The 132,828-nt window shown below is 40.6% G+C and overlaps 1 protein-coding gene across 1 annotated transcript; it reads left to right on the top strand.

Moving 5' to 3' along the window:
* The first annotated feature begins 46,867 nt into the window (after positions 1 to 46,867).
* Positions 46,868 to 112,981, top strand: RNF217 (ring finger protein 217). The gene is made up of 6 exons (XM_082276662.1): positions 46,868 to 47,781; positions 79,904 to 80,137; positions 86,797 to 86,961; positions 94,314 to 94,515; positions 101,367 to 101,438; positions 103,562 to 112,981. The coding sequence occupies exons 1-6, from the start codon at positions 47,143 to 47,145 to the stop codon at positions 103,633 to 103,635; spliced, it is 1,386 nt and encodes a 461-aa protein (XP_082132788.1). The 5' UTR covers positions 46,868 to 47,142; the 3' UTR covers positions 103,636 to 112,981.
* The last annotated feature ends 19,847 nt before the right edge of the window (positions 112,982 to 132,828 follow it).

The raw sequence follows: 132,828 nt of genomic DNA, 5'->3' as shown, positions 1-132,828 counted from the left end.
AAATACATGGTTTGGTGATATAAAAATTTTATCTGTACTCCTCTGTGCTGACCCATATAACTTGCTCATTGCCACATTTGTGCCAGTAAAATCTTTCTATCATTCCCACTCCTCTGTGTATTTCATTTCATGTGAATGAATACCACCCAGGGGATTAACACCCTGGAAGACTTTCTGCAAAACATGAGTATTAAGGAGAAATCAAAAGACATTTACATAGCTATTTGGGCCCTGTGATAGTAGGAGTCTGCTACATAACCTCTTTTCCCTTTATAAATACATGTTAAATATTAGTTGTAACCCAGAATTCTCGGTGTAAGCATTTCACATCCTTCTAGCTTCTTGCTCAATTGCACAGAGCTCTTCCGACTTGATAAGATTTCCACTGAGCAAACTAATTCAGCAGCAGGGAAATTTTTGCACGTAAACAGAAAGATAAAGAACCACCTCAAAAGACAGGCTAATAATATCCAGTACTTCTGGAAATCCAATACTTTTGCCAAAGGCATTTCTCAGTCTGGAGTTTCTCCTGTGCAACAATGCTTCTTGTTCATTAATTTACAGCCTGAAATATAGCTCCTGACAAAACTCTGTCTGGGTGAGACTCCGACCCTGACAGTCACTGATGTGTACAACCCATATTCTGCTCTGTGAAAGGATGTAGATGAGAAACTAGCACTGCTCCTTCAGGCCTGTTCCCTTCAGCTTGTCCTTCTCACACCCGAACACTTAACACTGTTGCCCCCTGAGATTCTCAGTTCTCATGGGCACATTGATTTTTTGAACTGAACCACTGGTGAGCGCCAATTAAAATAAAGTAGGGTCTTCTACATCCCTAGTGGAAAAGCATCCAATGTGCCAGTGGTTCTGTGTCACCTGAGCAGGGACAGATCTAGGCACAAATGGAGTAGAGAATCCTCCAATCAGGGGAAACCAGGAAGGGTAGCAACATCTACGTCCCTGCTTCCAGCTTCTGCCAGAACCCCAAACACTCCCACTCCCCATGTTGGCTCCATCACCAGTAGCACCCAGAGCTGACCAATGGTACCATCCAAGAGGTCACATCCTCCTGGCACCAGCAAGTAAAACAAGTCTGCATCTGAAGGAATCACTTCCAAAGTCTCTGTTTCAACTCAGATCATGTCTTTCTTGTAAGAGAAGAAGTCAGACTTTTGACTGGCTACAGCTTTTTACATTTGAGGTGGCAAAGCCTCGCCTCGCTTCGCTTTGCACTTACTAAAGAGCAAGTTCAATTAGAGGAGGTAGTTTTGGCAAGCAGGGACAACACTCCAATTTTTTTGCATTAGGAAAATTGTTGTTTCAGGTATACTTCTGAAAAATAAACTATATGTGAAAAAGATAATCCACTGTTTGAACCTGAACATATTCAAGCCTCCTTTATGGATGTAAAGACATCCTGAGTCACACGCATGCTTATTTAGTGTCATTACTTTTATTAATGTTTATTGATGTAAATACTTACTTTACTTATAATTTTAAAATTCCTTGTATCAGTGGGGAACCTTTTACATCTAAAAGTACATATTACATTTAGAAAAATCAAAGGAAATAGCAGGAAAAATTGACATGAAAGTATTCTACAACACCCGCATACTGTTAAGTTAACCATCAGGATCAATCTCAAAAACTGTCCTCAAGCTCAGGCCTATAAACCACTTACACTACAAAAAAAGCTCCTCAGTCCTGCAAGTCATACAGCTATGACCAGAAGCTCTGTTGATCTCAGGTTGTTAAATTCTGCTTAAACGGCTGAATGGTCCCTGTCTGAGATCATCTCCCTTTGCTGTCATTTGCACTCCTAAGGAGTGTGAAAAGGAAGTTCATCATTCAGTTTTTGTCCCTGAATTATCTTCTTTTCATCTGTATAGTCCAGAACAGAACCTAGAGAAAGAGACCAGGCAAATTCCTAGAAGGACCTTCAGGCATGTATAACAAAGGGACTTTCCAAGGAAATACTGATGGTGAAGGGCCCCTCAGGCTGGGCCTTCTCAAACATTATGGAGCTGCTTGCAGTTGCAAAGAACTGGACTCAGCAGCCCAAGCCATTCCTTCAGCCACTTCATTGGTGTCTGTGAGGAGAGTTACCCTCAAATCAGACTGGTTTCACTGAAAGTCAGCAGATCTAAAACTCTTCTTGGGTATTTAGCTTCTTGGGCCTTTTTGAATGTTCCACTAATGTTTTGGGGTTTTTTTCAAATTCCTCTGAAGTGGAACAAAAAGACCTTTGAAAATCAGTGTCTTGTGATTAGACCCTGTGGACAGGTGGACTTTGCTTGTCAGGCTAGGTTAATTCAGCCATTTGATTCAGCCCTTGAGTCTCAGGTCTCCACATGTCTTGCACTCTGCTAATTTCCCTGTGTTTTTGCACAGCTTTTATGAACAGAGAAATAGAAACTTCGTCCACATCTGCCCTGATACTGTTTGAGTTCCTGATATAACAGATGCATGTCAGTAATAACAAAAATAGCTGACTTGTGACAGCCCACGCTCTGTGACAGTTTGTACAATAATTTTTTACCCTCAAACTCCATCACTTCAGAATCCCTTCCTCTCCCATCTGTCCTAAACAAGTGGGAGAGACTTTTTGCTAGAAAATGTACTTTTTTAAGTACCTCTCTGGAGGAGAGCATAACAACTCTGCCTTAAGAAAAATGCTGTTAGCCCTTCCCATGTTTCAGAATGGAAGCTGCTACTAATTATAACTAAGATCCTGTCAGTTATGTGAATTCATTGGCAATTCTCATAAGATCCTGAAGAAAGTGAGTAAACACATTAACAGGAATGTGCCAGCAGCAAGTCACCACAATTCCCTTCCCAGCTCTCTAAAACCTACTGTGGGCTTACAGCAGCAGCAGCAGCTTTGTGCTGCAGCCCAAGGAACACCTGGGGCCAGTGCAGGCAGCCTGACCCAGGCTAGCAGCTGTCTCCAAACAGCCGCATCCATAGAAGGCGAGCAGTGCAATAGCTGGCAATCTTCTTGACAGATCCGGAGTATACTGGAGATTTGGACAACAGTGAGGGAAATCTGTCACTTAGGCTCCTTTAGGTGAGGAGATAAGGGGGAAGAAAACCCCTTCAGTACAAAAGGGTGTGCATTAAAATATGGCACCAGCCTCCCTGGAGGTTTGTGTACACTGGGTTATGCCATGTTCTTTGTTGAATCCAAAAGGATGGAAATCTTTCTGCTGAGACACAAGACACAGTTAATATTTCCATAGAGCTAAGCCTTCCCTAGGGACCATTCCTGCAAGCCTGGGCACACAGGACATGTGTGCAAACCAGAAAAGACTGCTTCTCATGAAATAATAACCATCTTTGCTACTGGGACCCGCTTGTACCTCTCTGGAAGTGTAAATAGGCCTTCATGGGAGGGACAGTGTAAAACACACCCATCTGAAGACTCCTGCACTTGCTAAAGAACAAAAAGGCGGCTTAGGAAAAACAAGAACCTGATCCAATTCTCAGCAGGAGAGCACGTTAAGTACCTTCCTTCTTCAGAGCTTTTCATTATTATTCATAAATAACAACAGGTGCAGTAGCTGATTTATTTTTTTCCAAAATACATAGCAATGCCTTTTTGGAGAGGGTTTGAAAGACGGGGTATTTCAAGCCAAATGTGACCGTGCGACCACACTGCTGGGTGACAGAGCACAGCAGCTCCCTTACTGTTGCCGGGGTTTGATACAATTCACATTCCCCTCACAGAGGGCAAGAGAAGAGGAGGAGAGGGAGAAGAGTAGCAGAGATTAACAGACATTGAAGAATGCAGTATATTCAGTAAAACCTTAATGAGATAATCCCATGGTAACCATCAGGCTTTGGCTTTTGTGCACAGCTATCTGCAGAAATGCTACCAGCACAAGGTTGGTTTGCTGCTGACACTTTCTGTTAGAGAGGGGAAAATCTGTGAGGATGTCTGGATCACCCACAGGCTTGGCAATGGGACCTAAATCTAGGGGCATGGGGTGTGCATAGTACATGTACTCTGGTGGCCTGGAGAAGCTGGTTGGAAGGTATCTGGTAGTACGGACAGCAACTGCAGTGTGGCACAGGGAGGTAAAACGGAAGATAGGGAGCCTAAACTGCTTTACTACAATAGGATTTTTTTTCTTTCTCAAAGAAGACCTGACAGCTTTTGCAGAGTCAAAATTTAAACAAGCAACTTGAGAATCCTTCAACCTTTTTTTACTGCATATACAGTATTTTTTTTCCCAAGTAGCAGGTACCATTAAATATCAGGTACCAAGTAATTTAATAGCTGTCTGAGTGAAAAGTCCAGAGTCTTTTCTCTCTTTTTTTTTTCGTTTTGAACAGCCTAACTTCACCTTAACTTCCATCCAGATTAGTGTCAGGCTTTGGTCTTAACTGCTCTGAATAGAATGGAAATCAACAGTGTTGCGTAGGAACAAATTACTAACCCATGCAATGACAGGCTCAGAACAAAGGTCTTCTTCCAATTTCCCTTGTCTGTGACAGCTGACAATGCTGTCCTACTGCACTGGCTTCTGGAATGACTGATCTGGGACCAGATTAGCTTGAAAGAAGTGCAACAGGATTTCCAATTAGTGAAAACTTTAAAAACCTTCTTTTGCTAGGAACTCAGGCTTGGCACATGCTGATAGTGACCAAGAAGCATTACTTAAGGGCTGCTTACAATTCTTCTCTTGAAAAAGTGGTGTCACAGATATGTAATGTCTGGCATTGCCACAATACAACTGCATTCTGTCACGTGAGATCTGCAGATTCCAGCCCTCACATTGCTGTAGATGAACCCCAGTGCTACATACTAGGTGGGGAGTTAGAGAGTCTTAATGCAGCACCTGGGAGTATGGGGCATTCTCTCCCTGAGGATTTTGCAGTCTTTGCACATCCATGATGGGTTTGCAGGTCTGAGTCACACCAGTGAGTCATGCTGCCAGCTAGCAGTGAAGTATCAGTCAGTACAGCACTTAGCTTCCAGGCCATCTATGCCTGTCCCCACTGCTTGATCCCTGTGTTTGGCTGAGAGCAGAGGATATTTCTAGCCACCAGCTTGGTAGCCCCTGTTACCTGTTCTTTTTGGTCAGTAGAGAAGTGCCCTAGATAGAACCAGCATCTTACAGGGACCTTTTGAAAACCTGAAGAGGAAAATGTTTAATATTTATGAGGCCAGCCTGAAATAGCTTCTGAAATGGAATAAAATTTAAAGAGGAGACATTTTCTCTAAAAAAGACAGAAAAAATCAGGGAACTATTTACTGGCTTTGGGACTCAGTACAAAGAAATGAAATGGCAGCACAGCTTAAAACTGCTTCATGTGCTGGCTGAGTCTGGGCTCTGTTGTTGGATTTGCTCAGCTGGCAAAGCTGACATGACAGTTCCACATTCATCAGAATTAGGGCCTAATTCTTAAGGCAGATCACATCTCTTGGGCATTGTCTTTCCAAAGAAGACTGTAAGCTGGTGTAAAAAAAATCTGCTACCATGACTTTTTATTTGTGAAGAAGCCCTTGGACTGGAAGTGCATCATTCTTTCATCTCATCATTTGCAATTTTGGTACTTAATTGAAAACAGTGATGTCAGCCCTGAAGTTTCTTGTCAGTGAGAGGCTGTCTCAATATCAACCTCTGATATGTAAAGGGATTTCAGAAACCAAATGAGAAGCAGCCCTGGGCAACCTGCTCAGTGTCCCTTCTCAGCCAGAGGTTGGAGTAGCCCATCTCCAGAGGTGCCTTCCTACCTCAGCCATTCTGTGACTCAGGCAAATGTGGCTTTTTGCTGAGCTGCAGCAGCCATCCTTGTTGGCCAGTAAACAGAACTTTTCACACAAGGCAAGCATGTGCCTTACAAACTCAGTGCCTATATACTTCTTTGTTACATAAGATTAAGCACAAAAAATTGAAAAACATACTGTTGCAGAATCACAGCTTGTAGAATACTGAAATCAGCATGCAGCTCAGTATCTATCTTGAATGCATAAATGGCAATGGGAAACAATGCAAGATGTAAGACAGTAAGGTGTGTGGAATAGAGAGTACCTCAAATGCTGCCTGTGAGATTTGGCAGACCTTATCACAGTGAATTGCTAGATCTCGAGTTCCTGTGTAGGATGAATTCTCCTAGACATCCTGAGGAGGTGACTGGCGCTGTTCTACTTCTTTCTTATGAAGGATATCACAAGTTCGTCAACAGCTAAAAAAGGAAGGCAAGTACTAGAAAGGAGACATGTGCATGGTAGAGGAAGAGTCCTAGAGAGTGAAGGAGTTTTAGATCAGGTGGAGACACAGGCAAGAATATTTCATACCAAGAGAGAGATCCTGGTCAGTTTTTACAAGATCAAACCACGAGTTAGCTCCCCCACTTCTTACCCAGATGCAGGTGGACACAGCTTCCATTTGAGTCTGTGTGACAATGAAGTTCACTCTTTCCATGGGGAATACAAGCCCAGGCACAGGACATTGCATTTAGGAAGCTTGCTGTGTAGAGTAAATGTCCCATGTTGTGAGTGAATCCATCTCTAGGGTCTCTGACCAGAAGCTCTGTATACATGTTTTCATAGGGAAGATGAAGCTCAAGGAAACCACAGGATCTGAATCAGGATAAGTGTGCTAGGAATTAATATGGTTAAGCCAGAGGGGAGACACCTCAGCAGATACTGTAAAAGTCCCCTAATTTTTAAGTTTGCATTTTCTCCCACACCTGTATCATGGTGTGTTCTGCACATTCTTATGTACTGTCCTAGGTTAAACAAGGCTGTGAGCTGTGTTGCTTGTTTTCTTGCAGAGGTAGATGGCTTGATGGGAATCACCTTCCACACATAACAGAGCCTGCGTGGTCAACAGCTCCCGTACTCATACAGATACATGCGGGTCTCAAGCATCTGTAATTTCAGACAGAGAGGAGCCCCTCCTTTGGCTCAGAAACACCCAGCCCGGGGCGTTCAGTTATCTCACTGGAGTGGCACTGTTTTTTGTAATCCTCTTTTGGAAGGAATTTTGTATACTGGCACTTTTATCACAAGTAGTATTTCTACTTTTTTTCCCCTCTGTTCACTCAGCTGTTTTATTTCACCCTGGTTGAGATTTTGGGAAGGAAAACATAGTCTTTTCACAGGGGTTACAGCTTTGCACTTTCTGCTTGCCTGTGAAGATGAAATGTTTGACTCCAGAAGTGTGTTTTAGCAGCTTAATAAAACAAAGAGGTAGCACTCTTGACCACCTTGAACAGTATAGGAATCTGCTGGCGGAGTTGTGTGCCCTTCACCCAGCCCCAGGGACAGTAAGCAGAGCCAGTGGCTCTACCCCTGTTGGTCTGTGTGTGCCTGCACATAAACCAAACACTAATTCTTGGAAATTTTTCAAATATGCCCTGTGGTTCATTGTGTGAAGTGAGGTCTTTATTGCTGCTTTAGCTCATTAACATCGCCTTTGTGTCACCCAGTCCAGAGATCATCAGTGCATTGTCTATTGGAGCTGCCTCAAACATAATTTTGTAATAATAATCAGGCTAAGGATATCCTCTAGATCAGTTATCCATTGCTCCTGGGCTCTCTAAAGTACATCATCTGTTAGTATAAGGGCCTCTGCTTCTGCCTCTAGCAGTTTTCATAATGGAAGTATCCATTAATTCACTAATGCAGATCAACTTATTCAAATGCTTCAGATGCTGTTATACACATATTATTGCCATATGAAAAAAAAAATTTAAAAGATACAAATCATCAGCATATCCTAACCATGTCTTGTCTTTCATGCACATTTGAAACTGGTGAAGTATGTTTGATCCTCAGACTTCCCATAACATCATTGTCAGATCCATAAATCTTGGCAGATGCCTGGAAGGACTTTTCTTCAGTGTCACTGCTTTCTTTACATTCATTTTCAAGATTAACTTTGTTTTTTCACACTCCTGAGGTCCTGACAGGACAGAAGAACTTGGTTTTGGACAAGCCATCCTGACCTTTTCCTTTAACAGATTCATCATATTAATGCTCTCTATTTTTCTTTAGAATTTCTGCGGCTTTTTTTTTGCAGGCACCAGTTCATGTTGCTACAGGAATTTCTCTTCTGGGCTTGTATTTCACTTTACAGTCATGCCTTTGTAGGTTTATGATCATGTGCAAAGTCTAGATGGTGCAGAAGCTTAAGATTTGTCAAAAAATATCCCCTAAGGTTTGTAATCTATTTCAGCTATACCGCACAGTATGTACTGACATCCAGTGACAGTGGTAAATTCTTCTCTATTTGAGTATAATTTTCCTGTGATAGTTCTACACACTCAATCCTTATGCCCCCAAAGTGTCTCCTGTAAAATACTGCTTCGTCCACTATTTACGGCTTATCTACCTTTTCAGTGTTGTGACCTGAATTTCTAGGAACATACCCTGGAACACATCTAGTGAGTTTGTTGTTGCCATTTATTATGGTTTAAAAATGATACAGCCCTTGTACACTCAAAGTTCTCACCAAATTTTCCCAATAAGATGTGCTTTTTATTTTGGGCTTCCTAATAAGGATCTGTATAAATCTATTAATAAGTAAACCATCATGTTTATTATGGATTCTGATTTTTCCACAAAGAAGTCAGAGATTTGAGAATGCTTTATTGTCTTCACTTTGTTTGAAGAGGTTCAAAGGTATTTCTTTCTAAGATCTGGCCAAAGTAACTCACACAACACCTACTTTTATTTTGCTGTGATTCAGTTTTAGATGGCACTCCATCTTATGAGTTGTGCAATTAGGTTTTTGTTGAGTGTCTCTATACACTAGATTGTCAACAGCAAGGACTTCTATTCCACCTAATATTTCACTGTACCCTTTCTGGACTTGTGCTATATAAGAGAATGTATATTCTGGGAGAATTGTCTTCTGGACAGACAAAAGAGCGTACTTCAATTCCTTCCTCTTCAGATTGTCCAATCTGACATGGTGTCCCAAAGCAGACTTTAATTGCTGAAGCGTGCCTGTAAGTAATGTCCTTTAGGCTGGTTAGACTGTAGCTGGGCTGTAGGGAGGAACAAAAGAGAAGTGAGACATTTGCCCCAAGGATGAGGTCCTGTGTGATCACATAATCTAGCAGAAACAGGGAGAAGACTGGATGCTGCACAGTAGCTCAGGCTCAGCAGAGACCCTTAGTTCTGATACTTGATATTGGTAGCTACAGAAGGCCCATACTCACCTATCTCACACTAGTGTTGGTAATCCCAGCTGCTGAGGCTTCCCTTTTTTCACTTATGCTCAGCGATGTGCCACTGCTGTCCCCTGTCACACTGCATTTAGATGAATCTGTATCCTTGGAGTCTGGGAGACATCAGGCCCTTAAACACATCAAGAAAAGCTTCGTCAGTCTTTTCTGCTGGAAGGCAAGTTCTAAGGCACTATAAAATTGTTATCATCCTTCCTGAAGCTAAGACAAATACTCTTAGAAATGGCTCTGTTGTCACACAGGCATCAAGACTTGTCCAAATGCTTACATCTAAACCTGCATTTCCCCACTAGGCCTTCATGACATTATTAGCCTTGCTGGCAAAAACTATACGGATGCTGGGGCTTAGATTCAACATTCTGCCTGTTCTGGCAGGGCAGTTCAGGTAACATAATCATGAGGCCTACATACATTTTCTCATACTGCATTGCAGCAAAAATGAAAGTGGCTGCACTGTTGCTAAATCTTCCATCCTTCCCACAAGGACCTGAACTGCATTTTTCTCACTGCCTATTCTGTGCAGAACCCTTTGCCCTTACACATTTCATTAATATCCTTATCCAACAACACTGGCACAGATTTCCTCCTCTATTGACTTTTCCACCTTCCAGAAAAAGATGAGTTCAGGCTAGCAGATATCTTGAAATCATAGAAAAATGGTCACTGCCCTCCCACTTAATGCAGTGCAGTGGTCAGTGGAGAGGTTGCTGCTTCTTCCTAAAAGCATCCCTGGCAAGGGATCGCTCCAGCAGTGCCACCTACCACGCTAGCACGCTGACTTTCACACCCATGCTGATGGAGGCACGAAAGCACACACTCACACTCAAGCTGGATAGATCATGCGTTACCGGAGGCAAAGAGTCAGGAGGGGTTCTTCGTATAGACTTCCAGAGGTTTTATTGTAAATCCAAAATGAAGGGGTCCATGGACAAAGAACAGAGAACAATGCAGGGTCCAGGGTTATAGAGAGGAGCAGAGAGCGCACACCAGAGACCAATGACCTGAGGGTACAGCGGCGAAGAGAAGGCAGGATAATATAACAACAACCAGTGGGGAGGAGGCAGGGGCAGAGTGGGGAACCAGGAACCAGTGAGGCAAAGGGGAAGGGAAAACTTACTGGATTACAACCTTTTAAGGGATAAAAGGGGCGTATGGCCATCAGGCCAACCAGACAGACCAAATCTGCATAGAACCACCAAAGCCTGATGCCTTGAAAGAGGCTTTCTTTCTCACCCTGAGTTCGGGGGTGATCTTAAACTTTGGAGCTGGCCCACCAACAGGCCTCTCCTGCTCCAGAGCTCTTTGGCCCCTCAGCCTCCACCACCGCTGCCTCAGCCGCCGCAACACCCACTGAGTAGCTGTCTCTCCCTTCAAGCAAGTCCAAGATAACAGAAGTGCATTTAACCCACTGGGCACCTGCTGTCCGACCAACCTGCACGTGCACTGCGAATCTGGGCAACCAGTGCAGGCACAGCCACAGCACAACACATACACAATGTGTCAGACACTTGCTGTTGATCTATGCATTTACATGCCTTTTACCTGGGCATGAAAAAAATGTGAGGCTTCTAGCCAAGAGCAAATTTATCTGGTCTTAGAGCATGAACTGTTTGGCAAGAAGTCCTGCTTGGGGCATTTTCCTTTGAATAATGCAGTCTAGCAGACACTGCATGCTTCCTGTGATTGTGCTCTGCCACATGCTTTCCTTTAACTGCGTTTTGTACCTTGGTGTTGCCTCCATACTTTCCTTTTTTTTTCTTTCTTTTTTTTATTTTTTCATTTATTTCTGGCTGTATGGCTTTCCATCACATATATATCATAAATGATTCTTCTGACACAGGAAGCAATTTTTGGCTCCTTTCCTGTCTTTGTTCACCCTTATTGTGTCCTCTCCTGTCTGAAATTGCTCATTTTTCTCTTAGAGAGGTTCCACCTGACTACTGCTGCTGCTGTCATTTTGTTCCTTCTATACATATTTCTCAATTTAATTTCATCTGATGTCCAAGAACCATTTATTTTGCATATCTCTTTGTCTCTGTCTCTAAAACTGTTCTGTGAAGTCCCTTTGCATCGCTTTCAGATTGTTTCCTATTTCCTATAGAAAATATCACCTTGCCTGTGCCTGAGAAACAATTTGTCTCTTTTCCCATGGTTCAATTCTGCTCGTCTTGATGAACTCTAATTAGACTTTTCTCCCAGTAGCACCTTTCTACTTTCTTCCATACTAACCTCCAAGCTTTGCATGGACAGCTGCAAACTTAGCATCAAGTAATTTATTTTCTTCTACCAAATGCTGAAATACTTTTGTCCTAATCCTGAAGGTCTAGTCATGCATTACTAATTAGTTTCTTCTTCCTTTTTTAAGGAAAAGAATTCTCCTTGACTGTACTGCCTATCATTTGTGCCAAGTTTAGCGTCTGCGCTCTTTCAAAACATTCCTATAAGGAAGCAGTATGGTTTGAATTGGCGAATTATGAAAAAATCAGAACAACCTGCTTGTGTGCCCATGACATTTACAAAAGAACACAATTTAGTGAAATGAAGATGTAGTTTAAGCAGCATTAGGCAAAGTCGGTTGTCTTTGAACAGGACTCTTGCTTCCTTAAAAATTTCAGTTCTTAAAATCAGTGTAAGAGCAGCTCAAACTTAATCTCAGAACCAGTTGTCCTCAGTAAACTTATCACAGCTACACTGACAATCTATCACTAGTTCAAACAGTGATTAAGGAGCAGCTTTTTTTCCAGAGAGATGGATGAGACAAATTCCAAATTCTCTCAAAGCAACTTATTTAGGAAACATGAAAGTGTGAGCTGAGCAACTTGACTCCGGAGTATGCTGCTTGCTGTTAAGATGATTTAATGGCAGGAAAACAGCTCAGATTTCCCGTAGCTGTAGCCATACAGTCTGTACAGATGATTTCCAGGTTGTCAACTTTAATGAAGTTGAAAACATGCTGACAATTCAGTAAGGTTTTCTTTTCAGCTGTGCAAATGCTGTAGCAACAGATTACAGCAGGACTGTAAGTACTTAATGAGAGCATTACAAAAAAAAATAATAATTGGGATGAGAGATGAAAAGAGAAAAAAACATGGAAATAAATTAATTTAATGAAAAAGTAATTTTCATTACTCTGAGATTTATAAGTACAATAGCAGAAAAACTAGCCCATGAAGTATTCCCCTTAGTGTTTTATGTACCAGCTTTAAAGCTGTCTTTCTGCATTTTTTTCATTAGGAAAAAAAAGAAGCAAACAAATGAAGTTCTGCTGATTGTAACTGTTGAACAGAATGACATACCAAACATTTCACTGAATGCTTTTTGGTTAAGGGTTGTCATTATTCTGAGTTCCACTGTAGCCCACAGTAGGCTAATTTTGTCAGAGAGATGTATGCTTTGGAGATGTACAAGTCTGTCTTGAGGTCAGAAATTATCATCATCCAAGCACAAACCACAGCTCTGATTTGCAGTAGAAATTTTAAAGCAAAATTTAGTTAAATCTATTTCTGGTTTCATGGAGGTATTTTCATCTCAGAAGGCTGAATAAGGAAGTTCTGTGCAGGATACAAAGAACAGCATCTAGACAAAAAGATTTTGGAAATAGCAGCAGAAATTGAGTGAATATGTGTCTGTTTGTGCACGTGTATGCATGTTGTAGGAGAAAGAGGTAATTCATAAAGGATTGTAGATGACCCATCTATCAAGAGTACAATTCATCTCTCATCCCAGTGCTGTCCAATATCCACTCAAGTGTACACATATTTTGAAAGGTTGGCAAAATGAAAAAACTTATCCTGAGCATGGAACAGGACATAGATCCAATGTCTCTCTTCTAGCTCCTGGGTTACTAAGTAAAGCAGATTTTGTCTATAGGAAAGCTTAGGATACCTCACCCAGTTTCTCCACCCCTGCTTTCCTGGTCCCTTGGTGATGCCACTGACCAGGAAGCAGGGACAGATACCTTCTCTCGGACCTTCCTAGACCACTTCTACCATTGCTGACCTGATTTGAGGATAGAAAGCGTTCTTGGAAATAGCTAAGTAGTTCTACAAAGAATACGTGGCATTATTTTCCATGTGCAGAAGACAACTTTTATTCCGATAGGTGAAATAAATGGCCAATGAAAAATTACTTTTGCCTTTTTTGTCTAAACTACTCAAAAGAGCTGCCACCCTGTGCATAAGCAGTTTCTATAAGGACACAAAAAACCTCAGAGCAGCTGTCCAGCCACATATGCATCACATTAGCAGGTTTAATCAGGTTCTACATCAACTGTATAATGGCCAGTAGAGCAGAATCCTCTGTTCATTTCTAGGCAGTTACAGTGCCATGAATAATGGTTGTATAGATTTCAAAGTGTCCCAGATGCCTATCAACGTCATCAAAATGGAATTCAAACCATAACCATTTTAAAAAAATAGGGAAGATGTTGTAACAGAAAATGTTTTCTAAGATGAAAAGAATGGTCAGTTTGGAACATAAGTGCAAGGAGAATACAATACAGAAGGCTCTTGATTAATGGTGTTTATATAAATGTTAACAGAGCTTGCTATGCTGCATTTCCCATTTTCTGTTTTAGGAGTGCTAATCATAAAATACATGTACAGCAGAAAGCTAAATATTCTCCTTCCATCCAACCAAGCTAGTAGGCAAGTGACCATGCAAGGAGAGTTTAAAATTCTGGCATGCTGCCATTTCCTATGAATCATACACAGCCTTACTATCTGACGCCCAGTAAACAATTATTCTAGAAACAACATCAGCAGTAAATACATTTAATGCCCAGAAGACCTACTACAATTACTTTGCTTAGTGTCAAGGAGTTTGATTTGCAAAGGAAACAGTTGATACTTATCTGTAAATCTATTTAGCGGGAGAAGGCAGGCCACCATTTCAAGACTTGTTCAACAGTTTGATATCAGATTTATTTAACCACTTGGGATATTGTGGCAGGGAGAAGAGGGCTTTCTTGGGCTTTTCTGAATCATCCATCTGTACAGCAAGCACAGGTGAATGTGGGACATGCTGGCTCAGTGCCACCACATCACCAGCCTCTGAGGAGCAGCTCCCATAATCTCTGCACTGGTGGCAGCAGCCCATGGCCTGGAGCTCAGCTCCGGTGAGGAACAGCTACAGCCTCCACTGTGCCCAGTGTCACCTCACAACCATCCTTAACCACCAGTCTCCCCTCTGCTCTTGGCTAAAGGGAATATACTTTGGGCAAGACTACAGAGGCAAGTTCAGACTTAGTCTGCTGGGTTTACAGTGCAATGCCACATTTGCTTTGGCCTGTGTATTTGCAAGTTGCAAAATAATTGTTCAAAAATAATTGTTCTTTTAGGACTAATCTAAGAGCCTGCTTACAAATGCATCATGTTCAGATATTCTGAAATTAGTATCTCCTAATATTCTGTCCTTTAACACATTTTCAAGCAATGGCTCTTCCACTATTTTATACAAGATTATTCTACAGTTCATAGAGCCTTTGGAGAACTCAATTTTTAAAGGGCTTAGGCATATATCAGTAGGAAAGAGCTGCCATGTTTTGTTGCAGCTCAGGTTAAGTAGCACCAGTCAGGTCTCTGACCAAACAGCTCTCTGTCATACTGCTTGGTTCTGCATGAGTTCTGAATTTTCAGTGCATTTTGAAGGCATTTGTAAACAAACTCTGTCCATGCTGCAAACCAAACAAAGGCTACATAGATGTGATCTACTTGTAGTTCTGCCTTCTCACCTCAGAAAAAAGGGTTTACACAATTCTACGTTTAAGTTAAAACTTCTGAATTTGTTTGAAATAAACTGGCCAGAGGGGAGGAGATCACAGTTCTCAATTCCTATAAGGGTGAGGTTTGGGTGGGAGGCATTTCTAGATAGACAGATGAGTAGGCTTGAAAAGAAATTGAGGGAGTGGCTAATATCACCCTTCAGTGTGGCATGTGCAGTGAAGACAGACACTAAAACCAGGTTTCATCATTGCTCAGAGAGCAACTCCTTGGGACTCTGAGACACAAGACATTATGTGGTGCCTGAAAGATACAGCTGGAGACTGTATCTGTGGCAGACCTCTGTATCTGGAGACTGTATTGTGATAAGCACAAGAGTGATGAGCACATGTTGCAAAGCATATTATGTAAGTTCTTTTATACTTCCAAAGTTTTCGTTTGCATATTTATTTCAATAAAATATAATTGAGGACATTGGTTCCCAGTGATGATTTGATTCTTCACAGCAGTAGCATGACAAGATGTTCATAGAAGCCCTCAGATAAGCACAGGTTTGCTGTTTGCCATCATCCATTGCTCCCTTTCAGCTGTAGTGCTTCTACATTTCATTGTCCCACTGAACGTTCTTTTTAAATTGCACCCACCCACTTGTCTTACTCTGAACTGTATTTTGTGGTTTTCCTAACCTGATCCAATCAAAGGATATAACAAAAAAAAGAAAAAGAAAAACCTAAACAAACGCACATATTCCCCATGAGTATCTCCTTTATTTTTCTGACATTTGAGGTCAGGTTCTTACTAATGTTTGCCTTTTCCCCTTTATCTTCCTGGGTATTTATTTCCATTTATTCCCGGTTCCTACATTTCTCAATAGTATTTATACTATCGATGTTACCTGTTGCTGCATGGAAAATAAAAAACTCCCCTGGTACTTCAATTTGCAGAGCACATAAGTTGTTTTCCAGCCCAAATCAACATTTCAGGCTTGTATCAACCTCATGTTTTAGAGACTCTGTTCCAGTCCTGAGTTTCAGCGAAGAGACGATGACAACCTTTGCTTCTCACTGTAGATTATTCACTAAGTTGTTAAACTGTATCAGTCCACAGAATCACCATGAGCCTTTGGGTCTGAATGAGATACATCCGTATTTACTATCACCTTTTGATTATGGCATTGCAGTCAGCTCTCAATCTGCATGAAAAATTTCCCTTTCCAACTCAATTTGAATTAATTTTGAGATTACAATTTTGCACGACACCGTAATTAAAGGTGTGAGTGCAATCCAAACACAGACATCTACAGATTTTCCTTTTCTCATGAATGTTGCAATTCTATTTTTAAAAGCAGTTAATGATTGTGGCAGAGTGTATTCCTTCCAAGCTAAGGTTGCTTGTTGCTCCTCCCTCTTTTATACAAGAAGAAGGGAGGAGCCAGACCCAGCAAGTATAAGCAAAACAAGACATTAAGAGTGCCCTGCAAAACAGTCTAATCAGCCCTTTGTACCCTGTGTACTGGACACAAATAGAAGGATCTGCTCCCTTTGGTCTTCTTGTACCTTCTTTTGGGGGGTTGATATACTTTATCTTGATTCCATCAAAAACTCTTAATCCTGGTCCATAATTTTTTTTTTTTTTTACAAGAGCTAAAAGTACCTTATCAGCTCTCCCCTTGCTTTTCTCTAACAATCACACAGTTACAAAGGGAATGAGACATGCAGCAGAGGGATTAGCTGCTTTGACCTGAGGGAAAAAGCTGTAGCATTACAAGTGAGATTGTAATACCTGTCTCTTCTCAAAAGAGATATCACGTCTGCTCACCCTCCTGATTGCATGTGATAGATTCACATTATTCATGGGATCAGTAAATCCTGGGATTCTCCCACTGCCACCTTTTCCTTTCCCCATCTCATTCTTCATGAGGTATTTTCCCACATACACTGTTAAACTAGAAAATTTATCCTGTCAATAGTGTCAAGATGTCCTTTTCAGCTCAGAATAGTGCTAAAGAGCTTGATCTGAAACTATGGCTATAAACAAAACTAAGGTAAATCAAGATTGGATCAGAGTTTTCACAGAGAAAACTGACATTGCAGGCCATATTTATGAGTTTAATTAAAGAATCTTAATGCCTGCTATTACTGAGGCTTTTTGTCAGATCTGCCAGCTTCTTGTTATATCATTCATTCTTTATAACTAAGAAAATTTTGAAAGAGTGGTAGAATCTGTGAAAATGTGATCTTAAGACATGAAAAGTGCATAGCACTGAGTACAGAAACAGTCTACTTACTGAGCAAAAATGCCACAAATAGCCGTGGTTCTTGCTAACTGCCGAGTGCCATCTGCTGCTGAGAGAGTAGAAGCTGAAGGCATTTCTTGCAAAATGTACACTTGCAACGACCCTCAGCTAGCCAGCACAGGAGAGGGGAACCACTGCAGAGCCTCTGTGGTACTTCTGCTGAGCCTGGGCTTTATGCCTGTTCCTCTTCCCAGACTCTGAAGATTTCTCAGGAGCTGCGAGAGGCAGGAGCTGTCCTTGTGCTCACCGTATGCCTTTGTTTAGGCTCATTATCCACTCGATTCTGGGTAGCAGTTCTCCCTTGTACTCAGTGCCAATAGGGAATGGAGGGGACAGTACTCCCCCAGGATCCACGTCAGATGGCAGGAGCCTTTCCCCACCACACACTGGAAAGACCTGTAGCCATCTAGCTGTGCCTAATTTCTCACCAAGTATTCTCATAGCCAGGAAAGCCACTTACAGATATGAATCTGTTCCTGAAAACAGGAAGCCTATTTAAACCTTGGCATGTGAGCTGGCTTTCTGTGGAATTTAAGGGTTCAGTACTTTTGCTGAAACACTCAAGCACGAGAGTCAAGGAATACACCCAGAAGTATCCCACTGGCCTCCAGTTGTTCTTCCAAAACAGCTGAATCAAGGCACTAGACAATATCATGCATGGAGTTTTTGGCTGACTTTTTTCCCCAAACAAGACACCTGTGTTTGTTCTGTTCAATGACATCCAAAATAATTCTGATAGCAATGAAAGTCTTGTCACCAAGCTATGTGACACTGAATTTAGATGCCTCTGTTGGGAGCTGAGCCTGAGCTTGTGTCTGAATACCATCCAGAATACCATACTCAATGCAATGCCACTTGTTCAACACCTCCATTTAATTCTTTCCTTGACACCTCGATGTGATTGCTGCCCTGTCTCTGATCAGAAACAATGAATACCTTCCTGAAATTGTTAAAGCTTCCCATCTGAAATGTTTTATTTACCTACTAACAAGAGGGAAAATAAAAAGGTTTGAAAAATAAAAATAAAGGATGTGGGATTTCTGGTTTACATTTGTAAAACAGTGTCAGGAGCTATTCAATTCACAGCTCTTCCATTCTGTCTCCATTGTCCTGGCATTACAGGACCAGTTTACCGTTGCAGGAGGTAGTCATTGGCATCAGAAGGCTATAGACAGGTAAGCAGTCATGCTTTTATCTAAGTGAAGAGATCAAGGAACTGATCTGGGTTTTATATTATAAATTCCAGAGCAAAGAGACAGTTTTGCCATGACAGAAGGCAGCATTCAGGAACTCAAGGCTTTCGGAAGTGTAAGTTTTCAACTAGGAGTGAATATGCATGATTCTGTTGCTTTAAGGTCTGTGCTTTTGTGCAGTAACTTTTCTTTCTGAAGCAAAGCTATTGCTCCCAGAGTGTTGGAGGCATGACAAATAAGTTAGACCTCTCAGGTAACCACAGAGGCACAGGAGGCAGCAGCCCGGGGCAGGATCTGAGAGAGCAGTGCAAGTCTCCTGTGAGAGAAGGATAGTGACAGACATTGAACTGGGAATGCAGTCTGAGAGACCAAGAAAGATCAGAAGAACAGCTTAACCTTCCCACTGCAGTATCTAAATCCATGTAGAAAATCAGCATGGAGGCAGGGGAAACAAGTCAAGGGCACAGTCAGCTAAAACTCTGCAATAGCTACACCAAGCATCCTCAGAGCAGGAAGAGTGTAGCAGATGAGCTCTCCTCGTACTTCAGTAACCCAAGCGATAAAAAAAAAGCCTGGTCAGATTGTGTTGCTGCCAAAACATGCTGTCTCTGAACCTTTTCTCTCACATAGTTAGACCCTTTCTGCTAATTGAAAACCGTAATCTATTCATGGCTATTCTTCCCACACAATCTGATTGTGTGCAGTGATAAAATACAACTGATACTTCTATTCTGAGCTTTTAACCCTGCTCCTGTCTTTGAATCACATTAGAGACTCTCAGCAGGTATGAGAGTCCCGTTGAGCTAGACACCCCACTGGGACCATACATAACAAAATCCTGTCTCCAAGGTATAGTGATGTGCTGCACACAACATTATATATTTTCAGACCAGGGTCAAAATGAGCAGTTACCAAAGCAGAATTATTCTTGTTAATGAGGCTTTCATTCCAGGAAAATAAGTGAAAATTATTCCTCATATCCCTCTTTCCATATAATAGCTACTTCCATGTAATGATCAGAGTAGGGTAAAATATTGTTAGTGATTCAGAAGAACAAAGGGCTTGAGTAGCTTGGAGGAAAGAGAATGCATTGAACTTTGAAAAATACTTAATGCATCCATAAATAAGCTAAAAGAATATGTAGAGTCATGTAGAGTCTCATAAGGAGCACTAAGAAAAAGAGAGTAATGACTCGTAAGAAAATAAAAAACAAGAAGGATAAAAATACATATTTGCTCTACCCTGCCCCCCCATCCCCAACCTCATAAATATCAGGAGGAGGTACTAAAATTTTTGCCCTCCACAAAAACCCTGCAGTACTTATTTGGCAAATGAAATAGTCTTTAAGATGTTCCTAATGCTACATTTCATTGCCATACACTTTTTTAATATGATGATCTTTAATGAATTCCATTAAATACATAATGTGTAATGTATAGAAATATCAGTTTCTTTATATACCTGAATTACTTGTTAAGCTGGTTAGAAACATTTAAATGATAACGCAATTTTTGAGTTTACAATGTTTTTTCTCCCAAGCAGTGATTTTTAAAAGCAGTATTTGAACAATTCCAGCCTCCCAAAATCCCGTGCCTTTGCTAAAACTGAAATTTGTCTCCTATCTACTTTTTCTTCAGTTACAGCACAGAAAACAAGAAGAAGGCACTGGGGAGAGAGGGGAAGGAAAATCAGAAGAAATATGATAGGGATTGATATTGACAGAGGAATCCCTGACTTCCTATCCTTCCTCTGAGCCATCTCTATTCATGTCATCCATGCCTGTATGTTACAGAGTATGAAGTCAGTGAGCAGCCCTTGGAGCCAAGAAGGGAAAACATAGGGTTATCCCAGCTATTCAGCTACAACAGTGCTTTCTTTGTCTTCTGACTCTTGTGAAGCACTTTTTATTTCATGGGAAACAGTGTAACTTCAGCAGGAGATATTTAGATTGTTATCACTGGTACACTGCCACTCCACAACCTGGGCCAGATGTTGATGGATGAGATGGGAAATGAAAAACTCCATTCCAGGAAACTCAAGAGTTCATGCCAAGTTTTTGCTCAAAAACTATTGATTTAAATCACAATCTCCAAAACAATCACATTCTCCAATACTAACCAGAACATCTCTGAGCTCCAGACAGGATTCTCAGGGTGCATGGTACAGAAGAGGGCTGGGTCCTGGGGGGGAGCAGCAGGATGATCCCCTGTCTGGGAGCCTTGAGGCTGGCAGTCTGGCCAGTTATTAAGCAAAAGTTTGTTTGCGGATCCTTCCACTGTGGCAAGTGGGCAGCAGGAGTATCAGGTCACCTATCACAGCAACAGCTTCCAGTCACAGCAGCTTGCTCCTGGCTGCCAGCACTGGCTGTTTGGACCAAATCATCTTTCATTTCAAATCAACCACGTGATTTGAATGTCCCCATTGGCGTTTGGGACAATGTGTGGGTCAGCAGCAGTGATAAGCCAGTTACCAACAACAGCCAGTAAATCACAGCTTTTTCATGACCTCTACATTGGTGCTTCCTGAAATGTCCTTTTGCAGCTTTCCATATAGATCCACATGTACTAATGGTGGAGTCACTGCTCGGGTGTCCTGCACTTAGGCTTGACGTAGGTCAAGACTTCCCTCATTCAAAGCATGACATTTTCTTCTTTGCAGTTGCATGTGATGCTGCAGCCTCAGTAGAATGGCACTGCTCTACTCCAGCAACAGAAAACAAGAAGGGAAACCATGACAGCAGGGGCAGACAAGGGGGTTTCTTCTGATTCTGGTTGGAGTTAATTTTCTTCATAGTAGCTACTATGGGGCTATGATTTGGACTTGTGCTGGAAGCAGTGTTAATAACACGTGATGTTCTAGCTACTGCTGAGCAGTACTTTCACAGAGTCTAGGCCTTTTCTGCTTCTCATCCCACCCCACCAGCAAGGAGGGGAACAAGCTGGGAAGAGACACAGCCAGGACAGCTGGCCCCAGATGACCAAAGGGATATTCCAGACCATCTGGAATCTTGCTCAGCAAAAAGCTATTGGGAAGGTTGGGTAGGGGGTCTCTCCCTTGGGACTCGCTGGGCATTGGTTGGTTGGTGGTGAGAAATTCTTTTTGTTTGCACCACTTGACTTTCATGGGTTTTATTTTACTTTCCTTCTCATCATCATCATCATCATCATTATTATTATTATTATTATTATTATTATTATTATTTTGCCATTATTATAGTTCTTTTATCTCGATTTATGGATTTTCTCCCTTTTAACTTTTCTTTTCCCCCCATCTTGCTGCGGGCTGGGGCAGGGAAGTGAATGAGCAGCTGTGTGGTGTTTAGTTGGTGGCTGAGATTAAACCATGACAGTTCTTTTTGGTGCCCAATGTGAGGCTCAAAGAGTTTGAGATAATAGCAGATTACCAGAGTGTATTAGAAAGGATTTTTATCTATTAACAATTGCAGGTCACAACACTGATTCATATGCTTTCAGTATTAGTTTATCAGATCTGTGCCATGCAATCTTTTTCTGCAGATGTTAAAGGTTGGTGTTGGCTTTTTCAGTTTGCTGTGCTCTGTAGTGAGTAGTGATGTTTTGACTGGGAGATTTTTTTATTAAAATACTGACCTTGAACTTAATCTGGTATTTGGGCCCTGTACTGAACTCATTACTATACTTTGGGTACCATCTCCTGGAGACAATTAACAATTATATTTTTCCTCTGACAGGCTTTTGTGAAGAAAATACAGAGTGGCACTTTCCCTACTTTGTGATGTTTTCTCCTTCATTACAACGAATCGCCAATGTCTTGAACATCACTGGGTAGTTAAAATAGTTCTATTGGTATTTCTTGGAAATATTACTTTGGTTTTGCCCGAGATTAACGGGCAATTTAGGAGTATGACTCAGTCTCCATGCGAGTATGGTCATGGGGTGCATAGCATGTGGAAGAATATGGGCAGGTATCTAGAGAACTTCTCACCTCCAATGGTCTGGAACTTCACCCCTAGACAACTACAGGATGATGATGAAGTGACAGAATTTTGAAAAACAAATGTTGCAGCTATTCCATAGTGGCACAATTGACCACACTGTGCTGGGCCCTGGCCAGGATCTGCCAAACTCTGCTTGATATTATGCAGCATTCTCAGGAAGAAGAAAGGGAAAACAAACAAACAAACAAACACTATAGCTAAACTATATAAGTCCCTCCTATAATTAAAAAGAAACAATGAAAACAGAAATAATCTCATTTATTAAGGGATGATGAAGCATCTTCTAAGAGGGAGCAGGAGAAAGAATCAGAAGAGGCAGCCTGTTCTGCAGCAAAGCAGACAAAAGAACAGGAGGAGGAAGAGATTGAAATAATAAATGAGACAAAAGCCATCTGGTCCCTATCCCTAAGTGAGCTGCAAGATATACAGAAAATTTTATCCATCAGCCAGGTGAGTTAATTCTCACCTGGTTACTCTAATGCTGGTACACTGGAGCCAGTAGTCAGAAATTTGAGGGTAAGGGAGTCCAGCAGCTGGGATCCTTTGCTAAGGATAAGGCCATTGACAAAGGGATTAGAAAAAGGCAGGAGTCTTTGGTGGCAGCTCTTGTAATCTGTGAAGGACAGGTATCTCTTCAAGAACAATCTTGCAGATTCTCAAAGGAAATGGACCAACGTTGAGGGAGGTGTCCAGTATCTGAGGAAATTAGTTATGTTGGAGATGATCTGTAGCAAACTGGATAACATCCAGACATTGAAAGCCACAGATGGAATCCACACGCAGTCCGTGTGGCAAAAGCTTGTACTAAATGCACTGATGTCATACATTCACACCCTGGAGACCATGAGCTGGGCAGACACAGAGGCATCAGCTAAAGATCAACAGTCCAGGCAACTCCAAGAATACAAAGATAACCTGGCTTCCTCCAAGTGGGCCTCTGTCTCGGCTGTGGACAGACTGACACAATAAATGTCTGACCAAGTCGAGAAGGGTAGGTCTTCCTCACACACTCCAACCAAAGCCTCAGTTGTTAAGTCAGTGTGGTGCTTAGGTGCCAGCTGGTGTTAAGCCATGACAGCTTAAATGGTATATTACAAGGAAAAACCATATTTAGGAGTGCAGATGTTCCTGTCTATTTTAATCTGTGGTACAGTCAGAATCCAAATTCCTTATGGGCAAGTGCTGAAACTCTAATCTTCAACAGTGCTTCTACCACTAATGGTGCATAAATGCTATGTTTCCTTTTGTTCCCATCAGGTTGACTATTCTTCAAAGGTGACTTCTTTTTCAAAAACTGTGTCCCACAGATATAGTGTTTTGCACAAGAATAGTTTAGAAAGGCAAGATTATTTGAATTGCAAAATGTATAACATGATTTCTTAGATATAATCTTGTTTTAGACTAGAATAGATATACCTAATAAAGTATGTTATTCTGCAGAAAATGACAGTAAAACACTCCAGTCTGCTTGATCAATAGGTACAAAATGTACCCTCCTTACCAGTAGGGGAGTACATGGGTGAAGCTCTGTTGATATAGTCTGTTGGTTTGTGAAGCCAGACAAGCAGTTGGTAGTGACAATTTGTTTATGGGTATTAAAAATGTCTTTATAATTATTGAGACAGTGTAATGATGCTTACAGCTCAGGTGAAGACAGGTCCTAACATAGTATCTTTAATAATTTGTGTGAAAAAGTCCTCCAAACTTGGTCAAACTATAAGACCATCACAAACCCACAAGCACAGCAAAGACTGTCTTCAGCCAAATAATTTGGATATTCTACCTGCAGCAGGTATGTCACATCTTCTTGTGCCTTTTCCCTACTTACCAGACTTGATATGCCATGTCCTTCATTTTGGGCTATGTCAACTGAATTATATTTTCTCTGCAGTATCTTTGCAGTCCCTCTGCAAAGATTTTGTGATGTGTAAGAAAAGATAAAAGATGTTATTTCACCTCTGTTTTCCATATATTTTCTTCTACATTTGTTCTTCTTCCAATCTTTGGTTTCCTCAGAGTTCAGTGTAAGGGACAGTGCTGTGAAGGGTAGTGGCATCCTTACTATAAGGAGCATATGTAACAATAGGTTAGAAGTCTATCAGTTTGTTTTGGGCTGAGTAGTACTGAACAGTGCTAAGCAATGCTGGTGCTACCAAGCCAAAGGTAGTGTTGTAGTAGTAGCATATATTGTTAGTTCTAATAGTTGTCTGCAAGCTGACACAGCTCCAGACCTGAGAAGGCTCATGGCACCAGCTCTGTTGCATGTATCTGTATGTCACACAAATATCTCACAATAACAATGGGAGAATCATTAATGTAGTACTTTGGGATGAAATGTGCACATAAGAAAAACTTCATCCAGGGAACAGAAGGCTCCACTGGTTATTGGCTGGCCAGGAGTTTGCCATGGTTGTGCTGCCTGTTGCACTGCCTGGGTGAAGGAAGCCACAGTGACCTTCACAGTATGTGACAGAGAAGGCAGAGTTCCTGGAAGAGGTGGCTTTTGAGGAAGAGTCATCAGTAAAGTAAATGCAACCATAAAATTAGCTTTAGTTTTTACATATAGCTTTATGATTAAATCCCTGGTTTAATCTCTAGTTCTACTAGGAAAGTTCTGATTGACCTTGGAGTGACACTGAGAAATTAAATCCTGATCTCAACTATTTTAACATTGCCAGCACAGCCTAGACATTCAGCTCTTCTCCAGCAGACTTTCAAAGGTGTTTAGAAGCCCCAGGGTGAAGGCTGGCATTTGGTAGACAGACAAATAAGCATAAACAGGTTCTAATAAACTCCCTTTGAAAATTAAATACTTAGCTTGCTCAGGCATTTCTGAATAACCCAGCAGGTGATGATCTATATAAGTATTTCAATAAATATAGCCACTTCTGTCTCCATTTTAGATGCTCTCCTTAATAGTACTCCCCAAGCACACTGAAGTGTGATGACTATAAATTCACTCCTAACTATGAACTGTTCAAACCTGAAGTACTGAGGAAACTTTTAAGTCCCTACATAAGTAGGCAAGAAATAAATGCTACAGAGCTGACCAAATTGCTGAATTTCTTGCACTGATGATAAATGCACAGGAGAGGGGGCTGTAGGACTAGACTGATTTTCTAGTCTAAAGAAAGACTAAACGTGCCTTGCAAAGCTGAATGCAGAACGATGGTTAAAGGATTATAGGAGTAATGAGAAAATTGCTTGAACTTTAATGTCAGCGATTTTTTTTTTAATTTTTTAGATAGTTTTGTGTTATAGCTAGCCCTACAGACCTCTAACATTAATGGATGCTCTTAATCTTACCTGTATATTCCAACTGCAGAAATATGTCTTACAAAGATTCTTGACTGCTTTGTGTGACTTAAACACCTTCTAGGATTATGAGATCAGCGTGGCATAAGTGTTAGTTCATGCAGAAGAGGAAGCCAGGTGGAAAACAGGCTCCTGGAACTGCTGAGATAGGTCAGCTTGAAATATGGGAATTGGAGAGCAATCAGGATAATTCTACATTTGTTCAGTAGAGGCATGGAGTTTAGAGATAAAAAAGAAAAGTAAATTTCCTGCCTTAATACATCCTTGTCCCTTTATTGTGTGCACAAGGTCTGTTCCAGGTTGCTTCTCCTTAGACTTTTTACAACTTTATTTGCAAATGGTGTAGCAGTAATGGTTGCGTCCCCTAGAAGTTATCACTTTTTTAATATTATCCCCTGTCTGATTACAGTGACTCAAGCACTGCACCATGAGATAACTTTCTGAAAGGTATTCTAAAAACTCAACCACAAATATTAATTCAGTAGATTTAAGCACAGGAATCCACTATAAAGGCTTCCTCAAGTATAAAAAAAAGCTCCCAACAACATTTACCAGGAGTACTTACCATGTCTTTACAAATCATCTGAGCTGTTGTCCAAAACTGTAACATAAGTGCTGATGTTTTGTTTCCCACATGCTGGGTACTTCATCTAGCTCAGACAGTTTGTTTTCTTAAACTAGACTTTGGGAGCCTATGCCTTCTGCAGTGCACAACTTAGAGACTAATGCAGCTATGGCAGAGCATTTCAGATGTCTCTGATGCCATTATCAGAGTTAAAACACATACTACAGATCTCTTTTGTCAATATTTATGATGCAGTTGGACCAGCACATTCCAAGCAAAGACACTCTGTCTTTTGAATTAGAAGACAGAATCATATATGTCTCTTTCTGCAGAAAACCAATCCCACGGAATTGTAATTTTTTTTGCAGGTTTTACCCCTTTATCTTATATGGTAATGAGAAACTGGTGCTTTAGATTGAAGCAGCTGGCCAACAACTAATCCATGGAAGTGTATTAGATTTTTGTTCTGCCTCAGAGGGAACACTTGATGGCTGTTACCTTTTTTCTTAGAGAACAGTAATGACATATGGTTGCTTTTTAGAGGATCATTCCATTTTTCAGCTTGTGCATACTTATATCACACAATGCTTAATTGTGAGACCATGTGAATAATGGATATTTAGCACCAGTGAAATTCTGTGCACAGCAAGGTAAACCTGAACTTACTGTAGAGACCCACAGAAGTGAAGAAGAAAAGTGGCCGCCTCCTACTCCATCCCTAAAAATGGACTTAGATGAGAGGGAATAATTTGCCTTCCCATTGTAAGGTACTTTCTCCATTGCTTGAAAGAAGGTCAGAACCAGAGCAGATGCCTCCCTTTTAGCTGACCAATGCCAGATGAAATTAAACTCCTGGTTAAGGCTAAATCAATCCTTGTTTGGATTGAAAAATTCTGTACATATTGTTTCAGTAACCTAGGTACATTTTGGCTCTTATTTTCTTTCCAGGCCCTATTATGAGATGAGACAAGCTATGTCCCTGAAAGCTTGACTAAAGCAGAGCCATGGTTATTTTCATTAAAAAATACAGTAGGAGGAGGAACTATATCCAGGTTTTACACAGCAGGTGACTTATTAGATAGCTCACTCAAGATGTGGGAGATCCACATCAAAGCAATTCAGTAGAAAAGCAGACAGCCAAAGCTGCCACCCCTGACAGTGTGATGTCTATGAGTACAGCTCTCTTATGCTGCAGTTTGAATGAGGCCCAGTGATCACAGAGCATGGTTGAGACAATTGACCACACCACAACAACAGGATATACACACAAAGATACAGATCTTTTATAATTATTTGGTCTTGGACATAACTGAGGACTTTGGTGCCATTGTGAGCTGTGACTTGCCTTTCTACATCAGGGAAAGCAAATCCCTTAATTCTTCCCTGCCTGCATTCTTCAGTGTGCAAAGTAGTTTTGCAAATATGGCACCATCCTGGCTACATATACATATACACCACTTGAAAGAGCAAACTTCAGACATCTGAAGACAGGACAAGCTGTGGCTCTTGCCCACATCTCATACCATGTCCCCACTTCCCAAGACATCCAGCAATATTGCTCATCCCAGGGGGCTCCTAAAGGCATGTGCTAGCTGTCCTGAAGCTGAGCTGGACAGGTCTCTGTCTGAAGGGAAGCCTTCATAATCTATGACTGGCTACTGTATATAAATGCTGGTGGTTTTGTTGCCAATTACTCATCTTGGGTTCCCTACTCTTTATTTTAATGAAGTCCCTATCATAAAGTCCCAATGTAAACTGTGTACAGAAGATGTTTGCAAAAAAACCTAAATCGCCTTGCAGTATCCAAAATGGTGCAGAAATCTCTGGCACCTTATTTGTGAGATGCCTAACAGACACCAGCAAGTTAAGTGAGGCATGAGCTCCTGTATTTGGCCAGCTGGTAGTGTTACAGAAAACAAGCCAGCACAGAAGCCTTTCTTCCCATCTCAGAGGAAAGCTCCTGATTCAGCGTAAAGAAAGGCCTGTGTGTCCCAGGCAGAGGCATCCGTCCGAGCCCGGGGGAAGGGTGCTGTGCCCAAGGCCACAGTGCCTGTGCACCAGCACTGCCTGATGGCTTTTGCTGATGTGTCAGCCAGCCTAACAAAAGCTATTATTTCTTCTTCAAATATTGCTGCATCTACGTCCTTAGACTATCACAATTACATCAGTGTTTCCATTTGTATACAATAAAACCTTAAATCATTCCACTAACAGGGAGCAATTTGTTCTCTCTCTTGGTAATCTTTTGTCTTTCAATGAAGGTAACTCTGTCCCTTGCCTGTGTCTGCATCCAGTGGATGCTAAGGGAGCATCATGAGAAATTAGAAAGGTTCCTTTTGGAAACACCTGGGTTCGTTTTCCCCCCTCCTGCCAACAGCAGCTGCTGAAAATTTTAGAGGTCTGTTCAACCATCAGCATTTTTACATAATTCCTGCATTAGGGAGAGGAGAATAGTAGGGAGGTAGGAAGACAGGAAGGAACACTAAGCACTATTACACATGCTCATGGTTTATTTTGTATAATGCATGTAAGAGTCCATCTAGCCCATTGTGCTCTTGCCATAAAAAATTGCTCAAGGAAGAGTAAGACCAGGACAAGTATATGCAATGCATACATTTTAAGCTCTTCCAGACATCAATTATTTCCAGCTTGGGGACTTTCAGGGATAGATATAGCTTCTTTGCAAGTAGTACATCTTCTATCAACTTGTTCCAGTTCCTCTTTTAACATTTACCACCTTTGGTTGAAAAGTTGGATTCATGTCTCACAGTGGAAAGAATCACCTTCTTATTGGGGGCCATGTAAGCATACCTACATTGAATTTCATCTGCCTTTTTGCTGCCTGCTCAGTCAGTCTTATGAATTCTTCCTGCAACCCACAATTAGCCTTACTTCCTTAAACAAATTAAGGTCTTCTTCAATCTTTGACATTGTCTTAATTATGGTTGTTTATGAATGTGTTAAACAGAACAGATATCTGAAACAGAACAGATGGATCTGAACTACATTGGTAAAATCTTCTTGCCTTCAAAGACTGACGGTTTCTTCAAATTATGTTTCCTATTCCTAAACAAGGTTTTCACATTTTCACTTCTATGCTAGCTGCCTAATTACTGCACTTTAGATGTTTGGTCTGCTGCTAAACCAGAATATATATGGTTGTCAAAGTAAAAGCAAATAGTATACAACCAAGTTTGGAACCATGGGAGCAAGGTGAGATGACAAGGTTAATATGATTTCCTAGGCTGTTTCTCCCACTGCTTTCAAGAGTAACTTCTGCAACTTCTGAGTGCATCTAACCAGAGTCAGAGAAAGAACATCCTGCCTTAATTATTGAGGGGGAAAAAACCCATGGGGCACCTAGATCTCTACCTACTGAGGTGGTCTACACACTCTCTAGGTTTAAGGAGATATAGAAGCCCAGGTCTGTTGCAGGATCCACAAAGCAGCACAGCCTGGCCAGCACTCACACTGCTCACACTTGTGCTGAGCTGCTGACACTCTTGGTGCACCCAACAGAGTCCCAGTTCCCTGCCACAGGCAGCTGCAAGAGAACAGATGTGCAGAGATGTCCTGCTGAGCCAACATGCTCTTCTCACCAGGGATGGGCTATGGCCAGAATCAAAAGGTGCCTCTCCCACACCACCCTGGCAGAGACCTTCCTGGGTAGCGTAGTTGCAATGGCTGGACTCTCCCATGGCTTCTTGCATCATAAGTACAGCATCTCCCCTCCATTCTCCATCCAGAGCTCTTCTCTGTTTCTGGTGATTATCAGCTGACAAAATCCCTCACACAGCCAGTTTCAGCAGAACTGGAAACACTCTATATAATAACATTGTGCCTCACTGGCTGGCATCCCACAAGTGTGTGACTGACTCTAATTTTGTTCCCAGGCAGCTCCTTGTTTTCCTCTCCTTCCCACCCCCAGTCTGAAAGAAAACAAAAGTCATTGAAGCTTATGCTAGTCCAGCTGGTCACTGTAAACAGACACCAGCTCTGCTCATAGCCCAGATGCATGAATACTTACACAGGGACAAGCCTAACATCCTTGTACTTCATCTGGATAGAAAATGCTGTTGGTATCTGCCCCACTCTACTGCAACCAGGGTTAAGTGCCACCTACTATCAAATGATCTCTCTTCATCCTCACCACCTTCCTCTTCCTCCACCAGCCTTTGGCATAGATCCTAGTCATGGTAAAGTCCTCTTCTTCTGGGCCAACTATTAGAATGGAGAAGGGAGTCCTCTCAGGAAATCTTCTGGAGTGCAAGGACATAAAAAAGATATGTAGAGAATACAGGGGTTGCAGGGGAGCATTTGGAATATGCTCAGTTGGAGGGGGCCTATCAGGATCACCAAGTCCAACTCCTGGCCCTACACAGGACAGTCCCAAGAATCATACCATGTGCCTGAGAGCATTGTCCAAATGCTGCTTGAGCTCTGCAGGCTTGATGATACCACCACTTCCCTGGGGAGTCTGTTCCAGTGCCCAACCACCCCCAGGGTGAAGAATCTTTTCCTGATAGCCAGCCTAAGCCTCCCCTAACTCCGCTTCATGCCATTACCTCAAGTCCTGTCACTGGTCACAAGAGTGAAGAGATTGGCACCTACCCCTCCTCTTCCCCTCACGAGGAAGTTGTAACTGCAATGAGGTCTCCCCTCAGTCTCCTCTTCTTCAGGCTGAACAGACCAAGTGACCTCAGCTGCTCCTCATAAGAATTCCCCTCAAGGCTGTTCGCCATCTTTGTTGCCCTCCTTTGGACACTCTCTAATTATTTAATCTCTTTTTTATATTGTGGCACCCAAAACTGTCCCCAGCACCCGAGGTGAGGCCGCCCCAGTGCAGAGCAGAGCGGGACAATCCCCTCCCTTGCCCAGCTGGAGATGCTGTGCCTGATGCCCCCCAGGACACACTTGGCCCTCCTGGCTGCCAGGGCACCGCTGACTCATGTTCAATTCGTCATTGACCAGGACCCCCAGCTCCCTTTCTAGTGGGCTGCTCTCCAGCCTCTCATTCCCCACTCTATACACACAACCAGGGTTGCCCCATCCCAAGTGCAGAATCCAGCACTCGCCCTTGTTAAACTTCATATGGTTGGTGACTGTCTGTCTCTCTAATATGTTGAGATCTCTCTGCAGGGCCTCTCTGCCCTTGAGAGGGTCAACAGTTCCAATTTCAAATTGTGTCATCAGCAAACTTACTTAGAATTTTTTTTTTTTTTGCTTCTATGAACACTGCTGAAACAGAGAGCAGAACCCTTGTCTTGGTATCCCTCTAAATATTTTGTGCAACTGAAGGTTTAAAACTACTGCACCAGAATAAAAGACACAGTGGGTTGAGGAGGTCTTTAAGGAGGGGTAACAGGTGCTGGTTTTCTTAGGAGACCCTGTGGTGCTGTTGGAGGCAGCTGAGGGGGGTGGATGCCAGGGCGGAGCTCAGCCACAGCTCCTGGGGTCTGGCTGGGTGAGTTGGAGCAGAGGATCACACTGTCCCTGCAGCTGAATGAGGCTTCTTCGGGGGCCCAAACCTGGAAGCAGTGCTAAGCCTATGGCCTGCTCTATTTTCTTGTGAAATGACCTGCTTCAGGCTATTCTAGTTACTCAGGAGCTCTTTTGTCAAAAGCAGGTGCTGTGACTTCTGCACTGCCTTGGGGCACAGAGCCTGCAGGGAGGCTCCTCTCTGCTGCATCGGGGACATCTTCTTCACCTCAGCCTCTGTGGGAGAAAAGAACAAATTTATTTTGGGAACTGAATAACAACAACAGGGAGCTAGTGAGCGGCTGTGTAGTGCTGAGTTGCTGGCTGGGGTTAAACCGCGACAGTCTCTTGCCAGAAATAGTGTGCAGCATTTGTCCCCTGGCTTCTTGAGGAGAGGACTCGTGCTCAGAGTCACAGCCATCCTATGCTTACCCTGCCCATAAACCCAAGGGAGGTGTTCACAGCCATGTTCCTGGCTCTGGTCAGCTCTGCTGGTCCAGGATTGGGTATACTTTTAAGTGTGGTACAAGGTGGGGTCCCTGGGAAACAAGAGAGGGACACCACAGTCCTCTGGTCCCTGGACTTTGACAGGGGCACCTAGGTGTGCAAAGCAAGCACTCACCATGTGGGAGCACAAAGAAGTCCTGAGAAAAACTCCTGAGACCCCAGGTTTCTACTACCGGTGCCAAGAAAGGCTGGTACCGACAGACGACAAGCAGAGCCAGTTCTGTAAGTGGCACATTCAAGTATGTGCTGTTGACAGTGCAGACAAGTGTCTCTCTGTGCCAACAGGAATATTTTGAACCAGGTTGAGAGGAACATCTGGTAGCCACGGCAGCCCTGTGATACCAACCGGACATTTTAATGCAGCACAAAGATTGTAGGACAGACATGGATGCTTGTGCCCAGGTAGACATGGGACATGGATGACTACATTTACCTCAGTTCATAAAACAATTTGGGATTTATTGAGAGCTATTACATTCAAAGTCTTGGCAAAACTTTGAATTGCAAATCCATTTGCTACTAATTTCTAAACAAAATAACAGCATATCTTAGCAAAATTACTCGGGCCATTGGAGCTAGTGTCCTTCAGATATCTGTACTACTGGTACAAACTGAAGTATGGCATAATTCTGACTCTTGGACTCAGTTAGTAAGTTAAGCTCTTTCAAATGCTTAAGTAATATAACAATTAAGAGCTGTACTATTATATCTCTTCCTCTCCAGGTTTTAAGATAACAAATCCAGACATATCTACTGTCTAGCAAAGGAAAAATGAAATTAAACTATATTCTTTCCTTCCAGTGATGTAGTGATAAATTAATTTTTAATTTAAAAGGTACACCAGTTATTTGGTAAATAAAACTTAGGCAAACATGCCTGTTTGATGGGTCTCAAGAAAGAAATCCTTTCTTCATTGTTCTACAGAGAAGCAGATAAAATCCATTTACCCGTGTTTCTCCTTGACTACCCCATGGGTCTCCATCTTGGCCTTACATTTGAAATATAGTCAGGCATATTTACTATTAACCTACTTATTTTTCTTATTCTGTGGGTGGAAATACACCATGCTTGAGTTTAAGGGCTCTACTGAATTTCAAAGGGAATGGAAAAACTGACAGAAAACTCAGATTATTCACTGCCAAGTCTCTTCCAAATAATTTTGCAAAAGTGTTCAACATTTCTGTCACCAAACAAACATACAGAAGCCAAATGTTTTGAAGTTTCAGTCACTAGGGGCCTCCAGTGATGTTAATGTTCCTGGAAAGTCATTTGACTAGCTCTGTTAAATTGGTTGTTTTCTTTGTCCCTGAATGGAGTTTCTCTTTTGAAAAAAATAGTAAACAATAATCATCATTATGGTTCTTTATAAAATCTTCTAAAATGAAATATTAAGATTTTACTCCCTTGTGTACTTTTGGGAATGTTTTGCTTGATGTATGAAGTGGAAAATCCCCTACAGAGCAGGAAATACATCAGGGCTAAAGGGTTCCTGAGGACAAATGACTGAAAATCATCTATCCTAACTGATACTTCATCATAAATGCACTTATACCAGAAAAATAAAAATGGAAACCCCTCTTTCCAAACCTGTAGGAACTCAGGGAAAACCCTCTTTAATTGTATCTGCAGCAGGAAAAACAAGGTGCAGTACTTGTTGCCTGTGTCACATGAGCAGGAATTCAGAAGTGAATTTACCAGGGAGGCTTCAGACTGTCCACTATACAGGCATACAGGAGAGCCTGTGGTGCCCATAGTGTATCTCCCACTACAGAATAAAGGGAGCTGGGAGAGCCTTATCCTGCTTCCCATTTATGTCCTGTCTCTCCCTGCCCCTCCCTGTATCTGGGAGGCTGGTGCCTGCCACAGAGGAATGACCTAGAAGCTGACTCTGCAAAGTAGGAAGATGGGAAAGTCCCCAATTAAGAAAAATATTAAAGGAAATTTAGAGTTGAAGAAAATGTTGAAGTTCCATCGAAAGCAAAAGGAAAGGAATGAAGAACATTTTTAAACCCCATTAGCTTCAATAAGAGTTAAATATGTGATTAAAGGTAAGTGCATACTTTTATGAGTAAGAATTCTTTAATGACCCTTAAATCTACAGCTGTCTCATCAACATTACCTAGAGTGGAACCAGAAATTGCTTCCAGTAATCTGAGGCTAAACTACTTGAAAATTAAATTTTTTGATGAGCAAGGAACAACGATTCGTGTTAGAAATCTAAGTTCCCTCTCTTTCTGTCAGTCAAAACTAAGTTTAAATCTTCACCTCACACACAAAATCCTTAAGGGTTTTTATTATTGCTAAACCACTTGAAAATTGAACTTTATGGTGAACAAAGGACAATGATTAATCTTAGAAATCTCCAGTTCCCTTTCTTCCTGTCAGTTAAATTCAAACCTATATCTTCACCTTGCATACACAAAATCCTTACGGGTTTTTATTATTGCCCATCTTTATTGTTTTATTTGTCATTTTTATTTTCTTCTTAAAACTAGACAGAAGCTACCTAAAAACTATGTTTGCCCAGATCAAGACTTCATAAAACCCTCTTAAAAATTGATGGCCTCATAAAGTGGCAGTCAAACATGCTGAAGTTGCATTTTTCACAGCTTAACTGAGCAAATCTGTACAAGAAAACCTATGTCACTTCAAAACATCAGCAGCACACGCTGCCAGCTTTCATCCCACTACATGTAGGTGGTGTATCCTGCAGTGTCCCAGCCCCAGAGCAGGGCCAGCGCAGACACTGCTGTCCCACAGCATTGCTGAGCAAGTTGAGGGCCACACGTGGGGCAGGTGCCACACAGACATTGCAGCTGCAGAGCCCTGGTCCCATGTCCCAGAGGCATGTGGAAAACCTTCCCAAGTCACAGACCCAATAGCCAAGGTCCCGTCTTTATGAGAGCCGTGGTGAACTTTTCCATAGTACCACCTTCTCATTCAACTCAGGCCTTTTACAGGTGGTCACCATTCCTTACACACTTGTTGAAAATAAATTGCAAGGGGGAAAAACCTGATCCTATAAACATCGGAACTTGATAGTCCATAATTATACAGGATTTTTTCCCCCTTAAAAATTCTAAGAATTTATGCACTAGAACTCTTGTCTTTTTTAATTATCTCCTCATCTCCCAGAGACCTCCACCTTCTGAGCTATAGAGATCTGTTAATAAGAAATTGCAAAAGGAATTTCAATTTATTGAGTATTTTGTTAGGGTTTTTTCCAATAAAGTAGGGAATGCCTAAAGAATATTTATACATTTATTATTTCTTGTCTTTTTCCTTGTACTCCACTTCTACATTGTTTTTACATTGCACTCTGAAGAAGAGAGGGGAAAGACCTGGACTTCAGAATGTGAGGTCTTTAAATTTTTGCTCTTCCTAATCTGAAAAGTGCATTGGTTTTATTATTTTTATGGAAAATATTGCTTTTTTTCCTAAAATATTTATTATATTCTACAGCTTTTTATTCCAAGAGTTGTACACTTCTATACTGTGGAAGTCTGACTTGGTTGTTGCCCAACAGTACTGTTCTAGTAGTTCTTCCCTTAAACACAAGATGTCAGGTTTTCAGCCCAAACATCTCTAAGCAAGTAAAAAATGTTCTTGGCATTGGATAAATTCCAGTATTTCTGGAAAGAGAAAATCACTAAAAAAATAAGCAATGGTTGCACAGTCTCTTTGACTGGTATGACAAGACTTTGACCATTAGTTCTTTGTGTTTCTAAATTACTGCCATGCTGGAGATGCCAGACTAGGAAATTGGATCTCATACTCCATATCCTCAGACTGGCAAAAGGCAAAACATAGCACCATCATTTGATCTTGATTGATCATTGATCTCTAAATTTTATTTGATCACTGAAGGCCTACTGTATCTCTTCTATGTCCTTCTGACAGATGGGAGACAGACCAAAATACATATGCAGAATTATGGGGTTGGACTAAAACATAAAAATCTTTCTGTTCAGAAAAACTCCCCTCTGAAATCAGATATTTTTTTAAATAGTCTGTGGTCTGTTGTACAAAAGTAGCAGTGGTTCTGAGGCATGAAGCAGGATCTGGACCCAAATGTTCCCAAAGCTTAAAGCTTTTAATGGACAGCACTGTGGATCAAAAGTAATGCTACCATGGGAAAGTGTTTTTGTTCTTAAACTCTGATCAGGTCCAGCACACACATATGACCTGGCTGCCAGCTGAAGGCACAGTTAGCCCTTGAAGGAGCATGTTCCTGGTCTGAAATGGCAGAATGACACTCACATCCATGGTGCTCTCTTAACAATCACTCTTTAGCTTTTAGTGCCTCATGCATTTAATAAAATTGCTTTTTTGCATAAGCTCCATGTTGATTTTACACCAGGTTCTACATTCATGAAAGGTTTCTTTTCCAGTCAACTGATGCATTTCACTGGTTATTTTGATTACGGATCTCAGCGTCAGTAGGAAAGGGAATTTAGCCTTGGTGAATTAAGCCTAGGTGAAGGAAAGCTCTCACACCAAGTTTTCATATACTATTTATAATACAATCTAGAAAATATTAACTATAGAACTCCATATGTACTCAGTGCATTTTAAAACAAAAACCCTTAATGTTTGGTTTTCTCTAGGATACTGCCAAAGCTATTTGAATGCTTTAGGATTTAAAATTACAATACTCTCCTGTGTGTAGTGAAGGCTTTTTCCCTGTAGACCAGAAGAGACCAGAATTAAAGCATTTACAGTGGTTCCTTACTTTGTGCAGAGTTTAAGAGATAATCAGTAGAGAAACAATAAAAATACAAGTACTAAAAACAAAATCTGCAAAGCAAAAATCCACAGCAGATAACACCACAATCACTTACTATATGGCAAGATATCAGGCAGGAGAACAATGTCCTGGAAACTTCCATGTACAAAAATGGAGAAAGCAAACTGAGAAACAAAGAGATTTGTACTGATAAAGTCACCGAAGTGGCTTTTCAGGAAGCAAACCTGTAGAGGAGTGGAGGCAGGACTTCCAAAAAAAAAAAAAAAAAAAAAAAAAAGCAGAACTGGCAACCTACTTGTTTCTCCTCCTGAATTCTCTGCAACAGGATTTCCTCATCACATCATGCGGAGCCATGTAAATATGCCCCCTTTGGCTACGTGACAGGAATCATTTCCTCCACCCTGCTTGCAGGGAAGGAAAGCAAAAAAGAAAGGTCAGGATCTTGGGAATTTGTATTAGCAGATAGCACTTAGTCAGGAAAAGGATAAAGATTACAGGGGAAGTGGTGCTATTCATCTGTAATCCTTTTCTGTCACACATACTTTATACATTAACAATAAAAACTATGTGGAAAAAATTAAGCTTTACTATTCTTCACTTTCAATTTCTCACTGGAACTTAATGAAGGTATAAAGATTTCAAAATGTCCTAGAAGAAACTCACAAGCTGAAATTTTGTGAGCATCCACAAATGTGAAAGTAAAAATTTTTCAGTACAACTCCCAGGGAAAAAATTGCACTGCAAGCAAAGTTATTAACCAGGAAAAAGCTTCCTTAATGGTCTTTTTGCAGGAATTGCTGTGATTCTTCCGAATAAGACTTCTGTGTGTTCCAGTGCTCCAGCAGAGCTGGGACCCGAACTCATGCTTAGCACAGAAAAAGCCCAGACTCCTGCAGCAGCACTATGCCTAAACACTCAGGTGACAATGAACAACTGCTTTTATCAGCTCTGATCAATGTACTGGAGTTTTGCTGTTAACAAACAGACTCACAAAGACCAAGCAAAAGGACTTTTCTAGTAGATTTTAATCTCATTTTCTACTTATTCATTATATACAAAGTACACTTACTATATCTTTGATGGAAAGATAATTTCTAGAAAAGCATCTATTCTTGAAGACTTTAGGCACTACAAAATCTGTTACAAACTAGATTAGTATGTTGAAACATACTAATTTATTTTTTAATATATTAAGATATTCTATTGAAACAAGACTAACACAGTCAAGTTAAACTCCTCTGTAAAACTCTGCTGGATTTTTATTTACTATTACTCACTAGCTTTTAGTCACCCTGTATATTTTCATCCTGCTCATGAAATTATTAAGCAATGCCAGGACTCGCATGAATTGCCATTGAACTCTACTGGAAACAGCCCCACCTGATGATCCTTCCCTACTGATAGTTACCTCTTGAATTCATTTACCAGGTTTTCACCTATTTTACATGTATACTACTTCTGTTGCAATGTAATGTGTTTTAAACAATAATGTCATGCAACATTAAGATAAATGCTTTACCCATTTTTCAATATGTGCATAGTTAGTCAATTTTAGACATTTTAGACCAATTTCTTGTACTGTTGATGTGACTAAAGAAGCTGAGAAGGTGCTATCTAGAAGTATATTATGTTAACTGATTTATTTAAATAAACAAAATCTTGTTTTGGATATTTTTTCATTGGCATTTGTGCAAGCTATACCACTTTACCCTCACTAGCTCTGAATTGCATCAATTTAATTTCACTGATCCAAAATCATGCTGTTAGTGCTGTGTTCAGATCAATTCTTAGTTGAAAAAAATATTCCATTTACTTTATAGTTGTGTCCCGAAGGAACCACAGATAAATTATTTCACTGGAAAATAAGAAGTACTCAATAAATGCAATTCATTAGTATCCTCAGAATAAAGCAAGCCTACAGCTGTTTCACATATTAATTACTTAACCGGTAGTCTTCTAGCATTAGACTTGCTCACATGCCAAAATATTTATAGCCAACAAAAACTTAAAAGACAAATCTGATTGCACCTACACAGTTGCCTTCCTCTTTATTTTTATACTCTCTCTTATAAGGAGATCAAATTGCTCCAAGTAGCAGGTGAGATCACCCTAAGTCAAGCAATCCTAAGTAGCCAGATACCTCCTGATCTAATTAATAGAAAGAACACTGTTGCGCTTATATTTACTATTTCTTTCTAAAATCTGCCACTGTTCATGTAAAAGTGAAACTTATGACTGGTACTGAAGAACATGATGGTGAGAATTTCCTCCACTAATCTATTTCAAGTTTGTCTGAGATTTAAAGTGAAACCAGTGCTTTTTATCTAGGTGCTCTGCTGCTGCATCAAATGAGTTAGGCTTGGTTCTTGCCCTCATGAACAGAGATTCATGGAACAAGAACCCATCACAACAGCTGATTTCCCACCAGACAGCCACGTGAGTGGCTCCTTGGGAAGGCTCCTGTGATAGCTTGGCATTTCTGACATTTTTTTTTTTAATGTTGCTGATAAGCATACCAGAATCACAAAACAAAGTGCAAGGCTTTCGCCGCAGCTTTGGCTTGCTGGCAGTCTCAGATTCCACTCTGACAGCCTAAGGATTTTTTTTGCTGCCCAGACAGTATCTTCAAATGTTAAATTTTTTCCCAAAGTCATGCTTATCTAGGATAAGAAGTTCACTGATGCCCTTTTATTACACCAGGGATTGTTCTGACTTTTCCATCCAGGACTTAATCTGCAAACCACTCAGCTAACCTTGTTGTTACGGCACGATGTACTAACATGTGTCTAAAATGGCTACTAAGAAACAACTTCTGAAGGGAGAGTGCAAATAACTTTTCACCTATATTTTTCAGGTTCTAGCCGAACTTTTCTTTCAAAACAGCTTTCCATTGCAGTCTGTGGACTGTCCTAGCTGGCCTGCACTTTCTAATAGTTTCATTTGGGCCTGTTTTAAAACAAGACATAAAACAAGATAAGAGAAGATAGGAAAATACTTTTAGGAACAGTTTTTTCAAGGTTGCTGAGCACTACGTGCAAAAAGACTCGTGATGTTTATGTAGACTGATTACTTGTGTATGTACAAGAGTGTAGTTTTCAGCTGTACACAGCAATTCCTAAGGTAAAATACATGCCATTTACCAACAACTTCTTTTTCAATGTATGCAATGAAGTCTTTAAGAATCAACCTTTAGATTAAGTATGGAGAAGCAAAGAATGCTCCATGAAAACAAACAGTCCATAGCAAAAATATTGAAATTACCTTTCAAGGAAATAGTTTAACTGAGTCCCTGTTAATTTCTGTGTTTTAGCAGCCCTTCAGAAAAGATGGGGCTCCTGACACTGTGTTGTGTCACACACTGGATCTGTGTAGCAGCAAGTTCAGTATTAAGTTTGGTTAAGGCAATTTGCTGTCTTGCCTGTTTCCATTTTTGATGCTTCTCAATCCCCACTGCAGTCAAGCTATCTATAGAATAATCAATTCAGTGTATAATCGATATATCACCACTTTAATTTTGCAGAGTCATAATTCAGACTTCTTTTTTCCATCCAGCTGAGAAGATTTTATCATGGCACCTCCACAGTGAAGCCAGCTTTACAAGCTGGAAAGCACAGGGGCTTGCAAATTAGGGACAAGGCCATAAAATGAACCTGTATTTTGACCTGTGATGGTATGGAACCAGCATCATCTCACTCTGCAGAATGACTTACTGACTGTAGTCAGGCATTACTTCTTGTGGCAGTAATAAAAATAAAACTGTGGAGAGAAATTACAGTATTTTCATCCTGCCAGTGAATTATATTTTATTCTGGCATTTCTTTCCTTGGTGTAATTGTCATGCATGCCCTACTAAATACCTGCTTTGGTATACTAGGTAAAATCCCACTGGGAACCTGGATGCATGATATGAGCAAGGGAAAACGTTTAGATCCTTGTGCTCTTACACAAAGAAAGCATGAGTTTGAAGGTGGGTTAAGCTCCTGGTGTTAGCTTATGCAAGTAAAACCCTCACAGCACACAGTGCTATTCAGTAAGGACTACAGCCCAGCAGAAAAATTCTTGTGAATGTGGTGTTCCCCAGTCAAACAAATTAAAAACATGGAGAAGTATCTGAACATATGTCATTTTACTTTTAACTATAAAATGTACTATTACTGAGCTAATTGACGTGGCACTCTGGTTGAGGAAATGACTGTGTTTTGTCTGTGATATGGTAGTACCTCAAGCATCAGCCAAGACTAGGGGATTCACTGGGTCACAGTGCTGCAGCTGCCAACACTCCTTGTCACACAAGGCTTACAGTCTAAACAATGGAGACAGGCAAAGGGTAAAAGGGGAAACAGAGATACAGGAGTACCTCATCCAAAGTCACACCACTGGTCAGTAACAGAGCTGAGATTAGAAAAAGGGCCCCCCAGATCCCCACTCCAGTGCCCTCACCACAAGACCACACTGCCCATCCCTGCTTGGCTGGTGAAAGCAGCTCCGCTTGTTACAGCAGCTTCCTGTGCAGATGTGGTAAGTCTCTATGGAGTCACAAAGCGTGCAATGGGTGTCTCTGCTGATAACAGCGGGGGTTGTTGAATTACAGAGATGAACTTAAGGAAGTCTTCAAAAGCATTCTGAAATTTGGCTTTAAGAAGCAAAGCAGCATAATTAAAAAATAGCTAATTTGAATAGTTCTATGTATCCCCAATGTCTGATCAGGTTAATTACTTAATTTCATTTTTTTCTGAAATCCTTTTAAATTATTAGCATTGCAAAAAACCCCTCCAGTACAAAATGAGAAAAGCACAATTTGATAATCCAGTAATAAGGCTAGACAATTGTTTTAACAAATGTTCAACTGCTTTTCAGGCCTAAAGCTAAGAAGGAAAAGATAGCAATTTGCACATCAGAGAATGACTCACAATATTTTCAAAAACGTAGCTGCTAAGTCTTTATTTTACAAAACAGTCTATTTGTGTGTCATTCTGCATAGTTAATTAAAGCAACAATAGCTATAAAATATACTTGCCCTTCAGCAGAATTTATTCTCCCTGTGGTGTTGTCAGGTAATCCTGTGGCCAACTATTACTACAAAATTAAATTCAAAGAAATATTAATAAAAATAATGGAGTAAAATGAAGGATTCTTTCTTTGGGAGAGTCTAAAAATGCTGATGTAATTTGGAATGCTCTCATGGCTGTACTGCTGCTGATGGTGGTAAATAACTCCAGCTTCCCCACAATGACTGCATTGCACCCAGGCTGTGCATCAAGGCATGTCATCCAGATTAACACTGATAAATGATTTGGGTGTTGCCTGTTGCTAAGGGGAAAAATGGTGATTGTGGGATACATGGAGTGTAGCTTGTGTCAGCTGTGGTTCTGGGACTAACAGTGAATAAATTCACCTGGGGAAGCAAGCCATGGTCATGAGATTCCCAGTTCAGTTTCTCAGTTTTAACCTCAAGAACTTAAAAATATATACTCATGTTCTATGAAAAGTAAGTTTCCTGCTTCACTCAAGTGGTTCTTTGCATTTGCTGAAGATGAAAGCATCCCTGATTTATGAATCCAGGCGACGTAAGGGACAATAATGTGGTAAGAAAGTCTAGGAAGAATAAAAGATTTGAGTGATGAGGAGAGGAAGTAATTTCCATCAGCTTAAGCTGCTGGTTGGTCTAGCTCTCAGTGGGAAACTGGATTCAGCAATATCCAGAACACAATGACAGGCATGAGTCTCTCTACATAGCTGTAGGCAAGTACAGATTTTTGTGACAATTTTAGGAAGACAAGATGTGATAGAAAAAAAAGATAAACTTACTAAAAAATTAGTGATGCAGGCAGAAAAACAAGAAAATAAAAACAGTGCTGCAGGTGTAAAGAAGGACTTTGAAGAAGTGTGTAGAATAAATAATTGCAAAACAAGAGAAGCAATTAAGGAGGATGCATCAAGGTTCTAAATGCCCTTTAAAATATGACTTGAGACATTGATAAGATCTGTTTGGAAAGATCCATAAGTCCTAGAAAAGCATTTTCTCTCCTTAGCCCAGACATGGACAGTAAGCACATAGGTAGTACAAAGGGCTTGATCTGTTTAGGCAATGTGTAAGATACACAGTTATGTTTTGAAGGTTGTTTCCATAGTGCTAGATAAAAATAATGGCACAGACTGTTTTCAAAATAAATACAGTAACAATTAAACTAGGCACACAGTCATTCTTCCTGATCTAATTAGGATGTTCATATGAAATTATTCTAGTCCATTACTTTTTCTAACCTCCACTTTCTGCAAAACATACATGAATCTTTCACCTCACAAGATGAACAGAAGCCCAAGAATCCCTCTCAAAAAGTAAGTTCTGCACCCAATGACCCAGTACCATGCTGCCAGTTACTTAGTAGATAGAAAAAGAAGTCTTCAAATTTCCTCAGAGGTTATCAGCATAAACCCAGAAGAATGAATGTTAATTAATTATCCTAAAAATATTAATTATTTTTAGTAGAAGTAATTTTCAAGAAGTCTCAGGAATTACAGCCTTGGGAAATTAAGTCCTCCTTTCATATGTAAGTATACACACAGATAGATATATGACACAAACAGCACAGACTGCTTTAGCTCTGCTGAATTTCTGAAAGCATCTAATCAGTTTTGTAATTCATTATAGAACTGCTTCAGTGACTGTGTGTAGCAATGAGTTCTGCAGTTTGCCTATATGCTGCGTAGCCCAGTACTTTCTATTGCTGAAGTTTTATGTAAGCTAGTACTCTTTGATTAAAGGAAAGAAAGGAAGGTAGGAAAGAAGGAACTGAGAGGAAACAAGGATGGAAATTCCCAGGCAATACTTTGGAAAATTTTACAGATTTGGACAAATGTACTTAATAGATGCAATAGCCATCACAACTTCTTTGTTCAGTGTGAATAATTAATAACAACAATTAAAAAAAAAAATCCCAAATTTGGGCATTACCAGAACTGTGACAGTCAATTACACCCATTGTTTGAAAATACAAGTGTCTACCCTGGTTCTAACCTGTGGAACTTTAAAATCAGTCATGAGTAAAAGGACCAGCCATAAACATACCTATTCAAACCAAACCCTGCAATAATTTTAACAGAGAAGAAATGAATTATTGAATTTGCTGCATTCCCAAAGATAAGCAAATCCAGGTCCTGGTGGACAACATAGGATAGAGCTTTCCAAAACTGGAGATCTCTCACAGATAATTAATGTCCTGGCAGCTGCTTCTTCATACTTCATTTGCAGAGTTCAAATGTGTGAATCTCTGTGGAGTTTGACTTGGCAGTACATCACAGGGAGAAAAGCGACTTTTCAAGCAACTAGGCTCCATTCTACACAATTGTGCTCAAACACAATGAAGTTCTTGTAAACCAAACAGTTTGGTGATTAAAAGGTTTATCTCTGTAGGATAATTTATTTTAATCTGTTATCTTATGCAAATCCAGCAGTGCTGCTATCTTTTTAATATCTTCCATAAGGCTAGACATGCTCTAGAGAGAGTGTAAAATGTGTGGATCTAAAATCACGTTTTAAACCAAGAAGGTTTTAGCAACAGACTCATTCTGGATGAAAATCTGACTCATGGTTTCTTAAAACCTGGGGCAACAGCCAGCCTAAGACACATCATGCAGCCTGTCAGTCAGCAGCAGTGCAGCCTCTGGGATCCATGTGTTCATCCCTGTATGGACTCCTGCTTCGTGCACCCAGGCACTCATCGGCAGTGCATGGATCAACTGAACCAGCATCCCTCACTGACCGCTCCTTCTCTCACCAGCCCTCTTGCAGAATAAGCAAGGGCCATGCAACAGAATCTTATTTTGTCAGATTGTTGGGGGCTGGTGGGGGGCTAGGGTGGTTTTTTTGTGAAAATCCTCCCTTAAGGTCATTCAGATATGGGTCTGGGTAAAGGCAGAGTGGGAAAGACCATCAGTACCTATTAGTAGGTCATGCTATGTTTACCCCAAGCCTTTCTGTCTACTACTATATCATTTCATACTTTTTCAATATGCCTGAGACAACATGTACAGAATATGGCAAAGACTTGTTGCAAAGACTTGGCTGATATGTTTGTCAAAAGAGTGAAAGAGTCCCCTTGGGGGCTGCTAGGCAAGACCTCACCAACCAGGGCCAATTGCACCATTCCAGACAGAATGAGGGGCACTGGGGGCAGCTGGGCTGGCACATCTGCTCACTCTTCACATCCAGGACCAGCAGGGCCCATGGCTGGGCACAGGCCACTGAACTACCTGTCCTTAGTCCATAGGCTGGTAGGGCACAGGCAATTCTGTAGCTCCTATTTGTTTCATGCTTTATGTCAGCTAAGTATTACTATCATTGCCATCCTGAATTCCTGAAGGACCATATTCCCCTGCTGTGCTTTAGCACACAAATTTCTGAATTAACAGTGGAACAACTTTCTTATTCTTGCAATGACACTTTCTTTCTCTGACGTTTTTTCTTTAAGCTCCAAGCTCTTAAGTGGTAGGGCTGTAGGAAATTCTGATGTTTACTCAATCATTAGAAGTTTTGCACTTCATATTTTCAAAGTAAGCTTCGGGATCATAATCCCTAAAGGCTCAAATAAGAAAAGGTAAAACATATTGTTTAAAAGAAATAATTCCCCTGCATTGTTTTCCTGGAGGGGTAACGAGAATCTGACATTGAACAAATTCATACACACTGACTTTCACATCTAATTGGGTCTGGAAGAAATACAGCATTTTCAAGGCGAAGAGCCCCCCAGGCCAGCAGATGCTGCCAATTGCTACACAGAGCCTGCGGTGCCTCCGCTGCCAGCCTTCAGCAGGACAGGGCAGGCTCCCCGTGCGACTTTCTGGGAAGTGCAGCTCCTTCCCAGAGTGCACATATACTTCAATGCCACACAGGAACCTCGGAAGCTGGACAGGTCGCATGCAGTCTCCTCAATGCCCTGTGCTCTGGAATACTGCAGCTGAGCAGCTGGGCTGCTGAGCTCAAACTTGGAGCCAGGCAAACACATGCATCTGCTCCCTGCATGATCCTGAGATCATGAGCTCACTGGGGTTGAGGGTACAACATGCAGACAGCCATGATGTCCCCAGCTGTCATCTCCCCACTTGCAAACCTCCTCTTCTCACTCTAGTTAAGCCCAACACCATGTCCTCTCAAGCAGAGCAACTAATTAACTTCTGAGTAACACCAAGTTCAGGATGGAAACTGCACAGTCCACGTAAAGGTTCTCAGTTGCTGCAGCATCAGTTCCATGACATCTGCCCTACGTTATGATGTAAATGATGTAAATGATGTCAAGGCCTGGAGGTACCATCTTCAAGCAGAGGCATTGGCATAGTGGCCAACTCTTGGAGCAGAATGTGCATATATCCCCCGAATCCCCTTAATTTTGAGTACCTGAACAAGCAAATACTGTTTAGGACCTGTATGGATACTCCTGTTATTAATAGTTTCAATTATTATTGTGAATGTCACTCTATTGCCTCGATGTTAGTGTGCGGCTCTCACAGTGGCACTGATGATGCTCACTACAATTATTTTTTCTTCGGGGATGATTTTTAATCGGACGCTCACAATTTGCTCAGAGGACATTACTCTGCGGCCGGGCCGTAGGTACCGGCACACGACGGAGGAAACCTGGGTCCCGGGACAACACCTCGAGGTGCCGGTGCCGGGCGCCAGCACGCAAGCAACCACGCCGTGTTTACGGCTGAATGAGGGGCGCAGCGGAGGAGCTGCGTCAGTGAGGACGGGGGCGGGACGGGGCGGGGAAGGCGGGTGCGCCCGGCGGGGCGGCCGCCGCGGGCGGGGGGCGGTGACGCGCGGGGCGGGCCGGGGCGGCTGCGGGGCGCGGCCGGGCGCGCTGCCCCGCGGCACCAGGGGAGGCTGCCCGCGTCCTCCCCGACATGGGGGTCGGGCTCGGGCCGGTACCCCGCGGGCGGCGCTGACCGGAACGACACCCGCCGCTGCCGCCGCTCCCTCCCCCGCGTCCGCAACCCCTCGGCGGGGAGGCCGGGCGGCGGCGGCCGGCGCCCGCGGGCGGGCGGGCAGGCGGCGCGGGTTTCGGCGCAGCGGGGCTCGGGACCCGGAAGCAGAAGCGGGGCCGGGAGGCGGCTGGATGGGAAGGAGCGGCGGCGAGCGGCGATGGGGGAGCAGCAGAGCTCGCTGAGCGCCCCGCGGGCGGCCGCCGCTCCACCGAGCCCGGCCGGGGGCCCGCGGGAGCCCGGCCCGGACGAGACGCCTTTGCCGCGAGAGGCGGTCCCGGGCGGCGGGGCGGCTGGGCCGGGGCGAGGCGGGGAGCAGCTGCTGCCGGCCACCGCCGGCCCCGAGCGGCGAGGGGCCGAAGAGGAGGCGGAGGCGGCGGCCGGGCCGGAACAGCCGCCGGGCTCGGGGGAGCCGGCGGCCCCGGCGGAGGAGGGGCTGGAGGGAGGCAGCGGCCGCCGCCGCCCCCCCCGGCGGCACGTGTACTGCACCGTCTACTGCGTGGAGAATGACCGGCCGCCGGCGGCCGCCGGCTCCCCCCGCGGCGGCCCGGGCGTGGGGCAGCCCCCGGCGCGGCGCGAGGTGGTGTCGGGCGACGACCCGCTGTCGTCGGGCGGCAGCATCGAGGTGGTGGACTTGTACCTGCTGCCCGAGCCCTTCTCCGGGCTGATCGCGGGCGAGTTCGGGCCCCTGCTGGTGCTGAGCTGCCGCGTGTGCCTGGAGGAGAAGCCCATCAAGCCCCTGTCCTGCTGCAAGAAGGCGGTGTGCGAGGAGTGCCTCCGGCGGTACCTCAGCTCCCAGGTACTTCCCAGCGGTCGCTGCCGGGGTGTGTTGGGGGGGCTGTGGCCGCGTGCTCGGGCAGCCCGGCGGGGCTGGGCGCTGCGCCGGGCCCGGCGAGCCAGCCCGGGCCGTGGGGTGCGGAGCGGGAGGGAGCCTTTCCCGTCCCGTGTTGAACGCGGTCGGCCGCCACCTGCGTGCGACCTGCGGATTCAGCGACTTCCCGTTCCTGAAGTGCTGGTCCGCGCGTTCGTACGCAGCTGGTCGGGCTGGTCACTTCTGTGTTTTCAGGCTCTTCCCATCTTTACAAGGATTTTCGCTTTGAAATCTGAAAGTCTTGCTGTTACCTGGCTGGAAGCACCAGCTTTCTTTTAAGAGGAGGCCAAGGAGTGATAAGGAGTGGAGTTTGGTAGCGTTGGCAGCCGCCTCCGAAGCGGCTCCTGGAGCCGGGGGTTTTGCCCGCCGCCGCTCGGGCTTGCTGATGTTCGGGCTCTTGGCGCAGCCGCTCGGCCTGGTCCTCGCAGGACACATCGCGTTTGGTGTTAAGCCAATTGTGCGAGGTTCAAATAGTGTGTGTGTGACTGCTGGTGAACAATTGCCGTTAACAACAGTAAACAATAACTTATTTGAGGAAAAAATTTGAAAACACAACTTTTCCATCCTGGGCAGATAGCTGGCAGATAGGGTGCTTACATGTTCATCACTGTTTTGTCAGTCAGAACTGCTGTTTCAAATCAAAATCAGCGCTTGATAACTAAGCTCTATCTTCACTAATGTTTTCAGTAGCTAGTTTAGCACCACAGAATACTTGTGTGTTTCTGCTGTTGATGTAGTTATACCCTAAACACGAAGAACAATGGGAGAAGTATGGTGTGTGGGGGAAAAACAAAACCAACTAAACCCTTCGTTTACCACCTTTATGCTTTTATTTAGCAGAAATTTTTAGGCCGTGCTTGGTGGAGATGTTCTAGTTTGGTGTTGGAATGAATTTTACACCTGTTGGGGCTTGGTGCTGTACTGGGGCAGTTTGTGCTTCTGCTGGGCTGTGAGTGTAGGGAAGGGATGGATGGTTGGGTTGGTTACACCTACCCCTGCACTGTATAAGTAGTGACCAGAGTACATTTCACTGCTTGGAAATTGCACGTGCTGGCAGAAGTCAAGTACTTGCTCCTCTCTGGGCCCTGGTAGCCTGTGTAGCATTTGCTGGTGCTGGTAGTATTTGTTCTGGCTAACAGTAAACTCACTAGGATTTTTATGATCCAGTTTGGATATGTTTAGATAACAGCAAAGAGCTTAACTTGGGAACTGATGGATTGGCTGGTCAGAGTTATGTTTTGTGTGTTTCCTTTAACACTGAAACTCGGGAACACTTAATAAGCCTTTTTGAGTCTTCGTGCACAGAGACCAGAATGATTTGATTTGTAGATAAGTGGTAGACTGGAAATTCTCATTAGGTTTTTAGATTATATTGTCAGTGCATATTTGTGCCACTTTGATATCTGCTACTGAGGTCACGTGTCAGAATATTGACTTTCATTGAAGCTGGAAATTGCTGAGTGTTGTGATGTCAGGATGGTCTTCCCTATCTTCTGCAGGTGCCTGTAGTTTACAGTGATGTAATGGAAGTTACATGATCTGGTATTTAAAGCCATGCTGAAGAACTCTTATGCCTGGTTTAGGCTGGACTCTTGGAGAATGAAGCAGTAGCTTGGTGGCTGGAATAGCTGACTGGCCTAGGAGCCAGGTATACGTGCTATGAAGTGGGTTTAGCATTGTCCAGGTGTTGGATGTGTATGCAGGGATGCCCCCTTCAGGGAAGCCACTACTATTGCTAAGCACCCGCAAAGCTGATCCCAGGAGCTGTTGGAAGGTACCCGTATGGCACATAGCCATATGGGTGCTTACTCCTGTGCATTAAAGGTGGGGCAAGGGATGCTGATCTTGAGGATTGAGACTCACAGAGCACTTCTGTGGACATGTTGTTACAGATGGTTTCATGACCAGGCAGAATTTTAGTTGCTTGATAAATTTGTTAGGGAAAAATGAAACAAAATATTACAAGAAACAGTTCAACGTGTTCTTCCCTTATCTTCCTTTTTGAAAAGGACAAGAAAGTGATATTTCTTCAGGAAGAACAAGAAGTGATCTGTTTTTCCTTTGTGCTGTGAAAGGACCCTGTGAGTCATCCTGGGGAGACAGAAAGGCTTCTCCATGTCAGTTATATTAGAAGAGTTTCTGGGAAGGATTAGTGAAAAGCCAGTATAGGTTAGAAATCGTTACCTTTCGAGACTTTGCACTTTTTGTAGCAAATTAAAAAGAAAATTTATTAGAAAATCAAAAGAAATAAATGCTGAAAAGCTGTTTTGTTTGAAAATTTTAAAAGATCATACTTTTGGATATGATCAGCCTGATTTAAGAATGTACCTGAAATTGAAAACAAACAAAAAACAACTGAAAAACAAAACTCCAAGCAGCATTGTGCATAGTTTAGATTTGGTTTCCTTGTCAAAGAAATAGTAATCTGTGCACTGGCTGACTCTATATCTCTGGAGGAGTGGTCTCTTCATGCTGAAGATGTGGAATATGTTGGCAGAAGTATAGCACTTAAAATAATTTGTGTTGCCTTTGATGTCTGTGTGTGTTCTCTCACTGAAGAAAGCTGTATTCTTCATGATGGCTTCATTGTGATTCCTAAAATGATGTTTAATGAAGTAGCAAAGGAAAAACTCTGTTAATGCACTCTGCTTTCTTCTATGCAAATACATAAGAGCATCAGAACCTTCTGCCTTGGAGCCTTTTATAGATCAGAAAATCAACTGAAGTTTTAGGCATTCTTAAAAGGAGTGCCAGATGAAAATACTCCAACTGCAGAGTTTGCTCATCACGTTACCAGCATGCTGGAAAATGAGGGTAACATCTGAAGGTCCTTAGAGGTCAAGTCCAGTCTTTCTTGTCACTGGCACCTTGCTGCATAATCCCCTTCAAAGATTTAGTGGCTGGAGCAGAAGCTTAGCAGGCGAGCCTGGAATGCCCAGGCTGATCTGGAGCCTGACTTTGGAAAATTTCGTAACTTTACTTCTGCCTCAATTTAGCTATTCTGTCTCACATCCTGATAGTCACAGAGTCCTCAGGGCTCTTCAGAGTCTGACTGTGACCAGTTGATCTACCATTCACAAAAAAATTTTGTGGCTATTTGTTTGGACTCAAAGACATTGATGATGTGGTAATTGATAGGTATGGGTGATGGGTTATCATGGAAGAGGTTGTGGCTTTTACCCCTCAGGATGTGGTGTGGTGGCTTTCACAGCTCAGGATCTGGTGTGGATCCCACAGAGCCTGAGTCAGGTCCCAGCAAACTCTGCCTCCAGGAGTTGAGGCAGCCCAGAGCTGTTGTTTGTTATGCTTAATGGATGAGGTTGAAGAGTGTAATTTTCTGAAAGGCCAGTGTTCTCCCTCCATGGACTCTCAGGTATGTGTGGAGTGAGGTTGGGGTCAAAAGTGTGGAAGAGCCATTTCCCATTCAGCTGGGAGCTGTGGGTTTCTGCACTCTTTCATCCAGCATACAAACTTGGGACAGGGAAGGAACAGCCAGGACACTTAATCTCACAGGTATAATATTACATCCGTATCTCCTTCACCTCCTTCCTTTCCCATCTTTCTCTCCATTAAACATGGCACCAAACCTAGGTTATTTCAGAAACTGTGCATACAGAGGTTTGCTAAAAGAGTGATTCACTTCCTAACCTCTCTGAGCTGCTTGTATATTTAAGTCACAGGGAGCATTTCACTTTTCCTATAAAATGGCTGCAAAAGTTTTATAGAAACCTTGGTGCTTGCTTTTTCTACATGCAAATCGGGAAACTTGATAATCCAGTTTTGATCCTGTGCTCATTAGTGATACTTTATTTTGTAAATCTTGTAACTCTGTTGAAGTAGTCATTTTTATATTAAAAGACTTCGGGTGAGTTAATTTAAACAGGATACTGTATTCTTCATCAGATTTTATAGTATTTTAATTATAGGAACTGTAATGAGATTAGTAGCCATGAGTAAATCAGAAGGGATTGTTGGGGGTGGGAAGGGACTGCATATGACGTTTTGTGCCTGGTTAGCTTTGGTGGGACAAGAATCCTGCTCTCTTCTGGGCATGAAATGTGGAGATCATCCTCCCTCTGCTCAGGACCTCTTACCAGTCTTTCTCTGTCCGTGACCAGAGATCTTGTTTTTGACCCCTTTCTTTTCTGTGCATGATTTCTTTCTGAAAGAGCTGGAGAAAAAAAGCTGCTGACTGTTACAGTCAGAATTTTTGTGGGGAATGTGATTATAAAGCTGCATAGCAAAGAGGAAAATTTAGGAGCAATCTGTATCACATAAAGCTAGTACTGGCTTAGAGCTGGAGGGTCTTGACACCTGTGTCTCGTCAGGTGCCTGATGGTATCATATAAATGATACATCTTCAAAGCTGTAGTCTGCTGATGAAAACCAGCCAGCAGAAATGTAGGCACCAAGTGCTGAATCATCTGGTGGTTAATGAGCTGCTTTTGCCCTGAGTCAAACCAGAGCTCAGAAGGGCCACTGTCATTCAGTGCAGAAGCAGCTCTGTGTTTGCAAGGGTAATTAATCTAAAACCATGCTCTTAACACCAGCTACCGAGTTGCTGGGATGGCTGCAAACTGCCTACCAGGAGGTGATGGCAGGGTGAGCAACCACCCCTCCAGCTGACATTGCAAGAACACAGAAGTTTCCAAAGGAGGAAGAGAGGTGCAGGAGGAGAAAAGAACCTGCTGGTTTACAGGCTTTCTAAACCAAATCAGCAGCCTCAGTCACTGTAAGCTGGCTGTGTTCCTTGAGGAGGAGGAGAAGGCAGACAGACTTGGTCCATCAGATATGAGCAGCCTGTAAGCTGCAGGAGCACCTAAACTTCTCTATCATACTCAGCAAACAGCTTCTGAAAGTCTGTTGTGTTCTCCTGATGTGTTGTATGCAGTGCCGGTGCCAAAATGCTGTTGCATAACCAGATGTCACAGTTCAGGATGATACCCAAGTACCTCTAAGATTGTAAGAGTTCGTCTTTCCAGTTGACAAGATACGTGGCAGACTTTTAGTCCATCTTGAATGCTTCTTGGTGAATCCAGTTTGTGCCAAAACTTAAGTTTGGAACAGTTTACAAAATCCAGCATTCATGAAAATGCTTTGAAATTAATTTTAAAGAAAACTAGTTTTGAGCAATGTTCTTGAATGATAATACTGCCTAGTTATCCTGGTGTGTGTAGGCCTAGGTGCTCTGTCAGCATGTGAGCACTGCATGTGGTATGTTCGTTCCCTGTGCAGAACTAGCTTCGAGCTTATTCTGCATGGCTAGCTATGACTTCCTCTTGTTTGGATAAGTCTTTGCCAGATGTAGAGCTGGAATTGTGGCTGTCCTTTCTTAGCCATGCTGTTATGAAGTGAAGGGTAAGAGAGTGGCTGTTCTTACAGCTAAGAACATTTTCAGTAGAACTCTGGGATCCAATATACTGAGAGTAGAAAAGATGGTGTCACCTTTGAACAGTTGAAGGAAGGGCTTTGCTAATGGAGAAATGCCCAAGTTCCTGAGGGGAGGATATTATGAAATTGTTGATGTTGATAGTGAGGGGTGGGGGTAAATGGTGGGTGCTACGGCAATACCATGAGTTCACTGGTGTTTATAGTAAAGTTGATTTTGAAGTGTTAAGTCTTCCTATGAATGGCAAATTGCAGTGGGAGATAGGGAACCGGTTTTGTTTTAGCTGGGCTTGAAACCTTATTTGAAAGTGTGTAATTTCTGTGAAGCAGAAGCCCTCCTTGTCAGCTGTCTCTCACAGCCAGTGTGTTGCACCTCACTGGTCTGTGGGTGGTGTTGGCATTGGGGACCACAGACAAGCTGAGCCATCAGGAGATCATCTGCTGCATGCCTTCCCTCCCACTGCTCCCACCAGCTGTTCACAGGAGCTACCAGGCACAGGTATGGAATCAGTCCAGGGAATGTAAAATTAAATGAGTTGAAAACTGAGTTGTTTGGGTTTAATTGCCCAAACAAAAAGAAATGAAGGAGTTAAATGAGGGTTGGGAAGAACTTCAGTTCACCTCTGCCCCATTCCTGCTTCTCCACCCAGAACAACTGTTCTTCCCAACTGCTCTGGGGCCTCTTGGCCCTTCATTCCTCTTTTCTTCTTGTACAAATATCTTGCTTCCTGCTGTCTTAACCAGCCAGGCTTGAGGAAAGTATGTATTTTAAATGGCCAGGATGTCAGTACATTGTCAAAATGATTAAGGGTTGTAAGGGATGTAATTTCTTTAAAAGAATTCTAACTGGAGGCATCCCCCTGAAGAAGGGCATTACTTACCCACCCAGGTTTATCTATCTTTCTGTATGCTTTATCTGCTTGTGCTTATGTTTCTCTTGCTCTTTTTTATTTTAAGTACTTTCTTGGTGAATTGTCTTTTAAAAGTAAAAATGTCATTGTCTATAGAATATTATTAGCCAAATACTTACTACTTTTTCTATACTAGAAAAAGTGACAAATCTGCCTAGTGGTGAAGAGCCTATTTAATATTTAAGTCCATTTTTAAGTACTTGAAAAATTTTTTGTAGGGCAAAGAAATGAATTTTACTTGGAAGTTAAAAATTAGGATGAAAAACAAATTCAAGACTTTACTAAGAGAGAAAAAAATGTGTGGATTTCAGTGCTGAAGGTCAGAAGTTTAACAGTAGTTTAGGCCAGATTTGGAATTAAATTTGAAATGGCTTAGATTGTACATTTAAGTCCACATTTACCTTAGATGCTACCTCGCTGCTTCAGTTTGAGATTTATGTATATTTTCATTGACAGCCTTATTGGGATGTGCTGTTGCTCTCGTTTACTTCCTTGTGAGAAACGCTGTGCACTTTCTGGATTAGAATTCCATGAAAAGGTAAAGAAATTTCTAAGTTATCACATTTCCATTTCCTTTCAAGCTTGCTAGTAGACTGTAGAGCACTCATTTTCCCCAGTGATGTTTTTATTAAGTACAGCAGAAACTATATAAGATTTTGTACTGGAAAACAGAAGGGGCAAAGTTTCATTTTTTCAAGCTTAGTCATCCTGATGCCACTGTGTATTGTTTTCTACCACTAACATGATACGAATGGCAGCAAGGGCAAGTACCTCTCTAGTTTACTTTGTTTGGCATCCTGATCTCGTAGGAATGGTTGTGTATCAGCTTGGGTGGTGTAGAACGGGGATCTGAATGACTCTGTCCCTTTAGCTTGTAGGAAAGGGAAGTCCTATCCAAACTGTTTCAGCTGTGACGTGGCTCTGTGGGGGTTGCTCACACAATACAAGGAAGGAAGAAAAGGGAGAAGAAGATTGCTGGGATGGGAAGGGCACAATGGTCATGTAGGAATTGGTTTGCTCCAGAAGGTGGACTTGCTGAGGGTAAGTGTTCGTAAGACAAAAGGGAATTGTGAAGACTGGTGGCCTCCATGTAGACTGGATCTTTGGCCTCTATTTAAAGCTGCAGCTGATTACTGGCCAGTTATTCTTGTAAACTGTGGCCAGAAAGTGAGATGGGACTAGCTCTTTTTCTGGTTTCCTATTGGATGGAGGCAGGCAGGAAATAAATCTAGCCTTAAAAAGAAAAAAAAAGTAGTAAGGATTCTAAACACACTTTCAAGTATAGAACTTCCAGGAAAATAATGGGTTAGTGTTTTACTGAGCTGCTGGAAGACTTTTATATCCCACTGGCGGCAGGGTGGGTGGAGTAGGTAGGTGAAGCATCCCAGCTGTGACACGATTACAGAGTGCCTGTGAGAGGTGCCAATTACCTGCAGAAGCAAAAGGAAGTCCTTCACTATAGTCAGTACTATTGCTGCTGTATGGGGGCAAAGAAATGATGGGCAAGGGCTTCTTAACCTTTCAGCTATTTTAATGTTGCTTGCTACGAGAGTGTTAACTGGGGAGAGGACACCTTATGCCTTTCCATTCCAGTGCACCTGTGCAATGTCAGGTAAAATTTGTCTGCTTAGAAGCCTCACAGGAGGAAGTATAGAAATTGCTCAGTGCTTTATCACATGCATGTGCAGTTCAGTTGTGCAATAGCTTGGAAACTCTGTTTAGTTAACTTTGTGGCATTAGCATGCAGCTTAAAAGTGGGAAAGAATGTGCAACTTCAGAGTTTTTCAGAATGGATGGATCTTCAAAAGAGCAAACATGGCCCATAGTATTTAGATGCCTAGTGTTGCATACCAACTGCAAAACGTACATGTTAGGGCTCCAGACAGAATTATGGTGATAATATGTTTTATTGTGATGAACGAATTCATATGGAGGTTAGGGCAGAAAATGGGTTGTGAAACACTGAAGTTCAGTCTAAGTGTTGTTGCTGTTAGACACTTATGCATATTGACATATACAGGTCCACCTAGACCTTATAGCGGCCAAAGTGAAATACAGTATTAAAATCTGGATATTTCAAAGTATGCACGTATTTGGTAGTGCCCATTTGCCCTACAGTGGAAATCAAGCAGACTCAGAAATTTTCACTCATTTGTGTAATGGAAAGTAAATTCAGCCTTATTTGTGTTGTATTTCTCAGTAACACTTAAAGAGTAATTTTCAGACTTCTGAAGATGTCCATTCTTTCAAGTCATTATTTGGAGTTCTAACTTGATTTTAAATTACTTGCATCTTCCCAGTCAGTAAGATATAAATCTTCCTTGCAGTGAGTTGCAGCTGTTACTGATGGACATCGCTGAGAGCTTTTGTCACAGCAAAGTAGGTATTTCATGTCAAGGCTTGATTTGTTGTTCTTTCAGTGAAAGTAACTCATCGAATCCTACCTGAATTATTGCAGAGTGTAATGCTTCATGAGAACCTCACCCAGGCCATGACAGGTAGTCAGACAAGGCCAGGTTATCACTTCTGGTAAATTAAGGTTCTAAAATGAGTTCTGGATCTCATTCTATTTTTTATCCATGTCAAGAAAAGGTGACTTGTCTAAAGCTGATGGTATACAGTGATTTTTAGCTAGCAATGCTGCTCCCCCCAGTCTGCTACTTGTTCCCTACTATTTGTGCATCACTTGATCCATCATCAGAAAAAAAGATCTGGTTTAAAAACTAACCTCTTACAGTCATTTTTTGCTTCTTTTATTCTTATCCAGTTTCTAATTCTTATGCACAATATGCAAATGTTTATTTCACCACAAGGTGGTACTGGATAAAGTGCTAAGCCAAGCCATTTGTTTTGGCAGCTGTGGCAGCCTGTCAGACCAAAACGTTTGAAAATGGCATATTCATGAAGGTGACAGGTGGGGGTTTTCATTGGAGCTTGATGAAATCAGAACTGCAATTCGGTCCTGTTGCTGCATCATTTCCTCTTTCGCAAGCCAGATGGAAGTCACAGTTTATCCAGCGCCTGAAGGTGCATCTGCACCCACAGCTCTTGGACAGGCAGGGTCCTGGGAGTTACTCTGAGCTGCTCACAGCACTGAGGTGCCCAGTCAAGCCCAGGCTGGTACCCACTGCTCCTGTCTCTGCCACGTGGCATCATTAAATAGGAGCTTTCAACTAGCTGAATTCTAAAGCATCCTCATGTGTTTTATAACATAGATTATTCCTAAGATAGTCTTACAAATGAAGTTTTTCATGTGAGTATTGTCACAGGTGAGGAACCTCTCTTTCGATCTTGCTTGTTTCAACAGATTTAGTTTGCTGCAGCCAGGCAATGCCAAGTATGATCATTATTTTCTTGGGAGAAATTTTTTTCTGCACCACAGAGCTCTCAAAGGAAGTTTCTTGTTGTTCCTAATGTGTTTGAATAACAAGTGAAAAGATGCAGAACTTAAAATTATAGAAGAGTTTTGGGGTTTTGTGTGGGTTATGTTGTGTTTTGTTAGGGTTTTTTTGGTGGGTGGGTGATAGGCGTGTTAGGTTTTTTGGTGTTTTGTTTGGGTTTTTTCTTCTGCAAAGACACAAAATGCACATCGGTATTGAATATGACATTCAAAAACGTACAACAGAGCAAGGTACAGCACTGTCATGGAAGAGCTGGTATGCATAATTAGATTTTGATAGTGAAGGTTCTTTTGACCTTGGTCATACATTCTCTTGGTATAAGTAAAAACTGAAAATTTTCTACTGAAGAAGACAACTAAAATAATGACTGTTTCAGCATATTTTTTGCCAGTCTAATTGATTTTTTATGTTTCCATAGGTGTACTGCTTTTGACCCATAAAAATTTTAAGCCTGTTCTTAAAATTAACCTAGATTTTAAGAAAAGTTCTAGGATGTGCATTGGGCTATAACTACAGTTTTCACAGGCTAGAAACATGTTTTCTCATGAGAAGCTGTGAGATGTTTGTGGAAAGGAGAAGAGAGCAGGAGAAGGGTCCCGTTTCATTGCCTCAGTAATAAACTGTCACCAGATGATAAGTTTTCTGATACTAGCTTATCATTTTGCTTCTCTATCAAGTTTCCATGTAGGAGAATTTTATCTATCTTTATGGTGAAAAGAAGGAGCAAGGAAGAGGTTTTTCATTATTTTTATTTTTCAAGTATGAACTTGTCCAACTGTTGGAATGTTAGTAGGAGACAGCAGATCTGGGTGAATGATAGCAGATGATGCAAGTAGCTGATAATGATGAAACCACTAAAAAACCTGAATGCAATTTGAGGCTCTAGTACAGAGAGGAGAGGAATGAGACCACTTGCATCTGGTGAGGCTTTGTTTGGAATCTCGGGTGTAGTTGTCTGATACTGGCCAAATGCCAGACACCCACCAAAGCCTCTCTCTCACTCCCCTCTGCAGCTGAACAGGAGAGAGAAGATACAATGAGGGGTTTATGGGTTGAGATAAGGACAGAGAGACATCACTCACCAAATACCATCATAGGCAAAACAGAATCAGATTAGAGATACTAATTGAATTTATTGCTAACAAAATCAGAGCAGGATAATGAGAAGTAAAATAAACCCTTAAAAACACATCTCCCCACCCCTCCACCCCCTTCCCAGCTCCACGTCCTACCCCAGGGCACTAGGAGACAGGGAAGGGGTTATGGTCAGTTCATCACATCAGGAGTTTCTCCCACTGCTCAGGGAGAAGAATCCTTCCCCTGCTGCACGGTGGGGTCCCTCCCACAGGAGACAGTTCTCCAGGAACATCTCCAGTGTGAGTCCGTCTCACAGTCAACAGTCCTCCCCAAACTGCTGCAGCATGGGTCACACTTCCCCAGGGTGCCGTCCCCCAAGGACAGGCTGCTGCAGCATGGGCCCCTCTCTCCATGAGTCTCCCACAGGGTCACAGCCTCTTAGGAGGCTCTCAGGCATCCACCTGTTTCAGCATGGGTCTCCTCCAGGGGCTGCAGGTGGATCTCTGCATCCCTGTGGAACTCCATGGGCTGCAGGGGCATGAGCACCGCAGGCTGCAGAGAAATCCCAGCTCTGGTGCCTGGAGCACCTCCTGCCCCTCCTTCTGCACTGACCTTGGTTTGCAGAGCTGTTCTTCTCACATATTCTCACCCTGCTCTTCTCTGGCCACAATTACCACTGCGCAGTAACTTTTTTTTCTCTTGTTAAATCTGTTATCTCAGAAGTGTTACCATCGTTTCTAATTGGCCCAGCCTTGGCCAGTGGCACATCCGTCTTTGGAGCCACCAGGGATTGGCTCTGCCAGACATGGAGGAAGCTTCTGGCAGCTTCTCACAGAGGCCACCCCTGTAATCCCTCTCCCCCCACTAGTCCCCCAAAACCAGGCCATGCAAACCCATTAAATCAGGTTTAAGAAAAATGGCATGAGCCAGAAGGACTGCAAGGAGAAAAGAGCTGCTGCACAGATGCAGAACTGCTTACTTGAGTGCAAGGAGAACTGGGAGAAGAAATGACTGTTCTGTCTAAATGCAGGAGGGGGTAATTTGGGTAGGCACTCGTAAAGAATTTTTGGCACAACACAGACTCTAAAAATTGAAAGGAATTTAGTTAGGCTAGAAACCAGTATGAGCCTCTGTCAGAGGGAGGGATTTGGGAGAGTCTTTCCAGTATCTGAAATTGGAAACAAAAGTGCAGTATCAGAGCAGTTCTCAAAGCCAGCATCTTCAGTACTCCCAAAAGAAGGCTTTCCATGTGGCACCAGTGTGTGCTGAATTTGGCCCATCTGGATGCTAAGGCTGCCTGTGCGTCTCAGTGCACTCTGTTGATAAGCTGCAGTCCAATGAGGAAACGGTTAGAAGAGTTTTATTTTCTGGCATTACTTTTTTCTTGGCCACTGAAAACTGTAAAATACTTTTTAATGCCCAATGTGTACCTACAAGCAGCACACTTCAAGCAGTGCTCTGTAGCTGGCATTGTTTTCACCGTATGGGAGGTAAAGTCAAGTGTCTCACTCTGGTTTTAGGAGAAATAGCTCTCTAATAAATTCTGAAACTGAATTTTTGAGAATTTCTGGTAAGACTGATCTGGCTGGATCAGGCAATTTCCAAGCGATTCCTTCCCTCTACTGGCAGAGGAGAGACTGCATTGCTGTTACCCGAGTTGACCTAGGCTATAGAGGATGCCTTTGTGAAAAAACTCTCCAAGGGAATTCATGCAGGCTATTTTATAAAGAAACTTAGGAGAGAGAACATTTAGCGAAGACCAGTGATTGTTTTCGTTTCCACTGATTGCTTTTACATTAAAACAATGAACAGAACAGATGGTTAAGGTGGAAGAGCTATGTAACATTGAAAAACAATCTCTGAAATCATGTGGTTTGGGTGTGGGGTCTGTTTTGAAAAAGTTTTTTTTGTTTGGTTGGGTTTTTTTTGTTTTTTTTTTTTTTTGTGAAACTAACTGTTACCACCTGGGCAAATTTGCTGTAAATTTCTGGAAGGAAGTAACTGGTTGTTGAATGTCCTTGTCTTTCTGTTAGTCTGTAGTTTAGTTGTGTGTTTCAGTTGACAGGCTGCAGCATTGTCATTTTGGATTTATCTCCTGATATCTCATTCTAAGTTTTTTGTTTCCTTCCAGTTTTTAATACCAATATCTGACAAGTTTTGTAGAAGGATTTTAGCATTCTTAGAGTACTTAACGTTGGCTGCCAGATAGTGCTTCGGAAGCTCAGGGTAGTTGCAAGGTGGTTTATTGGGGATTATGGTGAAATCCATCCTGGCTCTGTGCCTGGCTTGGTGTACATAGGGAGGGCTTTGCTGATGAGATGCAATAAACGTTGAGTTTCTGTACTCAATTTCTGTACGAAATACATCTGCAAACTGTCTAGATGAACCTGTTGAAGCTGTTGTGCTCTTTATAGCTGCTTTTTGTAGAAGCTAGATCCACAGGGAAAATCAATAAATCTTGCATAGAGGTAGAGGCTCGGTAGCCATGCACACATGCTGTATGTTTTTAATTTTCTGTATATGTTTCCACCTTTGAAAACTGCAGCATGAAAGAATTTTTTTTTAATTCAGTTCTTGTTAAATTAGATTTATACCAGATTAAACTGGTCTCCTGTAAGGTTATATCACTTTGTGTCTCTGAGTTCACTAGTGAAGTCAGTCTGGAAAGACAAATTTAATGGAAGCACTGATAGATGCAAATTTTGGTTCTGAAATCAATATGAGGCACAAGTTGAATCACAGCAAGCCTACTTCTGGGTTTAAACAAACCTTGCACAAACATGAGAACTGATATATGCTGACACCAATAGGCATTGAAACATTGAAAATATTTCTAAAAGTTGTATGGTTTTAATGGATTTCTTCATATATAAGCCATGGTGGAAAAACTGATGAGAACTGTATCTGGAATATATCAGATAATAGTATGTCTTGTGTACTGGTCTATTGAAACACCTGAAAAATGCAATGCTACTGTCCAAGTAATAAGATGGATTAAATGAAGTAAATGGCTGGCTGATACATATTTTGAGTGGGTTATAAAACCTTTATTTATGGCAGGAAGTTGAGCTTCTTCAAAAGGTATATTGCTTATCTAGTGAGTGCTGTAAAGATCCTGGAGAGTGACCTCTGTTCTCACCAGCTTCCAAATTGTGCTCTCTTTCTTCTTCCCTTTCCTGGGTAAGTTTCCTTTCCGCTGTCAGGAGCTTTTTAAAATGCAGTTTCCTTTTCACAGTGATCCTTTTGCATAGGGTGTTTGTAGTGGCACTCAGAAAAGGTTTATAGAATTGAAGGCAAACTTGGTCACACTGTAGATTGTTCATCAGTGGAATTCAAGTGAAAATTCATCAGTTGTGGACTTCATGCTTATTTCTGTTGTCTTGAAGTGTTTGTCTTGTTTTTCTTCCTGGCAATGTTTAATTGGCCAGGAGAGAGGCTTCCTTGCAGGAGGATCTTTGTAATTAGATGTCACCTCCTTTTGTTTGATTAAGTGCTTTAGAGCAAGTAGTAGATTTCCCTGAGAGCTGTCCATGCTTTGCACTGCTGGTGTCACTCTGTTGTGTTCAGCCAAGACACTTAAGCCAAGGCTGAACTTCCATGACACATCATTTACAGCTGGCTTCTCTGCTCCTTGCTGATCTGTACTCTGCTAGAGAGGGGACTGACCTATGTTCAAAGCAGTGAATGGTCATGGGAAGCGTTGTTACTTGTGGCTTGCAGAAGTTCTGGGCTAGCCTATGTTACTCTGGTACTCAACTGTGATTCCAGCACACTGGTTTTGAAGATAGAGCTCGATAGCCATGTGCTTCTATTGTATGGATAGTTTTGGTTGCGAAGTAGAACGGTTGTGAAAATTGGAAGTACAAAAGCATGTAGTAGTTATCTTACTGTTGCATTGGTTTTTACAAAAGATTTTGGAAGACACCCTCCAATCTCCTTGAAGTAGCAGAAGAGATAGATTCTATTCTCCCTTTTCTTACCTGTCAAGCTCTATAAGTAAGAAGAAAATGGAATAACCATGAGATTAAGACTTCATTTATCTGCTTTTCCTTTCTTTTTTTCCTCCTCCTCTCTTTCTCTTTGAGCAGAATTTGGTTTGTGGTGGGAGGGCATTGGGAAAAAGATCTAATCTTTTTGAAGCAGTGGAGTTCCTGTGTGTGATGGCACAGGGGACAGGTTTACTCCAACTGCAGCTTTAATGTTTCAGTTAAACCTGTGTACTGTGTTGGATGGAATAAGAGGTGTTTTTATGCCGTGTAGGTGTTCAAATGCTTGTGCGGGAAGTGACTGATACAGCTGGGCAGGTAGGGCTGCACTAATGAGAGGAAAACCATGTGAAGTCCCTTGTGAGTTCAGCAAGTGTATTTTTAATATACTAAATTTTTTTTTTTGCATCACAGGTGCAAATTATTGTCTGCTGTTAGGATTGAAGAATCCTAACCCAGACTTCTAGATTTTCTTGGTTTCTTCCAAACGCAAGTGTTCCATCTTCCTTGAATCTATGGGTGAAATTCCAGTGTATGGTTAGTTTGAAGAACTCAGAGAATAAACTTTGGAGAAACCCACTTACTTGGTTGTTCCTGCAATTTAAAAAACAAAAAAAAACCCCCACCCCAACAAATCACATTTAGATTATTTCACTAAAAATATTTAGTGTTTCAGTGAGGAACTCAGTAATTCAGGATTTCTGTCTTCATGTTCACAAATGCTGTACACAGGAAATGAAGTATTTAACTGCAGTTTTTCATCATGTATTATCTGCAGATTTTTTCATTAGGTGGCTTAACTCACTAATTCTTACAACACTGAGGTGTTCCACTCCTGTGGGACTTAAACTAGGTGCACATTTTGTCCATGTTGGCAATTTTAGACCCCTGTAATATGCTGTGGTGGATTAAATTGCATGGGACAGGGCACCTTGTTTCTGGATGCTGTGCCACAGCATGGTCTCTGAAGGCAGCCTGCTTTCCAGGGGACATGCAGTAAGGCTTCTGATGCGGAGATGGAAGGCTGACTGTCCTGCTTGGTGAGGAATAAGGCCAGAGTGGTGTGTGGGAAATCCTGGTGCAGAGAGACCAGAAGAATTGCAGGGAGCAGAGGCAGCAGGGCATAAGAGAGGCTGGGTGCTTGCAGGCTGCAGCTGAGGCTGCAGGGCTCTGCTTGCTCCCTTCATGTGCTCTGCCTGGGCTGTGATTTCTCCTGGCACATATCTCCCTAGCAGCTGATCAGCATAAGGTAACTGTCTGCTACTGCTAGTAGCTATTCCCTTTGATCTAGAGTTACCTTTTTTCCCCTCTGTGTGTGATGGATCGATTTCCACCTTGCTGACAAAAGTGTGTAGAAGCTGATACTCTCCCACAGAAATGTTTTTGAGGAGTAGAGGATTATTACAACTTTCATGAGTCCAGGAGCCATGAGATGAGAGAGAATAGTGTAATAGTGAAAGTAGAAGACTGTGTTGTCAGTTTTTCCCCTTCCTGGTACTATTAGAGCCCCCTCCAGGGTGATCCCAGCCAAGTCCCTGGGGACTTCTCGCAGATGACCACTTACTGAAGCGACTCAGTTTGTTAACTCACCTTTGGTACTCAAAATCACTAAGAGCTGTGCTTTGAGGTAAATTAAGCTGGTATTAGGATAAAGACATTCTTACTTGCAAGACATTTATATTCTATAATGAGAAATTAATAATTTTCTTTAGAGATTTGGTGTGCAGAAATTGCTGAAGGGGCACATTAAAAAATGCTTTCATGATCTGTTTCATCATTCTTTCTGTGTAGTCTGTGGTCTGCTAGTCTGTTCTTTCTTACTGATTACAGTTTTGCAAATGAGAAATCAAATTGAACTGAAATTTGCACTTTAAGCATAACCGTTTGTACTTTAGAGACACAAAATGTGCGAGCTTATGAACATTAGAACTAGTATGGGGTTTCGTATTTTTTCCTAATTTTAATAATGTTTATTGCTTTCTTGATTTATATAGTTTTGTCAGACTTTCTCGTATGTATTAAGTTGTTCATTGTGCAAAACTTGCATAATTATTCTGCATATGAAAACATGAGATGTAAGTGATCATTTGGGGGAATCATTGATCAGTTGAGAGACTCAGGCACTTTTCTATTCCACTTGAACTATACGTGAGTCTTTTCTTTGGTCTTCTATAATTCTTTCCATAATTACATTAAAATATTTTACTAGACAGGTATCTCAGTAGAGGTTGAAAGTAGACTCCAAAGACCTCATTGTTAAAAATGGCTTTATAATTAGGTTAGCCTATGCGTAGGAATACAGCTAATTATTACTTTCACCTTTAATAAAAAATATTTCATTAAATATAAATTATTTAATAAAATATTCTTAAACTTTCTCTTGATAATGCCTACCATTGCTTAACAGCAAATGACTTGTGGATTTAACTATAAACATCCTTTAGCTTTTTCATATTTGTCATTTTTACCTGAGTGATGCAGTTTTGAAAGGTTATATTTTTACAGACTCATAGAATGGTTTGGATTGGAAAAGACATTAAATATAATCTAGTTCCAGTCTCCCTGCCATAGGCAGGGATGCCACCCTCTGCATCAGGTTGCTTAGAGCCCCATCTAGTCTGACCTTGAACACTTCTAGGGATAGGGCATCCACAGCTTCTCTAGCAACTTGTTGCAGTGCCTCACCACACCATTGATATTTTAATATAAATTCTAACAGATTTATTTAGTTACTTTTTTTTTCTTTCTGTTTGAGTGAATTAGCCTGTTCTCAAATGAAGTTTGACCAAAAAAAAAAATTAGTCTTTTTTTATGCTCTTCAAGCTGTTTCAACTAGGTCACCTTCAGTTTATGTAGGAAATACATGGAGTGTGTGAGGAAAGAAAGTCAGAGTGGCTTTCATTCAGTTAACCCACTGAATTTCAGATGTGCCATCCTAATGTTAATATTGTAAGTTACTTGGTACTAAAAGTGTAGTAAGCCTCTGTATTTGTAGGAAGTTATGGAGCCGCACAGGCACACAGTGGGATAGCAGGTGTGAACATAAATGGCATGGGGGAGTGCCAGGGACTAGCTCTGGAGGGATGCTTCTACCATCCCTCCCTATCCAGTTGTGAGTATGGGGGTGGGGAGGTCACTGAACCCAGTCTCTTGCCACGAAGGAAAGTTCTGAGACATGTTTTAACAAGTACTAGAAATCCTAGTGGTTGGGGAAAGTCCATTTTTGGGAACCATCAAGCTGGTTTTCTGTCCTACTGTGTTGCCAGAAGTTCTCAGCTTTTATGATTCTTCTTCTACAGGTTCAAAAACCTATAGTGTATTGGGGTGGTGGGGAAGAGTCAGAAGTAGACACACATGAGCAGAAATTCTAAAATTGCCAGTTTATTAGGAAGCTAACATGAGTTTATTAGGAAACTAACTCAGCCATGTTTGTTCTCAGGCAGCGATGTTTTGATTCTTAGGAAATGTGAATACAACTCAAAACTTAGTTCTGCAGCAGGATGCCACCCATTTTCCTTGTTGCAGGGAGCATTGTGAAAAGTATATAAAACTTATCTTGGTTTTTGAGCATTCTCTCAAAGCCACAAAAGTCACAAATACAAATATTCCTGCCTTTCTTTTGCACAGAAGGTCAGTGTGCTTTGGGGCAGCAGTTTCCTGCATAGCAACGACAGCAGCTTTTAGTGGCAGCGCCTGCTGTTTGTGCAGGTTAAAAAAAGGCTTTACAAGTAAGTCAGGAAAATTAGGTGGATTCAGAAAATTTTGAAGACTAGACTTTTTTCCACGTATATGTCAGGCAAGAGGATGTTCTTTTCTGGGGCAAAATTGCAGGAGAGAAAAGACGCGAATTATGGGAAAGGCAGGACTTCCTAGGAAGGGTTGATATGGGTGTCTCTTCTTTCTTTTTCCTGAATTTTCTGTTCTTGTCTTCTTCCTGTCCCCAGACATACTAACACAGCTGTGACGTCTTTCCCCTTTGTGAGATGAATGACTGCAGCTACCCAGGCCTCTATAGAGGCTTGTTTTGGTGGAAAATGGTGGTCAATGATTACTTAAACATAGGGAATAATCACAGTGTGCAGATCTGGAAGAACTGTTGGGTTATTTTTCTAAAGAACAATAGTTCTTATACCATTAAAAATCTGAAACAAAACTAGTATTTCAAGAGGGACCATATTTGACTAGACAGGTCAGTGCTTGATATCATGTGGGGTGTTTCCATTTCAATGAAAATACTAACAAAATGCTAAATCAAATACTTTCAAAAAGTTTTCTCCTCCTTGCTAACAATCATTCTGTTTATCTGTTTCTCCCTTTGTCACAAAATCTGTTGACCCTTTGGTTTTTGGTCTGTCAGAATCTGGAATTGAAGAGACGTATGTCCTTGTGTACAAACCCTCTTGTGTTCTCTGTTATCGTGCTTTGTAACAATTCCTTTCTACTCCTGCGCTGCTTCCGTTCCTACTTGGTAGCATCTCTCCCACTGAGGACTTTATACATTCTTTGGAAATAATTAATGAAACTAGGATTTCCTCAACTGGTATTGAATTCAATTACTACTAGAGTCCATGGCTTCAGAAGTGGAGATGGATATAGCTGACTTGATACCTCCTTTGCCTCACTTCACCTGCCCGCCTCCTGGTCCCCAGGCTGCAGTCCTTTCTGGTGGTGGTTTGAAAACTCTGATACTACTGGTACTGCAAAAATGCTTCTATAAAAATTCAGTGTGACAAACCAGTTTCTGGAGCCCTACAAAAGTTTACTGGCAGAAGTGAACTATCTAGGTGTCTAACAACCTGTTCATCATTTTTCAAACCCTTGTCGTCAATAATCCTTGATTTTTCTGTTTTGGGGGTTTTTTGTGTATTGCAGGGGATGATGTTGAGACAAGTTTGAGTTATTTTTTGTAAAGAGGTAGGCAGTGCCTACACAAATGAAAAAGCAGTGGTTTTCTTCTGATTGTAAGCAGCTTTTCCTACTACAACCATTTTTAACTTGGTGTCTCCAGAGGTAATATCTTTACTCTTAGAATAGAAACATGAAACATACTTAGTAAAAACTTCTTGCAGTGTATGTCAAGTTAATGAGGTGTCCTGTTCACAGTATATCTTTTAATAATCATTGTTTTATTCTTTTGGTCAGCTGCTTCAGAATGTTTTGTAGCATATTTGACAGTTGTTGGTAGAGTTCCTCTCTGCTTCTTGGTCCAAAGTTGCTGAGGTTACATATTAACTTAGTTGTTTCATTACAAGTAATTTATTTCTTCATCTTAAAAAACTTACTTCATAACTATTCCTCTTGCTCTAGCTTTACAGATAAGACTCTTGTATCCTTCAGGGAGACAGCTGAGAGGAGGGCAGGAATTGTGCCAACAGAAGTGGTAAGCGTGAAGACCATCTGAAGGGCTGTGGGGTGGGTGTTAGGGCAAATGCTGGGCTGAGACCCGAAGCTCAATGAAGGATTTTTGTGCACGTTACTGAGCATTTTAAGTACTTGTGCAAAATGGGGAAATATACGTTAGTACTCATAAACCTAATAATCACATAGCTGTGCTAAAATACAGGCTGCTTTCTGAAGAACAGAAATTCTGCCACCTGTGCAGGAAACACTGCTGCTTAGACTCTCACATGGAGGCAGTGATCAAGTGCACCCCTACAACCCTGGTGCTGTAGTTGCCATTAAGTTGTTGGGTTTTGTTTTTTTTTTTTTTACTGAGAGGAGCTGCTGAGCATATTTTGGGCTTGTAGCTTCCTAAAAGTAAACACAGTTAACATGAGGTGTGCTTGGTACTTGATCTGAAGGTGTAGATTGACATGACAAGTAAGACAACTGGCGGCCTGCTACCTCTGCAAGAGTCTCTGTGTCTGTGCGCTTCCCAGTTATCTCTTGGGTTGTGAACTAGTGATCATGTGTCACAGGGGGAATTAATTCAGCTGCTTCATCAATTGGAAAACTAATTTAAAAACACTTCAGTCTCCTGTGTTAGCTAACTGAAACTTCTCTCCTTGCAGCCTTGCAGTTGCTCTCTAAAGGAGAAAGGAAGAAGAGAGAGCTGCATTGACTTCCATAAATTTTTAGCTATTAGTCAGGGTGCAGTCTGAGATAATGTCAGTCTTGGCTGACCTGATGGAGTGGCTGAAGGGGTCTGAGACCAGGGGAGGGATACTGGGAACAGGTGGTATGTGAGAGATCTGGCTGGACCTGCACCCCAAACCTTTCAGGTCTATGTAGATGTTTGATCACTTAACTGGAGACACTGGGTTAAACTGGTGATATGGGGTAAACCTGGCATACCGTCCAGAAAGAGAAGTCTGTGTAGGTAGGAGTCATCTTTTTGCTTTCTATTCCAGGCCAGTCTCTCTAACCAGCCAAAAAGGATGATGGCAGGGATCTGAATTCAGTGATGACAACAGTTATTCCCACCTTTCCATATTCATACACTGTCTGGGACTGCTGTTATTTTCAAAGTGATTAAAGACCCCTAAGGCAGGGAAAGGAAACCTTATTTTATCTTATGGTGTTTTAGTTGGTTTTTTTGTTTGTTTTTTTTTCTCCTACACGCAAGTATTTCCACAGCCTTATCTGATCACAATGGTACTTTTGCACAAATCAGATCTCTTCCTCACTGTTAACACTGAGATTTTAGCCAGGAGTCTAACCTGGGACACTTGGCTTATTCTACCTTTGTTGTTCATTTTTGCCTCATCACAAAAGCAGGCTGTTGGAGCACAATGCTACCTTGCAACAGCTTTGTCATATCCATATCAATGTTTTGAAGTAATAAAAGGTTCATTGTAAAGGTCTTGTTATGTTATACTTTTGATAGACATAGATTTACATATATAAACAGCAAATGAGATAACTAGTAGTGGGTTTGCTTTGTTTTGTCTTTATAAAGAGAATTTGTAAAAAATGGGAAGTTGTAATTTCTTCTCCTGTTGTAAACCTGATGTGAAAATGAGTATATTAATAGCCTAGTCAGCTGATAGAACTGCCTCTAGGAATTTAAATGAACTTGTTTAATGTTTTCTCTGCTTTAGGGGAAAGTGGAATATATTGTTCTAAACAGTTACAGTTTGATTGTCCTGGTATACACCACCTGTGTTGTCTGCTTCCCCCCTTGTTTTGCTGTTTCTAATGGTTTCATGATATAAAGATTCTAGCTGCTTTTGACAAACAAGGTCTGCAGCAATCAATACACAAACTGTCCCTTAATCAAGGGGACAATCAAGCTTCAGTGAGAACCCTATTTGGCAGATTCTTGGGTAGACTGACCTGACACAGTAACAACCCCAGAATTACAGACAGAGTTTGATCTTCAGGACAATTAACTCTGATAGCTCGGCTGTTCAATAAGCCGTTTAGAAATGACTGTGCACTAGATGAGTGCAGCACTCTACAGGATTAGATCAATTATGGGACAGAATTGTACTTTCAACTTTCACGAGATGATTTTTTTTTACTTCTGTGTTGCGGGTTTCTACGGAAGTATCTTAGGTAACAGTTTAGCTCTTTGGTGGTGGGTTATTTGGTCCCATCTAGGGTGACACTTCAGTTCTGCTTCTCCAAGTATGGATCGGAATCACTGTTTAAGCTTTTGCCTCAGCTCCCTGGAGAATGCTGTGCTGTTTACACTTGTTTATCTTGTGTGTTTGCTCCCTGTTGTGGCTGTATCCGTCATTGCATTAAATGTGAATCGAAATGTGGTTTCAACTTTCAATGCACTGTGAGAAATACCTTGATGAAGTAATTTGAAATTTGAGCTATAGCACAGCATCTAGGGTTTGTCCAAGTGATGGCGTGTGGGGAGAAGCTTGAAAGTTTGTTCTGCATTAGCCTTTCCAAGGTTTATTCCTGAATACAGGTCAGCATGCACATCTATCACTGAAGCCGTGTAAAAGTTACCAATTTCAGTCACTTCATGGTATTTTTTATTAGCATATATTTTCACCAAAATGAGCTGTGTTGTGGATTGGTACTGGTCCAATGAGATGGGCTTCTTTGAAAAAAGGCAGAGCAAAATAATTATTTATAAATCAAATCTTAGCTATTTTGTAACAACTTGATCACATAAAGAAGTTTCTTCAAGTGACTTTGTTTGTAGGGGAAGACAAGTGTTAGTATTTTAACCTCATACATTATACCTTGAATCTAAGAAATGTCTGCTGTTACTCCTGACGATGACCTGCCTGTTAGAAAATACTTTTCAGGCTTTCTTCTGGTTTTGCTTGTACCTATGCAACTCTGCTCTTTCTTTATTAAATTCATCAAGTAGAGAGGACACAATTTGGTTTCATGTCTGATAGTCAAGCATGAAAATACTGATTATTAATACATGCATGAGAAAACTCACAACCTCAAAACTAGCAAAGGCATGGAAAATAGTTGTAGGTATCCTTCTGAAGGAAAGCAGGACAATTTAGGAACAGCTATAAAATGCCTGTCCTTTTTTCTGTGGGCTGGGGAATGTAGATGATCAGGTTGGTGAAGAGAATAGTTGAGACGTTTATGTTAAAAGTTCTCGCTATTTTTAAGTATTCACCCACATCCATGCCAACTCTGTTAGGTTTTGTAGCCATCTTCTGGGATGTAATAGTGAGATAAGGAAGAGTGTACTTCTCTTCTCCTACCTCCTTTGCTTGATTATGAGAGCTTTATTTTATGCTAAGTACCACTTTCTGCTAGAAGAATATGAAGCATCATGAAGTATTTCTGTAGGTACAGCAGTAAAACATAGCAGCTGTTGCTGGAGAAACCAAGGGTTGATTAACTATTGCTGATAGTATCAGTTGGGCTTATCTGTATTAGAGGTTCAGTAATATAGATTAATGAATAGGTTGTGCAAATATACAGTGATTTGCCTTATTTTATTTGAAATAAATAAAATGCTGCTTGGCTAATGGGAGCTCAGGAGCCTATTCCAGGTTTCATGTCTGGTGGGGAACCTGACTACTACATAGTAGAATAGTAGAAGAATGAACTCTTGATCTTGTCTTTTTCTGCGTAAATAATTGTAGGATAAATTTTCACTGTTTATGGATTTTTCTTGGCTCCACCTGAAGACCAAAGTGGTGATTCCAAGTGAAGATTGGGACCATGTTTTTTCACAGTTCTGTAACAGTTTATCATGGAATGGTTTGGATTGAAAGGGACATTAAAGATCATCCAGTTCCAACCCCCCTGCTGTGAGCAGGGATGCCACCCACTAGACCAGTTGGCCCAGGACCTGATCCAACTTTGCCTTGAACACTTCCTGGGATGGAGCATCAACAACTTCTAACTTCTCTGGGCAGCCTGTGCTAGTGTTTCCCCATCATCTAGAATTTCCTCCTAACATCTATTCTAAACCTACCTTCTTTCTGTTTTAAGGCCATTACCTCTTGTCCTGTAACCCCATGCAGTTGTAAGTAATCTCCAGCTCTCTTATAGGCCCTTTTTAGGTATCAGAAGGCTGCCCTAAAGTCTCCCTGGAGCCTTCTTTTCTCCAGGCTGAACAGCTCCAACTTCCTCAGCCTGTCTTTATCAGAGAGGTGCTCCAGCCTTCTGATCATCATACGGATGTTAACTTAATGTCCATCTTTAAGAAAGGCATGGGAAAGGTTTTGATTGTGATACTAATTATTGTTAATAGTTAACAGTATTATTCCATTGGAATAGATTTGAACCTGGGTTAGTCCAGCCTGAACCTGGTGGAGGTTGGAGTTTGACTGTAGATGATTTCCTGTTGTAAGCAAGACAAGGAAACAGCTTTTTAAGCATTGTTCCTATGGGAGAGCATCATATACATAAAAATTACCTGTTGAAGTAACTGAGCACACTTTGGTTTAATCTCCTTAATTGGGAGAATAGGATTTTGATTTTTGGGGAGTTAGGGTTTTTTGTTTTCTTTGTTAGTTGTCTTCTGAGGTAAGTATTTAAATGAATTACAGTGAACACATCATGACTTCTATGCTTTTGGGAGGTCAGGCATGCTGAAAGTGAGGGTTGCTGCCCAGTGACAGGGGGAAAGTGAGTGGTCAGTGGCTGCTGCTGTGTCTGTATCGCATCGTGTTCAACCTGTTCCCTCCTCACCTTCCCATTGTATAAGCATGGGCTCTTGCAGTTTGTGCCTTAACACAGAACTCAGATGAGCAGGATATACCTGGGTTAGGTTTGGCTGGTAGCAAATTCAAACACAAATGACAATTTCTACAAGTCTTACGCTGGCTGTAGGAGAACAGGCTGTCCCCCTCTGAATTTGACTGTTAATTAAAGAGGTAACTGATAGCTTTTTATCTTACTTTACAAGAATCAGCTGGGAGAGTTGGCTTGTTCTGGTTCTGGTACTTGGCTGTGATGTTTTTATACCCATGCTGAAAGCCTAACAAACATTACCATTACAAAGAAGGTGTTGCTTCTTTGCTACTTGTGTGTCCTAATGCTACTGAAACCCTTCAAGCAGGGTTCGCTCCTGAGATTCCCAGGTTATTTAAATGTATCATGGGATGTGGGTCTCCTGGCCCTTGCTTCTTTTCTGAAATCCCTTCCTGTACCTGCTCAGTTTTGATATGGGGTCTTTTGGTCTCACTCCTAGGCAGGAGCAACTGCCTCTATTTTCCAGCTGAGAAAGGGCAGGTATCTGGCTTGTTCTGTTGTCCTCAAAGCTCTTCTTTCATGAGCATCTTTGGATCTTTTAGTAAAAGTGAATGTGTCTTCTAAGAAATAGAAAAATCGGCATAAGCATTGTTAATATGCACACCTGGACAAAATCAGAAACCTCTTGTACTTTTCCTTCTTCCCCTTAATGAATGCTTAGAGGGCTGTGGGTTTGGGTCAGATTCCTCCAAGGTTTGCAGTTTCTGCCATTATTCTTCCCAGGTTAACTTCCTCCACTGGCATTTTCCCCTCCCTCTGCCCCCACACACGTATGGGGAGGAGAGATGAAAGATAGCTTTCACAACCTCTGGGAGCCCTGGAGAGTGCAAGATAAAGCATTCTGCTGGTCAGTCTCGTGGTCTAACTCTGGCATGCCTCTTTGCCAGAGTGACCCAGCTCAATGGGCAGCTGTCCAGGCATCCCAGCCCTGGTTTTGTCCATGAATGGGTCTAAGCTTTACCTCTGCTGTGGGTTTCAACTCACTGTGGATTCCAGAACACCAGAACATAAAGCACATAACCTCCATGCTTGCTGGTGATGTGCACTAGGTTTGATGAGTAGTAGCAGGCAGAGGCATGATTTAATGCGGTGCAGTTCTTCTAAATGCATTACTGATATAAAATTGTTTCCTTTTTCAATTCACTCACTGAAGTAACAGGAGATGAAAAGGCAAAAAGGGAGAGCTCTCCATGTTCCAAGTCAACATGATAATTGTTCACTTCTTGCAAAGGAGAATTTCAGTATTCATTTTTTTTTTCTACAAGTTATTTTCTATAAGTCCTATCCCTATGTGGTCAGGACAAGTAAAATCTGAATGTTTCTATTGATATCAGATCCATGTGAGCAGTTCTGTGGAAGAAAAAAGAAAAGGAGTAGAACTTCATGTCACCGTGTCATCAAATGAGAAAGCAAGTTAAGAGGCCTTTAAGAAAAAGGTTTGGTTGAGCTCAGGTGCATTCTGAAGAATATCTTTCTAGTTTATCTTCAGTTTTTTTAGGAGAGTCTTAGATGTGACTGTGGAGTGAAAAGTTTGTCCAGGAAACAAACAAAATGGTGTGAGGTTTTGCTCCAGGCAGCCAAGGCCATTTTTGCCAGTTAAGGTTTTGGGTTGTTTCTGGGGCTAAAGCCACTCTGGTCTCTTCCCACACAGGTGATGTTGGCTGTGACCCTCGCTGGTGTGTAGCTGCACCATTCCACAGTGCTCCTGGGGACATGGATGTGTGTAAGTGTGCTCCTGACAGTGGTCCTCAGAGTTATGAATGAAGCTGGAGTCTCAGCCTCTGGCTGAAGTTGTAAAAACGAGATGATCTTTGAGAATTTAAGTTGATGCTGTGTTTAAATATGCTTTGTAAAGCATTCAGAAGACTTGCTTCTGGAGCAGAAAGGTTAAACCTTTGATGTGCTAGTGATGGTTGGATTGTAGTTATGTACACTTAGATTCCCTCCCAGCTTCTTGCTTTTGATTGCCTTTCACCTGAAGGATGAGGGACTAGCAAGTATGTCAAAGGCCATGAGACTTTGCTTCCTTTTGTGTCTTTTTTAGTGTTGACAGTGTGGTAATTAATGCAAAAGTAATTGACAAGAAATTGTTGTTAAAACTAGAAGAGATGGTGTCTGCTCAAGCCTTCAGTGTTCGCGCCTTAGTGACTCTCTCTCTGAATGTCGTGTGGAGCAGGAACCACCATGTCATTGTCATGGCTTCATCCACAAGTGTGGTACTTGTGAAAGGAGAACAAAGACTCTACTTAGAGGACATGTGAAGGGGAACCTCCTCATGAGCCCTTTCAGGGTTGGTCTCTGTGAGCTGGTGACACAATAGAAGAGACTCTGGTTCAACTTTTATTAATAATAAATGGCCTTTAGATGATCTTAATGACAGCTCAAATAGACTGTTTTGAGCACCTTCTGGATCCTTTTGAAGACAGTGGTATGTGCCCTGATAAAGACTAGTGAAGCCCTTCCCTCCTGAGGAGAGGAGTGATGTTACAGATGGTTGTCAGAGAAGATGGTGGAGCAACTGAATGAGACAGGCATTCAGGAAGTAATTTATTGCAAGTCTTTTGAGAAATGAATTAAAGAGGGAGTAGAAGTGAAACACCCCATCAGTATGGTTTGTGAAGTAATGAATAGCAGGCAAGGAGTTGTGTGAAAATGTTCTGTGGAGGAGATGGCACACACAAAACAGAGGATGTTTTCGCTATTTGGTAGTGATACAACTTAAGTAACTCCTAATCTAATTACTCTAAGTTCTAGCTGTTGACTCTTGCTTGTCTTGCAGCAGCACTGGGGATTTGTACCATTTGGCAGCAAGGAGGGAGGATGAATGAACTGAAAAAGAGAATGTATTTCACAGGTTTTTGGTTTTTTTTTAAAAGAACTTTGGTGGCGAATGCCAGGATATCACTGGCATAAATCAGGAATCCAGACTGACTCAAAACACAGAAATGCCTTAAAGACAGGTGCAGAATGCTTAGTAAAAGTTTGAACTGTCTTTGGTTGGCACTTCTTGAATCATGTCTACTTGGATTTCATTTGGTTAGCACCTACCACTGTGGAGTTCTGAGCCATGGTGAGTCCTTCAAGTATTTTCCACAAATTATTACTGGTTTTTCAAAGAAAATAAGTTCAAAATTACCCACTTTCCAAATGAACAAGAAAAGTAATTTGTCACTGGTTTGTAACTTGCCAATGAAAATGAAAGAACTGTTTCCAGTGAACTAGAAAGGAATAGGATTTTGCTTATAAATAAAGGGAATTTTAATCCAACTGTTTCTTTACCTGTAGAATATGAAAGTCCTCTACACTAGACTGTCCCTTCACTTGCATCTGTGCATTTCCAGAATATTTTTTTTAAATGCATAACTTCCTTGGTAATTTACAGGGAATAATGTGGTTCACTAGAAATTAAATTTCTCTACAGAAGTATATATTTGGCATGGCCATTTTCACTTTCAGCATTAAGAAGTAAGAGCAATTAAGCATGTGCATCTCTGAACTAAGAGTAAAGTTTCAGTTAGAAAATGCTTGTTTGTAGATATATGTTATAAAGTAGAATGGCCCCTTCTGTAAGGAGCAATACAGCAATTCACATACAGCCTGCAAACATTACATTACATCCAGCCTGGGGCAGGCCAAATGGCAGGTATAAATCAGTGCTTTTCTGGTCTAGTTTGAACTTTTCTTTCTGTGTAGTTAACAATGATTTCCTTTAAAAGAAGGGTTAGAGTGTGGAAATGATTTTCTGATTTAAAGTATCACGCCATCTGTTTCTGTTTTCTGTTGGTGGTATCATTGCTTTCTTGGGCAGTAAGTAAATCAGTGTAGAGTCTGTGTGTGTGTTCTGTCTCTGTTCACCCCTGCCCTTTCTCTTCCCTACCCTCCACCAAAAAAAAAAAAAGCGCTTTTAAAATAAAATGTCAGGGGGAGGTACATACTGCTCTCCCAGTAATTTAAATGTTACCTTTCTGTAGTATGAAAGGAGCTAGAGCCTGCTTTCTCCTTCCAAATTGTAAGCAGAGTAGCCCCCTCCTGAGATGCTTTACAGAAGTGAAGCACAACTGAGTGTTAAGAGCTGGATGCTGCCTGACATATAACACTACTGTACTCAGCTGCTCTTAGACATATGAGTCTTTCCTCATGCTGTGAAAATACACCATGCTGTTCTGTATACTGAGGATTCTGAAGTTCTTAATACACAGTGGTGTTCTTAAAACCTGGGGGGTTGACATTGTGAGAAGCTGATATTGAAGGGATAAGGCTCTTCAAAACAAAAAGAAAATGAAGGGAGATAATAAAACTAGTTATTTGTACCAATGTCATAAGAGATTGTTTTATTTTGTTTTTCCTTTCTCATTCTGTAGCATGTCCTGGGTCTGTGGCAGCAGGTAGCCTGACAGGCTACCTCTAAACCTATACTTCCATCAATTCCTGATGCTAGTGCACAAAGATGGACTGTTTTGGTAGGACAAGGCTCCATTGAAGTTACTGCTAATAAGCAAGCCAGCTCTGTTCACTTCAGTCCCATTCAAAACACAGGAAAAGGCTCAGTCTTTGCCAAACTTGAAAAGCTGAAACTATTACAGAGGTTAAAAATTATTTATTTCAAGTGGGTGTAAAACATGTTTTCAAAATAAACACTGAAACCACACCTGACTCTTACCACATATATTAATCATATTCTGCGTGGGCATGAAGTACAGAAAATGTTGAGCTTTGTATTCCTTGGTTTTATAAATGCAGTTCTGTTCTAACTAGCATTTAATATAAGCAATGCTTAAGTACTGTCAGATACAATGTACCTTCTCATTATGTAATGCTATTCCATTGTAGCTTAGTTTACTCTTAGCAAAAAGATACGGCTCTTTTAATACCTCCCTAATGCTTAAAAAGAATTTTTAAAAATGAAGTAGTCATAGGTGGGATTGATTTGACTATTTAGTTTTAAAGTATACCTATACTTCTCTAAACAAAAGCTGATGGTAATCCTAGTGCAGTAGCATTTTGTGTTTCTGTAGCAAATTGTTCTCTAGTTCATTGTGCTTGTGTTCTGTAGTGCTGTACTGATTGCCATCTGCTTTGTAAGTACAGCTCCTTGATGCACTGGGTGATTCTTCTCAGAACAGTCCAGTGGTCCACATGCTTGGTTTCAATTTTACATGCTGCTACACGTGAATCAGTGTTCTACAGGTATAAAATGTTGGCACTCCCCAGCATGTAGTATGTGGGGTTTGGGGGATTTTTTTGTTGTTTCTATTAATGCCTTTGAGTACATACTCCTCCTGTACTTGCACTCGTCCATGTAAAAGCCAAACTGAACCTGGCGTTGTTTGCATGTGGCAGAGCTCTGCCCACCTTTTAGATCTGGAAATGAAATGTGGGGAATTTCCCTCCTCAGAAAGAGTGTATTGCTGGGGAGCTGCCTCTCCTCCATACTGCAGGCAGATTTGCCTCCATCCTGACCCACCTGTGCCTTCAGCCAAGGCTGCTCAGGGCACCACAGCAGTGATGGCTTGCTGAGGTATTCTTCACCATGCTCTGGTCTGAGACTGTCTGCCACCATCCATACCCTGCATTTCAATCTCTAACATATACCTAAACTCTTTGCTCTCCTGAGTTCTAGCTACATTGCTGAGAAAACAGAGGTACTGCAGTAGGGTTTTTTTGAAATCAGTATAAACCTTGGGTTTGATACCATGTTGTTATAACTCTTCTAATCCTCTGGGTCCTGACTGAATTATCATTCAGTTAGAGTCCATGTAGCTCACTTGCTGAAGCAGCAATGACAGGGTTGTGTTGTGTTGCTTTTTAGGGTTTTGCCCTCTGTTTTTTAATACTTAAATGCTTAAATACTGCATTAGTGGAGTCTGTCTTCTGGTACCACTATGCAGCAACCAGATCTGCATTCAAATCCGCGGTGTTTCTTTCTTATTTAGTGTATTGTTTGGCAGGTTTCTCTAATTGAGCATGTTAAAGAATAAGCAGTCTAGGGAAATCAAACTTGCCACCCTTCAACCAGTAATTCCTGGAAAGAGATGCTGGTTGCACCCTTTCTCTCTTCATGGTGATACTCAATAAGGAAGGAGTTGAACTGGTGGTCAGCTGCACCTGTGCAGTCAAAACTCAGTCATTCAAGATTATGTGGGACAGACACAAACATACTCTAGCTGGGTTCTAGCAGACTCTCAAGATCAGCAGGGTTTTATTAACTTGGGCTCGTTGCCAAGCAAATGCAACTCTGGTGCTCCCAGACCAAGTAGGATCTGCTGTTTTGGCGTGGAGTCCGAGCAGTTAAAGCCTGCCAAGTGTGAAGGTTGCAGATCTGGGTCCAGCACAGTTCTTGGATCCAGGAGCTCTGGAAAGATGCTGCTGATATCTGAACATATGGATTAGCTTGGGACCATCAGGACTCATTAGATCAGTAACAGTTTCTGCCCTGTTAACCTCAAGCTTGTTTGTTTGTCTGGTTTTAGTTTGGTTTTTATTAAGGTTTTTTTAATGTTGTTGTGTTGGGATGTGTGTTTTTTAAAACTTTTAAGTCTTCAGTTCTGGGGAAATTAATTAGCTTGATCATCCCCAAGCTCAGCTAAAACTCTGCATGTGCAGTATGGCATGTAAGGAGCTTCTTGGAAGCAGGCTGCAGAGGCACTGAGTGTGCTGAGCAGGAACCAGCTCAGGGTTCCTGAGTCAGAGCTGCTGATCCTAAACTGACTTTTAATTTCTCTGTGCTCTTATTCCCAGGTCGTTTTGCAGTGAAACAGTATGTAAATGTTTGATTGTCTGCATTCTCACAGCCTTTATGAGCCATGGTAGTGGTGCACTGACCATTACACCTGAAGTATGGGGTACTGGGTGGACATTGTTAGTTGGGGCTTGTATTTGGTTTTGTGGCGTATGTAGCCGTCGTACATACACTGAGAGAATATGTTTAATAACTTCACTTGTCAGGGTAATTAGCTTTTCTATTTGAATTTGAAAATGCTCTCTGGAAAAATTACAGTGAGCTTGGTGTAACTCAAATAATTTAAAGGTGGTATGCTAGATAGTCTCTGGATTGTTAGAGTATTTGAAATTAATTTTCCTCGTAAAATTTACCAATGCTTGCTTAACTTTTCCAAGCAAAAGGTCATACATCTCTTTTTTCATTCATATGCAGGTGCAGCTGGGACAAGTGGATATAAAATGCCCCATCACAGAGTGCAGCGAACACCTGGATGAAACAACTGTCATCTATAACCTGCCCCATGATGACATCATCAAGTATAAATACTTCCTGGAACTCAGCCGTATTGACTCCAGCACCAAGCCATGCCCTCAGTGCAAGCACTTTACAACCTTCCGGAGGAGAGGCCACATTCCTACCCCTGCCAAATTGGAGAACAAATACAAAGTGAGCATGCTTGCCGGGGCTGTGGGTTAGATGGCACTGCAAAAGTAGGACAGCATTTGGTGAGCATTAAATGAACTTTCTTGTTTCACTGGAGCTGTATGCAAGCTGTGATTAGGAATGTGAACCTGTAGTACATCATTGATTAAGTACTTAGTTGACTTCTAAGAGTTCAAGCAGTTGAACTCTTCAGTCTCTATTTTTTTCGATAGGTGGCATAATTTTGTCCTGACACATTTTAATTTAAACAGTGTTTTCTTTCCGACATGCAAACAATATGGTCACAGTCAGAGGAGACTGGGAAAGGGGAGTTACCACTATAACCGGTAATTTTAGACTTACAACTTTTTAAGTTTCCCCTGAAACTCTGGGTAAGTGAGTTCTTGGCATTTGTGATGTTAGGCTGTTGTCTTTGCTTCTTCCTTAGTGATAGAGCTGCTGTCTGTCCTGCTTGTTGACTTTTATTTCTTCACTCCCTTAGCAGAGGTTATGCATTACTGTAGTCTCATCATTCACAATGCAAAACTTGGAGAAATAGAGGGAAAAAAGCCACTTCTACAGTATTTCTTTTTGTAGAAGAGTTACTTATACTGTGATTTTAATCAAAGATAAAAAGCAAGAACTTAGAAGAAGCTTTGAGCTGCTAAAAGTCCATCTAAGTTCCAGAAGACAACAGTTGTCTGCAGCACCATGTTCTGTGTTAGTTTTCCATCTGGTTAATAGATTTGTTGTGGTTAATTTCATGATCGAGCTAGCCTTTCCTGGACAAACCAGTTCTCCTCAGTAGGAGTTTAGATGACTGTTCAGATAGCCCTAATTGCACAGCATAAGATTCAGCCCAGTATGAAGATTAAAAGGTGGAAGGTTGTGTATTCATTGGAGTTGAAAAGTTGGTAAAGCTAATTCTGAGTTATGAGCTATTTGTGCATATTTATGTAGGGCATGAATTACATGCTACACTGTCTCAGTGTTTTCAGATTTTTGTCATTTTACATTGAGGTGGAAAAAATTTGAAACTGCAAGTAAAATTCCTTCTGCCCACAGCTATTCTCCTTCATGCATCTGCTTCATCACCACTCATCAGTTGTAATCCAGGGTAGATCAGATATTGTAATGCTTTGGCAGCCGCCTCTCTTAAGGTGTCAGAGGCTGTTAGTGTGCCACAAGCGTGGGTCATAGGTGGTGCAGCTGTTGTATCATGGGCCTGCCAGATCTGAGAACATTCCTCAGGGCATAACCAGTGCTCTTTTATGAGTTAAAATGCTACAGTTAAAATGTTCCCAACAACTTCCCTACAAACCACAATCAGAAGGAATGGGAGACTGTGATGCATAGTGCAAGTCAGAAGCAGTTCACTGGTTATGTGGTGATGCAGTGTGTGTAGCTGTGATCTGCAGAGCTTAAATCTCAGGGGAACAGACTGGCAAAATGTATTCTTTGAGCTGAACGCACGTGTTGTGTGCAAGAATGTCTAGTTCATGCTAGTCAGAAATATAATTGGGAAGATGCTAGCAAGCAGTATGGATGATCATAGTCCACAGGGCTTCAGCATACTCCCTGAACCTCAACTGTTTTCTGGTGTAGGTACAGTTTTAGTGATTTATTTTAAGCTTAGCACAAGGAGAAGTTTTGTTGCAGGGAGAAGGTTTAAAAAGATGACTAATATGACATAGAGTATATGTGAGTAATTTACATACACATATCTGTGGACCAATATTATCTGTTTTTTTAGGTTTGTACAGATGGTGTCTTGAATTGCAGGCTCTTTGGAAGTGTAGACTCTTTTTCTTTTGTGTATTGCATAGGAGACACCTGACTGGAGGCTTTTGAGGCTGCCCTATTCACGTGCAAGCCATACAAACAGAAGTTGCACCACATAAATTGTGCACCAGCAATTGCAAGTATTGCCTTCAAGAGAACTGAGTCATGTGTGGGAACATGTATGCACAAGCCTGCACAGCCAGTACACTTACTCTTTTATATACTGCAACAGGAAAGCACTCCAAAATCCAAGACTTCATTTGAACACATACTTTAAAAATGTTAATGTCATTTCTAAAATTTGGTACAGTATTTAAAATTACAAATAACATGGAAATTTAAAGAGGCAGCAAAGGTATAAATTAATTTTTCTTATTATAGCTGGATTGTGTCAGCTAAGCTGGTCTAGGTCCAGCAGTTCAATTGGCTGAGATTCAAGTCCTGGTGTAGTAAGCCTAGAAAGTTAACATGTATGTTGAGGAAGGAGGGGAAGAAAAGGAGAACTTGCTATCCAAACCTTTCTTCTACCATTAGTGCCACTTAGGGCCACACAGAGCAGCAAGGGAACTATTTAATTTTCTATATAAAAGTTTTTATCACAAATGGATCCAGCATTAACTAAGAAAATTTCCTTGTCCCCTCTCATATGTCCTGAATTGAGAGTGTAATGTGGTTGCAGACAAGACCCTAACAAACCTTTGGTCAGAGCTGTTATGCAAAAGTGCAGTGGAAATAGGCAAAAATTGAAAAATTGCTGGTTGAGTTCCTGTGCATAGAACAGGTGAAGGTTCCACAAGAGTAAGTAAGAAGACTTGTTCTGTGAGGAAGCTCTGGATTTTGCCTGTTAGTTTTTGAACTGCCACTTGCCATGGAGAAGCAATACTCTGCTCTGTGAGATTGATAATGAAGTTTTCTTGTTCACTTCTATCAAGAGATGCATGTCACATAAAAGGAGGACTTGAGTGCTTGGCTTTGCAAATATAAGTATTTTTTCAATGCAGTTGTTATACAAACTATCTTTTGTTTGAACTACTAAAGAGTTTCTGGAAGTTGTTGTTCTGGAACTAGCAGGAATTTGTACCAGCAGAGATGCTGTGATAGAGTTGATGTGTGTAATTCAACTGTATCAATTAGCTCCCCACTTTTGGATCAGATGTTAACCTTTAGTGGCAGATAGCTTCATGGCTCTACATTGCTTCAATCTACCTTGAGCATCAGCTGCTGCGGATGTGGTGATTTTGCCATGCTCTCCCTCCTTGCTCTCAGCTATTCATTCCTGCCAGCCTGCTTTTGCTTATGTTGATGTTTTGGTGTCACGCTGGGAGCTGGATCAAAGATCAGCCCTAATGGGATACAAAATTTGTTTGTTTTGTTGTTGCTTATTTTCAGCTGTTTCAAGAGAGGGGATGGGTTGATGATGAGGAGAAGGAAGCTGTTTTGGCTGCAGCCCATATTTATTTTCAAATAAAGTGACAATATCTGCAGCTAGAGACTGTAATTCATGTAATCAGTTAATTGCATAATTAATTTGGACATCCTGTTATATAGCTACTGTTCCACCAAGCTGCAGAAAATTTCACTAAGCTTTTTGTACCTTCAGGTTCTAGGAATATTTTTTCATGTGCAGTCAGTTTTGCTATCATCAGGTCACACTGAGTGGTGTTTCGTGTTGAAATTATCTATCAGTTTTGAAAAGTCTTTTCCTGTGAGGTGAGGAAATTGATAGATAAAGTAGCTTGCAGTAAAGAGGCTTGCTAAGAAAATGGAAAATATTAGCCTCAAAGGTCAGTGTTTCAGAAAGCTGAGAACCAAGAGAGCAAGAGAGTTAGAACACAAAGTTGTGTAATCTTTTCTATTTCAAGGGAGGTTGATGTCCAGATGTCATATATATATGTGTATATATCCATCCTTTCAATTCCAATCAACAGAAATAGAAATCATAAAATAAGTGGGAAAATGTTTGTGTGAGGAGTAACGTATTTGACAAAACACAAGGTTAATGTTTTGGGTTTTGCAGATACAGTTTGTCTGCTTTGCTGGACTAGAATATATTTTACTGGTTTAAATCATATGTCGATCGCATTTGTGTCCTTGCTGTGGTGGTTTCATGCACAACTACTGAACCATGAATCAAATCATATTTGACTTTTCTCTCAGAAAAGCAGAGAAAAAGTGGAAAAAGAATGTGAAAGAACAGAATTGCCCTGTTCTGCTTCTGTTTCTTAAGCACAGAGGCATCACACTGCATCCAAGTCTGAATGGTTTTAGGAGTTTGTTTTGCATCCACTAGTTCCAAGAAAAATAACTACTTAAAGGACATAGTTTTCTTTGCTTCTGTAAGTTATGCTCAGGCAGCATTGAACCACAGAGAAGTGAAGTGGCCCATTCAAAATATAAAAACTATTTACTAGTTCAGTTTTGAGGAAGGTGCTGTCAGGGTGACAGGTGGAAAAGGAAACTGGTAATGAAACATAGAGTTCTCACTAGTTCAGTTAGGGCCATTTGTGGTAGGAAATGTTATTTTGAGTTCCTGTGGTTATAGCCTCATCCTGTATTTCAGTACTTTCTGATTAATGTGTTTGGAAACCTCTGATGTCTGTGTGTGTGTGTCTTGGTTTGAGACTTAAACTTACACGCTAAGTTTAAATATATATCCTGGTAGCTGCTGCATTGTTTTCATTTGTGTACATGCTATAATAGAAAGATAGAGTCTGCAATTAATTTCAGATATTCACCAAAAAACAAACCCAACAAAAAACAAACCCACAGAACTGTGTTTTAAATTAGGTTGCTCTTTATTAAAAAAAAGAAGCTTTAATTTGCAGCTTCCTGACCTGTTGATTTGGGTTTGTATTTTTTAACATCCATCTTCTATCTCAAATATCTGAATACTGCAACGGATAAAAGTCTTCAGGTTGTAGAATGCTTACTTGTGGCTACAAGCTCCATCTTTGGCAGAGGCATAACAAGTACTGAGCACTACAATATGATGCTTGCTATAATCTGTCATCCCAGCAGTAGGACACTGTGACACGTTGTTGAAAGACAAATTCAATGCTGGGAGAGAGGGCGGTAGAAAAAGCAAAAAAGAAAGATATGAAGATATGGGGTTGGCTAGGTTAGGTGACTCTTGTGCATATTGGTTTTTTAAGTGTTGTGGAAACATTGATCAGTGCTCTGTGTTAATTTGGTTAGTAGCAGTATATATATATCATTCTTTACGTTCCTCAGAGCAGGAAATTTCCTTTCTGTTATACTGGTTTTGTTAGGCGAATTCATCTGTGAAGCAGTGATGCAAGGTAGTATGTTTCCATTGTTTCAGCTTCTTGGCCACTGGCTCATTAAATTTGAGAAAGGGTACCAGTTAGTTATAGTTTGTATTACTTTTGTTTTGTACTTTATCATGGCCTTGGACAAGTTTTCAGGTAAAAAATAGTAAGTTTGTAATCCACATGTTTCAGTCCTAATGTGTTGTTTCCCTTTAAACAAGATGGAGTGATTGCATATATAAATAATTTTGGCTACCCCTAGCAAAATATAAGAGAGATCAGAGCACCTACTTTGGACTCTTAATTGTAGTCAAGGAAGCATAACACCAGTTGTCATGACTCAGCAGGAGGGTACAGTAGCTTGTGGGAGTGAGAACTTGAGAAATGTTTTGGGGGCTTCACACATGACTGCCCTCTAGATTTAGTTCCCTGAGAAGCACCCTCACGCCATGCATGGTCAGCACAGATGTGTCCATGGTTTGATGGTGAGCCATGTCTGGACAGAGATATAACCAAAAACCCTTGGTTTGGCTGGTTGAATTCCTCAGTCCCATCCATCAGCTGGGTACAAAGCCAGGGCAGTGCCAGACATGGACTGTACCTGGAGATGGTGAACAGTGCTCAGCAGTCACTTGAGAGGCTGAGATGTTGTCATCTTTCAGGCTGAGATGTTTTGCGGCCAAACACAGCAGAAATGAACATTCTGCAGGAGCCTGGATGTGCCTGAGTCTAGTGTGGCTTCTAGTTCTTGCTTTCCTTAGTCATGATCCAGGTTGAAGGCCTGTCTTTTGTCAGATAAGCAGCTGCAATGTGCCTCTATTTATTACTCCTACAAACACAGCAGCTGCCTTAGCTTTTCATTAAAAAAATAAGCAGGCTGTGGAAGATGATGTGATGATGATGGTACCTGTTTGACACAATGATTTAAAACCTAGGGAGTGGAAAGAATAGATCCTTTCTCAATTTGAATATGGCTTGTGGGTTTTGCCATTAGGTGTGGTCTGTAGCAAGTGGGCTGCTTGGCACAGCCTCAGCTTGCCTTGACGCAATCAAGAGCAAAAGGAGGTGCCTGACTTCCCGATGGTAGTTGTGGCTCTTGGATGAGATCCTTGCTCATGGCCCTTTTTCCCAGGACCATTTCTAATATAAGCTTCATAACCCATGCTGAGTTCTGTAGAGCTCCTTCAGAAAACCAAATACTTTCTGTAATAGCTTTGGCAGTGAAGGTTATTATTCCTAGAAAAAGATAGATCCACTGTACTGAAAACTGTAAGCTAATTTTTAGGTGTTCTCACAAATGTATTGAAGGCAACTGAATAAGCTTTCCGGATTCTGCTTTTTGTCAGGTGAGCCACACAATCAATTAGCTTGATTAAACCAAGCTACTTGTGCTTCATTTGATTGAGGCCTTTCCCGGCTTTAGCAATTACTTCTGTATTTTCTCTCATTTAAAAAGGAAAAGAACAAGCTAGCTCCCACAACTTCTTGTGTTTTTAAAACAGATCCTTCAAAAGATGTGAGATCTTTGCTGGGCAGCTGCCCTCTTAATTGAAGAGCAGTGGTTTTAAAACAGGCTTTCTAGTTGTATCAGCACCCAGCTTGCAAATATGTGGTGTTTTCTCATTTGTACAGATCCAGTGTCCATCTTGCCAATTTGTCTGGTGTTTCAAGTGCCACTCTCCCTGGCATGAAGGCGTTAACTGCAAAGAATACAAGAAGGGAGACAAGCTGTTACGTCACTGGGCCAACGAAATCGAACACGGGCAGAGGAATGCCCAGAAGTGTCCAAAATGCAAGGTGAGCTGCTCTCCCTTGGCTTGCAGGTAGTGGCTTCAAACTATTCAAATACACATTTAAAATAAATATTTGTAGCTTCTGCTCAGCATTGGAAATGAAATTCACACTTACTGTGCAGTTTCTTGTCAATGACCCATTGAGAAGAACAGGTCAGATGCTTTTCTTGCTGGTTCCTGCACTGATTCTGCAGAATGTCTGCATGTAAAAGAAACATTATGGAAATCATAAGAGGGGGCTTTGATGTATGCTTAGAATCATAGAATAATAGAAATATTTGGGTTAATTAATTGCAGAATAAATTAATCCAAAAATAAAGTTTTAAAGAAATTGAAAGCTTTAGGGAAATACAGTGCCCTTTGTCAGGTTTTCCAGAGAGTTTGAGTGTATTCAATGTCTGAGTAAGGCTGGAAATACTCTGTCAACAAGTTAACTAAGGGAAATTAAGACTTGGCAAAACTGTAAATTTTGTAGGATTGAATGTTAGTTCTTCACAAGTTGTGTCTCAAGGTGGCACTTCACAGGCCACACCTCGAGTGCTGTGTCCGGTTCTGGGCCCTTCACTTCAAGGACGACATTGAGGTGTTGGAGCGAGTCCAGAGAAGAACAACAGAGCTGCTGAAGGGTCTGGAGCACAAATCCTATGAGGAGTGGCTGAGAGGGCTGAGGCCCCCCCTGAGCCTCCTTTTTAGCCTGGAGAAAAGGAGGATTGGGGGGAACCTTTTCATTCTCTACAACTGCCTGAAAGGGTGTAGCCAGGTGGGGGTTGGCCTCTTCTCCCAGGCAGCCAGTGACAGGACAAGAGGGCATAGCCTCAAGCTGCACCTGAGGAGATTCAAGCTGGACATCAGGAGGAATTTCCTTGCAGAAAGGGTTATTAAACATTGAAATGGACTGCCAGGGAGGTGATGGAGTCACCAGCCCTGGAGGTGTTAAAGAAATGCCTGGATGTGACAGTGCCATGGTCAGGTGACAAGGTGGTGACCAAAGGTTGGAGTTGATGATCGCAGAAGTCTTTTCCAACCTAGATGATTCTCTGAAGTCTTTCTCATTATTTATTTTCAATGCTGAAATGCAGTTCCACACCCTAAAAATGTCATCAGTCCCTTCTGAGATGAGAAGTATTTTGCACTATTCAAATGAGATGCAACAGCCCTGCACACCCCTGCCCCAGTTGTCCTTAATGAAGGCTGCTGTTAAATTTGTTCACTGTTTTTTTCACAGCTACCAACAGAGTAGTAAGTCAAAGCTGGAATGTTTTATAGAAAATGAATATTGAATGGGAAGATTTACTTATAAACATAGAAAGTGTACATTACACTTGGAGCAAATAAGAAAATGTTCAGTTTACTAAGTATCGTATTTTGGTCTTTGAGAAAGAAATGCCTGTGATGCCATAGCTTGAAATTGAAAGATTTCAGAACACTGAGCAAAACTGGAAAGCTCTAAAATCAGCAGCTGGTTGTTTACCCATCCTGCTGAACACATGTGACCTTTTATAACAGAGTTTTTTACAGCTTGTTTTTTGGTAAAAGTTGATAGGTTTGAGCCAGTTCTAAAAAAGTTCACTTTCTGGGAAGTCTTAAAGTAAAATACTTTGTTCCTTCTAGAGTGGGAAGAAGTATGTGTTTTGATTTTAATTGTTTGACTTGTGTCCAGATTCAGATTTTATGACAATGTGAATGATGTTACTTAAAATAAATTTCAAAAAAATTAAGAAAGTGGACCAAGCAAAAAAATATGAATGTGGAAAAACAGGGGTGCTAAGAAGGCTGGTAGCTGGAAAGAGAAAGGAACAAAACCTGCTAAGTCTAACATTTAGCCTGAATAAGTTAAAATTTAAAATGCCACATTTAAATATTCAACTCTTTTCACCATCTTCAAAAGAAAAGGCTGGATGCTTGAAACTTACATAGCTTGTTACTAATTCTGAAGCATGAAGTTGCATGAATTCGGCTGCTAATTTAAAAAATACTTTAGGTTTCTTTTCTTAATCAAAGGAAAATAAAACCTCCTACTTGGTGGGAGGCAGTATGGGAACTTATGAAACTAGAACAGAAAAAGAACCTCTGTTAAGTCCTTCCTGGTAATGCGGCATTGTAAGTCAATATTGAAGAGGGGATTCTACCTTTTTATAAGCTGTTGCTACCCCAACTCTTGATACTTTTTTCTTCAGAGATGAAAAAAGTTCTTCCTGCCTACAATCTCCAAAATGTTTCTCTCAACACACTGTTTATTTTTAGATCAGATCTATCACCTGCAGGTAATCAAAAGTACCACTTAGCCAGCAGTTAGTTTAAAAAATACATCTTTGAGTAGTTCAAAAAAATACATCTTAAGCAGTATTCTTCATCAAATTTTTGGTAGGTGTTTGAGCATGTGGGGATAAGCATTCTGACATTTAAAAATTTGAAGTCAGGAGGATTAGATCTAATAGTTCTCTGCCTCCCTCTCCCATCCATCCCTCCCTCCAAAACCTGTATATAAAATAACATTGAATCAGATGATAGTCATATTTCCAAATAAAATAGAGTGTCAGAGAAAATAATTTGTAATGTGCTACTTGATTTATCCATGTTGTCTGTCCACAGAAGCAATGTTTCAGGTGAAAACATACTTTATTTTTAACCTCTTTCATATTTTGGTTGAAGATTTGCAGCAGCCAAAATTTACAAAGAGATTGAGGGAAAGTCAAGACTAAATTGTGTCTAAAGGTTTAATCTTTACACTAAAACTGAAATGAATGGAAATTAAAGGTAGAAACTTAAGTAGAGGTACAATTTCTTTACTGAAGTAATTTGTAAAATTACTGGTAATTTCCAAAGTGTGATACTGATTACAGTGTAAACTGTGACCATATTTTACAGATACCTTCTGGAGATAATTATTTATACACACAGATACATACACACACAGACTCTTTTTAGCTGTACCACGGAGAAGTCGAATACATTATCTTGTCTGGGCATGCAGGTGAGAAAATCAGACCACACTTATGGGGTATGTGTATACAGAGGCAGATCCTCAGGTAAATATTCATGAGTATTTCAGTGGTTTGGGTAAGTGATTTGAAAGAACATAATCCTTTGTAATATGAATATAGCAGGGACTGTTCGATAAGCTTAAACTTGATTACTTTTTCATGTAGTCAGATACAGCTTTAGCACATCTAATAGGAATAGCTTATATTTACCTGGCCTCCCTAAGATGTGTTTACGTAAGATAATAAAAATGTTACACACTGTCCAAATACTTAATTGTAGATTCATGTTGTGACTGTGTGTCAGTATGGAAATATGGAAAAATGCTACTTTTTTAAACTGTATCTTAAATTAATTTCAACTTATTTTTTTTTAATAGACCCTTTTCCAAATTTACTATACGCTGTTTTGAGAGTCAATATAGACCTTTTTTCTCAACAAGGAAAAAAAAAAAGTGTCCAAGAAGTGCTGGTCTTGTTCTAGAGTAAGTTGGCTAATAAGTGCAAATTTGCTACCTGTTACTGGATGTTATTTGCCAGAATCTATAACGTTATTTGTCTTTCCCCACTACTGTTTTAGGGGGTTATTTTTTACAATTTCTTGGTATTTTTGCAACAAAATGCTTTTGTTTCCACAAGTGTTTTTACAGTACAGCAAACCAAGGAAATACTCCATGTTGGTGTTATCTTACCACAGATTTCAAGAGCAACACTATCTGAAGAAACACCATATAGCAGCTCTATCTTAGAAAGCTTTGAACAGCAACAGAAATTTAAGTAAACAAGCATGTCAATGCAAATAAAGGAGTGTGCACTTATCTGATTCATAGAAGCGTTATTTGATAACGTAGGGCATAGTTTTTGGAGGTGGTCTGCAAATTAATTCTCATCTTCTGGAGGGAGTAGAGTCCTTATTTATATACAAAGGGATAAAGGTGTGCAGATTTTCTTCAGTGGTGGAGGAGATGTGGCCACTCATCCTCAGAGCTCTTGGCAATGATTCCTGTAGAAGATTTCTATGAGAGCACATGTAACATGCAGAGGGGGCAGAGTGAGGGTCTGAAATAGCCACTGTGCTACTTCAATTGTTGCTTAAGACTCTGAACTGGGTGTTTGCCCTTGGTGTGTAGTTTTCACCCCTGTTGTTCTGGGAGCCATGCTTGGGTTTCTGAATGGCTAAACCTTCCCCTGTAAGGTAAGCATACATCTTTGGTTTTGAACAGGCCCTAGGTGCAGGATGAAGTCTGCTTTGGCTGAATGCATGGAGGCAGAAACTGGGCTTGCAGTGGCCATGCTGTCACAGTGGCCCCTCTACCCTGGCTGTGCTGCAGGAGAGCCTGCAGTCACACAGGGCACTGGGCCCTACACAGCCACAGCTTCCCACAGCCAGCGGCATTCCTGGTCCTACACGTTCCCCCAGCTGCCTCTCGGGCACTGTGGTGCTGTTAGTGGAGCAGGAACACTCATGGTATCTGAGCCATCAGCGATTGCCTTCTCGACCTATAGATTTGTAATCCATCTCTGTCAGTGGATTATCTGGAGGGCAGGGAGGCATGTTCATGTGAACTGGAGCTGAAGTTGATCTGGTGGCATGTCATGTCTTAGGCTTGAAAGCAGCCTGACCAAATGATACAAAGTTCACCTGGCATTGTCAGTCTGCAAAGCATGTGATAGGGAGTCCAAGCCCTGCATCTAAGGTTTGTGGGGCTTTTTACTTCATTTTTTAATCAATTGTTTCCTCACTGGAAAAAAGGAAAGGTTTTGCAATAAAAGGGTATAGGCAAGTACAACCAGTTGTTCCAGAGTCGCAGCATTTGAAGATAGTTATATGTGCAGATGAGTATTGACTAAAATATTTTTATGGTTTGCTTTTTGAAGAAGCAAACATGAAGTGCGTGTAGTTGCAGTATTTGTAAGAAAGTAAATCCTTATCAGCTTCTTTCATATTTCAAGAGGACAGTATGTCTGGAGAACTAGAGCAGAAACAAGCAGATTGACAAATGGTTCAGGAGTAGTGCATGACTAACTGGAACTGGGAGGCTTCTAGGGAAGCATGGGTAGAAGGATGGCAGGCAGTTTCTAAGAGGTGCATATTTCTGAAACGTATGAATGGTAGAACATAAAATGCTATTGGTAGCATCTCCTTGGAGTTCTTACTACCAATAAAAATTAATTTATTTTTAAAATGTGCAGTAGTTTTGGGTTGCATCTAGGATTTTTATAGGTTCCAGGATTCTACAGAATTCCAGTGGGGATGGATGGTAACTTAATTGGGTTGGTAAATTAGAGAAGTGAGAGGAGAATTCAACAGCCTTGATTCAAAAAGAAAACAAAGCAACCAGTTAATTCTCATTAGTGTCACAAGATCTAGTTCCCTCATTTACATTTTTAAGATAGAATCAGCAGATAAGGAAAGTCACCTTTTAAATTACAAAAGTCTGTATAGTTGCTGAGTTTGTCACCTGAAAAATTAGTTTGAATTAAATTTTAAAGTTAATTTGTCAAAATACATTAAGTCACTATTAAAATTCCTTTATTTCAGTTCAAGTTAACCTGAGGAATTACACTAAATAAAGTATGGCTCCATAAGTGGGGTCAACAGTTTTTTTCACATGTAACCTGAGAAGTGAGAAGTCGAATTGACAGTATAATGTCCCTTTTAGAAAAAAACCCCGTATCTTCTTAAGTTATGCTTAAGTTGGTATAATACTGGGTAGACCTCTCTTTCCACTTTGCCTGCTGTCAGTGCTTAACAGAAAGTTTTGAGGTCAAGTGGCTTATGAAGCTCACCAGTAATGGTGTTCTTTCAGGTGCTTCTGGAAAACAGGACACCTATGATACAGGAGAATTCCTTGGGGTAGAGGGGGATGTTTACTTGGTCAGACAAATTTTAAGTCTACTAGAATACTTACTAGAAAGCATTTTTTTTTTAATAGCCCAGTTCTCTCTTTTGTGAATGTTTTTCCCCTCTTTTGTAGAAAAGCAACATTTGAAAGCATAGAATTGCAAATTCTGACATCATTACTGTGGCACAAGGATGCTGGCAGGTGTAGCTGGAACTACTGTTACCTTTGTAACTCTTTTACCACCAGTGTTGCCGGTGGAAGGCATCACTTTGTTACATGTATAAAGTGCCAGTTTCAGTAGATGTTTGGGCGAGCAAGGTTAGATCCCAGATCACCCCTGATCAGCACCAAAGAACAAATGCATTTGACCCTCTCAGGAATGTCAGATAACCCAGGAGTCATGAGGTTCTCTTGAGCTCACTGAGCTTTCAGTGTCTCTGGTGCTTGCAGGGCCACTGAATGGTTATGCCATGTCTTTGCCTGTACCTTCCTGCAAAATAAATACATGTAGGTAAGTATAGGAGTTTCAGGAGGCATCAATTTATCTGTTGCAGGTTTCAACAGAGGAAATTCAAATTGAATGTAATGGAAAAAAGTATTCCTGGGGAGAATGGTGAAGCATGGTACAGATTGCTTGAAGAGGCTGTGACATACCCATGCTTGGAAATTTTTTAAATCAAGTGGGATGAGACCTGGAGCAATTTGATCTGGCTGCAGTTAGCTCAGCTTGGAGTTAGGGGTTAAAATAGATGACCCTTGAGCATCACTTTCAACCTCAGTTATTAGGCTATCTACCATTCCACTGAAGAGTGTAGTCTAGGAATGCAGGATGGGGAACTATTTATGCAGGCAATCAGTAGAAAGATGGCTGTAGAACCGGGGCAGCCCTGCTTCATGCTGTGGTGTGGGAATCAGGAAATTGTAATTTTTTGTAATTTTTTATTCCACATATAGTTTGTGGAATTTTTTTTTTTTTTAAAGAAGAAAAAAAATATGTATTTCTCAAATCATGCACTGTGACAGCAGTGTCTTTCTGGTGTTTATTACAAAATGTCAAATCAATTTGTGATGGAAAAGGGAGTGGAGCCACAGGTGGCCTAAGAAGGGAAACCCATGTGTGGAGGGGTCAAACAGAGTTCATAACTATATTTATTATATATCATAACTGTGTTGCTTTTATTTTTAATAAAGTTTGGTGCTAATATATCTACTTCAGTAATAAAAACAAAATGTCAGTAAGGGCAAGAATTCTCATCTGATATGAAGAGTGTTTAAACAAAAAGTAGGATTATGTAGGAAGTGGGAATCTGGAAGCAATAGAGCTCATATTTAATGCTCTGAAACATGCCTCAGAAAAACATTATTGTCTTAAGCCAGCTGCAGTATTAATTAATTCAAATACTGACTTAGCAGGGGGTTGCTTGCAGCTTCTTTTCATCTGGCACATGAACTGCCCCAGGTGGTGCCCACTTTCCTGTGCTTAGGAAGGGGGGCAAAATAATATTTCTTTTTTCCTTCTGCTCATACAGATCCACATCCAGAGAACTGAAGGGTGTGACCACATGACCTGTTCACAGTGTAACACTAATTTCTGTTACCGTTGTGGGGAGAGATACCGCCAGCTCCGCTTCTTTGGAGATCACACATCAAACCTCAGTATCTTTGGATGCAAATACCGCTACCTCCCCGAGAGACCACATTTAAGGAGATTAGTGCGAGGCTCTGTCTGTGGTGAGTGGATTAATGTACCTTGTGGAGAGCTGCATAATGAAGTGATTAGGGGGATAGGGCAATTAGAGTTAAAAATAGTGGTTTAAAATATTGGACGGGCACCTTGTTTTTCAGTTATTCAATAGGTGGCTTATTAAGTGTATTTAAATATATGGCATTTGCCCTCCCTTTTTAGATGGACTGTGTACAACTAAGTATTATGTCCTCTGCAGATAGCTTGTTTCTTAACTTTTTAGTAATATATAAGCAAACTGGAAAAGTGCTGTCAATATGCATGTTGCTGGCTGTGTTCATTACTCTTAAGGTATATTGGAGAAATGGATCAGAGGAGGAACCTTATTTAAATTAACCTCAGTGTAAGACTGTCTGAATAAAGTGCTCTTTGGATTTGAACCTGATCTGAGTGGAAAGACTCAGGTTTTCCCATATAAATAGGAGGACACTGTTGTAACTGTTAGCTTTAGTTCAGATAAAATCCAGCTTGAAACAAAATACAACTTATATACATTAATTTTGCTCACAAAAGTATGATGCCAAAAATGTATTTTTATTAAACAAAAAGGCACTCATAATTTGCTTTTGAGCCAGATACATAGACGTCTCAACCTATAGAAGCACAAGATATTAAAGTAGACTATTACATTGTGTGGTGTCTTACATATATGTCAAGCTCAGTCATTGTAGCGAGTTTACAGCATGTAAGGTGGCCTATAATGTTACAGGAAATGGATGTATTAACTGCCAAAAACTGGGAACCTATTAAGGAAAATAGAACTTTTTGTACTTTGAATTAAGGCATAAAAATTGGAAATGACTTGTAGCTCACCTAGGATGAGGAAATGCTCTGAGCTTGATCATAGAGGTAAAGGCAAGAGATGGAACATGTGGGAAAAAGCAGACCTGAGGTGAAAAAATTAATCCTGAGCCAGACACGTTCCAGTAAGGAAACTAGGTGGTTTCCAGAGTAACATAAGAATTGACACACAAACTCAAAACTTGGTAATAAATATGCTAACCTTGCTGCGCTGCAAAGATGTGGGAGATTCACAAACCTGGACTGCTTGTTCAGCAAGCGACAGTGTGTCATCCAAGCCCATTAGTTTGACCTCAGGAGTTTGCAAGGCTATGTTAACAAACTTTGAGAGAGGTGATTTAAAGATACCGAAATAACTAGAAAGGGGATGAAAATTGAAAATGATACATACTCTGATACGTTTTGTAGAGAGAAATTCCAACACATGAGAAGATCTAGTTTAGATTAAAGATAATGATGGCATTAGGGCACATGAATATAAGCGTTCATTAATAAATTTAGGCTTAAACTTCAAGAACTGTTTCAAAGCACTAAGTAAGATTTCAGAAGAGTTTTAGTAATAGCCATAATGGCAAACAATGTAAGCTGTGTTTAAATAGATCTTGTTATATTTGGTGTAATTAGTCTCTGCTGTAGCACCAGATTGTACTCTGAGACATTACCAAGTCATTGCTGCTCAGATGCAGAATCATGGGTAACCTTATTAGAATCATAGAATAGGGACCTTTAAAAGCCACCTGCAATGAGCAGGGACATCTTCAACTAAATCAAGTTAGTCTGAGCTCTGTTCAGCCTGGCCTTGGATATTATAGCTTCATGGTAAATATGTTTATGCTCATATTTACAAGATCACACATGGAGAAGGTATAAGATATTTTTATTTTCATCTCCTATTTGCAAGTGTACTTGTGGTTTGCATTGATTAATAAACCAAGAAGGATTAGCAAAGCTCAAAGCCTCAGATTGCAGTTCTCATAGGGTTTTCTGTTATTGATCCCGATACACTTTATGAATAACTACCAAAATACTCCAGAGACCTAACAGAACTCACGTGTGAAAATAAAAAATTAAAATCTTCAAAAATTTGCATCAGATTTGAATTTGGGAATTGAGCTCACAGCTCTTCTTCCATTACAGTAGATTTTGGCTATGACTTGCATGTGTGAGCCAGTCTAGGTTTTTGTACTTTTTTCCACACAAGTATACCTGTGGGTTTTCACATCTATTTTTAAAAAGGCATCATACTGCTGTAAGATTGTACCTCCTGACTTTTTTCCTGACCTTTTGAAGATGATATAATCCTAAACTGACACAGTTTAAGTTTGTGGATTTTGCCATTTTCAGTGCTGGAAATTTGCTAGGATCATCTGCCTTTGTAAAACAGAATTCAACAGAATTGATCTGTGGCTGTTAATTGGGCTTGTATAAAGATCTGCCTAGAGAGTCTGTCCCCAGCAATGGTCAGTTAGAAATAATTGACTCCCTGTTTGTTTCCAGTAATCATTGCTTTAGACTCTTCCTTAGTTAAGGTTTGGATCTGAACATTTGCTTTATAACTATCAGTGGATGGACCCTTCACTAGTTTTAACAGTTTTTAAATTTCAGCTTGCACAACATTTCGGGTAGAGGCTCTAGGATTTCACTGTGTGTCATGTGGAAAAAATCCTGATTTTTTTTTTTTATTGATTCCTGATAATTTCATTGGCTACTTCTGTTATCATGAAATTGAGTAAATAATAGTAAATAATAATAGCTTGCTGACCTTTTCATATCTTTCTTTTATGGACCCTCCATCAAATTCTTTGTCATATTTGATATTATTTTGTGTTTTGTATTTTATGTGTTAAGCCAAAGCTTACTAGTCTTAATCATTTAAGATCAAATTTAAAACCCAGAAAAGTTGAATTCCAGTTAGGGATCACAGCCAGGCTCAGGGAGGTCCCAGTAGCTAGAACTGTAAATGTAAATCTGTAAATACTTCATCAGGCAAAAGAGGAGCACTATCATCAGTAGGTGTTACTGTACAAGCCTGGGTTTTGATTCAGTTCTGAAAGTCAGCAGAAGAGATGGTAGCAGAGAGGCCATTAAAAGCATAGCCTCTGCATTTTAGTAACATGTAGTAAGAAGCAAAGGTTGGATTTCCTGTAGAAAAGTGCCTCTGCTAGTTAGCTAAGTAGTGGAAATTAAAGAAATGTTATCTTGGCTATCTGTGGGAGACTGGTGAGGTGTTGCTAGATATGTGCAGGTTTTGTATGACTTCTTCTACTTTATTGCTATGGAGAAGGAATACTTAAGTAAATATGATTCTGTAACCATGTGCAGTTGGGGGTTTTTTGGGTTGTTTCTAAAATCTGGCTAGGTGGAGTGTGTAGAAAGAACACCGTGTGGCAGGCTGGCATGCTGGCACGGTTTCTGTTGAGAAGCAAGTGCATACAGTCACAAACTGCTCTGCAGTAAAAATAAGGGAAAAGTATTTATGGCAGCATAAATTTAAATGTACTTTTCTTCATAAACCAACTGTTATGTAAAGGTGATAGTAATCATGGGAAGAAGAAAATCTGAGAGCAGAAGTGATCTCTGACATTTCTTTCCCTTCTTTAGCCAGCATGGTTCTTAGAGAAATTGTCCTGGGACCAGTACAGTCAAGTGAAATTGTTTTTATTCTTCCATCCCAGCAGACTTAGAGATGTCATTCTCATTATAATTGGCTAAATTGTTGAAGGCAGAATGTTTCATTATAACTGGAGTCAGTGATGAGTTATACAGGAAGGAAAAGGGCGTTCAGCTGTCTGAAGTGTACTTAAGATGCCACTGGAATACCACCTGGATTCAGTTGATGAATTGTATTCAAAATCAGTTGCTAGGTACTTCATAGATCTGTAACAAGATACTACATGTAATGAAACTATTAAAGCAAATGAATTTTTTTTGCATGGTAACCACCATTTCAGATAGGATTCTGAATGCAGGATGTTGTCAGATCTGACTGACATGTACTCCTGTCCCAAAAAGAGCACAAGGTTCACTTCATGTAAGCATGGCTTTGAGCCTCGCAGAAGGCAGCATGCAATTTTGTGATCAACCTTCATTAGCAACTTCATATTTTAGTTGGTCTGACTTGTAAGAAGTTGTCTCTATACCCTTGATAAGACTCTATAAAAACAAATGCAAACTTTTATTAGAACTTAATGTCTACATAGATACTGCTGTTTTGATTTGTAAGTAGATGCTTTTATTGTCTCTGCTTAAACAATAATGATATTTAGACTTAAAAGACAAAATTTAATATTTCTCATATGCTAGTGATTAAATTTGTTTTCTAAAACTAGTTTATTAATTTTTTACGTGGCAAAGAATTCTCTAAGAGTATATCGGGGTTTGTATATATTACCCTAAAACCTGTAACTAAGCCCAGAGTTATGCAAGGGAAAGTACTCCCTCATGTTTCCTGAAATACTTTGTTATTTTGCAGAAAAACATGATTCTCTGTACCACAAATAAGGCAACCCCTCAGAGACACCTGCAAATAGAGTTATTATACTACCACAAATGTCTACGTCTTCATGCTGTGCCACCCAGTAGAGAAACTGTTTACCATTAATTTGAGTGCAATTGTAAAAAGTTTCTGTTTCAATCCCTTCTTGTTAAGTTACTCTTAAAAACTAGCTTTGGACAACAGCAAACTGGCTGTCATAACCTACTGCTGAGATCACCACATGGGCTAATGACCCAAAATTTTATTCAGCTCTGAGGCAGGTGTTACATTTGCTCTCTGTGCTATCAGTCTCAGAGCTAGTGCCTGCAGCAAACATCCTTAGTCTCAGTGACATTTCTTGGTGTGTCATGATTTCCTCTATGATTAAGAGCCTCGTGATCCTTCGCACTATGACAAACGATGTTTGCCAAACTGGAACTGGATATAAAGTAGTTTGTAATTCTGAGATGTAAAGTTGAGCATTTTGTAATTGTTTCATACAATGCTGATAAAAATTATTGGAGCAAATATCAGCATACCTGCTGCTTTGCTAGTGATTGCTGCTGTTTGTACTCTTCCTGATGGCAACATTTGCAAGCCTTGTTCACCTTGTGTTGTTTAATTGTAGTTTACAAAGGTAAAGAAATATTAAGGATTTAAATGTAATAGATATGTAAGGAGAAAAAGTATTTTGTTTTGAAACTTAGTCTTTAGAAATAATGCATTGATAACCAAAAGAAGATATGGTCTTATGGTGATGAAAAGTCATTTTATTCTATAAAATCTTGGAACTACACAATACTCATAACTCATATTCACAGGCAGAAGGAAAGACACTACTCATGCTTTATTTCAGCTCTGAGTTTGTCAAATGTAGGTGAACGAGTTTTCAAATTAGCTTAGGGACTGTTCTTTGTGTCTCAAAAGAAGTTATTCCAATCAAAGGCTAGCTTAGCCCTTTCCATAGACTCTGTTTCTGCATATTCAGTCACTAGCTCAGTGATTCAAGTTCTTAATAATTTTGGTACCAAACGTCATAATTTTCTAGCATTCTAATTACATGGCTATTAATGAAGTAAGGAGTTCATACCTTAAACCTTAAATCTTTTATGAGCTTTACTTGAAATTGTTGAAGGCTCTGGTAATGTTTTAAAATGGTTTTCATTTCTTATTTTTGGACCTTTCTTGAGGTTTTCCATCACTTCACATTCATTCTTCTGTCTACACTTGAATAATGTATTTGACGAGTTCTGTGTGTATAGAACACAGTGCAGTGGAGTCCCAAGAAGGTATGCCATTAGGATGCCTAGCAACTAGAGTAATACAAATATTAGCCAGGTTTTTTTCTTCTAGGAATTAGTGTTTCCCACCCACAACACTCCTATGAAATTTAAAAGCTATCAAAACAGAGCAAGAAAAGGGCCAGTTCATTTAACTGCTGTAAATATTTCCAAAATATCTCATTTTTCCTTCAGTGCTCAAATTAGTGTTTCAGGTTATGGAAAAGTTTACATCATTATTGAATGAAGTAATCCATTTACTGCAATCTGATATGACTGACTTGAGAGAGGGAAGGGCAGGGTAGAGAGAGGTAACAAACTCAGTTTTTCTCCCATTCTTCAGGTGATCTTTGTAACACATAGAGAACTTTCAACTTAGAGAATTGCAAAATTTCAAGTCCTTGATAAGACTGCTGGTATATCAGTAAAAATGCTTGCCCTCCTGCATTTTTCAAACAGCTCAGATAAGTGATGTCTTTGACCCAACTGCTCAGCCTGCAGAGCCAGGGAGATTCTTCCGTTGAAAGTGCGCAATGCAAGGAAGATAAGTTGGGTTCTGGTTCAGTTTCAAATTCACTGTTTCAGCAAGACCCCTGCCTTCACTCTGCAAATTTTTACAGATGAACTCACCAGAAATAAAGAATATGAGCATGCTTTATTTGTTCTTGGTCTTACACTCTAGCCAGTATGCTGCTCAACATCGCTGTCCTACTCATGTAAGAGCCACAACATATCCTTATAAACGTAGATCCAAAATAGACTTGGCTGTGGTTTGACTTAGACCTTAATCACAGCTGTACATGAGTACTTCCCTGTAGCCTTTTAAAGCGAGCAGAAGCGTATTTAGAGGTGATGGTCTCATCGCCTTGAGCTAACCTAAACTTTCCAAGATGCTAGTTTGCTTGGCATCTTTCCAGGCTGGTTGCTGTGCAGTAGGATTCCAGAGAAGCCAAATTACAGTAGCTTTATAGCTCTCACGTTCCTGTCGATGCTTGAGAGATTTCAGAATGGAAACAGAAATAAATGCAAGCTGTTAATGTATGAAATAAGCTGTGCTCAGAGAGTTGTGGTGGGTGAAGAGGGCAGAGAGAACTGTGTGCAGGGAGCTGACTGTGTGGTGATAGCTCCTGGCTGAATATGTAGGATGAAATTACAAATAGGAATCCTATTTGTAGAGGTAAATTATTTTTAAAATAATAGATAAAAATATTTTTCTGATATTGTTGGAAAGGAAAAAATAAAAATTCCTTCTTTGAACTGTTTCATGAATTTTGCATTTCAGCTGGAAAACTACTCATTACACCCCTAATATTGGTTCTGGGACTGGCACTGGGAGCCGTAGCTGTTGTAATAGGTAAGAGTTACATAGGTGAATGAATCTAATCCTGATTATGCAGTGACTTTCTCTGACATCTCAGTATTTTCATTTCAGACATAGAGACAGAGTACAGATTTCACAGATACATTTTTAGTATTTTATACATGACTTTTTTCTAAAAAACTTGTCTCTGGGATCTTCTTTTTTTCTTTTTATGCTTATTAGCATTATTTTTGTTTCTATATTTTTTTTTTCCAAACCAGCATCTTTAACTGGTGTAAATAAACTAGTAAAACCTCCAGAGTAACTTAAATGTAATCCTGGGGGCTGGCTAACTTGGACCCAGCCTTTAATCACCCCATTGAATCACAATTTTAAGATCTTGGCCATGTGTATGACAAGATTTTTGGGGAACTAAGGCCTAGTCTCAAGAGCTCACCAGCTTGAAGATGCAACATCAACAAAGCAGGAAATTGAGATGAGTCAGTCTCAAAATATGATCCAGTGCAAAGGCTGCCAAATGGTATTCCATCCCAAAAACTGGTAGTGTGAACTCATTTGATTACAGTATCAAAGCCCTGTTAATGTGGTTGTATTAACATGGGGACAGATATTTTAGCAAAGCTGCTCTTTGCCTGGCTTAGTTGAGTTTTCCCCGCAGAAAGGAGATTAGTTGTGACAATAAGGTATAATTTTGCTCATGTGAGTGCATATCCACTCTTCATGTTGGCAGCAATATGTCATTCAGGGATCATGCTGCTTCACAGCTCTTCATCAAACTGCTCACTCCACTGAAAATTTGCAGTGTATGCCCAGCCCTGAGGTATATTGGGATGTGGCTCCTTTATTTTCATATAATAAAGCCAAAATACACTAGGATAGTTATGTTAATAAGGTTGCAAATAACCAATCATCCTATACCTAAAATACTATTACAGCTTTTCTAGACTACATCTGGCCAAATAAGGAATATTACTGTTGATAGTTGGTCTAAATACAGAAATTTTCGCTGAAGAGAGTGAGTGATGTCTATCTTAAATATTTATTCAATAGCATTTTTGTGCCAAAATTATAAACAATAAAGACTTCTTAATGCCAGTAAAGCTTATTTTGGTCTGCAGTCTGGTATAATCTATGGTGGGGAAAAAAACACTTTTTTTTTTTATATGCTAAAAATTAAGAGGGTTTTGTAGTAATACAGTAACAATATTTACAGTAATAATCAGAATGCCATTGAAGTCCCATCCTAGGCTTGGCTGGATAAGATACAATCAATGGCAGCAGTATGAGCAGTTCCAAAAACACTGATTATTTATAGAAAAGTTTTGGTTTTGAGGTAATTACAGCAATATTTGCTGCCAACCACTATTAAAGTTATCTCAGTTACATAGCTGAAAACTATACTGCACCATTTACAAGGCTATTGAGCAAAGCAAGAACCCTGTGATTGTAGTAGTCTTTTGTTCTTTGTTGTTACTGTAGTGGTGTCTGAAAAGAAAATCTTTGGCCATTTCAGTCAGCTGGTGGCAAGAGAAAGGGGAAGATGTTTCTCATTTGGGTTTGAGAGACTACAAACTATTTTTCATCTGAATAAATGTGATATATTTATTTATTTTTGTTTTTACAGCTTTCTTTCTCTCAAGACTTGTAAGAATAAATAGTTCCCTCTCCAGGCTAGGATAAACACTTGGTATTATTCAAGTATAAACATTTGGTATTCCTTCACAGTAGATGAGGACATTTGTAAAAATAAATAAAATGTAAAACTATAATGTGCTGTCTCTATTGCATGTGAATCTAATTGAAAACTAGTTTAGTTACGTCAGCTTTGAATTTAGATCTAAGAATTTCCAGAGTGCTTTGAAAAGTTTTATGTTTGCACCTTACACCAAACAGCATGGTTCAGAAATTAATTTGTCAGAGATGAGTGTAGGGTTAGCAGGAATTTGTTGTAAAGGGAAGAATAAGTGTAGCTTAACTCATTATCAAAGACACTGTTTGTTGCAGGCTAGTATTCTTTTTTGCTTGTCCAAATGCCTGGTCTAAAGTCTCCTGAGATGTGAAAAGCTCCATGTGGATAGGTATATCGAAAGAACACAATATATGCACAAAGGATTGCATTTAATTATGTTTCTTTTCATGTTTCTTTCTTTTGGCAGGTTTATTTGTGTTTCCTATCTATTGCCTTTGTAAAAAGCAGAGGAAAAGGTCACGGACAGGTATGCCCTGGTGAGGATGGACATTACTCGCCTGAACTGAGCTGGTCCTGCAAGGGCTATCCGTGTTTTGTGCAACAGAGCAATACCTTGCTGGTTACAGCATCAAAGCCACCGCCCTGGAAGAAGAATGGGGGCTCTCCTGCCATCTTCCCTCAGCTGAAAACACTACTGCAGACCAGAAAGCCTCTTTGCTCTGGTGCACTCTCAACAAGATGGGCCCCCTGACTGCTGCTTTTTAAATGTTTTTGGTTTTGTTTTTTTTTAGTTATTACTTTGGAGGGGTTTTTTTGAGTCTAAGTTTCTGAACCAGACAATCCAAGTCTGTATTGTAGCCACAATTCTACTACCGATTTGGCCTGTGAAGAAAGAATTTAACTGCTAACATGTGCTCGTTTAACTTCAGTGTCAGCCTTTAAGGGGGAAATGCTTAGAAGTGTTTGGACTCTTACTGTATACTGAGCATACTACTTTTGGTATTAAAAACTACTTCTGTAAATAACTTCCATCACACAGCATTCTGTTCAGCATACCAAAACCCCATCACATGCCAGAGCACGACAGCTGGTTATCTTCTGAGTCCTCCTGCTAGTGGAGCGCACATTGCCACCGCCAAACTGCAGTGCCTCAGAGGGAAATACCCTTAGTACTGAAGCGCCGTGATATTTAAGAATGTGGTGATTGGTTTCACTTCAGTAAATTATTTATGGCAGTCTATTAATATTAATGGCAGGGGGTGTGACAAGATTTGTTACAACAGGACTTCATTTTTAAATTCTCGCAGTACAGAAAAGATTTGAGGGGTTTAGATAACAAGATGTGTCAGTGGCCTAATCTGTCCCAAGATGTCCCTGAAGTGTGTTTGCAGGGAAGCTAGAAGCCTGCTCTTTTATTCTGACTTGGAATATGATACACATGCTACACACTACCTGTGTGAAGATTGACTTGATGAAATTTTTTAACCTAAATAGCACATTTTGTTTGTTTGTTCCTTTGAGTAGGCTACTACTATGTAAGTCTTGGAGTAGCCACTGATGTCTCATGAGGAAAATCTGTGAATCCAGGGTAAGGGGAGTAATCATAAATTCTTTGGAGACCACTTCATTCTTACTTTCTGCTTCCAGTGTTGCTCTTCCTGGCGCATGACAGTTCTGAAGAGAATAGCTCTCTTTGCTCTTTTTTTCTTAAGTTCCACTGTTTGCTACCAAACCTCTTTCTCAGTGCATCACCACAACAGCAATGTAATTCAGCAAAAGGAGTCAGCTACTGAGAATTTTTACACCTTTAATTTTAATCCAAATTTATCATACAAATATAACTCTAAAAACTAGAATAAATTTTGTTTAGGCAGAACACTGAAACAATAAAGAAAGGAACTGAATAAGAAAAATATCTACTTTATACTGTAAAAATACAAGCTAATCTTAAAAAAGATTGGATTTGTACTGTGAAGGTACTCTTTTTCAGTGTGTGTGTGTTTGAAGACATATTTATATATATGTTTGTGTATGTATGGGGAAAGGGGGAAGCAGGAAGATGGGAAACGTCCTTAAAGTCTACAGACTTCAAAATTTAGGCTTGCAAATAATGTATCAATAAGAGGATGTACTTTGTACCACTTTCTTTGAAAATTGTTGTTAAATCTGAATCTAGTTGTAATTTTTAAGCAAATAGTATTCTGCCCCACCAACATAATACTGTTATAAGATACTCACTTTGACTTCAAAGCCTCAGTGGAAGAAGCTGATGACTTCTATTTACCTGGAAACACAAATATCAGCTTACCATAGCTGGCTAGTATGCTTGTTTTCTGTCAGCTTCTGGTTTTGTTTTCTTGCATTTTTCTTTTTGAAAGTGTGTACAACCACACCATAGTAGTCAATAACTATTTAATAATTTCCATTTGAATTTAAGGGCATGTTGACCCTGTTATCCTAACAGTAAAAATAGTACTTTTCAAAGATTTGCAAATTAAGAAGGGAAGCAATGACATTTAGAAATAAAATTCAAAGCCTATTGTCAATGCAAATCTGTCTGTTAATTAGACTTACTTTCTTCTGAGACACCAGTTTTCTATTTGTGTTCTCTCTGAAGTCGGAAGCTGCCTTAAAATTGGTCTTGGTTTTGAGTGTGTTTTCTGAGGCTATACATATCAGTTGTCTTTGGCTTACTCAGGGATTTTTATTCCTCTCTTTAAATGTCAAATAATGAAGATATTTTTGTATTATTTAGAAAAACCTTCAGACCTCAGAGAGCAAGATATATATATATAGATAGATTTGGGTTTGCAACGCAGTCTATAACATGGTGTCAAACTATTCCACTTGAGAATATTTTAGTACTTGAGATTATCTGTAATTAACTACACAGTAGATTAATTTCCTTTCTTTTCCTGGTTCTGTATAAATGTATGAGATATTCTTACAGTCTTTGTAGCTGTTTTCACTCTTCCATGTTTGCCGTTTTCAGTTTTTAACTAGAGTTCAGTAAGATCTGAAACTAAGATACTAGAATAAAGAGCATAAAAAGGAAGATAATAGATCTGCACTTACTTAATATTTAGAAAGCATGTCCTTGTGGATGGAGAAAAGGAAAATACAGCTCAGCTCATACGTTATCATTTAAGCTAGGCCATTTTGATTTTATCGGAACAGATGAAATCAAAGGGAAATGGTTTTTCATTTTCTATACAGAGCAAAAAGAGACATCTTTGACCTTGTAAAGATGAGTGAGTCTGATTGTGCTTTTTCTGTAGGCAAAAAAAAAAAGGAATTACAATAATGTTTGCTTTTCTACAGAACAGGATAAACCTTCAAGAGCCAGGCAGAATAGGGATATGGAAGTCTTTTTCCATCAGTATAAAAATATTCCCACTTGAAAAGTACATAAATACATTTTTTATCAATATCATATAACATAACCTACTAAAGCATGAGAAGTAGCTCAGTATAAAGCTTCATTTGGTTAAACATTAGCCTTTAAACAACTCATCACAGCAAATCTTATAGATATCAAAGCAATGTCATTTGTTTTAAAAGCATGTCATTTAATTTATTCATTTGAAAGAAATGGAATGAACTTTATAAGGAAATTCAAGGATGTTTTTATTACGTGTGTTGTTTTTTGTAACTACTCTAAAGAAACCATCAGGCTGTTCTACTCCCATCTTTACTAGCAGAAAACTTCATCAGGCAGCTAGATTAACCTGCTAAGGCAGATTTCACACTACTGTATGCTGATCATCACTGGTCATTGTGTTTGCTTTCACCACAGTTAATATTTAAAATTATTTATCCTTGTGCAAAGTTGTTGCTCATCAGTACCTGTGTTCAGACTAGGAATTTTTTGAGTCTATTCTACACTAGCCTTCTTTTTCAAGCTTGCCTGGGGTGGATTTGCCCAAGCTCAGCCCTGCTTGCAGGCGTGCAGTCAGAGCTGGGGCCCTGCCTGTGCTACCACAGCTTTGTGCGCCCATCCTGCTCCTGCTGGGAGGGCTGGCTGGACACGCCACCCCGCAGGGGCCACTCTCCCTTTCTCCACTATGCAGAATTTAGTTGTGTTTCATTAATGGGGTTGAGTTCCAGGGCTACTCAGCCGTGTCAGCAGCAGGATCATGCTGAGTCCTGTGGGACTGTTAGGTATATGTGGAGAATATATCCAGGAGCTTGTGACTGGAAAATAATTGTGCTTTTCCTTGTGTCAGTCTATTAGCTAGTGAGAGTAATAAGCTGAGTGGAAATACAAGCAAGAGGCAGAAAAGCAATTCTAGTAGCCTTGTGCTGAGCTTGACCCATCAGGTTTAGTTCTGTACAAAAAAGTCAGTGAGTCTTCATTTCCCACCACCTCTGTAATAAACAGCATATTCATACCTGTTCAGTGTCTTTAAAGTACAGTGCACTTTGAGTGATCTGTTATCTTCCTTTGAGGCAGTACAAATGTGTAAGGGAAGATTTTGTTTGGTTTTGATGTTACTAATGCTGACTTCATAACTCTTCCTGGTGTATTAGGGGTTTTTGTAATTTACCCCTATTTATTCATTATAAAAGTTTTACTTTATTAAAAATTATTAATTTGCAGGGTCTATTGCCAATTTTAACTAGAAAGCATTTTGGATCACCATCAGGTATTCTTTTTTAGCCAAGAGGCTTTTTGCTCTTCCAAAGACTGTCACAGCTTGTGTGATGTTAAATGGTATGTAGGTGGGGCAGTAATTCTCCCAGAGGATACAAATTCACTGGTGATGGAATGGTTTCTAATGCCAGTTAGATCTGAGAAACTGTTTAATATTCAATGGCCAAATAGTTTGCTGTGCAGACTCTTGGTTGGTTTGCTAGCTCTTTTAATTTAGTTGTGGTATTTTGTTTCTTGAGCAAACCTTACATCATAATTTTTGGTATGCTAATTGTGCAGGTTCAAGTTGTGGATAAGAACCATGGATTGCTGTTACTGTTATAATCTATATTAGATCACTGCTGATGGAAAGAATCCTACATGAGGAAAATATTGGATAATTTTTTACTTTCTTTTCATTTTTAAGCCTTATAGTTGGCAGTAAGTCAGCTTCATTTCTGACATCAGTCACAGCCCAATTAAACCAGAGAAAACTATTTTTATGTCAGTGTGGAATTTGGTCGCAAATACTTTGATGAAAACATCTGGAAGCGTGTTGATAGCCATTGAAAACCTGGTTCACTTCCTAAGAAGTGCAAACTACTATGGAGCCACTCTTCCCATTCACACAATGATGCCAATCTGTTTAGTAAGTGCAGGAGAGGGAAGGAGTTGGGAAGATTTTCCAAACAGTGTTCTCATTAGAGCAGATTGTCAGGAGAAGGGATACTAGCTTTTAATATAATAAAGAAACCTTAATGTTTTGAAGTCAGTAATAAAATTAGAAGCAACACCCAAAGACAGGGTTAAATAACATTTCTTCAAATTCTGCTTTCTTCAGTGTAACAAATAGCAGCACACTGTAAGAATTGGAATTGCAGCTGCTCAGTATTCTTAGGACTTAACACATAAACTTGAGGATACACAACATCTAAAAAGTTAAGTTGCTGATCTGTTTGGTAGTTTAGCTTGCTGCTGTTTCATGAAAAAGCAGCTGAGCCTTGATTTGATTGAACACAAGCGGTGTTTTCACTGGTGTTACAGCTTGAGCGGTACCCCAAAACATTTTTGTAATAAAACTAACAAATGCAGTTGCTTGCAGACTGAATCTTCCTAGCTGATTCTTCGTCACCTTTCTGTGCATAAGAGTTCAGGATCCATATGTTCTCTCTGCAGTAAGGAATAGACTGTACACATTAGGCAGTTAATCACTGATGCTTCTCTTCTCTTGGCCTAATAGTGAATTGCCATAAGGTAGGGAAATGAAAACTGATCTTAGAGTGCATGCTCTGATTTCAAAGATAAAAATGTGTAATAAGATTCATTTACTCCATAGCAAAATAATAAATACATACATTTTGAAACACAATTCCAGCTGTTTATTTATAAAACTGTCTGTTTAAAACAATAGTTACAGTAGTGATGCATTTATTAAAATATGCATATTGTGCAAAAGAAGACTTTTTTTGGTGCTTATTTGGCTTATCAAAACATGAAAAATTAATCTGAACTGTTTTGGATGGATCAAAGTGAGAAGAGAAGCTTATTGTGTAAAAATATTTGTTTAGCATAAACATGAATTTTGCACCTATCTTAAATACAGTTGCATGCCAACCCCATTCAGTGTTCACCTTGTTGAAAATTTGTCAGACTGAAAACAGTATTTTTGAAATTTTTAACTTACTGTTACCGAGCATGATGTTACTAACACAACGCCACGTTTACCTCATTTTTAGAAGGAAATATAGTTACAGAATCCAGAGAAGCTGTTCAGGTATTTTAAACCTGTCCTGTAAAACTTCTGATGCAGTCAGAAAACATCTTGCTTTATGCAAGCTCTGGATGAGCAGATGGATTCAGTCTTTAGTCATGGACCATGTTTTTGCATAAAAAAATGCACTCTTAAGAGTTTTTCATATCAATTTGCATCCTGCTGCTTTATGTCCAGAAATCGCAAGGACGGGTAGATTTACATTTCACTGTTTACCATCTCATAACAAAATGTTTACCATGTTTCCGTTCTTACACACTGTTTGCAATGGTCTCCTTTTCCTTCTAAATTTCATAATTTGAAACTGACTTGTGAAAATGGCTGAAGATGAAATTGGACCTGTAAAATGTGATCTCATAAGTTGCTTCATTAATGCTTTGCTGAGCTATAAGCAAAAGATTAATTTTGTTGTATTTACATTACTTAAAAGCAAGGTGCTGAAATCTATTTTTCTTCAGGGCTTTTAATTTTGCATTTTTTAAAATGTACTTAAACAGCACAGTCATCTTTGTTACATAACTAACCATCTGAGTACAAAATAACATTTTAGGCTATTTGTTAATTCTTGTCACTATGGTAGAAATGAGAATAGTGCTGAAAAAAAAAGAAATAATTATCTCCGAGGAGCACGTCCAAGCTGAGCTTAATTCCATTACAGTTCAATGAGAAGTCTTCCCTTGCCCCCATCGCTTCTTTTGTGTATTTTAGGGTGAAGAGTTCCCTTTAAAATAGGTTTAATTGGAACGGCAAGGGGCGAGGGTAGTGAGACAATAGATCACATCCTTTTTAGTATACAGGCTACTGGCACAGCTGGGGTGCTGGCCAAAACACTGTGGATTCATTAAGAAAGCAATTTCTAGTTCTGCATTTGGGTAACAGACAAGCTAGATGCATCAGCGATTGGAACTTCTTGTAGTATATTTATGGGATGAACTAAGAAGCTGTAAAAACTGGAGGAAGGCAATGCCCATGAAATCAACACTTGAATTCCAGTATTTAATGTGTTTTGTATAATGAGGAATTTTAAATGTGTAAGTGCCTTATTGTGTGAAACAAATGGAAGGTGTTCATATCCCTCAATAGAGCAATATGGGAATTCCTGTTCTGTGGACTCCTACAGTCACATTAAGCCAAAGTAATGAGTATTGGTTTGCTCAGAAAGTTGACAAATGTTATGTTAGTGAAGAGGTTAGCCTATTATAAAAGTAATCTAGCATGCTTATTTTAATTCTGATGATCTCATTTCTTAGGTTTCTTTAACTTGCTCTTTGCCCTCATCCCTCCCCTGACTCCTGTCTTCCTTCAGACTTCTGCAGAAATGCATCTCAAGTTGTTAGAGTAAGTTGGCTCCTCCAACATAAGAAGTCATGAGTTTTCAGCCACTGAAAGAAATGCAACCTTTTGGAGAAGAGAATTCAGCCAAAGTTCAGTTCGACCACAGCCTGTTGTGGGTGTGCCTGCCAACTCGGGGGCTCACACGTGCCTTGTTCACACTAATTCCTGGAGATGGAGGCACCAAGGAATATGGCACATGGAGGTGCACTGTAACTAGGCTGGGACTAAAAACAGGTTGAGAGCATTTCAGTGTTATCCTGCTGGAACTAACATAATCTGTTAATACAAGTTGGTAACTCCTCTGGGGTGGTATCTGGGTGGACTAAACCATCAGTCGAGACGATGGCGCAGCTCTGGGATCTCTGCCCAGCCCTTCACTGCAGGGTGGGAAGTGTGATTTGAAAAAGTATTACTCATGTTGCTGTCTTCTGATAGCTTCAAAATGGGTGTTGTGGGATTTATTTCTTCTTACTTCCTTTTCCAGAAGACAGTGGAATTTTGCCCTTTATGTTCTAGATTTACTAAAGGACCTGTTTGTTCTTACTAACATTGATACGACTATTGTCACTCTATAATTGAAGTCAGGATTAAGCTACTTTTCTAAAATTACCTTGAATTTCATGAGCTTATGGTAGCAGTTATCTGTCAAAAAACAATGAAGTATAAAAGGTAATTATCAGAAGGAAATTGAGGTAATGGGGGGTAAGAAGAAAAATGGTGCTTAGAAGTCTAGTCTATTTATTATAGATTCATTATCATAAAATGGTTTTACTATGTTCAATTTCCTCCACTGAGAATTTGTAAAGGAAAGAAGGAGAACTGAAGATAAGAAGAGTATTCCTTTGAACCTTTTCCTGAGATTCTTGAGTTTTTCAGAACTGTAGGAGGGGCTTTTTTCCCCACCCTGGAGTTTGAATTGGTAATATAGCTGTCACAGTGTTACTGTTAACACTACTGTGACTGTTTAGTCAGGATTCAGCTTGCATATCTGAAGGTTTTTGGTGGTAGGGAATTTGATTTAGAGCCATACTGCAATAAAATTGTAAGTGAATTATCACTCTTACATACCTTAATGATTTCTATTTCAGCATTATCTCAAATTTTTAGGCATTAAACATTTGGTCCTTCTATAATCCATTGAATAGAAGATGCCATCAAAAGACTCCTTCAGCCTTATGAGTTACTGTTTATTTTTACAAGTTATTTCCTTAAATGCATTTTTTCTCTCCTAGAACCAGCAGACACAACCAAAATGCTGATAAAATTTCCCCATTGTCTTTGTCTTGCATTTAGCTGATTCTATATTTTCTGTTGCATAGTATTGCAACAATGGTCTTCATGCTGTAATAACTTGATGAAAATATTAAGTAGTCTTAGGCAATATTTTACAAATAATTCATCTTTCAAGTTGGTATTTTAAATGTATATCAGTAATCACTGTTGAGTGTGCTACCCATGTGGCTGCTTTAGTTCATGTCAATGTTTTGTAAGGATTATTTCTTGCTACCCTCTTCAGAGTGCCTTTTCATTTAGGAGGTCTAGAAGATGGTTCATTGAAGTCTTCTGTTGAATCTACCATAATAATGTCTGATCTTTAAACTTGTCCTGATGAATGTATAACTAAAATCTTGTTCTTTAAAAAGCTATAGTAGACACAGGTTGTATATGCACATGTACATGCATGGATACAAGGGAAGGCGTTCTGCCAATGTTTGTCCTGCTGGACAGGACCTTTCAAAAGTAAGTGAATTTTTTAACAATTTTATTTTCAAAATGTTACCTCACTAGTATTCAGTAGTAGGTATGTCTCTGTATTGCTTCACTTTGCTAAATACAATCACGGTAGGCAGTTTAATTTTTAAAAGACTCTGCGATGAATCTGGTGTTCATATGCGACTGAATTTCATAAGACAAAACTTATGGTACTTTGTTTCCTTTAAAGGCATTCCTTTCACTTACACTGACATCCCAAGCCCCTGTAGCAACAGACTGAAAAAGTGCTTCCCCATGACAAAATGAAAGAATGTAAAGTAGCATTTGAATGGACTCCACCCATCTTAGAATCAATATTCAGAAATGGGGGCGGGGGCAGTGGATTTGATTAATTGTGGGGAGACATACATTGTAGAGTTCGTTCACTAGCACACAAGGGGTTTGACAATGTCATCTAGTAATGTCTACCTAATAAAGTTTTGAAAAAGAAAAATGAAATTGCCTGAATGTTTAACTCTTTCTTTAAGCAATTCTATGCATGAAGGATAGCTGACAATCTCCAAGGAGTCTTGCTTAAATCTGTAATACTTTTTATGATATTTATATAATCTCTAAAAAAAAAAATCACACCAAATAATTTAAACTTCAAAATCTTTGTGTTCTCAAACGCTGTATTACAGTCACTTCAGTCTTTAACTGCGTTAACACTGAAAATGAAAGCAGAGGTAAAAAGAAAGTTTACTGTGGTGAATATTTTAATGTAAAATATTTCCTGTCATATGGTGTTATCTCTGGCTACTGCTTTCACTTTTAAAAGCATCTTAATATGCAACACAGAATTGTACCTTCTCGTGAAATGTTAAAATGTTAGCTTAAAATAACCAAACACAATGAGGAGAAAATTGCTGGAATCCAAATTTCCCATTCCCTTGTTACGACTACTTCCTAAAGCTCTATTCCTTTGAAAGGGTTTTAGATAAAGCAGTCTGTAGCTGTAAACTTGAAATAGGTAATCCATTAATTGAAGCAGGTGCCTCTTTCCTCTGGAAAGGAACTATGTTCAGTTTCCTTACTTGGTGAGCTGTCAATATTGATGGAATGTGTTGTCTGATGTGTTGGGGGTTTTTAAACACCATACCTAATTATGAAGTTGCACTTGCACATTCATGTACAGGTAGACAAGGTATCACCATTGCCTACATTTCATTTCTGTGGGAAATAAAGCTGAAGAAAAATTCCCTGCCGAGAAACACACAGCAAAATCTGGAGGCCTGTGCTTGGTCCATCTGGCAGAGGACAAACCTTTCAGCCCTCTCCCCAGCCCCCTCCAAAACAGTCAAGATTTGCAGCAAAATGTCAAGGACATCATACCAGAGGTTCCTTATCTGCAGGAATCTAGCCTGCAGTGTGCAGCAATGGAGGGATAGTCAGCAGGCCAAGGAAATCGATAGCCCTAGAGCTGAGACTGAAGTTAAAGGCTAACTTCTCACTTGCAATCTCAAACTGTTTGACAAAAGACAGACAGCAGAGTTTGATTATAAACATGGTATTTCCCCAGGTAAATAGGACTAATGTGCTCCACAGAGATTACAGATACGGAATTGTAATCTTTACATGCTTCCCCTCAGCTGATTGGCATGTGCTTTTGAGGGTTCTCATGATTTGCTTAGTAGTTTGGCTTGAGCAGTGAAATGAAGCTCTGTGGGGAATGTGAAATACTGAATTAGAATTAGCAACCATGTAAAGCTCTTACGCTTTTAGAAAGTCAATACAGCTTTTATGAAGGACTCTTATCAACCACAAAGCTTGTTGGCAGGTCAGCAAGTTCTGTAATTCTGTAATTCCTTGCAATAGCCTCAAATTAAACCTAGACATGGGCTAAGAAGGAGGATCTTGTGTGGACAAGGTGGGCATAGTATCAGAACATACAGATCAATTGGAGTAAATAGCTTTTGCCATGAATGCAGGATGCTGGTTGAATTCTGCAGAGATCTGTGTTTGGGCTTTGCTCTTGAATGTATTTGCAAATTATGTAAAGAAAAAGGTGAGCAGTGGGGTAATAAACAATCTTGATTTACCCAGGACTGTGGAAATGGGAGCTAGTTACACTGATCAAATAAATGGGGTTTTGGCAACAACAAAGTAGAGGTAGGTTCTTTGCATGGAACGATATGACTGATGGGTATTGGTTATCGTGTTTGTACCAAAGGTCTCTGAGTGATACAGGAAAGACAAAATAGTGACTAGATGGGGTATGTACCAGAACAAAAGGTGAATCTTGATAAAACAATGAAAGACTAGTGAAGTCTCCTGCCAAAGGATATTGTAAGTGCTGAAGGCTGACATGAGTACTGGAGCAGTTACAGGAAAGAAAGTGGTGGCAGGTCACTTAATGTATAGAATAACCTGTTTGGTTCAGCCTTTTGAGTCAAAAGTGTTTAGAAGCCTCAAGAGTAATAGATAGTAGTATTTGTTCACAGTGTTTTGCATCGTCCCCCAGATACCTGGTTTTACTCACTGTCAGAGGAGATTTTGGTCTCCCTGAAGCATTGCTCTGTCCCAGTATTTTTAGGTCATTTTAATTCTTGCACTGGAGTTCCCTAGGTAGGGATAATGTCGTAGTGGATTGCAGCAGTGATCCAATGAGGATGGGAGGGATATGGCCTCTTCCTTCCTACTTGACCATACAGAACACTCTCCTATGGATGAGATGCTGATAAGTAAGATAGAGGGTTGCAAAGTTGTGGTGTGTATCTGTTTCCTTTGTAGTGTACCGTTCTCACCATCAGCTAATTTTTTTTCCACCTGATCTAAGCAAGGTTGTCAACCTAATTTCCACCTAGCTTTTCCTCTTACTCTCTCTTGGATGCTTTCATGATCATCACAGCCTTTCCCAGGCTGTTGTCATCTTCCTTAATACTTCCCTGACTGGAATACTGTAATAATCTGAAGCTAAGCTTTGTTTTCATGATCCTGTAAGAGTGTTGTATGCATTCAAATCCATGTTCTATGCTGGCCCAGACCTCGCCTCCTTGACCAACTTGGACATAAATAAAACACTTCTCTAGAAACATTTCTTTCTAAATGAAATGCCATTTTAGGGGCCCCTTGCCCACTTTTGTCTGCCTTCTATTTCATCAGTCCCATTTTATTTTGTAAATTATTGTTTCTCGTTTGTTCTCTTTTATGCTAAAGAAATGTGGGACAGTCTCTTAAAACTCCCAGTAGGTAGGAGAAAAAGTGCAGTAATTCGAAATTAAATTACAATGCCAGTTAAGCCTGAAAAGCAGCACTGTATGATTAAACAGGACTCTAAGTAGAGATTCCCCTGCTGAGAATTGTATGCTTGTACACTCCTCATTTTGAGTTTTGTTTAGCGTGTGCATGACACATGTAAAAAGTTACCTGTTAGCCTGTTTGGAGTGTTGGGTTGTGGTGTGGGGTTTTTTTTCCATGGCGTTGTTTTGGGGGTGGGGGGACCATGGGGCTAGGGTGGGTTTTTGTTTGGTTTTTGTGAAGGAATCAGTATGCACCTGCTGGCTGGTGAGGGATGGCCCTGAGGCTGAAGCCTGAGGCTGAAGCCAACTGAGAGAGGGTTTTGATGACGCCCGTGATGCTGGCTTCCCAAGTCACGCTCCCAACAGCACAGCATGGTCTGATGGATAGAGCATCATTCCAGTGCTCAGGCCTGGCACCCAGGGCATTGCTGCCTCCATCCACTGAGGGAAGAGCATGGCCGGTTCTCCTCCCCAGCTGTCCAGCCCCTTCCTTCCTAGGAACTGCCTTGTAGATTCTCTTCTTTTAGCTCATACCTTGTCAAAAAACAGTAATGGCAGGTTCCAGTCATTGGTGCATCACCCCAAAACACTTCACGGAGCGGAAAATGGTGTCTGGGAGAAGGAGTGGTGGGAAGGACTCATGTCTGCAGGGGCAGTATGGTGTGGCACCAGTCTCCCTCTGCCCCAGCCTGCTCCAGGCATCTCTCCATAGCTCTCCCCTCTTCTTAATTTTAACTTTTTCATTTTCAAACAATGTCTATTTTAGCCTTTAGTTTGACCATATGTTTATTATTTATTAAAAAATACTTTCAAAAACATGGCCTTGTTTTAATTTCATCTGACTTTTATGAGGTGATGGACAAGTCAGAGCTAATAATAAATAGCTCAGTGACAAACCTTTGCCAAATCAAACAAACTTTAATTCAGCAGAGCTTTCCAATAACACCTTCAATGTTTCAGACCTTTGGTGTCTGCTGTTGCCTTTTTCTCAAATTCCTTTACAACAAGCATTCTATGTCACCACTCTCCTTTTGATTCTATTTTTAACAAACAGATTACTTAGATTTCAGGCACCACTGAGCCTCCATTTAGCTATCATTTATTTATGTATTGTAATCTTGAGTTAGCTGTTTTATGGCTTTGAACCTTAGAAATGATTGTAGCGTGTTATCTCTTCTTAGCAGTAAAAAGAGACAAGATAGAGAAAGGCTGACTTTTCCTCTCCCACAAAGGAGCATTCAAGGACTAAACATGGCTGTCAGAATTGTACTTCATAAAAATCAACCTTTGTAGGGACCCCTTGTCAGCCTGATGGTGGATAAGTGGAGCAGCTGTCTCTGCCAGATCTGTTCATTCACCTGACAGCCTGTCAGATGAGGAGTTCTCAGAAAAAAGTGGCTGAATGTGAGCTGTGGTCATTGCTTTGGTGGCAGCCTGTCCTGAGCTGTCACTTTGTCCAGATGTTTTTGGGGTAAGTGTGGGGTGTGTGCATGGGCACTTCAGCAGGTCCCAGCAGCTTGAACTTGGTGTGTAGGGTGCTGGCTTCCCCTGAGCCATAGATCCAGCCAAGTCATAGCAGAGCTCTGCACATCCCAGTCTTGCTACTGGAAGAAGTTATGGGACCCAGTCCTGTCAATCTGCATAAAGGTAACATATTGCTAAGTATAATTATTTTGGCTATCATCTTTTCATAGACCTATCAAGATATGAAAAAAGTGCATCCTTTGGCATAGAGTTTCTCAGCCTACAGTGAATTCAGCCAACAAATATTTCCTAAGTTAAGACACAGAATTTAGAAAATTGATTCAGTTTATTATATGTATGCGTGATCATATTACTATGGTGTGAAAGCCTTTGCTCTCTTTTTTTTAAGTATATATATAATATGCAACAATTTATGTTGTAATAATGTATAAAATTATATATGTATATGTGTGTGTATATATATATTTTTTAATCATCTGAAATTCAGCAAAGGCAAATGCAGGGTCCTGTACCTGGGGAGGAATAACTCCAGACACCAGTACAGGCTGGGTGTTGACCTGATGGAAATGAGCTCTGTGGAGAAGGACCTGGATGTCCTGGTGGACAACAAGCTGTCCATGAGCCAGCAGTGTGCCCTTGTGGCCAAGAAGGTCAATGGTATCCTGGGGTGCACTGAAAGAGCATTGCCAGCAGGTTGAGGGAGGTGGTCCTGCCCCTCTACTCAGCCCTGGTGAGGCCAAATCTGGAGTGCTGTGTCCAGTTCTGGATTCCTCAGTAGAAGAGAGACACAGGGCTCCTGGAGCTGGTCCAGTGGAGGGCTACAAAGGTGATGAAGGTACTGGAGCATCTCTCTTGAGGAAAGGCTGAGGGAGTTGGGCCTGTTCAGCCTTAAGAAGCAACAACTGAAAGGGACCTCATCAATGTCAGTGTCTGAAGGGAGGGCACCAAGAGAATGGAACCAGGTTCTTGGTGGTGCCAAGCAATGGGACAGGAGGTAACCAGCAAAAACAGACTCGTAGGAACTTCCACTTGAATATGAGGAAGAATTTCTTCACTGTGCAAGTGGCCATGCACTGGAACAGGTCGCCCAGAGAGATTGTAGAATCTCCCCCACAGGGGATATTCAAGAACCATCTGGACACAATCCTATGCCATGAGCTCTAGGATGACCCTGCTTGAGCAGGGAGGTTGGACCAGATGATCTGTTGTGGTCCCTTCCAATCTGACCCATTCTGTTATTCTGTGATATCTTCTCATCTGTAGGTAGATAACAGCAAGCCAATAGCATTATTCATTCCTGGCTGGTTTGTCATGCTGCAGAACAAAAGAACTGCAGTGAAATAATTTAACTGCTGCTTGTTTTATTGTCCATGTGCACCTCTAGGGCTTTTTTATTATTACTCCTTCACTAATTTGCTTATCTCAATGGCATTCTTTGGCACTGAATTATCTGCATTCCAATGTGCAAATGTATTTCTTTGCTTTAGTAATTGCCTTTTTATATGATTGCCTACCTCCTTTAAGATAAGAACAAGGACCTGGAAGATGGTTGTTGGTTTGAATTTATGTATATTAAAAAGTGAAACGAGAACTAAAAATAGGTTTTTAAGTTATAAAGATGATAGCAAAATAGGATTACCAGATAAAGGAAAACTGCTGTCATAAAGGCACATCTGATGAGAAATGTACATTGTGTAGGTTAGAAACTGACCACATTAGACTGATGTACCCAAAAAACTTATACAACTCAGTAATTGTTTCTGGTTGCTGGTTTCTGAGCTTGTTAGGCATACCATATTTAAAATTAGCTGTTCCATGAACAGAAAAACAAAAAATTCTGCTTTCTTGCGAATTTGTTTTCTGTGCCCCTCCATTATAACCTGTCTTCATCTGGTACAGCCTATATGAACTTACTTCTCCCTGTTAAATGTCTCTGGTTCTGCCGTGTGTTCCCTAAATTCTCATAAAGTGCCTTCTCCCCATCTCTAGCTAAGCAAGAATTATCACATGCTCTACCTTTTCCAAAGCACATAGGTGCCAGTTGATCATCTACTAGAGCTGTGATGGTTGCCAGACCAATTTTCAGGCGCTGGCAGGCAGGCTGGCTGCCCACCAGGAAGTGGTGATTGGGTGCTTCACTCTTTCTCCCGACTGAAGCACTCCTGCTTCAGTTGCTTTTGTCCAAGTACTGATTTTCAAAAATCCTATTTGAGCATGGTTACTCTAGGCCATCACCATACAATGTAGTGTCCTAAACCTCATTTCTTTAGAATCCCAGGATAAAATGGATATTTTCATATGCACATATGTAAGTTTTTCCCTTTAATTTCATTGTGAGGTTTCATTTTTTGAACATTAGTATTAAAGCACAGCAATGGTAATTAGATCATGGAAAGTGAGCCAGCTCTATGTTGGATAATGCTACTTGCAGCATGTATGAAAAAGTATAAAGATGAGAAGAGGTACAGGACAAACACAGAACAAATTCTGGAGCTAGGAATAGAAATTAAAAAGTACTGATAGCTTTGACCAGATATTTCCTAGCTATGGAGACTATTTCTTCAAGCTTTAAGTCTGAATATACATGAATCTCCAGCAAAAATTTCCTGTAACTTGAATTTTCTATTCCCTTTCTGGTGCTGTGTGTGCCACCAACCAAACAACTCCTAGGGAAGGATATCAAAAAACTGCTAATAAAAATAAATAAAATTGGCTTTCATTTTTTATTAAATGAAATACATTTTCTTTATTTTTATATTTTTAAAAATGTGGCATTTATATAACAAGTCAAAAATTACTTAGCAAACTTAACTTTAAATCATCACAGTTGTGCAGAATAAAAAAGCCATGGATCTACTCATTTGTTGTAAATAACTGTTGATTAGATTGATTCTGTAAATGGTCTAGCCTAAAATATTTCACAGTTGTCATGTTTGGGGTATTTTTTAATAGTAAAAAAGCTGTTTTAAAAGGATGTCAAATTCTAAGAACTTGTTAAAATAGTTTCAAGTTACTGCACTTCTGCTAAGCTTAACTGTGTGTTTTTATCATTCAATTTATCATTTCATTTAGGCCACACAGTTCACTGAAGTCTGTCATCCTAGATAGATGCTAAAACCAGTAAGGTAAGAGTTCACTTTCTAAGCCCTTTTTCTCTATATAGGTACATTATTATATATATTCTATATAAATATATTATTACTATATAGTCCATATATAGTTTAATATAACCAAACATGGAAAAAGCTTTCTTACTCAGTCTGGTTGTATTAGCAAATATATGAAGCCTTAGGACACAAAGCACTTCATTTTGCTAAATCTCTCACATTCCTACCTGCCTATTTTATTGACAGCCCACCATGCCAGAAAATGGTGGGTTAAGAGACGTGGCATTACATTTATTGTGTGTTAGTGGTTTACGTCACGTTTAAGTAATATTGTAGGACATGCTCTTCTGTGACCAGGAATTTAATGAATTTGTGCAGGAGTTAACGAAAGCTAAAAATCACCTTGGAGAAGAACAGCACACCAGGCATATTTATTATTATAAATCAAATTAAGGCATTTTTATGAGACACGTTTCCTGTAATGAAAAGGAAAAAATGCAGCGATTTCACTGAATAAGAATATTGTGCTCTTTTTTCATGAACAGAAAACTAAACTGGACTACACACAATCACTAGAGTGCTGTTCAGAAAGGCACTGAAATGGGGTAGGGTCACTATATGACTTACCTCAGTGGATTTGATGGATGTGAGGTATTTTTGAAAAGATGCCATGTACTTGGGAGCCTAGTATCAGCCTTATGTGTTTGAGGAATGATGCCCAAACTCCTATATTAAAGGGCAAGGAACTGCTTGAAAACCAGGTGGTAGAAGCACATATCTTTGAAAGATTTTTGCAAAATAATGGGCTATAATTAAATTTTCAAAATAGAGTTTAGCCTGATGCATACTCTCCATTTTATTGTGCATGAGTTCAAAGGTAGCTGAACCTCCCTTTAGCATTACCTCCTTTTTTTTGTATGAAACTGCACAAGAAAGATGTGTTCACCCACCACATGATCCTGCTGATGCACCAGAAACTTTTATCAGAGGCAACATGCCATGTCTCACACAGTCCTCAATAGGTCACTGCCTCAGCAGAGAGGTTCTGGGTCTCTGCAGATTTGCCCTAGTCCATCACAAACAGAAGGTTTTGCCTGCTTCCTCTTGGTTGGCCTCTTAACCTGTGTCTAAGCCAGAGATCCACAGCATCATCTTGATACTGTGCCTTGAGAAGCCTCAGACATCCATCCATTGATGTGCCTTGATACAAACAAAGTCGTAGTTTGGAATGTAAATTACTCCAGTTCCAATTCATGCTGAATAATCAGGATCTTTCTAGAGGGACTTGTAGGCGCCAGGAAAGGTTTTTAGATAGGAACTGTGTAGCACCAACTAGGAATAAATAAGCATAAGAGTCAAGGCCAGCTGAAAATGGCACAGAATTTTTAAAAGGTGAGAAAGAAAATTACGTAGCATTCCATTATTATTCTACAAATTGTCTTGGTAGACAGTATTTTTTAGACTGATATGTTCAGATGTTATGCCTAAAATTATATTTTTAGGTAAATGATAGTACTCACAAACAGCAACCTTTGTGTGTCATGCTTTATCAATCTAACTTGTTAGAACTAAATTAGTTGAAACATTACTGTAGGTATTACAGAGGCTGAGACCAATGTTACATATTCATAGTTCAAAGTTTTAGCATGTCTGGACATACTGCTTTCAGCAAGAAGGTGACAGCAGTTTTATGTTGACTTTTTAGAATGCTATCAGACACCAAGCGTGCAAATTTCTATCTGAATGCATTTTTAATATGGACTTTTATTTCAGTTTTAAGATTATTACTAGATTGACCTGAGAGACAGTAAGGCAGATGGCTGACTACTTGCATGGAAACATTCAGTTAATGAGGTGAATGAAACTTTCACCATAAAACACTAAATATTTTCTTCTAGGCATTAAGATCTCAAGCTAGTAACTTCCATTTGGCACTAAAGTAAAAGGAGTGTGGTTTTCAGCAGAAAAAGTATTCAGCAGAAAAAAAATAGCCAGACTGAGATTGTAGATGATAAATACTTTTTTCAGTCTCACAAATGCATTTTTTCATTATCTCTCCCTCCCACACCCACAATTTGGCAGACCACTCACATTTTAGTGAACTGATCATAAGTATCCTCTGTTTTGCTACCAGAGGGCAACATATTTGCTTCCAATTCTTGGTCACTCACATGTCATTTTTCTAACAGATTTTCAGTCCCTTTCTACCTTCTGATTGGAAATGTCAAATATTTCACACCAGATTCTGGATGTTCAGACAGCACAGAGAGAACAGTCTGGGAACAGCCAATCTGAGGCAGATTTCTGATCCCCCAGACACTGTAGTGTTCTCCTAGTAGCTCACAACAGTGTTCCTGAATCAGTACCTGGTCCTTGGGAGCTTGTGACAGCAGCTGTGCTGGATCAGAGTCTGGTAGCACACAACTTGAGCAGTGTCAGAACTTGTTAAGCACTCTTGGAGACTCTGCAGGGTCTACTGGGGAAGAAGTGGTATTTTTGTGTTTTGTTCACCTTACAGGTATTTTTAAATTAAATTTCCCAATAACTTCCAAAAAAATGCAAATTTTCATTAATCACAATATCCCACTGCAAGGGAGGTACAAAGTTAGCACACACTACCTCCTGAGCCAGTATTTTTTTGAATTTGGATTTGCCACTAGAATCCATATGCACTGTATAGGAAGACACAGTGAACTGTCAGCCCCTGCCCACTTGCCTCCATGTTGTGAGATTTGTGTGTCCCTGCTCTATATAACATTATGTAAAATTCTCCCTGTTCTCCTTCACCCAGCATGTCTTTTCCAAGCTAAAGAGCCTTAGCCTGTGAGCTGCTCACACAGCAGAAATTCTTCCCATACTTCGACTGTTCTTATTGCTGTTCTCTGGTCCTTTTCCAGTTCTACTTTTGTAGATACAGTACAGACCATAGATGAGACACACACAAAGTCCTGAATATCTGGGAAAATATGGAATTTTATAATGGCTTTATCATTTTTCATGCATGACTGACTTTTTTGACTGCTAGTGAGTAAGGAAGTGAAAGTTCTTTGAAAGTCCCACTCAAACACTGAGGTCTCATTCCTGAACCCTAGTTAGTCTGTACTGAAGTGAGGTCTGGGTAGGTTGCTAGACAGGGTGAAGAGACTCTAAAATCTAGGAGATTGTTTCAATTTCTTCCTACTTAACTTTTTTCTTCCTTCTGGAAATAAAATTATTTCTGACACTTCTTTTTTTTTTTTTTTTTTTTTTTTTTTGTTATTATTTGTTGCTACATGTTTCCTCAAATATAGATTTTTGTTTCACTTTATATAAGCCTATATATAGATATGTCCTGTCTCCTCAATACAATAATTGGAGGAATAGATCTAATTATAGCAGTTACTCTTTCTATTTTAGTCTACCATCTCCAGCAGTGAAAAGCCCTCTTGATTATTGCTTCCAAAACAGTTGCAAGAAACTATGCACCAGGCAGAAGCTAAATATTCTGATAAGAAAAAAGAATCTTCCTTCTAAATACCTGTAAGTAAACTGCTGATATATGCCCAGCTGGGAAAGGGCTTGGGTTCTTCCCAGGCCTTTTCCACAGTTCTGGTATTCTCCATTCAATCAGTTTTCAAACCCCACTTATTAAATGACTTAAAATGTTCCACTTTCACCCATCCACCGACTTCTTATGCACCTTGAGAACTAAAGGGCAGACTTTTTTCCAGAAGGAAAAATCCTTGCTTGTGATTTTCTCCACCCACACTAGTAAGTTAACTCATCAGAAAAAAATTCAGCCTGCATGTTGACATTGTGGACATATATGTATACCCAGACTTTTAGACTGAGTGATTTGTTTTGCTTTGATGGTTATGTGAAACAGAAAAATAATCAAATAGTGTATTTCTCATACGCAGGTTATTTTTCCCTCTAGCTTTTATATATATATATATACACACACATATGCATTATTATAAGTTGCAGTACTAGTTATACCATTAAAGGATATGTTGCTATGTACATTTTATATACGTATGTGTGTAATTTGAATCCTGTTAAGTACTAGCAATTTTTTAATCATGTCCATCTGATTGCAGTAGGCTCATACATTAACTCTCACACACTTTTAAGCAGCAGCATTGGCAACAATGCTGTATTGAACTGTATGTGCAACTGTGGTGAGGCAATGTATGCTAATAAATCCTTCCCACCGCAGGTGATCTAAGATTAGGACAGCTCTGTTTATTAGCTGGGAATGCAAGTTTACGTGTCAGGGCGTGTCAGAAGTGCTAGGCTGAAACCAGGAGCCCATCCCAGCTAAACAGGTGGGTGCTAAAAGTGAGAATTAGATAGAAGAGCAGTAACAGTTGAGGTCTTGCCACAGAACAGACAGAAACATTCTTTCAATAGAATAGTGTAAATTGAACTTTTAATTACAATGTTATCTTTTCAGCACAACCGATGAAAAACTGGAACTGAGCAGCTGGAAGCAGGAACTGTTTTCCAGGAAAAACCTGCCTTGAAAAGTGCTTTGTGAGCATGTTGGAGTTGGGGAGGCAGCTGTGTGATTTCACAGTTTGATTCTAATTGTGCTCTAACAGGCTTGTGTATTCAAGTTCTTGGGTTAGAGCACTGGCTGAGGACAGGTGCTGTTTAATAGGATTCAATTAGACTTTGGTGAATCGGTTTAAAAATACAAAAGTAGCAGATAGATGCCATGCATAATAGAAATGAGATTATGATGCAAACACATTCTGCAAATACTCTAAAAATTGTGTAAGTTGTTGGCATTTTTGAACATAATTTCTGACACCAACATCCCACTCCGATCAGAAGCTAACCAGATAAGAAATTAAGCAGGAGTGAAGATGATTGCAGAGACATGGCTGAGACACTTCCACCATAGCACAGATGTCAGAAAGTGTAGCTAAATCCCTTTCCCCAACTGCACTAAGTCACAAGGCATCTTTCACAGGACAGGACTGGTGGTTATTTGCCCAAGTGCACAGAATGGTGCCCACTCAGCACCTTGGCTTGCACCTCAGTGCAGCACTTACTGCAATTTTCAGTTTCCCTTTGCAAATCTACCTTGATGCAAAATTTTCTCCCTCTTCTATACTCTCAGAAGGTACCCACAGACTTGTTAAGTATACAGCCCACAAACTCCCTGTGGGCTGTAAAAGAGATCTACACAGAATGCTTACTGCAATTTCATAAGAGCCCTTAGGGAAATGAGTATTCAAGAGGAGTTTGTAAATGTACAGCATGTTGTTCATGTTCATCCTGGAGCAGAGCAAGCCAGTTGAGATCTTTCCTCTGTGCCCCAAAAAATGCTATGTGCAAAAGGTTAGGAGTAGCAGCACCTGGGCAGTCTCCTTCCTGTAATTTCTCCAAAGTCAGCCACACTGCACCAAAATGTCAACTTACCTGTAAATTCTGCCTTTAGCCTCCTTAACAAGTACATACAAGTGCCTCCTCTCACCCCACTGTCTTTCACTACACCCAAGTCCTAAGGAACAAGCGCAGCTCTCCACCCACATCCTTTCTAATTATTGTTCCTCTTCTGATGCTAAGCCCTAGCATAGCTCACTGTCCTAAATATCAAATCAATCCTACCTAAATTCTCTGTGTTAACTGAAGCTAAGAGCCCCCTGAACAATCTTGCGCTTGCTCTTGCCAAATTCTGCTCATGGTGATGCTACGCCAAGGGCTATGAGTCAGTCACATTTCACTGCTGAGTCAACCTGCTCAGCTCAGCTAATTTTATCCTGGACTCAAATATAAATGAGAGTGATGCAAATGGTGAGGACATGATGCTGATTTGGGAAAGGAGATGCCTGTGGAGCAGACACACTGTCAGGGATATGTATGGGAAAAAGGAGCATGCTGGAGATCTGTACATGCCTAGTTGTCCTCACCTAGAGGGTGTAAACACCAAGTAGCTCAGCATCAGAGAGGGGGAGGCCAGAGGAATCACTGGAAGATTGTGCTGATATTTAAGATATCTACACACACACATATAAAAGATACACACAAGATACACACATTTAAAACATTTTTCAGTGCTGAAGTTACAGTAAGTGAATGATAATGCCTAATCTTCAAATATCTCTGATATCAAATGACAAATGTATGTTTCCCATGAAAATTAAATACAATTTAAGCTTCAACTTAAACTGTTTTTCAAAAGATGACCTGGTTTTATACCGTTTTTAGCTTTGATTGTGTAAAACATTTGGCACCATCAAGTGGTAAAACGGTGGACTGCTCCTTCGTAGCCATCTCAATAATAAAAAAGGGAGAAAGGATCTAATTGTGTTTTAGAAAAAAGCCTAAAGAAACTTCTGAATATATTTTACCAAAGTGGTTTGAAAAAAGTTTCTGAGTCTTTCTCAGGAAAAGTACTGGATGAAATGTTTTTGTTTCCAGCAAATCTAACTTGGATCAGTCATTGTTTCAGTTTGAATATATCATGGCAATCAGTGTTGGTATTTTTCAGTCTAAAGTACTGAAGTTGAGTCTATTTACATGTGATCAACACAGAAATAATATTCACTTTAGGATAAAAGCTAGTATGAACTCTTCTATTGTTCTCCTTGGTGAGAAAATAATAGTTCTGTAGAACGGGAGCAGAAGGAGTAACCTGCATTGTTATGGGGCTTGCTTAACTTTTCCTTGCTGGCCTTTGAATAGGCTTGAATGGGACAGCCAGTGGTGAAGGCAGTCTGCAAAAGAGACAACTGTAGGCAGATAAAATGAGTAGAAATTAAATACAGAATTTAAAAGAGCACAATTAATTTGGTTCTAAAATAATAACAACAACAAAGGCCTTTGCTAGGCCAAACCCAATTCTGAAATCTGAAGAGATTTTAAATGATGCAGTAATCATGCATCATTTCAATTAGTACCAGCTTTGGTACAGATAACACTTAATATATGCATAACTTGATTAAAGAAATAATAGACCTACCTGTGGGATAAAATTATCTGTAATTACCCTGGTTGATTGTTACATAAATGTTTTTAATTTTGCCAGTGTGTGCTTATCAAATAAGGATTAAAAAATACCTCCTTCTTCTAAAAAAAAAACCCAAATCAAACCAAACCAAACAAAAAAAACCTAACCAATGAACCAAGGAACCAACCAAAAACCCAAACCTGCTCCTGGTAAAATAAACTTTTTTGTTACTTAAAAAATTATTTTAATGAGAAGCAAACTCTAATGGATGAGATCACGCAACAGAAGAGAAAGAAGAGACAGGCAGATGGGCTGATTTCTGAGAAGGAAAAACAGGTAATTTGTGCCAGGCAGCAAACAACCTGAATAACAGTGAACAGAAAATCCTTGTGTTACGGTCAAACGTATTTTTCCTGATATCACTGAAAAACACAAAGCATTTATTTGGTTTGAATCCTGAGGAGAAATACCTGATGGAGAAAATATTTCTCCATTTTGCTATGGCTACAGAAGATAGATTTCAGCTTATCAGAAAAGGAAATTATTAATGTCATTTTAAATTATTTTAATCTGCTCTTCAGACACATAAGCTCAATATTTTAGTAACAGGTGAAGACTTCATTCTCTATTGTTCATTTGAAATGAGTGTTAATTGAGCCTGGGATTCTCATAATGGGAAGAGGAGAGCATTTGCCGACTGCAGCAGGCTCCTTGAAAATCAGGATGCCCAGCATCTTCCTGCATCCATAGCTTGTAACATTACGCTTTTCATATATGCCATGGACTTCCAAAAACTGGGCAGGGAAATATGAAGTGGTTTTTGTGAGATCTTGACCAAATTTTAGGAAGTTAGGTGCAGAAGAAGTCTTCCAATTTGTCATCTTTTTTTTTTTTTAAGTACTGGATGCACTTGATTGTAGTAGCTTGTCCAGCGTCAGGAAATAATGTGCTCAGAAAGACATGGGCCAGTGATTCCAGCAGCAAGCAGAAGTGCACAAAACCCTCTCACAGTTTGTCCCAGTGTTAGATCCTAAAATCCCAAGTACAAATGCAGAGAAATGTGTGGTAGTTAATAAAATGTTACTCCTTAATGATTAATCAGGACCAAAATATATATGGGTGCTGTGTTAAAGTATCATAGAAGAAAAAAGACAGACGTTCATGAGGGAAGAGTGGGGAGAGAGACAAGGGAGATGCACTGAGTTTCATAAAGCCTTCAACAATTATTTGGTATAATTCCCCTGTACAAGCCTCAGCCACTGCTCATAAGAGAGTGATTGATAGCAGCACTCTGCTGTCATCCTCCCAAACCCCGCACTTGGCGGGGAAGAGGAAGGGTTGCTGCAGGCTTTGTTGTCAGCAGGAAAGATGATCTGGGGAATGGCAGTGCTGCTCTGCTGGCAGCGGTGTCTCAGCTCCACCCGAACGCCAGCCAGCTCCCAAACAGGAGCCATGGATCCCCACGCTGGCACAGCCCTGAATCCAAGTTGATGTACTTTGCCTCCAGCTCAGCTTTTTGGCTGGGGCTCAGTGCAGGGCTGGCTCGTGTCCCTTGGAGCTGGAGCACTGGCGGGCTGCACTGAAATCTGCTTTTCATGTAAGCCTCGGGAAGCTTTTGTAGGCATAGTCTGAGTAACAGGGTGTTTCATTTCACACCTTTGAGAGGAATCTGTTCTATAGATCACATGTCCTTCAGCTTGATCCTCATGTCATCTTGACTCTCCCTGAATTTAGAATTTGCCAAACCAAAAGAGCATGCAGGGATGCCACTTTATTACACAGATAAAACCATGCCTTAACAAGTGCTTTAAAAAAATCCCTGCAAAGTACAAAGACATGTCAAAAAAGAATATGCAGTCTCTGATTTACTTGTATTCATAAGTTAAGTAAAAAATTAGGAACTATTCAATATTTGCTCTGTTTCTCACCACTCATTACTAAGCAAAAAATGAAATCAGAATGTGTGGCAGGTTTTCAATAAGCAAGCTACCTCTTATCCCAGAACACTGGCATCCCAAATTAGTTGTATAGCTTACAGGTAAGCTGGAAATTAACCAAAATTTGAATCCTTGTGTTGAGTTGTTCTGCTTTCTTCTATGTATGTTTTTACTATGCTAAAGCAAAGCACAGAACAACAAACAGCTGTAGAGCAGCCAGTTTCTAAAAAGAGGAGAGAGATTCTGAAATTGCAAATGGCTGTACCTGACACGGAGGAGGAAATATTTTTTTAAATAGTGATAGCACAACAGTACATAACATGCAATAACAAGTGATTTGGCTTATGGTAGTTGGGATTTTGAAGGCACGGGACTTAATTTTAGATGCATTCTATTTTTGGGAATCAGTTGTTGTCTTAGTGAGGTTGAAGTCACTCTAACTGGGCATCCAGTTCTCTGAATACACTCTGTTCATTGTGATGGATTGCTGGCAGTTCTTCCTTATTCACTTTTTTTTTAAGAGAAAAGATAATGAAACTTTATTCTGATGTTTGCTGATTCTGTGACTGATTCTGAAAAGGCATCCTTTCTACTGTGAACTCCTTTTAAAGAAATCTTAGGAGTTTTTCAATTTTTTAGAAGGATCCATCTCAAGAGTTTTGCATAAATTGGAAAATTTTTTAAAATCTAACCTTTCAGTGAAGTGTGATTCATATCTTTGCATCATGGTGCTAAATGAATACCTATATAAGGACATTACTATGGAGTACTTATCTGTTTATTTCTGCTGTTGAAAGATGTTTGTTAAAGAGTTACATTTTTCTCTTGGTGATATAGATAATAGTCAGGAATGTTGCCAGACTGGTTTAGTCACTTCCAGTCACATAGCAGGATGCACTCCCACTTTAGTCTGGAGATGTAGGATTTAAGCCCCAGGAATGGGCATTGCATCCAGCAATGCAGCAATCATTCCATGTGCTAGGCCTTTCATCAGTATCAACAGCACTTCAAAGAAGAATCTCCTTTAAGAAGTTGAATTAAATGCTTTTCAGCAACAGCTTTTGTACCAGATTACCAATGCACATATATGGAGGCAAATGCTTTCTAAACCTATAAAGAAAGCTACTTCTGAGCTACGTGTGAAACATAATTCTATCCATGCTTTTAGAATGGCTTCTTACCTCTTGGGTATAAAGGAAACATTCTTAGAAGAAACCACATCAGTTCTCCTTAGTTAAAACTAAATTGCATTGGATCTATCATGATTATTTTACCTGTATCAAAGATTGATTGATGTAATGGGTTAGCATAGTTCCGGAAGTGATTTTCTTGCAAAGAGGTGCTTACAGCTTCGTCTATGACCTGACAGAACCTATCAACTGGCTAGTTTGAATTATTGACAATTTTTTTAAGCCACTTAAAATTTTGACCGCCTGTGTGGTTCACATTTAAGAATGGAGAAACCCCGGGAAAGCTCTCTCTTGCTTCCGGCCTCGGGACAGGTAACTGGGGGGAGACCCGTGCGGCCCAGCGGGGCGGGGCTGGGCCCTGCTCATCCCGGGCCGGGCCGGGCCACATCCATCCTGGAGCCGTGCAGCCCTGTTCCAGCCCCGAGCCCTGTTCCAGCCCCGAGCCCTGTTCCAGCCCCAGCCCCTGTTCCACCCCCGGGCCCTGTTCCACCCCCGGGCCCTGTTCCACCCCCGAGCCCTGTTCCACCCCCGGGCCCCTGTTCCACCCGCGGCCCCTGTTCCACCCCCGAGCCCTGTTCCACCCCCGCCCCTGTTCCACCCGCGGGCCCTGTTCCACCCCCGAGCCCTGTTCCACCCCCGCCCCTGTTCCACCCGCGGCCCCTGTTCCACCCGCGGCCCCTGTTCCACCCGGGGACCCTGTTCCACCCGCGGCCCCTGTTCCACCCGCGGCCCCTGTTCCACCCCCAGCCCCTGTTCCACCCCCGGCCCCTGTTCCACCCCCAGCCCCTGTTCCACCCCCGGGCCCTGTTCCACCCCCGGGCCCCCCCCAGCCCTGTTACGTGCAGGCGGCACAGCCCGGCTCCCTCCACCCCCCTGCTCCAGTGTGGCTGAAGATTCAGCCGAAGCTGCCCCGCTGTCCGGCAAAGATCATGTGACCAACAGCGATAAGCCAATTCCAGCTGCGGGGCCCCAGTGAGATTAACCCTTTTAGTGCTGTAAGTTTCCTCCAGAACAGATGAAGCCTGCAGACATTAAGAAAGAAGAGCTGAAACCCTGAGGGAGGAGAAAGAGGAGATGCTTAAAAGCTGAAATTCTGTTGTAAAACTATGGTGGTGATGAACTACGATATATCAGAGTACCCGTTGTAATTTCATGAAAGCATGGGGAGTGGAGCGTTCAAACTGTACTTGTGAGCAAAAGCACCTGTGCTGAAATAAGCAAATGCTGAAGCAGCTGTAATTTGATGAGAAGTTTGAACAGGGAGAGATGGAAGTGATGAGGACTCTTGCTCCAAATCAGGAGGAGAAGACCTCTGTTCCTAGAGATGCTCCCAGAGATAGTCCTAAAGATGAAGATGATGAGGACCCTTTTTCTCCCAGGGAAGGGGGAGGGCCTCTATTTCTAGAGATGAAGATGCTCCCAGAGATGGGTGAAGAGAACCTTTGTTTCTGAACAGCTCAACCTTAAAATGGTACCCCAGTAGCTCAAGATTGGACCCTCGAAAGCAGTTGTGGGGAAAGCTGCAAGTTGGGGAAGGGACTCTCACATGCGAGCAGAGAACCAACCCGGGCAGCTGTCTTACTGTGATACTGAAGCCATGAGAGAACTTCTTGTGGAAATGTCTCCATAGCATGAGCAAGAGAGACTCCTCTCCCTAAGTGAACTGAACAAGGTTATTATGGAAGTGGTAAATGGACTGGACATCTCAAGGGTTGTCTTTTTACATTGTCAGTGGGAGAAGGGAGAAAGGTGGGGGGAGAAGAAGTGTTCTGAAGTTGTGGTCTGATTTTTTTTCTCTTTTAGGTCTGTTAATAAACTTCTTTATATTCTTTTAAGTTTTGTGCCTGCTTTGCTTTCTCCTAATTCTTATCTCACAGAAGATAAGTAAGTAAGTAATGAGTATTTTGGACCAAACTACTACAGGCCCTTTAAAAATTCAGTTGTCGTAGTATAGATTCACCAAGTCAACTTTCTTAATATAGCATCATTTTGCAGTATTTGCCAAACCTGAAAGTTTATTGCACAGTTTATTGTACAGCAGGATTGGCACATTTCTAAATCAATGGACAGAGAGGTGGGTTGAATTACTGACTGAATGACCGAGTTCAAAGAGCTGTGATCAGTAGCCCAAGCCCAGCTGGCAGCCAGTTACTTGGTCTACAAGAGGCAGAGTGGTGCCAGCAAAGGGGGTTGATCCTTCCCCCTGCTCAGCAATGGTGAGGTCATGCAGTGAGTGCTGGGTCCAGTTCTGGGCCAACATGTGTGGAGGGCTATGAGCCCTTGGGGCAGGAGCCCTCTGCACTCCCTTGGAAGAGAGAGACCTGAGGCCCAAAAGACTCTCCCC

This window comes from Coloeus monedula (assembly GCF_965178545.1).
Source record: "Coloeus monedula genome assembly, chromosome: 2".
Lineage (NCBI taxonomy): Eukaryota > Metazoa > Chordata > Aves > Passeriformes > Corvidae > Coloeus > Coloeus monedula.
Note: the sequence above shows the minus strand (reverse complement) of the source record. Positions and strands in the feature narration are given on the sequence as shown.

Bases quoted from the DNA above. Each gene is read 5' to 3' on its own strand.
- RNF217 (XM_082276662.1), top strand. From the start codon at position 47,143: ATGGGGGAGCAGCAGAGCTCGCTGAGCGCCCCGCGGGCGGCCGCCGCT. The intron at 86,962-94,313 runs GTGAGCTGCTCT...CTGCTCATACAG, and splicing joins AGAAGTGTCCAAAATGCAAG to ATCCACATCCAGAGAACTGA. The intron at 94,516-101,366 runs GTGAGTGGATTA...TTTGCATTTCAG, and splicing joins AGTGCGAGGCTCTGTCTGTG to CTGGAAAACTACTCATTACA.